The following is a 144,179-nucleotide window of genomic DNA, read 5'->3' as shown; positions in this document are numbered from 1 at the left end:
TTGAACAATGAATTCTCACAATCAATTATCGTATGCATAAAGGAGCCAGTGAAGAAAATAAAGAAACTTCCTATTGAAAATTGCTTCACAGAACAAACATAATCACAATGTTTCTCTTCAGGTTTCACAGTAGAAGCCTAGTGAGCTGTAAAGAACTCAATGGTGGCATTTTGTTGATGTAACAAAGAAACATTTTTGTGCCTTGTATCAAATAATTATGCTAATTTATTTCAGGAAATATGTGAAGAATTGCAGAAAAATAATTGGTCAAAGTGTGAAACCAGAGGCAAAGTGGAAACTGTGTGTAAAATAATTTGGTTTGAGCCTATAATTTTGATCCAAAATACTGAATACCAGAATGTCAATTTGCCTGGAGGTATTAAAACAGACAGCTGCAGGTTTAGTACTCAAACATTACTCAGAGGTAATTTTCTTGCAGGGCTATGAAAAGACACACCCACCTCTATTGAAAGTGTGGAGTATGCACAGGCACACAATAGCATGTGTCAGGATATATTGGGGACTTATTCAGATGATACATTCAGATGTGGCACAAGGGGCAGAAGTGTATGTAGTGTACAGAGAAGGAAATTATTTTATTTCTCCCTCCAAACACATTCTCCTACAGCGCTGCTGTTGCTGTTCTCATGTCAATCTCACACTTCTTCAGTTCAAGGGGATCTTTAAAAAGTTGTTGGAGAAACTCAGTAGGTCTGACAACATCAGTGCAGAGAGGAACAGAAGTAATATTTCAAGTCTGGTATGACTCTTCTTTAGATTTCCAGATGATCCAGATTGCCAATATCTGCAGCATTTTGCCTTTATTTTAGAAAGATACTGATAACCAAGCACCCCCTTTCTCCTTATGGTACTGGTAAGGACAGAATGGCACTGCATAAATTCTGTTCACTAAAAGTCCTCAAGAAATAGTTGGGAAAATGTTGACAGAGTTGGTGAAGTCTTGGCACAATCTCTGCGAAAGTCTTGAGTCAGAAGTCAGCAAGGTGGAGTGTTATGCTGAGGATAACTTTTCACCATGGAGAAAACAGGTAATGACCTCGTTTACTCCGACTAAGCCCATCAGAAGTCATGAATTGAAGTGTTTGCCACCAAATTAAATTGTGTCTCTTATACAAAGTATTAGCAAGCAATTTAATTGTTGATCAGATCTTTATTAATCTTCTGGGTGGCCAGAATTACATCTTGAGCTAAAGGTGGGCTTAAAATTTCTGATAAATAACACCCCAACATGTCTGCCTCAGCCACTGTCACCTTTCAAAGGAAACTCTATCTCAAAATATTTCAAGGTATTAAATATAATTAGGCTTGAATGTGACAGACCATAAAAGACATTGAGATTACAGTTTGATTTCATTGGAAGCTGAAGGCTGACAGCAAATACCAATGAAAATGGAAGTTGCTGCAAAGTAGGGGACCACTGAGCTCCTTATTGAAGGGTGATACATTCCAAAGTAGTTGTTGATTGAAATTAAAATCAATTTGACTTACCAAGATCTGAATGGAAGAGGAGGAAGGCACACCAATGTGAATACCTCCGACCACAGCAATCCAGCTAGTTTACTCATCACCACTCAATCCAATTTTATGGTTCAGAGACTAACAACAATCACTGACAAGAGATCAAGACCTTGTAAGCAGAATACATCAAAGTAAAAGGGAACAGAATGAAGGACAGATATTTCTCGGTTAAAATGTCAAGATCTATTTAGTATAATTACAGATTGCTGACAATCTAAATATGATTGAGATTGTTTTTTCTTCCAAATGATCCCTGGTGAAATAACTGGACAGAGCAAATCCATCTCAGTTCTGTATTTTGACATATAAACTCTATTGTGTGGTAGGAAGAGATCTTTGGTTAATGAATAATATTCAGCTTTTCTATTCCTGCTGCCAAAGTGCATCTGCTCTTACCCAGTCCAGTCTCCTAAGAATTTTGTATGTATGAGAAGTTGCATCGTATTCTTCTAAATTCCAATGAGTACAGGCCCAACTTACTCAACCTCTGCTCATAAGCTGTCGCTCCATTCCTGGTATCAACCTAGTGAACCTTCTGTGCACTGTCTCCAATGACAGTATATCCTTAATTCGATGAGAGGCCCAAAACTGTTCACTGTATAATTCAATTGTGGTCTAACCCGTGTCCTGTATATTTCGAGCAAAACCTCCTTACTTTTAAATTCCATTCACATTAAAATAAAGGTCAGTATTGTTTTTTGCCTTTCCCGTTACCTTTTCATGATTCATGATTCATGGACGAGAACACCCAAATTCCTCTGTTCTGTGGTTATTCTCTATTTAAATTATATTCAGCTCCTCTATTCTTCCTGCCAAAGTGTACAACCTCACATATTTCAACACTTGCTTAATCTGTCTTTATCTCTTAACAGACTCTGTGTGATCCTCATCGCTTGCCTTCCCATCTATTTGCCCACCTATCTTCTGATCTTGTGGTATTTCCACTTCTTGAATCTGCTTTGGTGTTAAGGGCATTTGTTGCTGCGTGTTGTACTGGAAGCCTGCAGTGAAGGCATTGTGCTCTCACTGTAGAATACCTTGTCCCATTTGTGTGGCTTCTTCTGCCCACATCTCAGATACTTCAACATTCTGGTTGGTATGCACTTATTCCATTTTGGTGGCATGCACTTTTCTCTGTTTTCTTCCCTGTTGTTTTTACACTGAATTATTTAACCTAATTATTTTCCTAGGAACCTCATTTTCTCCACAAAACAAGCATCCTGTTCTGCCTCTAATGTCTGCTCTACTTTCTCCAGCATTAAGCTCTTGTAATATTCTGACAAGCCCTCATCTGATTGTCTGACCACAATACATTCCTGAATCAATTCTCTCTTCTATCCCTCACAGGCGTAAATCACTGTCAGCCAAGAAAGATTATTTTATGAATGAATCCACATCCAGGTCTCTGATTAAGTTTCACATAGTCCATTACTTAATTTCTGTGAAATGTTTGTTAATGCCTTTCATACCTCTTGATATGATGCCACATTTTCATCAAGGATCTATCTTGAATCAATGTAATTCATTATGATCGCCACCACATGTAATAATATACTAACATGATTATTTTGTCCTTTTCAGTCTAATGCTGAAGCTGTTGGATACCTCATAAAGCTCTAGTTCCATATCTCCCATTCTGGAGTCTGGTGCAATCTGCCAATGTACTGGAATGGGTCTGGGTGAGACATATTAGCCTTGGTTGTTCTCTGGAGCATCTCCTTCACTGTCTGCTGCTTTGGTTTGGCACTCACTGCCCTCTAGGTCTACTTTCCAGCCTTTGCTGTGCCTACAGTGTCCACTGACATTTTGATGTGTCTTGAAAATGGTTTATTTTTCATGTTGTTCTTGGGCTTTACTTTGGTTGCTTTGGTTGCTGTGAGCAATGCGTTTTTTTTTCATTATTTTTACTACCTATTCCATTGTCGCGATGCTTTGTCAGATGTATGAAGCCTAACTCTGTTGTGTCTTAAGGTACTGTTACTTAAGTCCATGGAACTTTCCAGAAGAACACTTTATTTGCAGTTTCCTGTTCACACGCATTCTTTCAAGACTCTGTCAGAGCTCCTGCTCCCTTCCAGTCCTGTCTACCTAAATCTGTGATACTCACATTATTATTACGCATTCTGCCAACATCCCATAACTCTCCACCCTCAGATTAGCAAAGATTGTGGACTGAGTGATCAGGGATTGGCAGCCTGTTGGCATGACAGCCCCATTGAGGCTATAATATTCAACAGGGGATCAAATGAGCACAAGGAAGGCAATGCAATGGCAGTTACAATAATGGCCAACATCTGCTTAAATCAAACCTACATTACAGCAGCATCACCTTTCTTGCCAGCCCCACTACCCCTAACTGTTTGCCAAAATGGTCTCTTTATCAGTGAAGTGGGCCCCGTCCATGAAACTCAGAGCTGGGGATGAATGTCTCCTCTGGGGGGGGGGGGTGTTATATCCAGTAAGGAGGTAGCCTCATTGCTGATCATATTCCTAAAGGACAATGAGCTGACTGGGGGACAACAAATCTGTCCGAAGTGCAGTGCTTCCTGGGTATTGAGTTGTGACAGCACCACAATGGAACTGCATTCGGAGTCAGATTGTCTCCACCAGGAGCTGGACCCATCATGTCCTGTTGTGTAGCATAGGACAAGAAATGAGAGGCATTCTCCACCAGCTCCTCGGATGCTGAAATGCTGTGCTCTTCCAGCACCACTAATCCAGAATCTGGTTTCCAGCATCTGCAGTCATTGTTTTTAACCTTTCAATTGGGTGGGCCCAGGTAATGAATCGAATAACAGTCCAATATGACTGACTAGTCAAATTGCAGTGGATGGAAAGGAAGAAGGATAAAAGGAAGATTTATGACAATTTAAGGCAGAAGAACCCAGAGAGAGAGAGTGAGAGAGAGAGACGCCAACTCTCAAGAAGCCAGATTTTGAGAAGGGAAAATGACTCAAAGCTGTGACTTCAAAAGGAAGTCACCAGGCTGAATCAAACTGAGGACAGATAAATACTAACCCATTCATACGGAAGGATAGTTTGGTTTGTGTAACTATAATATTTTATTAGTCAGTTGCTTTTGTTATAATAAAGCACTGTGATGGTTCAAACAGTAATTTGTGTCTCAGGGTAGTTGCTTGAGGGATATGCTTCTAGACAGACAGGTGAACAGAACTGTGTGTGTGAGTGCGTGTGTGCGTGTGTCTGTGTGTCTGTGTGTATTTTATCTGTGTGTGTGTCTCTGTGTACATGCATGTGTGCGTCTGAATGTGTGTCTGCATCGTGTGTGTGTGTGTGTGTGTGAGAAAGAGAGATTTTGCCATCCAGAAACAGTCCTGATTTTGGTTTCCCACTGCAAGGAGAAAATCATGTCCAAGTTAATGGATGTAGCACAGAATTTAAAAGCATTTCCTCTTTTCATCAGTGGAAAGATATGATGATCACTTAATTTTACATCATCATTGTTGTGGACCCATCCTAGTAGACTTGATCTTAGTTTTTGAAGCTGCTCTAGATATTCTTGACTGTCTGGAAAGAAAGCATAGGACTGAAATCAAACCAATTTTAAAAAGTATAAGATGGATGTAATAGCATTTCTGGTTAACCAGAATAATGGAGGGATGAAGCAGTACCTCATTCAGGAAGCAATGATGTGTGAAAGTATGTACTAAGAAACCATGGAGGATTGAATCTTTAAACACCATTATCATCAAACTATGCTGTTGAGGAATATTCTAAAGATATTCAATGAAATTATGCATTATATTTGACATTTGATCCTGGATGATTATATATTTGATTTATAATTTTTTTACACTGTCTTAATTGTCTCACTGGTGAAAAACTGTATATAGTTAATAAGGACTGTGTCTAGGAACCATGAGCGTGAAGTCTAATCCATTTGTGAATGTTTTTGACTGCCAAGATTGTGTTAAGATAAACTAATGCCAACATTATTTCCTTGTACTTAGTTATGTGTTGGAAAGATAATACCCCCAGTGACATATTAATTAACAGTCAAACGGCATGTTGAGATGCTTTAAAGTAATGGAAATGTCTTCAGACATTTCATTTTTGGCAAAAAGGGCTGGGAGGAATATGAATATCATTCTTAGTATGTTACGAAGAAATAACACAGTTATAAGATGCAAACTACATTAATTGTGCATTACAGAAACAGGCCATTCAGTCCAGCTGATCTGTGCTGGCATTTGAACTCTATATAAGCATTCTCCAACCCGACTTTTCATTTAATCTATAAACCCAAGTTCCCGTTCATGTCACTTGCATTTGCCCATCCAGCTTCTTCTTAAGAATGTCCAGATAATTTTGTTTTTCATTCGTTCATGGGTTGTGGGCCTCGCTGGCTGGGCAAATATTTATTTCCCGTCTCTGATTGTCTTTGTGAAAGTGGTGGTGAGCTGACTTATTGAACTGCTACAATCTATATACTGTATGTAGGCACACAATGCTGTTAAGGAGGCAATTATATCAGTGACAGTGAAAGAAGGATAACATATTTCCAAGTCAGGATGATGAGTGGTTTTGAGAGAATTTGCATGTGGTGTTGTTCCCATGTATCTGCTGCCTTTATCCTCCTGGATGGAAATGGTCATGGGTTTGGAAGGTGCTGTCTAAAATTAGTGAATTCTTGGTGAATTGTTACAGTCTAATTTGTAGATGATAGGTGGTATACATTGCTCCTACTGAACTTTAGTAATGTAAGGATTGAATCTTTGGGGATATGAGGCCAATCAATCAGATTACTTTGTCCTGGATGGTGTTGAGCTTCATGAGTGTCATTGGAGCTACTGTGCACATATTCAAGCAAGTACTGACTTGTGCCTTGGAGATGGTTGCCAGGTTTTGTGGAGTCAGGAGCTGAGTTATTCACTGCATTAGTTGTAACCACTGATTTGCTCTTTTAAACTATTAACACCATTTATGTAACTTGTCCAATTCAGATTCTGGTCAATGGTAACCCCAAGGATATTTGTTGATAGTGGGAGATTCTGTGATGGTAATGGCAATGAATGTCAAAGGACAATGATTAGATTCTGTCATGTTGGAGATAGTCATTGTCTCGTACTTATGTGGTGTAAATGTTAGTTATCACTTTTCAGCCCAAGCCTGATATTGTCCAGGTCTTGCTGCATTTGAACATGCATTACTTCAGTAGCTAAGCAACTGTGAATGGTGCTGAACATTCTACAACTGTCAGCGAAGATCTCTACTTCTGACCTAATGATGGAGGGAAGATCATTAATGAAATGATTGAAGATTCAACTGAAGGCACTACTCTGAAGAACACCTGCAGAAATGTCAAAGCTGAGAGATGACTGGCCTCCAACAACCTCAACCACCTTCCTTTGTGCCAGGTATAACTCAAAGATTGATGAGGGTAGAGTAGTGGACGTGATCTATATGGACTTCAGTAAGGCATTCGACAAGGTTCCCCATGGGAGACTGGTTAGCAAGATTAGATCTCATGGAATATATGGAGAACTAGCCATTTGGCTACAGAATTTGCTCGAACGTAGAAGACAGAGGGTGGTGGTGGAGGATTGCTTTTCAAAAGGGAGGCCTGTGACCAGTAGTGTGCCTCAAGGATCAGTGCTGGGTCCACTACTTTTTGTGATTTATATAAATGATTTGGATGTGAACATAGGAGGTACAGTTAGTACGTTTGAGGATGACACAAAATTGGAAGCATAATGGACAGCGAAGATGCTTACCTCAGAGTACAACAGAATCTTGATCAAATGGGCCAATGGGCTGTGGAGTGGCAGATGGAGTTTAAATGCGAGGTACTGCATTTTGGAAAGGCAGGTTGGAGCAAGAGTTATACGCTTAATGGTAAGGAGTGTTGCTGAACTAGAAAACCAAGTCCAACTAGACACTATTTTATGATCGTTGGTATGGAAAACTTGCGGTTCCTGGTACCATTTGCAATCCCAGCCTAAGGTGAAGACCCTGCACAATGCAATGTCCCCGATATTAATTCTATGCTGAATTTAAAATGACATGCTGTATCATCATTCTGTGGTATTTTCAGTATTTTTCCAAACATTCCAATACACAGAAAAAACGCCTCCAGGTGTCTCTGTGTGTTGGCCAAGCAAGACCATTCTCATTACAGCTTAATATTACATGGTCATTCCTCAGTCAAAACAAGCTGCTTTTGCATTTGGCCTGTTTCCCACTTACTTTTCCACTTTATGTCAATTGCTCGATGTCATGCCCAAATAACCCTTACCAATTAACCCTTAATGAGGCTGTCTTGTTGCAAAGTGGTAGTGACCCTATCTCTGGACTGAGAGGCCTGCATTCCAATCCCACCTGCTCCAGAAATGTATAATAACATTTCTGAAAAGGTTAATTAGAAAAATAGGTCAACCTTGAATGATCTGGTTTGAAGACACTTTTAACCCTACCACCACAGTCTTAGACAGGTTGACGCTTAAGTTTTAAACTATGACTTTGTTCTTCACTGCTAGTTCTAGGTTCTTCCACAAGAGGAAACATTTTTCACTTCATCCAAATCATTTACATAAATTATAATGTAATATAATTTGAGGCCCCAGTGGTGACCCCTGTGGCACATATGTTGGAATATCTAGTCGGCATGGATGGGTTGGAACAAAGGGTCTGTTTCCTGTTTCCAGGCTGTACATCTCTATGACTCTATGAATTGTGATATGCTGCCATTCTGAAAAACACTCATTCATTCCTGCTCTCTACTTCCTATCAAGTAGACAATTTCTTATGCATAGCGAAAGTGAGGACTGCAGATGCTGGAAATCAAGTCGAAAATTGCAGCAGTGGAAAATCACAGCAGGTCAGGCAGCATCCAAGGAACAGGAGAGTCAACATTTTGGGCATAAGCGCATCATCAGGAATGTGGAGGGAAAGGGGACAAAGAGATAAATAGGAGGGGGTGTGAGATTGGAGCTGGGGGAAGGTAGATGGGAAGGCGATAGGTAGATGCAGGTGGGGGGTGATGGTGATAGGGTAAAGCAGATAGGTGGGAAGGAAGATAGACATGTGGGACAGTTCAAGAGGACAGTGGCGAGGTGGAGGGTTGGATTTGGGATGAGGTGGATGTGGGGAGATGAGGAAACTGGTGAAGGGTCTCAAGGCAAAAGATGAGGTATTCTTCCTCTAGGCATCAGGTGACTTGGATTTGGCAGTGGAGGATTTTCATGTCCTTGGGGGAGTGGGAGGGAGAGTTGAAGTGGTTGCCACTTCATTTGGTATGTGTGTCCCAGAGATGTTCCCTGAAACGTAATTTCTTATCCATGTCAATATGTTACCCCCAATGCTTTGAGCTTTTTACTTTCTGTGGTAACATTTGATGTGGCATCTTATTAAATGCCTTCCGAAAATCTAAGCACAATACACTCAACCGACTCGCTTTTGTCTATGGCTTAAGTTACTTCTCCAAACAACTCCAATGAATTAGTTAAACATGACTTTCTTTTGACAAAACCATGTTGGCTCTGCCTGATCTTCTTTAAATTATACAAATGTCTTGTTGTAATGTCTTTAAAAATATCTTCTAACATTTCTCCTATGACTGACATTAAGCTAACGAGCCAATAGTTTTATGCTTTCTGCCTTCCTCCCTTTAATTAAAAGGACTTCATTAGCTTTATAGCTAACATTCCTAATGAAGGGCTTTTGTCTGAAATGTCAATTTTCCTGCTCCTTGGATGCTGTCTGACTGGCTGTGTTTTCCCAGAACCAGATCGACTCTGATCTCCAGCATCTGCAGTCCTTACTTCTTATTTTCCAAACTGAATGTATCTCCCCTGAATCTACTGAGGTTTGGAAAATTAAAACTAACGTATCAACAATCTCCCAACTAGCTACTTCTTTAAAGACCCTTGGACAAATTCCATCAGGACCTCAGGATTTGTCAACTCTGAGTTCCAACAGTGTACTGATTACAACTAATGGAACACAAACTGGACAACAGTGAGCAGGTTATTGCTCAGCAAATCATGTTCAATAACACTGTTGATGACATCTTCCATCACTTTACTGATTTGCCTCAAATACATCTCATGGTAGCGCTTTTCACATTTTATCACCCTCTGAGTAAAGAAGTTTCTCCCAACTTTCCTGATTTATTACTGATCAGCTAACAATTATGACTCCCAGTTTGGACTCTACAGTAAGTGAAAGTATTGGTGAGGTATTTTATGCTTCACAGTGGCCAGTAAAGCAGGCATGGAAATGCAAAATTTTGTGCCTGTTTTGCAATTCCTTCTCTGATTATTTTCCCCAAAGATGCAAAGGATTGAGGGTAAGAAGCAAATTGTGAATTGAACTCATCAAAGCCTACTTAAGAGCAATTATTGGTGGATGGCTGGTATTTTCCACCATTCTCCATGCCTTGAAATTGTGGTTAATTTGCAACCTAACTCTATTCTTCAATACTTGAGTGAACACTAATGCATCAACCTCAGCTTGAAAGTTAAATCAGTTGACATTCCAAATTATTATTACCCTTTGTATGAAGAAGTATTTCCACACTTGATCCTACAAGGTCTGGTTCTATTGGTTAAGTTATGCTGCTTAACCCAGAATATAGTATAAATAACAGCTTCTTTTCTATTTCTCTGTCTCTTCTGTCTGTTTATTTGATGACGGTTGAAACCTCCTATGATTATTATTCTACGTCTTTTACATCTAAGAAATTTGCCTTCATATTTCTTCCTCCACTTTCTTCCTTATCCTTTTTTGATCCACAAGGATTTTGTTTCTATCTTAATGTTAATTATGTGCCTCTTTGTCTTCTGCCACAGGGTTAGCTGTAATGAGGACAGCTAATTACTCATTTTAACTGCCCTATTAGTTATAAATATATTCGAACCTCTAAGATTAAATTGACCATTCCTTTTGATATTGTTAAGTAGAGAATAGCCTCGGTAATATGCAATATAGGGAGAATAACCCAGTGCTTAAAAAATTATAAGGGATAAGCTCATTTTTAATACATAGAAAATAATAAATCAATTGTACCCTAACTAGTGAATAACACAATCACAGCACATCCTAAAGAATATGTAGGTCCAATACATTTAAGACAATTATGCAAATATGGTACATTAGACAGGGTGTGGTCATCATTTTATTCCAAGAGACCTATTCAGGGAATAGAGTACCAGTTTCAATCATTTTGCATGAAGATTAAGCTTAATGGCTGTTCCATTGTATGGAAAGCTCAAAGATAATTTATTTCCAATTAGCAACAACAGCACAGATGCCATTGATTGCCAGGACAGAGCCAGTTAAGCAGTGTGTTAAAAAATCTTTTTCCACAGTTGATTGCAACAAAATGAAAGATATCAGATTACAATAGAGCAGTAAAATAAACTGTAATCGTACTAACTATTTCATGGGCATATACTAGTTATCAAAATATGATGTCTGATGATCTTATGGGCTTCTATTGTATTAATATACTTTTTTCTCTTGTAAATGGTTTGTTACATACCTCTTCCAAATTTTACAAATCAGTATCAGTCTGGTACAGGGTTACCATTATATTCTTGATAGAGATGATTGTTAAATCATGTCTTTACTTTTGAATCAACACAGACAGACTCAGCCGAGATAGATATGTTAATATACTGTCGTATTATATCCAGTCACCCAGCCACACAATTTCCCAATAATTTCCCACAAACTGTTTCTGGTTACATGTGCAGTAATGACATTATAATCGGTAATCTTTCAGTAGAGATGGCTTCACACAAGGGATATGTAACAGACTGGTTGTCTCTCAGAATAGTTAAAAAATGGAATAAATCTGAAAGCCATGGGTACCATAAATATCCTGCAGCCTGGAGTGATTTCACAGCAACCCAATCTAAGGATTCAACTGTTATAAACGGTTGCAGCTTTCAACAGAATTGACATTCTTCAGTGAAATGGTTCTCCTCCATCTCTTCTAGGTGTCCATAATTCTCCACAGCACTATGCTTGGGAATGAAATGACACAAACATGCTTGCAATGTTCCCAGTGCAGAATATTTAGAAGTATCTATTCACATGATTTGTATGATTCTTGAATTTTGAGATGGCAGCACTCCTTGAAGAATTCAATCCATTCTTTCTAGCAGTGCTTCTAAAACTTTGCCCATTGTGATGCCAGTTTACTGCCTGATAAAAACAACAACTTCACACCTTGGAGACTGGGGTGTCTGGTGGCAAGGAGAAGGACTGAGGAGGTCTTCTGTCACTGCAGAGTCCTCTTCCACTGCTGTGCCTTATTATTAAGATATTTGGACTTGAAGTATGTTGCAGCTTAATGATCAAGGTGTTGCCATTCTAAACAGTTGGTAGCAAGGTCCTCTCTGTTGCTAATGTCAATGCTGCCATACTTCAAGCAGGGTTTCAGACAATTTAATTAGCATGCTACTTTAATATGAACAAATTCAAAAGTGATCATAGATTAAATTGAAAGGCATCTTTAATTGATTTTAGTCACAGTTATATGATGTACTAAGCCTTAAACAAAGTAACAGACCTTTATATTTTCACTTCTGTGATCAATCAGCTAAGGCCTTTCTTCAGTCTTTCTTCTTTAATGTCATTCCCACATTCATGGCTTTATCTCACTGAGTTCATGAACTCTTCGACTCACATTCCTGACATTGCCAAGCCACCCAGGTCTATGGCATGAAATCAAGGCAGAAAAAGGTTGGGAGCAAATACGGTTCGGCTGTGAGCGCTGGTTAGGGACATGAACAACTCTGGTGGAGAGTGGAATGGCTTTGGGAAGGCATGTTCACAGAGGAAGTAATCACATTGGAATAGGTTGCAGCTTAGAAGACTGATCACATCCTGAATACAAGGAGCCCTCGTAATAACAAACGCTGGTTAGTATAATACAAATGCAGTGATCAACCCCACTTGTTTGCCTTATTTTGGAGCTCTGTAGAAAAAATAGAGACTACAGCCACAGTGAACACCTCACCAAAGGAAGATTGGCTCAAAACTACTACTGTTCTGAATTACATAAATGAGAGGTGGAAGCTCAGTTCTGACGCTGCATTGTGTGATAGATCAAACATACTGCTAATATTTCTTTAATCAGGATGGCCTGGGATTTGTGTGCAATTACTGTGGCTGTTAATACCCTGTTTTCTGTCAAATTCCAACCTGAAATGAAGGTAGGTAAAAACTTCATTAATTGTTCGTATTCAGTTTACTCACCACACCTCTGTCTGACTCTTCAGTCTAATTCAATCTGCCCTCCAGGCAGTGTCAAATCAGGGAGATGCACAATCAGGTTGGATGGTAGTTAAAGTGATTACTGTCTTTCTGATGAGGCATTACTTCAAACAGTACAGCTGCAGCCCATTGAAGTTTGATGCAAATCTTTTTTAACCTGTGTCTTCAGTTCTCAAAAATACACTTTGAAAAATTATTTGGATTTGTGATTAAAAGACCGAAATTGTTAGCGATGAATGATAGTGTGTGTCTTATCCATTATCTGAATAGTTCTGTGGTAATATTTATTTTTTGAGGTTGGATTAACAATAGCTCAGTGTAGATGCTTTCTGGGAGACGCCCTTTATTGTTCATTCCTTAGAATATAGACTCAGGTTAAAACACACAGCAGCAGATTTCTGTGAATACAACCCCAGTTTGATTTGCATTTCACTCATTTCATTTGCTGCAAATTAACTGAGCTGCAAGCTCTTCTTTCTTGATCATTGTTATTCTGTCTGACTCCCAATTTTTGTTGCAGATTAATTGAATGCTCAATATGCTTTGTTCTATATACCTGAACCTTCTTACTGATTTGTGCTGTTTTCTCGGTGGGGTGACTGCAGTTATATTTCAGATGAAGGACGTTGGTGCTTGAAACAAAAAAAAATCCCATTTCTCACAGCTTCATGCTAGCTCATTGTTTAACATGCAAGGTGATAAATGAAGTTAATAGCCTGCTGATCGTAGTTGAACCATTCACTGATCCAGTCATTTTGTAAAACCAGAGTTGTATTGTTTTTCTATCTCTTCCACTTTGAGGTTTTGCTCATTCCAGCTGATTGCTGGTCAATGACAACAGCTTTCTTCCTGTCCATTCCCAACTCAGAGAGATCATCATACAAAGCTTATCCACATTCAATGTGAGTGTACCATTTCTGAATTACGATGCATAGTTTGTATTGGTACATGACTCCTCAGATACTAAAGCAGTCTACTCTGAAACGCAGCATGATGTGGACAATATCCAGGTGTGTTGACAAGTGGCAAGTAACATTCGCTCCACACCAATGCCAGGCATGCCAATAAGAGACAATCTAACCCCCACTACATAATACTCACTGAATTCCTCCATGACCAACATTCCACTGATTACCATTGACCAGAAACTCATACGAAGTTGCTATAAAAATACTGTGGCTGTGGGAGCAGATCAGAAAATAGGAATACTGTGGTAAGAAGCTTTCCTCCTGACTCCCAAAAGCATGCCCACCATTTACAAAACAAAAGACAGAAATGTGATGGAATACTCCCCACTAGCCTGGATGTATGCAGCTTCAACAACACTCAAGAAGATTATAGACATAGAACAGTACAGCACAGGAACAGGTCCTTAGTCCCACCATGTCTGTGCCGACCATGATGCAATTTCAGGATTAGTGGTGCTGGAAGAGCACAGCAGTCCAGGCAGCATCCGAGGAGCAGCAAAATCGACGTTCAGGGCAAAAGCCCTTCATCAGGAATCAATTTCAGACTAGTTCCATCTGCACAGACATTGTATTCTTCAATGGCACAGTGGTTAGCACTGCTGCCTCACAGCACCAGGGTCCCAGGTTTGATTCCAGCCTTGGGAGACTGTCTGTGTGGAGTTTGCACATTCTCCTTGTGCCTGCGTGTGTTTTCTCCGGGTGCTCCGGTTTCCTCCAACAGTCCAAAGATGTGCAGGTCAGGTGAATTGGCATGTTAAATTGTCCATAGTGTTACGTACATTAGTCAGAGGGAAATGGGTCTGGGTGGGTTACTCTTCAGAGAGAGGTGTGGATTGGTTGGGTCGAAGGGTCTGTTTCCACATTGTAGGGAATCTAATCTAAAAGATGCCTCTTACATTTTGCTGTTGCACCTTATTCCACCACATCCTCTGGCAGAGTGTTCCAAGCACCGAGCACCCTCTGTGTAAAAAAACTTCCATCTTTAAAAATTGCTCTCTCTCATTTAAACCTATGCCCCCTAGCATTTAACATTTTCACCTTTGGAAAGATATTCTGCCTATCCACCCTATCCGTGCCTCTCATAATTTTATACACTTCAATCAGGTCACCCTCTCAGTCTCCAACGTTCTATCAAAAACTATCCAAGTTTGTCTGACCTCTCCTCATAGCTAATGCATTCCAATCCAGGCAACAAGCCTCTTCTGCACCCTCTCCAAAACCTTCACACCCTTCCAATAGTGTGGCAACCAGAACAATGCACAGTACTCCAAATATAACCTGACCAAAGCCTGAGACGGTTGTAACATGACTTGCCAAATTTTATAATCAGTGTCCTGACTAATCTTCATTGCCACCATATCCTTCTTGTGTTGCCATTTTCAGGGATCAATGGGCATGGACCCAAGATCCATCTGTAAACCAATACTTGGGTCCAGCCATTTACAGTATACATTCCTCTTGCATTTGATCTCCTAAAATACATTAATGTCCCAATTACACTCCATGTGCCATTTCTCCACCCAACTTTACAGCTAATCTATATCCTATTCTATCCTTTGATTTCCTTCCTCACTACCCATAACTCCACCAAAGCTTCAGAATATCTGGGACAATACAGCCTCCTTCTTTGGCACAACATCCAAATCATTCACTCCCTGCACCACCAGCGCTCAGTATCTAAAACATGTACTGCAGAAACTCACTAAAGACTTAGACAACACCTTCCAAACTCATGACCATTTCCATCTAGAAAGGACAAGGGCAGCAGATACATGAGAATATCATCACTTGCGAGTTGCCCTTCAAACCACTCATCATCCTGACTTGAAAATATATTGCCATTCTTTCGCTATCATTGGGTCAAGGTCCTAGAACACTGTCCCTCAGGACTTTTAGATCTACCTACAGAACATGGATTGTCACAGTTTACAAAGGCTGCTCACCATCACCAGGGCAACTAGGAACAAGCAATAAATGTTGGCCAACCATTGATTGCCACTTCCAACAAATGAATTGTTAAAAAAAAGCTGAAAATGCCAAACATCAGCATAAATGTGACAAAGGCAAAAGGACGCAGGAATAGGAAGAAGATTGAACCATTTGGTGCCTCAAATCTGCCCCACCTTTCAATAAGACCATGGCTGATCAGAATCTGACCTTTATTTACTTCCCTGCATGCCCTAAACTCCCTTTTCAAACAAAACTCCTTCTAACCCAGCCTTGGATGTATATCTGACTGGTCTTCGCTGCAATAAGGTTAGTTCTCTGTGATAGTGAATTTCAAAGATTTATCTCCCCTCGGAGAGAAATGATTCCTCATTATCTCCTTCTTAAATGGGAGAACTCTTATTCTGAAACTGATGTATTATAATAAAATGTGTAAATGATGTTCATGTGTCTGATGACGTCTGACATCAGCAGAAGAAGTCAAAAGTCGAGACAAATTAAAAGAATATTGCAAAGAGACAGATCTTAGATTTTTCACTAAAGAATTGTAATCTGTAACCAATAAAGTACAAATACAAATGAGGAGTAGTTATACTACTGAGTGAGGTGGCCTTACTCTAGGATAAGGATGAACTAGCGATTTTAGAGACCAAGAAGACTAGTAATCTGGTGGATATATTGAGACACCATTAGCCTAGGAATACTAACGAAAAGTATTGAAGAATCCAGTGACTGGTGTGTGCTTTAAGTAAAAATAAAGAAGCTAGTTCTAAATTTGTTTCTGAGGCAAAAATATTCATATGTTCAACACTGCCGAGCACTCTCAGTACTTTATATGTTTCACTAAGATATCCTTTCATTCTTCGAAACTCTGATTTTAGGTTCAACCAGCTCAATGTTTCTTCAAAAGGAAGCAGCCAACTGAACATTTTATGAACTGCCTCCAATACAGTAACCTATTAATATTGTGACTCTTGCAAATCTGTATTATTTTATATTATTAGAGTTATGGGGCTGGAATTTTCTCTGATGAGAGGGTCAGTAGTGGGACCGAATGAGTTGACCATACTAGCAATCTAGTCCTTCATTGTGGACCACCCTGGTTATGTATATGACCTTCTGTGCTACAACTAATCGGCATTAATTTACTATCATTGGGAGTAATATTGAGTCCTTTGAAACATTGTCATTGATTACATCAATTCACATATTTGCAGTATCTCCAAAGGGAGTGAATGTGTAGCGAAGATTTATGAGCATTATTGTATTTTTTCATGGTCTTTCTGGCTACCATATTGGAGTCATTACCCACATCTTCAAGGCTTATGTCAGAGCACCAAGCAACTTACAATGTATCAAGTCTTGATGGATTGGCACATAACTAATGTGTGTGACTTCTTGCAGGATTGCGGACATTAAGGTGCAAACTCATGTAACATAATGACTTACTGTTTATTGAACAAAAGCCTCTTTTATTGATAAATAATTATATCTAACTTACAAAGTCATGTGTTCCATTAATTGATTTCTATGCCTGTGGGACTCCAATTAACCTACAGAATTTCCATTCTTTGTTTGCTGGATTGATAGGGAAGGTAATGAACTGTGAAGCTCATATGGCATCAGTGATTTGTTTTATACAGACGAAAACAAGTTGCTGCTTGGAAAGATTTAGTTACATAAAAATTTAAAGTAAAGGCACTTGTACTAATATAGAAAATGCTGGACTCCTCATTCAAGTGAACTGAGTTTTCAATCATGAGTTGATGTTATTCCCAAATATCTCTTAGGGCAGTACAGCCTTCAGAGGCATCGATGGGCACAGAAGATTAAGTGTGACCTCCAGATTCAGAAGCTTAGTGGAGTGCACATTAACACGCCTGAATCAAGAATAGTGTCTGCTCTCTGTCCAAGCTCCTCCAATCTACATTTTTTTCCTTTTCTTCTCTTCTTTTCAGATCACAGAAAATGTGAGTTACTGGGGAAATCAGTCTCCGCAGTCTAAAATTAGAACATTTCAGTAATCACAGCAGCAGGACTGTTTAATGAAACCTGTAGGCTAGAATGAATGGAAGTTAGTGTCCTGGAAAAGATAATAAAAGCTGTGGTATTTTGAGAAAAGGTGACTATCCTTGTATATTAAAAGAAAAGGTAAAGCTCCTGTTGAGGTGGCTCATTATGAGTAATATAGCTGGATAGCTGATTTACAATAGAGAGTCACATCAACTGTGTGAATGAATTTATGAATGTTTTTATGTCATGTGTATTTCACAATTAAAAAATGCAGTGAAAGGTTTTCACTGTCTCCATAATCTGGTGCCATTTTGAATAGTTTAAGAATAATTTTAAAAATACACCTTGAGAAATGTGCGTAACCCTTGAACCACCACTTTACTACTACCAGAGCTAGACCCAATTAACGTCAAAATCGCTACTTCTCAGGCACCATCTTTCGCTCCTAGACCTATCTCGTTGACTTCGCTTCTGCAGATATAGCAACTGAGGCCGGGTCCTGTGCTTGCCTCTCCCAGAATCACTGCCAGAATCCCGCCCCTCGCTGTCCCGCACAGTCCTGCTAAATTTATGCCTTCTGGTCACTGATCCCTTCACCCAGGGGAAAGGTTTCTTCCCACCTCCTCCTGTCCTCTCATTAGAGTTAGACAACAGGCAGTAAGTGTAACCTGAAGGTCACCATTAAGAAAGGAGCAAGTTTGAGAAAGTGGGACCTTCATGCTGACCTTAGCTGGTATAGGAATTGGATTCAAGATGGCAGCAGCAGAGTCCAGGCTTCTCATCCCACGGCTCGGCCACTCCATCCGCTTTTCATTTTTTTCTTCTTTTCTCTTTTTATCTCTTTTTAGTTTTTGCTTCTATTTAGATGTGCACTTGCAATGCCAAGGCATATAAGGTTATGGGCCAAGTGATTGAAAAATGGGATTAGTATATGGAGCTGGTTGTTTTTTGATCATTGCAGAATCAATGGGTTGAAGGACCTTTTGTCTGTGCTGTAAACCTGTATGAATCTTTGACTAAGTGCACCTTTGGAAAAGTTAAATCTTGTTTGAGATTATTTACTATAATGAGGCACATGCCCAGCAGAGGGAACTTTGTTCCAGGTAATAACATGCTTTCAGAGCACTGCTCCTTTATCAGGTAGCTAGTGGAATAGGATCATAGGAGACAGAGTTTGTAGCAAACAATCACAGTGTCATACAACTGATGCGATATGTTGAACAAACCTAGATCGCTGTAAGTCCTTCATCTTTTAGAATGGATTGCAGGTTTTGGTTCATTAATATATAAATCCCAGAACTTTTTTCAAGTCACATTTCTGAGATAACTTAAGATTTTATATAAAAAAGGTGACACCTCAGCTCAGACAATGTAATAAAGGCGTGAGATTAGAGTCTGTATATATCTTAAGTCAGATTGGTTCTATTTCCAAAGGAGGAATTTATAAAATGTCACATGGATTAACATGACCATTTGGTGAGCTCCTAGCTGAATGGAAATGCCTAGTTAGCAATGAAGCTGAAGCAACGAGGCATTAATCACAATCTTGCAAAAGCAATGTATTCTCTTGTATATGATACATAAGTTTTCAACATGACAAGGAAAGGCTTTTTAAAAATATAATCCTGTAATAGTTCTTTGCTTACACACATATAAATCTGCAGTAAATAAGGCATTGAAATGTGGTACTTCTGATCTTTGTATGAATGTCTCTCAATCCAAATAATAATGTACTGTAGTTATTCAAATACAATTGATTGAAATTGATTTTGTAATGTAAGTTAATGGGCAAGTTGATGCTGGGCAAAATTGAAGAATTGGCTACTGCCTTTCTGTGAACGCTGTTATGGAGATTGTCCAAGTTTTGGGGAAAAACAATATAGGTTTAATATTTACTAACCTCAGGCTGCCTAATTATTTTGAAAAAGCTGGTGCAGCTGCACCATACTGACAATGAGTTAGACAGTTTAGGAGAGTGGTCCAGGAAATGGCTGTTGAAATTCAACATGAGCAAATGCGAGGTCTTGCACTTTGGAAAAAAGAATTTTCTAAACAGTGAGAAAATCCATAAAGGCAAAGGGATCTGGGAGTGCTAGTCCAGGATTCTCGAAAGGTTAACTTGCAGGTTGAGTCCCTGATTAAGAAAGCAAATGTAATGTCATTTATCTCAAGAGGGTTGGAATATAAAAGTATCAATGTGCTTTTGAGACTTTATAAAGCTCCAGTTAGGTCCCATTTAGAATACTGTGCCAAATTTTGGGCCTTACACCTCAGGAAGGACATACTGGCACTGGAGCATGTCTAGCGAAGATTCACACAGATGATCCCTGGAATGGTAGGCCTAACATACAATGAATGGCTGAGGATCCTGGGATTGTATTCATTAGAGTTTAGAAGTTTGAAAGTTAATCTAACAGAAACTTACAAGATAATGCATGGCTTAGAAAAGGTGGATGCTAGGAAGTTGTTTCCATTAGGCGGGGAGACTAGGACCCCTGGGCACAGCCTTAAACTTAGAGAGGATCAATATAGAATGAAAATGAGGAGGCATTTCTTCAGCCAGAGAGTGGTGGGCCTGTGGAATTCACTGCCATGGAACGCAGTGGAGACTGGGACATTAAATGGCTTCAAGGCAGAGATTGATAAATTCTTGATTGTGCAAGGAATTAAAAGCAACAAGGAGAGTGCAGGTAAGTGGAATTGAAATGTCCATCAGCCATGATTGAATGGCAGAGTGGACTCGATGGGCCTTACTTCCACTTCTGTGTCTTATGGTCTTATGGTCTTAACTTAAGAACAACATGCATTAGAAAATCAGCCCCAAACAAATGTGTACAGGCTCAAAGTGCCTGTGTAAACTATATTGCTCTTTGTGACTTTGAGTTCACGATTGTGGGGTCATACTCAGTGAAAGCTCTTTGCAAACTGATACTTATGAGCCATGAATGCACAGAGTTCTTCTTTGTCTGGAGAAATTTGCATTCCTAGAAGTTTGGGAGCAACTAATCCAGGAAAAACGTCAATCCATAACCAAGGGCTCACCTTTGCATTGTTACTAGAACCAAATTAGGTTATTGAATAATATACCATTTTGCTGTTACGTAGAGGCAGTTAATATGTGTATTTGTCTTAAAAATACTGAAATCAAATTTTTTCAGTGAATTCCAGTATTAAAATAATTGATCAGAGCACAACAATACAATTTCCAATTTACAAAATGCAAAAGCAGAATGTTGTGGATGTGAATGTAAAGAAGTCATTTTAACTTAGAAAACCAGTTGAGACACTAGGCATTAAGTAACAATAGATGCCATTCTTGATGGTTTAACGTAAACTGAATGATGCTGCATAAACTGAAAATAGAAATACATCACTCATCACTGATATAACATGGCACTAATAATATTGCACCATTGCAGTTTGGAACAGTGGTGGCTTCAAAGCCACTACTTAACCAAACTAAGGATAGTTACACAGTAAGACTCCTTTTAAAGTGGTTTATAATTTTACCTCCCATTTCAGGGTCATTGCAGGATGTTATTTTCCTTTTACTGAACAATTTTGGTCTTAGTTTCCTTTTAAGATTAACCATAAAATTGAAGCAGCCAATAAATTGGCCCAATGAAAATGGCAAGCTGTCGAAAAGTACAATAAATCCAAGTAACGCTCTTGTGTATAACCTAGTGAACAGATTGAAAGAGTGCAAGTAAATAAATTAAAAGCACTCACTGTTGCTTTTTGATAATGGAGCATTAGAGAGCCAACTGTGATAAATAATCGAAAATTGAGGCCTGATATATTATGGGGTTAGGCTTTGAAGACAATGTAGAAGCTGAATTGAGCAAATGTTTTAAGGTACATTATGGCAATGTGGTGCTCATTCCACTGGATGATGCAATAGAAAGATATGGAATTCAATACCTAAATCACTAATTATAAATAACCAATTAATTAATCACTGAATTAGTTAAGTTTTTTACAACAAATACAGACAATTTTCCCCCAAATTCCTTCAACCTGCTCTTTTGATTTAATTTATTTATTGTCACATATGTTTTGTTACAAAATATAGTGAGAAGTGTTGTTTAGCGTCACCACTCTCCAGTGCCATCTTAAGACACAGAAAAATAAACTAAAACAGAGACTATAAATGCAGAAAAATAAAAAAAAGGAAGTGTTGAATTTTCAGTCCTTCTTGTTAAGTGCTCTGCCATGAGCCATAGGCCTGATGGCCAGGCACGAGTCCCCATCGCCATGCCAATACTGCTGGAACAAAAATCACCACTCTTTGGTGTTATCTTGCCTCCACCCATGCCCTCGCCACTGTGAGTCCTTGCTGGAGCTTGCAGACATCACCGATGCTAAGCAAGACATGCCAGAGAATTCCTAGAGGTAAAAAAACAACGACTGCAGATGAAGGGCTTTTGCCCGAAACGTCGATTTTGAAGCTCCTTGGATGCTGCCTGAACTGCTGTGCTCTTCCAGCACCACTAATCCAGAGAATTCCTAGAGGCCTGCTACTCCAACCACAACGCCATAATCAAGCACATAGATCTAGATGCCATCTATCAACCCCTCAGAAAACGAACAGGAAATGACATCACCACAAACCCCAGGAACCCCATCCAGGAGAAAGATATAAATAGAAAGCAGGAGACAACAGCTTCGCCTCACTTGGAGGTCGATACTGATGATGTTACCTAGCAAGGTAATGAAACGTCTGGATATCAAACCTATAGCTCAGCGAGCAAACCTACACCCTAAACCTCAACCTGAGCTACAAACCTTCACAAACCTTGCAATTACATTCATATAACACAATTGAACCAAATGACTGTAAATGGTCTCAGATTTAATTAGTGTATCAGAGATTCACTCATAATGTTATAATAATAAAGGGCAAAGCTGATTGCAAGTAAATACACAGAAAACACGTCATTGACTTTTTAAGCCTTCCTTCATTTTTTCCCAAGTGTGAATTATTTATTAAGTACAAAAAAAAAGCTAGGCCAACAAAATGTCTAAATTCCTCCATGGTTATGCAGCACCTCAGTGGATATCTCAACCAATATGAAGAAAAGCAATTGATTTGATGTACTTCTCTTATTATCCCTTGAATCACTTGAGTGAAAAACCTAACCTTGACTTCAAGTGATTTTAACAATTTTTTGTTTGAAACAGCAGATATTACACAAAACATTTATATGCATGAGAGGGAAGAAACAGGCAAAAGCCAAGATTTATGCCTACTATTGATTACTGAGGGACATTGCTTTGGAATTATTCATTTTTACCAGTAGATGGCAAGGTTATAATAACGACTCCACATTTGTTCACAGTACAATACCACCATCCACTGGTAGAAATAATGTTGTATAATTAAAGATAGCCTGTTTTTTTCCCAAATATGTATTCTTATTTATTAATCCTTATTGAAGGAGCATAAATCTCCATTGTGAAATGGAGTGGTTGTTCTATTTCATATTTGTCCTTGTAAGGAAAATGTCTTAATCTTCAGCGAGAGATAGGTTTTGTTGTTCACACTGAAATTCTATCAGGAATGAATAGATAGGTAGTGATGTTCTACACGTAATGTTAGTAAAAATGTGGAATAAACATTAAATAATTGATGTTGTTGTTAAGCATTGAAGAAAAATGCACACTTTGTAGTGTTCAGTCCCAGTACTTTGTTTAATTCTCATCTTTGAGCAACAAGATTGCCAAACATCACCTAATCATGGGATGATGTGGGTAATTTGTCCTTTTGAGGATGCCCTGTTATTCGGTTAGCCTGCAGCTGATCTATAGTTTATTTACACATGCTTATCTTTGCATTCTTTGATATTCTTCCAGAACAAATGACTATTGATCACAGTGTCAAAATCTTCATATTCTCTGAAGTTTCTGGGTACCCTTTTGATTTTCTACAACACTTTTCTGCCTCTTATAATACCCAATATGTACAGTTGTATCCTCATCTTACCCTCATGTTTAACTACTACCGGTCATCTCTCTCTATTGAGTAGCCCTGTCTGGGACTACGAAGACTTTATTTTCCTTTATTCGGCTCTGGGTATTTGAGTTATAATGTTTCTTTTGCTAAACAAGTATGATAACAATAGGTAGAAGTTGCATGGACTCATTGGGAATAATTACTTAAGAATATTAAGAATTGAGTACACACTTTTTACCAAAAAGCCATCTCATACAAGACTGCTCAACTCTCCACCAAAAGACTGTAAGCACTATAAGGTGCAAGTGAGGACTGCAGATGCTGGAGATTAGAGTTGAGAATGTGGTGCTGGAAAAACACAGCAGGTCAGGCAGCATTCAAGGAGTAAGAAAATTGAGGTTTTGGCCAAAAGCCCTTCATCAGGAATGAGGCTGGGAGCCTCGGGGGTTGAAAGATAAATGGGAGGGGAGTGAGGCTAGGGGGAAGGTAGCTGAGAGTGCAGTAGGTGGATGGAGGTTGGGCTCGGACAAGAGGGTGGAGTGGATAGGTGGGAAGGAAGATGGACAAGTGGGACAGGTCATGAGGGTGGTGCTGAGTTGGAAGGTTGGAACTGGGATAAGGTGGGGGGAGGGGAACTGAGGAAACTGGTGAAATCCACATTGATGCCATGGGGTTGGAGGGTCCTGAGGCGGAAGATGAGGCATTCTTCCTCCAGGCTTTGGGTGTAAGGGAGTGACGGTGGAGGAGGCCCAGGACCTGCATGTCCTGGCTTCAACTTCAACTCTTCAACTCCCCCTCCTACTCCTCCACCTTTACGCTCACCTTCCATCCACCTATTGCACACTCAGCTACCTTCCCCCAGCCCCAATGCCTCCTAATTATCTCTCCACCGCTGAGGATCCCAGCCTAATTCCTGGTGAAGGGCTTTTGCCTGGAACGTCAATTTTTCTGCTCCTCGGATGCTGCCTGACCTGCTGTGCTTTTCCAGCACCATACTCTCGACTGTAAACACCATAGGTTGTATGGATCTTATAGCAACCCCACATCACTTCTTTCAGAAACATTACTGATACAACATCTCCACCCAAGTTTTTGCCCCTGCAGTAACATGAATACATTAATGCATATAGCTATTTTTATGTTTACCACCGCCACATCTCTATCCAAGTCTACTACTTTTCAAATACAGCTCTGGAGATTGCACGATTTTTCCAGAATGTTTTGCTTTCTGACTTAGAAGAGTGGTAGATGTTTGATTTAAGAACTGTTGGGAGAAAGGGAGGACTGCAGATGCTGGAGATCAGAGTTGAAGAGTGGTGGTGCTAGAAAAGCACAGCCGATCAGGCTGCATAGGAGGAGCAGGAGAGTCGACATTTCGAGCATAAGCATCAGGATTGTTGGTCTTGATTCTGAAATGGCCCTTGATTGGTTTATGAACTATTTCTCCACTGGCAAGTCTTTTATTTCTTGGGTGTCCTTTATGGAGGATGTTGTTGCTGCTGGATCCTGGAGTTGCTCCAGTACCTGAACTAGAAAACTTTTAATTTCCAGGGGAGTTCCTCCCTGCTGACTTAGATGATTTCCCATAACCTCATCTTGGGTGGGTTGGGCAGTGTAAACAGCTTTTTTCTGTGGGTTTTTTTTTCGATGTTCTGGATATTCAAATCAGAAAATATCTCCTTTATGACCATGCCCTGACTCCATGGACATTGGTCTAATTTCTATATGAAGCCCATCTCCATTTGGAAAGAAAATGTTTATTCTCAGTTTGCTGAGAAATCTTGAGTTGGGCTGTATAAGTTTACTTCTTTAACTTTTCATTAAGCTTCTATTCATCTTCTATGGATGTCTTTTTCGTGAACTAGACATTTATAAACACTCAATTGTGGTGATAGAGAATCGCTGCTAATGTAGCATTATCTCTGTTGCTGATACTGACAATTCTGCTCTGGGCTACAAACACAGAGAATGCTGGGCAAACTCAGTAGGTCTGGTGGTTTCTGTGGTGTGAGAAGCAAAGTTAATGTTTCCAGTCCAGAGTAACTCTTCTTAAAATCGCATTGGCCTCATTGGTTGAGTTGCTTGTTTATCAGGATGATAATTGTTCAAACAGCCTATCCAGCATGTGGACCCTCCTGATTGACAAGCAAATTGCAATCATCACTGTTGGCACAATGTGAAAAACCAAAGGTGTTTGAAAAGGCAGTGAATAACAAGTGCGTCATACTGAAACCTAAAATTTCAATGGACTCTATCAATGGGCCATAGAGTGTACAAAATTGAATGTGTTTTGTTTACATACAATAGGTTGACTCTCGTGACAATGACTCTTATTATTGGCAACCCGAAGGCTGTATGATAAAGACAGGGGAGCAGTCAGGGAGCCTGGAAATAAGAGAAGCATCAGGACTCATGAATTCTCTCCAGAGTCCTGGCTCGTTGGCCTTTCCTGATACATTCATCAAGCAATATTAACCCTTTGATGCTGTTCTGCTAAGAAAATCTGGCTTCTGATATTCCTCCTCCTCGTTTCTCCTCACTTTGGACTTTCAATACAACAGCTACAGGAGTCGGCTTCATCAAACCTTAAAATGACATTTGTACTTTCAGCATCCTGCCTCCTTCCTGTGTCAGTTTACCCCTTAATCCATCACCAAGTCTTTCCTCCATCCAATTAGGGCCAACCTCCAGAAAAACTGTACCTCATGAGTACATCTTCTGTTGGGTTGGCATCTAGGAATGATGCCAGCACCAGATGGCAAACTCACCCCTTAGTCTGGAATTCTGCATTTTTCAAGGTAGACTAATTAGTAAAGTTAGATCAAATGGGATTCATGGTGAGTTTGCCAATAGATTAGATTCGCTACAGTGTAGAAATAGGCCCTTCAGCCCAACGAGTCCACACTGACCCTCCAAAGAGTAACCCACCCAGACCCATTTCCCTGCATTTACCCCTGACTAATATACCTATGGGCAATTTAGGACAGCCAATTCACCTGACAAGCATGTCATTGGATTGTGGGAGGAAACCAGAGGAAACCCATGCAGACACAGGGAGAATGTGCAAACTCTACACACAGTCGCCCGAGGCTGGAATGGAGCCCAGGTCCCTGGCACTGTGAGGCAGTAGTGCTAACCATTGAGCCACTATGTCACCTTGTGCTGGTTACAAGCTTAGCTTAATGGCAGGAGACAGAGGATAATGTTGGAGTGTTGTTTTTCAGTCTGGAGGCCTGTGGCCAGCGGTGTTTAACAGGGATTTATACTTTTGTTTGTCATTTATATAAATGATTTGGATAAGAATATAGGAGGCATGATTAGTAAGTTTGTGGACAACACTAAAACTGGTGGCATAGTGGACAGCGAAGAAGGTTATGTAAGAGTTCAAAGAACTCTTAATCAGTTGAGTCAAGGGCTGAGGAGTGGCAGCTGGAGTTTAATTTCATTAAATGAAAAGCATTGCATTTTGGTAAAACAACCAAGAGCAGGACTTATGCAATTAATAGTGGGGCCTGTGCAGTGTTGTAGAACAAAGAGACCAATGGTTCAGGTACATAATTCTATAAAATCTGCATCACAGTTAGACAGAGTTGTTAGGAAGGTGTTTAACATGCTTGCCTGCATTGCCCAGACCTTTGACTATAGGAGTTGGGATGTCATGGTGAGATTGTACAGGATACTGGCGGGGCTTCTTATGGTGTACGTGTGCAGAACTGGTCACCCAGCTATAGGAATGAAATTATTAAATTGCAGAGCGTTCAGAAAGTATTTACCAGGATATTGCTGGGAATAGAAGGTCTGAGTTACGAGGAGAGGCTGGATAGTTTGGCACCTTTTTCACTGAAGCATAGGAGGTTGAAGAGTGACCTTATCAAAGTTTATAAAACCATAAGGAGCACAGAAAAAATGAATAGCAAGGGCCTTTTCCTTAGACTGGAGGATTTCAAAACTAGGGGGCATATTGTTAAGGTGAGAGGAGGAAGTTGTAAAAGGCATGAGTGGCAACGTTTTTTATTCAGAGAATTGTTCGTGTGTGAAATGAACTGCCAGAGGAAGTGATGGATGCGGGTACAGTTATAACATTTAAAAGACATTTGGATCAGTACATGAATAGGGAAGGTTTGGAGCGATATGGGCCAATCACAGGAAGATGGAACTAGTTTCATGTGGGAGCATGGTCAGCATGGATTAGTTGGACTCTATGACTCTAATTCCAGTTTAGGTTAAACACTGAGCTGATTTACTGAAACAAAATACTCTACGCACTTGTCCCAAAAAAACGCCGATTAAACAAAAATATTCAGGGAAGCATGTGCAGATTGAAGAACGCATTCACTACAAACACAAACCAAATGTTCCTGGGTTTTTCAGTATCAAAATCCTCTGATAGAAGTTACAGTTTATGTTTGATTACCAGAATGCACATAAATATCATTTGCAATCTCTTAAACTCAAAATATTTTGGTGTATCTGAAGCACAATGTGTTCAGTGATAAGAACAGCAACTATAATTAGAATGAAAGAACTATGTTAAAAGGACCTTCTGCCTGATACAGAAATGTAAAAGAGCTCTCAGAATATTGCACATGAATTTTGCAGTCTCTCTGTGTATTTATTGATAAAAAGCAAATGTGTACACATGGTTTATACATCAGAATTTTCGTCACACACAAACATTATTAAGTTTGAGCAATCGATATTGAAATTTCTCAAACAAGTATAAGCACTTAGCAACCAAAGAATCAAACATTTAAAAAAAACATCATATTCAAAAACAAGCATGCAGTGTTCAAGCTGGTGTTTATGCAATATTTATCAAGCTTGCTTATTACCTTGACTCAGACACACACAGTGTTATCCTCACTAATCATTGGCAAATGGAAATACAAGATCTCTGATGCCAGTCAAAGGCATTCAGCAGTCTTAAATTGAGAATCGACAATCATCATTAGACTCTTAATTCCAGGTTTTTATTAAATTCAAATTCCACCGTCTACCATGGTGGGATTTGAACCCTGATCCTCAGGGCATTGTCTGGGTCTCTGGATTCACAGTCCAGTGATAATATCGCCTTCCCTTGGTCATTCAGCACTTCATTCCGACTCCATCATTCATTAAGATCATGGCTGATCTGTTTGCGTCCTGATAAAGGCAAATTACTGCGGATGCAGGAAATCTCAAACACAGAGTATGCTGGAGAAACTCAGCAAGTCTGGCAGCCTCTGAGGTGAGATAAACAGGGTTCACATTTCAAGTCCACTATGATTCTACTTCAGATTGTCTGTCTTTGTTTGTTGGTGAATTCCACATTCATATCCATACCAAATAATCTTTGATTCCCTTGTGTAGCAAGAACCTTTGTCTTTAAAAAAATCCATTAATTTATTCACCAGCGCATTGAGTATAAGAGTTGGGAGGTCATGTTGCAGCTGTACAGGACATTAGTTAGCCCACTTTTGGAATTTTGCATGCAACTCTGGTCTCCTGTGCCCGAAACGTCGAATCTCCTGTTCCCTGGATGCTGCCTGACCTGCTGTGCTGTTCCAGCAATAAAGTTTCAACTTTGATCTCCAGCATCTGCAGACCTCACTTTCTCCCTATTAAGGGCAAGATGTTGTGAAACTTGAAAGAGTTCAGAAAAGATTTACAAAGTTGTTTCCAGAATTGGAAGATTTGAGCTATAGGGAGAGGCTGAATAGGCTGGGGCCATTTTTCCTAGAGTGTCGGAAGCTGAGGGGTGACCTTATAGAAGTCCATGAGATCATGAGGGGCATGGATATGTGTACAGTCAAGGTCTTTTCCCCAGAATAGGGGAGTCCAAAACTAGAGGGCATAAGTTTTAGATACTGTGGAAAAGGATATGGAAGATATAGACTGTAGGGAAATAGATGGTGACATCTTGCAAAATGTCCAGATTACAGAGAAGGAAGTGCTGGATGTCTTGACATGGTTAAAGGTGCATAAATCCCCAGGACCTGATCAGGTGTACTCGAGAACTCTGTGGGAAGCTAGAGAAGTGATTGCTGGGCCTCTTGCTGAGATATTTGTATCATCAATAGTCACAGGTGAGGTGCCGGAAGACTGGAGGTTGGCAAACGTGGTGCTGCTGTTTAAGAAGGGCGGTAAAGACAAGCCAGAGAACTGTAAACTGGTGAACCTGACCTCGGTGGTTGGCAAGTTGTTGGAGGGAATCCTGAGGGACAGAATGTGCATGTTTTGGAAAGGCAAGGACTGATTAGGGATAGTCAACATGGCTTTGTGCGTGGGAAATCATGTCTCACAAACTTGATTGAGTTTTTTGAAGAAGTAACAAAGAAGATTGATGAGGACAGAGCAGAAGATGTGATCTATATGGACTTCAGTAAGGCGTTTGACAAGGTTCCCCGTGGGAGACTGATTAGCAAGGTTAGATCTCATGGAAAACAGGGAGAACTAGCCATTTGGATACAGAACTGGCTCAAAGGTAGAAGACAGAGGGTGGTGGTGGAGGGTTGTTTTTCAGACTGGAGGCCTGTGACCAGTGGAGTGCCACAAGGATCGGTGTTGGGCCCTCTACTTTTTGTTATTTACATAAATGATTTGGATGCAAGCATAAGAGATACAGTTAGTAAGTTTGCAGATGACACCAAAATTGGATGTGTAGTGGACAGTGAAGAGGGTTACCTCAGATTATAACAGGATCTTGACCAGATGTACCAATGGGCTGAGAAGTGGCAGATGGGGTTTAATTCAGATAAATGTGAGGTGCTGCATTTTGGGAAAGCAAATCTTAGCAGGACTTATACACTTAATGGTAAAGTCCTAGGGAGTGTTGCTGAACAAAGAGACCTTGGAGTGCAGGTTCATAGCTCCTTGAAAGTGGAGTCGCAGGTAGATAGGATAGTGAAGAAGGCTTTTGGTATGCTTTCCTTTATTGTTCAGAGTATTGAGTACAGGAGTTGGGAGGTCATGTTGCGGCTGTACAGGACATTGGTTAAGCCACTGTTGGAATATTGCCTGCAATTCTGGTCTCCTTCCTATCGGAAAGATGTTGTGAAACTTGAAAGGGTTCAGAAAAGATTTACAAGGATGTTGCCAGTGTTGGAGGAACTGAGCTACAGGGAGTGGCTGAACAGGCTGGGGCTGTTTTCCCTGGAGCGTCGGAGGCTGAGGGGTGACCTTATAGAGGTTTACAAAATTATGAGGGGCATGGATAGGATAAATAGGTAAAGTCTTTTCCCTGAGTTCGGGGAGTCCAGAGTTTAGGGTGGGATGGGAAAGATATAAAAGAGACCTAAGGGGCAATTTTTTCACACAGAGGGTGGTACGTGTATGGAATGAGCTGCCAGAGGATGTGGTGGAGGCTGGTACACTTACAACATTTAAGAGGCATTTGGATGGGTATATGAATAGGAAGGGTTTGGAGGGATATGGGCCGGGTACTGGCAGGTGGGACTAGATTGGGTTGGGATATCTGGTCGGCATTGATGGGTTGGACCGAATGGTCTGTTTCCATGCTGTACATCTTTATGACTTTATGACTCTATGAAAGGGGAAAGATTTAAAAGGAACCTAAGGGGCAAATTTTCATGCAGAGGGTGGTGTGTGTATGAAAAGAGCTGTGAAAGAAAGTGGTGGGAGGCTGGTAGAATTGCAACATTTGAAAGGCATTTAGATGGGCATATGAATAGGAAGGGTTTAGAGGGGTTTGGGCCAAATGCTGAGAAATGAGATTAATTCAGCATATTTGCTCTGCATGGATAAGTTAAAATGAAGGGTCTGTTTTCGTGCTGTATATCTCTATGACTCAATGACTTTGCCTCCACCATCTTTTGAAACAGTGTTCCAAAGTTGCACAATTGTCTGTGAGAAAAAAAATTGCCTCAACTCTGTTCCACAAATGTGAGATCTAATTTTAAAATCTACTTCAAAAACAATGTTCCCTAGTTCTGGATTAACCCAAAATCCTTTTCACATCCTTGTCAAGTCCGTTCAGGATTTTGTAAATATCAATCAAATCATCACTGTTCTTTGTAACTCCAATGAAAACAAGTCCAATCGACCTAACCTTGTCTCCTAAGACAACTTGAGATCAACCCAGTTATCAATCTGGTAAACCTCCTCTGAATCACCTCTGATCCATTTACATCCTTTCTCAAATAAGGAGACCAAAACTGTGTACTGCATTTGAGTTGTAGTCTCAGCAGTACTCTCTGTAACTGAAGCATAACATTTCCTCTTCAATTTTTTTTTTGTAACAGAGGATGACATCCATTAAGTGATTATGTACTGTAGCTTGACAATACTAACTTTTTCTCGTGTTGAAACACATGGATCCATCAGTTCCTTGGAATTCTGCAATTTTACTCCATTTAAATAAAATTCAACGTTTTTCTTCCTACTGATGAGCGAAAACTTACATTTTCCCAGCTTCTACCCCAGCTGCAAGATTGCCATCCACTCACTTCCCTACCTCCATTGGGCTGTGACCTCATTAAGTCATTTTCACAACATACTATCCTACACTAGTGGCAAAAACAAATGTAGACACCAAACTTTCATTCCCTTTGTCTAAATCATTGCCATAAATGGGGAAACAAATTAAGTGCCCAGCACAGACAGGACCCTATTTGTCACATTCTGTCAATTAGAAAAAGACCTACTTATGCATACCTTCTATCTTCTACCAGCCAGCCAGCTTCTGTCAATGTTAGTGTGCTACCTCCTACACACTGAGTTCCTATTTTGCACAGTAACTTTTAATATGGTAACTTGCCAAATACCTTCTGGAAAACCAAGCAGAGTATTGCAACAGACTCCACTTTATCCACAGCACATGCCACTTTTTTCAATGAGTTCCAATAAATAGGTTAGACTGGGTTTTCCCTTCACAAAATTATGATGACTTTTCCTGATTATCTTCAGTATTTTCCAGTGCCCAATTATAAACTCCTTCATGATTATTTTTTACATCTTCCTTGTGACACATGTCAAATTGACTGGCCTGTAGTTTTCTGCTTCCTTCACTTCTACATCAAAGGGTGATAATTTACTCATTTCCAGTCTGGTGGAACCTTTCTAGAAACTAAGGAATTGTGGAAAATTGACACCAACATATTCACCCACTCAATATTAGCCTCTTTTAAGACCATGGTTGAAGACCATCAGGATCCAAAGACTTATTAACCTTTAGCTTCATCACTTTGCTCAGTATCATTTCCCTTATGATTATAATTCCATCAAATTTTTCTTTCTTCAACCTTCTGCTTTACAGCTATTACTGGGATGTACTTTGGATCTCTTACGGAGTCATAAGACATAAGCAAAGTTGTTCACTGCATCTGCCATTTCTTTATTATCTATCGTCAACTCCTCATTCTCACCCTCTCCAGGGCCAGCACTCACTTGACTTATTCTTTTCCTTTTTTAATACCTTTGAAAACTTTTGATGTTTGTTTTTCTATTTCCAGCAAGCTTTCAATCATATTCTAATTTATTTTAGACAAATCAAAATACTGCAGATGTTGGAAATTTGACATAAGATAAAAAGTGCTGGAGAAACTCAGTCGGTCTGGTGGTACCTGTAGAAAAAAGAACAGAGTTAACACTGCAGGTTTGATTTGACATTTCTTTAGAACTCTCCACAGAGACAGCCAGACCTGCTGAGTTCCTGCTTTCTTTGCACAATTAGATGCTTTTTCCTTAACTAAGTTTGATATTTTCCTCAACTTCTTCAGTTAACTATGAATGTTGAGTCTTCCCTTTGCAATATTTATTTTATTGTAAGTATACTTATTCTGAGTATTCTGAAATATCCCTTCAAATGTCTGCCACTGCTTCTCAGTGGATCCATCTCCTAGCCCTTTATATTCAAATGCTTAAAGTTGTACTGACTTGTTTTTATTCATAAGCATCCAAAATCACTGAAATTGATTTCACCCAAATTCATGAAAGTTCATGAAAACATATTTTAAGTAAAATATGTGAGGCAAGAGATATATGACTTGTTTGCAGAATCATCTTATTGTTTTAGCCAGATGGTTACTAATGTAACAAATTTTTCCTTTGACCTTCATGAGATGTGAAACCATAGGAGGTGCAGAAGATAGGAAACAAGTATTTTGCATTAGGGTTTACTGTGGAGAAGGACATGGAAGATATAGAATGTGGGGAAATAGATATTGACATTTTGAAAACTGTCCATATTGCAGAGGAGGAGGTGTTCGGTGTCTTGAAATGGATAAAAGTGGATAAATCCCCAGAACCTGACCAGATGTACCCTAGAACTCTGTGGGAAGCTAGGGAAGTGATTGTTGGGCCCCTTGCTGAGATATTTGTATCGTTAATAGTCACAGGTAATGTGCCAGAAAACTGGAGGTTGGCTAACGTGGTGCCACTATTTAAGAAAGGTGGTAAGGTAAAGCCAGGGAACCTGACATTAGTGGTGGGCAGGTTGTTGGAGGGAATCCTGAGGGACAGGATGTACATGTATTTGGAAAGGCAAGGACTGATTAGAGATAGTCAGTATGTCTTTGTGCATTGGAAGTCATGTCTCACGAACTTGATAGATTTTTTTGAAGAAGTAACAAAGAGTATTGATGAGGGCAAACAGTCGATGTGATCTATATGAACTTCAGTAAGACATTCGACAAGGTTTCCCCATGGGAGATTAGTTAGCAAGGTTAGATCTCATGGAATACAAGGAGAACTAGCCATTTGGTTACAAAAATAGCTCAAAGGTAGAAGTTAGAGAGTGGTGGTGGAGGGTTGTTTTTCAGACGGGAGGCTTGTGACCAGTAGTGTGTCATAAGGACCGGTTCTGGGTCCACTATTTTTCGTCATTTACATAAATTATTTGGATGTGAACATAGGAGGTAGAGTTAGTAAATTTGCAGTTGACACCAAAATTGGAGGTGTAGTGGACACAAAAGAAGATTGCCTCAAAGTACAACAGGATCTTGATCAGATGGGCCAATGGGCTGAGGAGTGGCAGATGGAATTTAATTTAGATAAATGCAAGGTGCTGCATTTTGGAAAAGCAAATCAGAGCAGGACTTATACACTTAATAGTAAGGCCTTAGGGAGTGTTGCTGAACACTGAGACCTTGGAGTGCAGGTTCATAGTTCCTTGAAAGTAGAGTCACAGGTAGATAGGATAGTGAAGAAGAAATTTGGTATGCTTTTCTTTACTGGTCAGTGTACTGAGTACAGGAGTTGGGACGTCATGTTGTGGCTGTACAGGACATTGGTTTGGCCACTTTTGGAATATTGTGTGCAATTCTGGGCTCCTTCCTATCAGAAAGATGTTGTGAAACTTGAAAGGGTTCAGACAAAATTTACAAGAGTATTGCCAAGGTTGGAAAATTTGAACTATCGGGAGAGACTGAATAAGCTCGGTTGTTTTCCCTGGAGCACCGGGTGAGTCCAGAACTAGAGGGCAAAGGTTTAGGGTGAGAGGTGAAGGATATAAAAAGGACCTAAGTGGCAACTTTTTCTCACAGAGGATGGAATGAGCTGCCAGAGGAAGTGATGGAGGCTGGTACAATTACAGCCTTTCAAAGGCACTTGGATGGGTATTTTAATAGGAAGGGTTTAGAGGGATATGGGCTAAGTGCTCGCAAATGGAACTAGATTAGGTTAGGATAACTGGTCAGCATGGATGAGTTGGACCGAAGGGTCTGTTTCTGTGCTATGCATCTCGATGACTCTATGACTCTATGTGGGTCACAATAAAGTCATTCCATCTATTGTCACTGGACGGTGTGAAAGTAGCAAGATGTAACTATCTCTTGTTTTTTTGCTTCTCTGCATGTAACCCATCCCTTCATTTAGCAGTTCAATGCTGCATACAACTAATTGCATCATTACCCCATCACCTACACACGCCAAGCACAAAATGCTGAAAAGACACAGTGTCATTTGTTGAAATTTACAACTGAAAGTACAAATTAACTACAGGGTGGAATATCTTTGCACAAAATGAACGAGAAAGACAATATTTTTCCAAACTTGACATCAGAACAAATATTGTACTTTCCAATTATCACTAAGTCAACAGTAAAGAAAATTGTTGGCGGAATGGCTGGTGTGGAGGAGTGCTGCTGTTTTTCAGGGATGCAGGATAAGCAAGACAGTTTGGAGGTCTGGAGGCTTTCCTCTATCTTAGGGGTCTTGTTCCTATCAATGAAATGAGCTCTGCTTTAGTTGAGAACGATACCTTAAGAGTGTTGATCAGATTTCACATATTTGGAGATTTACTGCCAGGCTTGATGTTCAGGTCTGCACATTTTCTATTTGAGGTGACAGAATAATGATCGGAATCAAAACCTTGCTCCTCTTGTCCTTTCTTTACAAAACTGAAGCCAATTTCAGGCCTTGGTTTCTGACCAGGACAACTTACACATAGTCATCTCAAGGTCATAGACTTCCTGTTAAGAACTAATGATAATCACCAAATTACTTAACCAATGAGAGTGTTTGGTAGCAGCACAGTTATTTGTGGTGGATAAATAATTAATGGAGCAAAAAATCTTGGGTCATAATTTTCCTCTCTCAATTATGTAATATCTATGCTACCGAAAATACGAATGTCTACTAATGGGTTAATACTGAGTGGAACCACCAAGTCTTTAAAAAGATTAACACCTATCTTTTTAAATTGCATAATAATTGCTGTTGAACACATCCAGGACTATTTTTCAAAGGTCTGAGAGGCAAGAGGTTGGTACCAGTAAGAATTAAAAATCATGCTCATTAAGGAGCTCATTCAGGGGCTTCAGTGCATTTGGTTTGGGAGATTTAAAAGCTTTATTTGAAGAACCCGAGCAAATGGTACAGGTTAATGCACAGCTAATATGTTAATTCTGGGGCCACTAGAATGCTCTCTCCATTTTATTTTATTTCGCTGCTCTTAAATCCAGTGTCAGATTTAGATCTGTAATCTTACATATACAACTATTTGCATCACTTGCTTTGCTGTCACCTCTCTTGTGTGCTGAGATTGCTCCTGACCAAATAAGTAATTTCCATTTGAGCATAGAACCACAAAAGTGATGCAATGTGTGTCCTGGGTCCTTATCCAAATTCATCTGGGTTTCAAGCTGGCTTATCAGATGCCTTAATGTAATCGGCAAAGTACGTATTTTTTCAACTATATGGCTCTTGCTGACAAAATGCTCTCCATAAAAATAACATCTCTCCTACAAAATAACTTGAAGAACTGGAATTTCTGGCTTTACCTTGCTCCTTGGGCCTGTCCATCATTATTTACAGAAAGATCTCATTAATGTGAATCATCAGACTGCATGTATGATAAAATTCATATTCAATTGCTTCGGATTTTCTTGAAATGTTGGTTTACTTAAGTTGCCTGGGATCCCCTGCCTGTCATGAACTTCACTGAAAATGAAAGTCAGTTTGTCTGATAAGTATGTTAGAATCCTTTGATCTCGATGGAGAAGACCTTCAAAGTGAAAAAAAAGAATCTCCACTGCACGTATAAATCAAGATAAATCCAAGTGATTTAGTAAAGTTCAAAAGAGAGTTCAAACTGGGAAGTATTTTCTCCCTTAGTTATTCAGTTTGGATCGTGGAAACATTCTTTAAGGGATTAAAGACCTTCGTGGCTTATTAGTTGAAGGCTACAACCTTAATAAACTAAGACACTCTGATGACGCCATGCTTACGGTTGATTCTGGAGAGAAATTGCAAAAGATTTCAGATGGAGTAGTGAATAAACGTGAGAAGAAAGAGCAGAGCATAAATTGCCATAAAATATTACATCTCAACATAAGAAAATTTTACCAGAGTAGAAGACCACAGTGAAGAAAGAAATGTCAAACAGGTAGATAAATTTTATTGTCTTGGAAGTAGTTAAAATCAGATGGAATGTGTGACCAATAAATAAAACAAAATTTGGATCAACCAAAGATGCATCTTCAAAAAGTGAACAGAATGATAGTCAAAATAAGTCATGAAATCAAAGCTAAGAATTCTGGAATGCGATGTTGCAGCAGATTTTTCATACAGAAATTGATGTTGGATGATTGACCAAACAAAACACTAAAGAATGGAAGTTATGGATTTTGAGGGGAATAATGAAGATGTTTAGTGTTACATGGATCTATTTTAAGATATCAATTCGAAATTTCTATTCTTGTGCGGAAGCAGGTGCTCAGTTCTGTCATAGTTCTCAATCCTGAGAGAGAACCAATTGAGACTAAAATCTATTAAAACATGGGATTCTATTCTATAGGGGGGCATTGTGGTTCACAGTGCATTTGATTCCAACCTCAGGCGACTGTCTGTGTGGAGTTTGGGAATTCTCCTCGTGTCTGCAAGGGTTTTCTCCTGGTGCTTCAGTTTCCTCCCACAGTCCAGGTGGACTGACCCATACCAATAATGTCCAGGAACGTGCAGGCTAGATGGATTAATCATGATAAAATATGGGATTATGGGAATAGGATGGGTCTGGGTGGGGTGCTCTTCAGAGGGTTGGTGTGGGCTTGATGGGCCGAATGGCCTGCTTTCACACTGTAGGGATTCTTTTAAAAAAGCCTACAGAGAGGAGAACAACTAAACTGAATGACTGGTACACTGAACTCACCACATTAAAACTCATCAAGGAACTACTGACTGCTGTATATGTCTTTGTTTTGATTTACATGCGCTGTAAACTGTTTGCAAACCTAACCTTTGTCAAGAATATTTGTGTGTTGCAAGCCCAGACAAGTATATGTGATTGAATGAATGTTGTTGTGTTACCTAATCTTTCTTCGCTCCAGACAAAAAAGTTTAATAATTTTATCTTGTTCTTTGCTAAACTTAAGGAAACCTGTCTGTGTAAATTCTTCATAGCCTTAAGAATAAATAGTGAACACTTGTAGAATTGGCAAGGCATATACTCCCTATATCCAAAAGTAAAATGATGTTCTGATTAAATGAAGAGTTGGAGAATTCCAGGGAGTCATTTCATAAACATTCATCTGATTGTAATATTTGGACAAGCTACGTTACCAATGAAAAGGTATCAGCAAAAACTTGCAGTCAAATTAACTGCTGACCAAGCTCAGGAACGACAATTGGAATTTCTTGGGCACCTGTGATTTGTGTTTGATGATGATGGGAAAATTGATCATAAAAGAAATCAAGGTCAACAAAGAATTACCTTTCTAAAGAGCCTTGCCAAATAAATACCTCTAGAATAAGATTGAGAGAGAAATCCATGGCCACTATGCCTTCTTGGGGCATGACAGATGAGAGGATATCAGAATCCTGAATACACTTTGAAAATACAGCACTGAAATCTGACGAGTTCCTCACCTTGATCATTTTTTTAACTATCTGTAAGGGAAACCTTTGACATGTTGTGCTACGTTTTCATGAATTGAAGTAAAACTCTGCTATGTGTAATGAAAAGAGGAACTTTGTGTCGGAATATGTTTATTTCTTTTGCATTTCTGTTCCGTAAAGCACAGTGATACTCTGAATTTGTCACACTGTGACTGCTAGGTTTAGAAAGATTCCATCTTAATTGTCACTCAAGGTTGGGCAAGGGCAATACAATTGACAATGGTAAATGGATAGAGAGAACAAAAATCAAATAGGGATTCTCGTTTGGACTGTTAACTGCTAAATATGACTGGAAATTCAATGTGAACATTTGGTTTTGCACCCGAAGAGGGATGAAAGCAAGGCAGCATGATATACTGTTACTTTGTTGGGATCAGGAGTCTATCTGAACCATGTGGTAGGAGGATTTGGAAAATACTTGTACAGGAAGGAGACAGAGGAGAAAACAACACAGTTATAGAAATTTCTTGTAAAATGTTTAGGCTTTTCTTAAATCTGATAGCAAAAGAAATGAAGTAAATATGGACTCAGTCACCAGCTTTTTGATGTACACTGCTCAGTCATCATTATAAATTGTTGAGCTCTGCACTAAACCATGGAAAGACCATCAGTCAAGAGCTTCACTGTGACTTGCCCACTTTACAATCTTCATAGAATCCCTACAGTGTGGAAACAGGCCCTTTGGCCCAACAAGTCTGCATCGACCCACCAAAGAGTATCCCACCCAACCCCATTCCCCTATGCTGTTACTCTCCATTCTCCCCGGCCAATGCACCTAACCTAAACTTCCCTGAACACGATGGGAAATTTAGCATGGCCAATTCACCAGACCTGCACATCTTTGGACTGTGGGAGCAAACACACGGAGAATGTGCAAACTCCACACAGTAGTTTGAGCTGGAAGTGAACCCGGGTTCCTGGCGCTGCTAGGCAGCAGTGCTAACCACTGAGCCAACATGCAATCTGATTGCATTAATAATAAGTCTTGATACTTGTACTGTTATGAACATCAATTCCCAAAGTACTGCAATGGCACAGCTCCAGTGTTTGTAGCCTGGCCTGCATCAAATATATATGTATTTGAGGCAAAGCATTGGGTGATTATTGTCTTCCCACTTTCTTACATTGCAATTATAAATCATAATTCAAAGTGTCATTTACCACAACAAATATCCATTTGCATGTTTATTCCAGGCTGTCTCTGGCTGCTCTTTCTTCACAATGAGCTAATAGCACACACTGAGGTTGAAAGGCTGCAAGGCTTGCTACAATCTGCACACTCCCTCATTAAACTGTGAAAATATTTAGTAACAGGCCATCAAACTGCAGAGGAGCTTTGCAGCTAACTTTACCAATGAAATGCATTGTGAAATGTTTGTTTTCAAATAAACACTTTCGTTTCTCCATGGACTACGTGATGGAGTTGAAGGTCATTGAGCAAATCCAACTACTCATATAAGTAATCTTTATTTTCCTTTTCTTCATTTTGTTACGACATTCTACCACTCCTAATGAATAGATATCAAATCTTGAAGACTCAAATACAATTATAGGTAGTTATCAATTATTTGTAGAAACAAATGGATGAGCTGTCAAAATGAAATAACTAAATTTAGCAAATTGCCCGTAAGTAATGGTAAGGACCAACAAGATTCCACATTTTAAAGACCACTTTTATGTGAGTCAGAGCCAAGCCCAAATTTACCATGGATTAAAAGTCAAATGATACTTCAAGTAATAAGGCAAATTTCATTTTAAGTAGGTCACTTAACCAAGCTACCGCATATCATATGCAGCAACAAGCATCCATCCCCATCCCCATACATGTCACAATACATAGTTACATAGTTCCACAGTATGTTTATCTGCATTCATACAGGGTTGGTCAGGAAAACATAGCTATTAACAGCTTTTATGTTTGAATTTCACTGGCATGATTATCACCAGGAATGCTTGCATGATGATTATCACCATAGGAAGCCTTTCCCCTTCAGGTCATGACAGTCCTGTGGTGTAACTTTCCAGAGTTTCTTTACAACTGAGCAAACAAGGCTTCATGGCTTGGCCACTTCTGGAAGGTCAATTCTGCAGAGCGATTCACATTTTTTCCACATTTAAGGCATATAGCCAGCTTGCACAATACCTCCAAGAGCTGCTATCTCCTTTTCGGCTAAATAGGAAAACTGATGTTCCTCTGTTTGCAGCTCTCCTCTGTGACTGGAGCTATACGGCTTCTTTCTTAATGTGTTTCCTACTGGTACAGCTTCCAAATTAAGAGTGGCCAGGTCAGATTTTCTTTCTTTCCATGAAAATTGCATTTGTTACCTTTATGATTGATGCACAGTTTTAAAAATTCTCTTCAAACATATCTTAAAAATAATTCCAGATTGCATGAACATTTTAAAGGAATTACAATCTCACTGAAATGCTTTCCAATCAAATGTCATGATTGTGACTCTTTGGATATCAGCATCTACATTGTTAAAGGTAGGGTAACAGGACGTATTTTTAAAAATTCCGTCATAGGTTTAAACATCATTGCCTTGGCCAGCATTATTTGTCTATAATAGCCATGGAGGAATTACCTTCTTGAACAGCTGTGGTCCATTTGGATGCATGGAAATCATGGGGGAACAGAGGTCTAATTCATCGCTTTTTAACTTTGTTATAGATTGAAGTTTTAAGTGTATCTGGTAGTTCTCTAAGTTGATTGACAAACTTGGTTCAGACTGAACATGGAACTGCCTTAGTGGGTGCTGCTCAGCATCTGACAGGTAAAACAATGAGATGCTTTTGGTTCACACCATACATCAATGCGTTCCAGTGTGACCGACTTTTCATACCTCAAACTTCGTGTGACCCTGCGTGAAAATTTGGGCGAAGAGTATAAGCTTTGTTCAGTCAGGGTGGGGTGTGGGGTAGTAGTTCATTCAGTTGTGAGTGGAGTTCAGAGGTGAAATGGCTGCTTCTATTGCAGGCATCAGGATAAAGAGAGTTGGGCATGCATCCCATCTCTCCTCCTCTCCCTCTCTCCCTCCATCTTCTTCCACATCTCTCTCCTCTCCAACCATCCTGACTCCAAGCATTTGATTAAAAAAAAGTTAGAATAAATGTCAACCCTGTCACAAACAGCAGGGAGCAGGCCTCAGCAAGCAGTCAATCAGATCTTTAATTGTTTTTCTCTCTCTCTACTCAAGTAACCACATAACTGTCAGGAATCAGTTCAAGTACCACTTCGGCTATTTGCTGCTTTCGAACTCATGACCACAGTCTGCAGAGCTCTGTCTTCGATTTAAAACAAACTGGAAAGTTTCAGCTTTCTTTGCAGTGAATGTGTAAGCTAATTAGCAATAGTCCAAGCAGCAGTATAAGCATATCTCTCTGTTAGAGAAAGGGAGAAGAGTTTATATTGCTTGAATGCAACCATTACACAGCAAGTATGGGGCAAGGCAAGAAGGCGTCTTCCGTGAACGTATATTTGCATAGAAAATTTGCTACTGTTTGATTTTCATATAATTATCTGAAAGATGGCATCAGTCTTTTATTGCCTGCTATGTAAATTTGCAAATGAACAGGATTCAGGATATGTAGAATCAGTCAGGTCTCTTTTTGTTGCAGCTGATCTTCCACATTATTGCAATTCCAATACAAAATCAAGTGCAGTTTCCAGGATAAGTAGAGTCAGGGGTGGAATGATACATGGCTAAGAAGGAAGCAAAAGGGAAGGAAGAAACAGACATAAGTTGGAACAGGGAGTAGATGGAAAAGAGCAAATACTTGAGAAAGAAAAAAATGGCACAGGGTGAAAGAAGTGATGGGCTCAGGACAAAGTGAAGGTAGGCGGAGTATAAGAAAGAGAAAGGGAAAGCAGCAGAATGCATAACAACTGTCAGCAATCAGTTTTGGAATTGTTGACATAAAGATTTTCAGTGTGAAGATGGCAGGCAGTAGCAATTTTAATTTAGAAATAGAAAACATCATTTAAATATAGAAATGAAAATATTTGGTTATGGTATGTAGATATCATGACATCACAATGAAAATTGTTTAACTGCATAAAAATCTCAATCTCCAACAATTAAGTGGTACTGGATTTTATTGTTAAAAGGCCTTCGAATGGAAACATTTATCTACCAAAACAGGAAGTCTTGAAAACTTTGTTAATATTGCAAGCTTTATAAACCTTGAGATGGTAATCTCTCCTTATGATTTGTTAAAAAGCAGTGCTACAGGTGAAATATGCTTTAGAATTGGTGTTTTATTTGAACATTAGAAATTGACTTGCTTAAATTGATTGCACCTCTATTGAAATATATCTTATGCAATAGAATTACTTTCTATTTGAATTACCAACACACAAGTATGACAAACTTCTGTGTAAATACCCACAAAACCAGATACCTATTTAAATTTAAATAGTATTGCAACATCCAATTTTGACACTAGCTTTTTAAAAAAAATTGCAAACTTTGAATGTGATCCTTGTGGTGTACTGAGTTTTGAAAATTTCAATCTCAAACAGGCTGCAGCATGTAAGGTAACATTTCCTGTCCTTCAGGTTTCCCAAAGTTTCTAAAATACTAATAACATCCTATTGTGAGAAATGTTTGTCAACATTTGGCCATTGAACTTGATTTATTTTGTAATTAAACATATTTGTAAAGCATGGCAAATTTAGGGGATAGATTCCAATATTCAGCCTGCAATATGGCAGTTTTCCGTTTCCTGCAGACATTTTTGCTGACTAGTCTTAACAGAAATTGTTTGGTGTACCAAAATACTCTTAAATTTCTCCTTCATAAACAATCACATTCTGGGTAATGTTGTAAAACAGTGAGACCTCAGGGTTCAAGTAGATAATTCTTTGAAGTTTGTGTCACATATTGATAAGGTGGTTAAAAATGAATTTATCATGCTTGCCTTCATTGCTCAGTCCTAGGAGCTGGGAAGACATGTTGAGATTGTACAGGACATTGGTGAGACCTCTTCTGGAATACTGTGTCCAGTTCAGGTTGTCCAGCAATAGGAAGGATATTATTGAGCTAGAGAAGGTTCAGAAGAGATTTACCAGGATGTTGCTGGGTGTGGAATGTTGGGTTATAAAGAAAGGCTGCATAGAGGCATAGAGTCATAAGGGTGTACAGCACGGAAACAGACCCTTCGGTCCAACCCGTCCATGCCAACCAGATATCCCAACCAAATCTAGTCCCACCTGCCAGCACCCAGTCCATATCCCTCCAAACCCTTTCTATTCATATACCCATCCAAATGCCTCTTAAATGTTGCAATTATACCAGCCTCCACCACTTCCTCTGGCAGCGCATTCCATACACGTACCACCCTCTGTGTGAAAAAGTTGCCCATAGGTCTCTTTTATATCTTTTCCTTCTCACCCTAAACTTATGCCCACTAGTTCTGGACTCCCTGAACCCAGGGAAAAGACTTTGCCTATTTACCCTATCCATGCCCCTCATAATTTTGTAAACCTCTATAAGGTCACCCCTCAGCCTCCGACGCTCCAGTGAAAAGAGCCCCAGCCTGTTCAGCCGCTCCCTATAGCTCAAATCCTCCAACCCTGGCAATATCCTTGTAAATCTTTTCTGAACCCTTTCAAGTTTCACAACATCTTTCCGATAGGAAGGAGACCAGAATTGCAGGCAATATTCCAACAGTGGCCTAACCAATGTCCTGTACAGCCGCAACATGACCTCCTAACTCCTGTACTCAATACTCTGACCAATAAAGGAAAGCATACCCAAATGCCTTCTTCACTATCCTATCTACCTGCGACTCCACTTTTGAGGAGCTATGAACCTGCACTCCAAGGTCACTTTGTTCAGCAACACTCCCCAGGACTTACCATTAAGTGTATAAGTCCTGCTAAGATTTGCTTTTCCAAAATGCAGCACCTCACATTTACCTGAATTAAACTCGATCTGCCACTTCCCTGCCCATTGGCCCATCTGGTCAAGGTCCTGTTGTAATCTGAGGTAACCCTCTTCACTGTCCACTACACCTCCAATTTTGATGTCATCTTCAAACTTACTAACTATACATCTTATGCTCGCATCCAAATCATTTATATAAATGACAAAAAGTAGGGGACCCAGCACCGATCCTTGTGGCACTCCACTGATCACAGGCCTCCTGTCTGAAAAATAATCCTCCACCACCACCCTCTGTCTTCTACCTTTGAGCCAGTTCTGTATCCAAATGGTAAGTTCTCCCTGTATTCCGTGAGATCTAACCTTGCTAATCAGTGTCCCATGGTGAACCTTGTCGAACACCTTATAAAGATCACATCTACCGCTCTGCCCTCATCAATCCTCTTCGTTACTTCTTCAAAAAACTCAATCAAGTTTGTGAGACATGATTTCCCACGCACAAAGCCATGTTGACTATCCCTAATCAGTACTTGCCTTTCCTAATCCATGTACATCCTGCCCCTCAGGATTCCCTCCAACAACTTGCCCACCACTGACGTCAGGCTCACTGGTCTATAGTTCCTTGGCGTGTCCTTACCACCCTTCTTAAACAGTGGCACCATGTTTGCCAACCTCCAGTCTTTCAGCACCTCACCTCTGACTATCGATAATACAAATATCTCAGCAAGAGGCCCAACAATCACTTCTCTAGCTTCCCACAGAGTTCTCGGGTACACCTGATCAGGTCCTGGGGAGTTATCCACCTTTACCCATCTCAAGACATCCAGCACTTTCTCCTCTGTAATATGGACATTTTGCAAGATGTCACCATCTATTTCCCTACAATCTATATCTTCCATATCCTTTTCCACAGTAAATACTAATGCAAAATACTCATTTAGTATCTCCCCCATTTTCTGCAGCTCCACACAAAGGCATCCTTGCTGATCTTTGAGGGGTCGTATTCTCTCCCTCGCCATCCTTTAGTCCTTAATGTATTTGTAAAATCTCTTTGGATTCTCCTTAATTCTATTTGCCAAAGCTATCTCATGTCCCCTTTTTGTCCTCCTGATTTCCCTCTAAGTGTACTTCTACTTCCTTTATAATCTTCTAAGGATTCACTCGATCTGTCCTGTCTATACCTTACATATGATTCCTTCTTTTTCTTAACCAAGCCCTCAATTTCTTTAGTCATCCAACATTCCCTATACCTACCAACCTTTCCTTTCACCCTAACAGGAATATACTTTCTCTGGATTCTTGTTATCTCATTTCAGAAGGCTTCCCATTTTCCAGCCATCCCTTTACCTGCGAACATCTGCCTCCAGTCAGCTTTCGAAAGTTCTTACCTAATACCATCAAAATTGGCCTTTCTCCAATTTAAAACTTCTACTTTTAGATCTGGTCTATCCTTTTCCATCATTATTTTAAATCTAATAGAATTATGGTCGCTGGCCCCAAAGTGCTCTCCCACTGACACCTCAGTCATCTAGATCTTATAGAAGTTTATTAAATAATGAGAGGTATAGGCAGAGTTAATGAATGGAGGATTTCGAGACTGGGGGCACTTTTTGAGGTGAGAGGAGTGGGAGATGTAAAAAAGAGATGAAGAAAAAATGTTTTACACAGAGGGTGGTTCGTAGCTTGAATGAAGTTCCTGAGGAAGCTTGCAATGTGGACACAATTAATCAAAGAGTGTGATGCTGGGAAAGCATAGCCAGTCAGCCAGCATCCGAGGAGCAAAAGAATCAATGTTTCAGGCATAAGCCCTTCATTAGGAACTTGGGCTTATACCAGAAATGTTGATTCTCCTGCTCCTCAGATGTTTCCTGACCGGCTGTGCTTTTCTAGCACCACACTCTTCGACTCTGATCTCCAGCATCTGGAGTCCTCATTTTTTCCATGTGGACACAACTACAATGTTTAAAAGACATACGGATAAGTTCACAAAATAGGAATGGTTTGGAGGGATATGAGCCAGGAGCAGGCAGATGGGATTTTTTAGTTTGGGATTATGTTCAGCATGGACTGGTTGGACTGAAGTGTCTGTTTCCATGCTCTATACCTCTATGATCCTATGTTTAAGGTTAGCAATGTGAGTTGAATTGTGGGCAGTCTTGTGCTTCAGCCCAAGCCCCATGCTTGACCATCTCTCAGATCTAAGCTATTGGATGGAATCCAAGAAGAATTTTGTTGCCAGACCAAGATGTGGACAGCTTCTAACTACAAACTCAAATGTAATCTTTTCTCTAAGTACTACTTTCATCTGCTCCCTTAGTCCTACTCACTTTCCTCAAAGGCTGGCAGAGCATTTCCTCTTCCCTTAATGCTCTAAATCCCACTATTCTTCCTGTTCTCCTTTTGCATCTTGTGTACATCTGATCCACTACATTTCATATCCCAGCTCACCATAATTTATTCTCCCCTATTCTTGACTAATTTTGCACTGCAAATGTACCTATTGTTTTCAATCTGTCACAGTAGATAATAGATCAAGATTTCCCAACTTTTTTTCACCAGATAGCCTACATTTTTCCACTTTTTTCAAATTGCTTCTTCACTCTCATGATAGTCGTAAGGTTTGCTGTGTCTTTGCCATTGTGCAATAATTGCTGCAACCACTCAGTCACATGATCCAGTCTTTGGTATTTTGATATTCATTTTCTATGATTACTTTAAGGTCAATATCTTTTTTCTTTATATTTGGTCTTGGATGTGAGCATTGCTGGCTAGGTCGCAATTAACTGCAAAACACTAGTTGTTATTGAGAAGTTGGCGATGGTGAGGGTTTATCTTCTTGAACCACTGTAGTCCATGTAGCATAGAAAGGAAATTGGTGACGGAAGGACAGAAAGTCCAAACATTTGAACCAGTGACCGTGAAGAGAACACAATATCATTTCAAGTTAGATGACTAAGAGGGAATCTTACAGTTGGTTGTATTCCCATACATTTGCTGTCTTTGTCCTTCTAGTTGGTAGACGTTTCAGTCTGGCAATTCTATCAAAGGAGCCTTGGCAAATTGCAGTAGTACATTTTGTAAGTGGTACATTGTGCTGCCACTGAGTAGCAACAGTGAAAGTGGTGGATGTTTAAAACGGTGGATGGTTGTTATTCGAGTAGTCAGTTTTGTCCTGGATGGTGCTAAACTTGTTTGGTGCCATTAGGGCTACATTCATGCTGGCAAATGGGGAGTATTCTATCACACTCCTGACTCAAGCCTTGAAAATGGTGGACAGGCTTTGTGCAGTCACCAGATGAGATAGATGCTGCAGAACTCCTAGTCTCTGACCTGGTCTTGCCACCACTACATTTATATTTTTAACCCAAATAGTTTTCTGGTCAATTGTAAGCCCTAGAATGTTGATGATACTGTCAGTAATGGCACTGCCTTTGAAAGTCAAGGGCAGATGGTTAGATTCTTTCTTCTTGGAGACAGTTAATATTGGCATGTGTCAATACACCTGACTTAAATGTTATCTGCCACTCATCAGTCCAAGTCTGAATACACCACAGATCTTATTGCAGGTAGACATAGTCTGAGACATTGCAAATAGTACTGAACACTGTGCAATTACCAATGAACATCCCTATTTTTGACCTTACAGTGGGGAGAAGGTAAATTATGAATAGCCGAAGATGGTTTTGCCCAGGACACTAATCTGATTCCCTTAACTGAGAGGATTGGTCCCCATCAATCAGAACAAGAGTCAAAAAGTGTGGGTCTGGAAAAGCACAGCAGGTCAGGCAGCATTCGAGGAGCAGGAGAGTCGACATTTCAGGCATAAGCTCTTCATCATCAATTCCAAATGAAGTGCTTATGCCCAAAACATCGATTCTCCTGCTCCTCGAATGCTGTTTTAGCTGCTGTGCTTTTCCAGCATCAGACTTTTTGATTCTGATTCTCCAAGATCCTCTCTTTCTCTCAACCAATCAGAACAATCCTCATCTGTACTAGATTTAACTGTGACCAGTGAAGAGTTTTCCCTAATTCTCCAAAGCTTTGCTTAACGGTGCACTCAATCAAATTCTGCTTTGATATCAAAGGTAGTCACTTCATTCAAAGTTTGTGAGAAGATTTGTAGCTCGGGTGCTCACTGTTGTGGTTCTGTTCGCTGAGCTGGGAATTTGTGTTGCAGACATTTCGTCCCCTGTCTAGGTGACATCCTCAGTGCTTGGGAGCCTCCTGTGAAGCGCTTCTGTGACAAACCACTATAAATGCCAGAGGAGACAACACAGAAGTGCTTCATAGGAGGCTCCCAAGCACTGAGGATGTCACCTAGACAGGGGACGAAATGTCTGCAACACAAATTCCCAGCTCGGCGGACAGTAGTCACTTCATTTCTGGAATTTAGCTCTTTTATCCATTTGGTCCCAGATTAAAATGAATCTTGGCATTGACTGATTCTTGTGGAATCCAGACTGAATATCAGAGAGTAACCTTTTTGCTGAATATGTGTCACTTGAAAGCGCTGTCAGTTACATCTTCCATTACTTTTGAGGACTCTGGGTTTATACTCAAAGTTTAAAAGGATGAGGGGGGAATCTAATTGAAACATACAGAATACTGAATGGCCTGGACAGAGTTGATGCTAGGAAGATCTTTCCACTGGTAGGAGGGACTAGGATCCAATTGCATAGCCTTGGAGTAAAGGGAAGACCTTTCGAAATAGAGATAAGGATAAAATTCTTCATCCAGAGAGTGATGAATTTATGGAATTCATTGCCATAGAAGGCTGTGGAAGCCAGTCACTGAATATATTTAAGACTGAGACAGATAGGTTCTGAAGTATCAATGGGGATCAAGGTTTATGGGGAGTACGTGAGAATGGAGTTGAGAAACTTATCAGCCATGAATGAATGGTGGAGCAGACTCAATGGCTGAATGGCCTAATTTCTGCTCCTATGTCTTATGGCCTTATGCTTTGTTGAAAACTTAGAGGAGACTGATGATGGGATATGGAACAGTAATTGGCCCAGTTGGATTTGTCCTGTGTTTTTTGGATACCTGGATAATTTTCTACATTGTCAGATAAATGCCAGTATTATTGCTGTACTGAACCAGCATAGCTAAATACACAGCTAATGCAAGAAACATCTTGAAGCTAGAATATTGTCAAAATTCTAAGTCTTAGCAATATCCAGTGCCAATTCCCCTTAAAGAATGTTAGTAAGCAAAATTGTTTTTATTTTCTCAATTCACAAGTTGCAAGATCACCAATAATAAACTGTCATTTTATTCCAGGTTTGTTAATTAAATTTAAACTCTCCAGTGCATTGGTAAGACTTGAACTCAAGGTTCTGGTGCAGTCACGCAATTTCTTGGTTTCCATAGTGAGATTTAATCATAAATTCCAGCCATCATTTCAGCCTATTCCTTTGTGTTATAATCCAATGCTTGAAGTTCTTTTTCTGGCAATTGATTGATGCTTTGAGCATAAAAAAATAGCATGGGGAAATTCCAAAACTCTTGAAACCTCATAATTGACTCAATAATAAGTTGTTGCAGCTGGGAAGCATAAATTGTTGTGTTGCAAATTGTAAATATTTCTCCCAAACAGAATAAAAAGAACACATATTAACTTGACCCTTAGCAAAAACATACTAGAACCAATACCTGCTTTGTGAGACAATTATAAAATTACCATTTTTGATAACTTGGTGTTTCACAAGACAACAGTTGACAGTATCTTCTGACAGATAATGTATTCCACATTGGAAGTTATGTACAATATCCTGAGGGATCTGCAAATCCTCTATCCAATTAAATATTCAATGTACTTCCTTTGTTCAGGAGGGAGATAGAAAGTAAGCACTATTTGCCAGTTAGCTAAATATCTGTCATTAGATAATGCTGGAATAAATATCAAGGCAGTAGTAAATGAATGCTTAGAATGTAGTAATATAATCAAGCAGAATCAATATGGTTTTCTAAAAATGGAATCATGTTTAATAAATGTATTCGAGTTCTTGCAGAGTATAACAAGCCTGGTGGATGAAGGGGAATCTAATATATCCAGTAGCCATTCAATAAATAGCAACATAGAAGTTAACTACATCAGAGCTCACGGTGTTGTGATTACATATCAGCATAGATAGAGGGTTTCCTAACTAACAAAAAACAGAGTCAAGACAAGTGGATCAATTTCAAGTTGGCAAACTGTAACTGGTGGAGTATCACAGAGATCATTGATGAATCCTTAACTAATTACAGTCTATCTTAATATTAGGTGAAGGAATAGATTGTACTGTAGCCAAATTTGATAGTGACACAAAGAGATAGGAAAGCAATCTGTGACAAGGATATAAGCAGTCTGCAAAGAAATGGAAATAGGTTAAGTGAATGAACAAAGTTTGCCAGATGGTGTTTAATATGGAAAAATGTGAGGCAGGAAAAATAGAAAATCAGAATAGTATTTAAATGAAGAAAGACTGCAGAATGCTATAGTACATAAAGCACATAAAGATAGTACAAAGGTATAGAAAGGAATTAGGACAGCAAATAGAAGTAAGGTACATGGTCAGTGTGAAGGAAACTTCAGTTGAATGAGACATAGACCAAATGAGTGAATTAGAAGGGCAGCATGGTGGCTCAGTGGTTAGCACTGCTACCTCACAGCACCAGTGACCTGGGTTCAGTTCCATCCTTGGGTGACTGTCTGTGTGGAGCTTGTATGTTCTTCCTGTGGGTTTCTGTCAAGTCCTCTGGTATCCTCCCACAGTCCAAAGATGTGCAGGTTAGGTGGATTGGCCAAGGTAAATTGCCCATAATGTTCAGTGATGTGTAGATTTGGTGCATTAGTCATGGGAATAATGCAGGGCTATAAGGATAAGGATAGGGTCGGGGTGGGATTCTCTTTAGAGGGTTAGTGTGGACTTGTTGGACTGATAGGCCTGTTTCCATGTTTAGGGATTCTCTGGTAGGCATTTGGTTTAAATGGGAATTCAGTTCTAAAAGGGACAGAGGCACTTTAGCTACGGTTTATCACAAGAAGAAAATACTCCAGAACAAGAGGTTAGTGGGAAAGGATAAAAAGTGTGGATCGAAACACAATGCTGCAGTGAGACCAGTGACACAGTGATGTCATAAACCACCACACAGCATGAGTACAGGGAAATAAACTGATTGAGTGGGATTGATGAACATTTCTTTTCATTTTATTAAAAGTAAAGTCTTTAGGTCTCCAGTGTTTTTCTTTTCTCCTTTTCTTACAAAAAACAGACTAAGTACAATATTGATACTGGTCATTTATTTTTAAAAAAAAATGATTAAAATATAAAGAATAGGGAAACTAGAGTATTAATTCGTGAAGTAAATTAATGTGATAGTGATGGCAGGATGGGTGATGTGTTGCTACTGCAGCCTGTGGGGTTGCTGGATGCCAAGATGATCCAGAGTGAATACATCTGTAGTATGTGTTTGCAAATCCAGCTGTGAGCTGGGGTCCGAGCTGCAAACATTGTACCACAGAGAAGGTGAAAGTGACTTGGATGTATTGCTGCCCAGAGGGCGGCACACCTCCCAGACTAGGACATTCAAAATTGATGCATGGAGGACATAAGGGAGTGACTGGAGGTGAGACAGGCATCAGGACACACAGGGTTGGATGTGAGGAAACACAGCCCCTTCCTTGTCCAACAGTGACATGATTATTGCAATCTGTCCAGATGAAAGTTATGATTACAGGGAGGAAAAACAGTTGGAGGGTTTGAGCTATAGGGAGAGGCTGACCTTATTAAGAGTCCTTCATGGTAGCCTCAAACCAGTGATGGGAATTAAACCCACACTGTTGGCATCACACTGCTCTGTAAACCAACAATCCAGCCAACTGAGCGAAACCAATTCCCAATACCCAGAGTGGGACAAGGAGGGATAGACAGTACCAATATTTTTTTTTAACAATCAGCCCTGGAGCATCAGAGGATGAGGGATGACCTTATAGAGATTTATAAAATCATGAGGGGCATGGATGGGATGAATAGCTAAGGTAATTTTTCCAGGGTAAGGGAGTTCAAAACTAGAGGGCATAGGTTTAAGGTGAGAGGGGAAAGATTCAAAAGGGACATGAAGGGCAACTTCTTCATACAGTGAATTAGATTAGAATCCTTACAGTGTGGAGCAGGCTATTTGGCCCAAGTCCATACTGGCCCTCCAAAGTGTAAACCACCCAGATCCATTCCCCTAACCTAGTTTTACCCCTTACTAATGTACCTAACCTACACATCCCTGAACACTATGAGCAATTTAGCATAGCCAATTCACCTAACCTGCACATCTTTGGACTGTGGGAGGAAACCGGAGCAAACCCACACAGACACAGGGAGAATGTTCAAACTCCACACAGACAGTCGCCTGAGGCTGGAATCAAACCTAGTTCCCTGGTGCTGTGAGCCAGCAAGTAAAAACAAGGCCTGCAGATGCTGGAAACCAGAGTCTAGATTAGAATAGTGCTGGAAAAAAGCACAGCAGGTCAGGCAGGATCCGAGGAGCAGGAAAATCGACATTTTAGGCAAAAGCATTTTGGGCATTCCTGATGAAGGCTTTTGTCCGAGACATCGATTTTCCTGCTCTTCGGTTGCTGCCTGACCTGCTGTGCTTTTCCAGCACCACTCTAATCTAGACTGTGAGACAGCAGGGCTAACCACTGAGCCACCATGTCATCCAGGAACAATGAAGGGTTTAAGCCCGAAACATCATTCTTCTGCTCTTTGGATGCTGCCTGACCGGCTATGCTTTTCCAGCACCACACTTTGGAGGAATATGGGCCAAATGCTGGCATATGGGGCTAGATCAGTTGAGGAAATTGAACCCACACAGTTGGCATTACACTGCTCTGCAAACCAACAATCCAGCCAACTGAGCTAAACTGATTTCCAATACCGAGAGTGGGACAAGGAGGGATAGACAATACAAACATTTAAAAAAAATCAGTCCTGGAGCATCAGAGGCGGGGTGGGGGTGACCTTGTAGAGGCTTGTAAAATCATGAGGGGCATAGATAGGATAAATAGACATGGTCATTTCTTTGGGGTGAGGGAGTCCATAACTCGAGGGCATAGGTTTAAGGCGAGAGGGGAAAAAAAATTAAAAGGGACCAAAGGAGCAACTTTTTTCACGCAGAGGGTGGTCCCTGTATGAATGAGCTGCCAGAGGAAGTGGTGGTGGCTGGTGCAATTGCAGCATTTAAAAGGCATCTGCATGGGTATGTGAAGATGAAGGGTTTAGAGAGATATGGGCCAAATGCTGGCAAATGACACTGGATTAATTTAGGATATCCGGTTGGCATTGGTGCGTTGGACCGAAGGGTCTCCGTCCGTGCTGTACGTCTCTAAGACGAGGATAGGGGGATGTTTTTTTTAAAAGAAAACTATTCGTGGATTAACGAAAACAGAAACTGCTGGCCGACAAGAACACTGTCATGATTTAGTTTGCCCTCTTTCGAGCAAATTCGTTTACATCAGTCCATCTGTCCCGCCTTCTCAATCGGGAGCATTTTGCTGATTTTATTGTAACTGTAGCATCTTTAAGTTTGCCTCCACTGGCCCTACATTTGATTGAAAATAAATCGCTGATGTACCCACTCGTGGCTGCACTGATACGCTGAGAGAGCGCTGCATATGTTCAGTTGCTGCTGAAACATTATGGACGCCCCAATCGAAGAGGTTAACCTCGTAGCTAGCAGTACAAAGCCCTTCACTTTCTTTGAGAACCGCTTTTGAAATACAAAACGCTGCTTTGCTAATTAACTCAATCTCTCCACTGGGATCCGGTACGTTGATTTGCTTTGTTTTTGTGTGTGGGTGTTGGTGGGAAGTGCATGGTTTGATCTGTCTGCAGGTTTTGCACGGAGCTAATTTGAAACAAGTAGTCAGAAAGATCTCTGGCGTTTGGTAAGTGACTGAAGAGAGGGGCCACTTTGAGGCTGAGCTATTACTGAACCTCCGGTTTGGATCTCTCAAGGCGTTGTCCGGACTAAGACAGTGAATGTAGCTATTTGTGCGGGGTGAGAAACAACGGAATAGAAAGCATAGCACATTACTACTTCCATTGAGTGTAAATTTTGAACGCTGCTCCTCTCCTTCTGATTGTAGCTCGGTAAGTTTTCTCCTCATTACTTTCTTTTATCCCATTGTATCCCTGCTTCGCCTCTTTCTAGCTGTCTCCCTCCCTCAGCAGAACTGACTTCAAAACAAAAAGCTGCAGAGCCGAGTGAATGTATTTAACTGGAGCAGTACCCAGATCTCCCCCACGCAGTCCACTCTCTGCAGTCCCTTTGATCAACAAGAATATATTATCAGAACTTGGTCCACTCCTCCTGTTCTCTTTCTCATTTTGCATTGACTTTGCTCTTCCTGTCTGTTTGTTCCCGTGTTCAGTTTACCACTGGCTGTTCGCTGATAGTGTTTGTCTCTAGTATGTTTCTTTCCAAAGGATAGACTGTGCTTTTGCAATCTTGAGCTCCTTTGTTCAGAGTTGTGACTCACCATAAATTATATGTGTAATATTTATGAAGATACATTTGATAATCACTTAAATTTAACATACCTTTCAGTATGTGCCGGGCTTTGTGACTGCCATGCTGAGGTTTATCATAGGATAATTATAGCCAGACTATTCATTTCACATCAATTATGCAGCCAGTGGGATTTTACTTTTTCCAGTGCCTCGGTTCATTATAATGGAATGATTTCAAGCTTTGGCCTTTCCCCAGTTAAACCAATTAGGTCCCATTTGTGTGGCTACCCTAAAGTTAAATTTGCTTCTCAGCACATAATTCTGAATCATGGAATGTGTCCGTTTACAAGTTTCAGCAGGTCAGAATGTTTTTGCTCTTAACAAATTGATGGTCCTGCATCAGCAGTTGATATTTATCTTGGTGTTCCCTGGAAAAGTGCCTATTGAGCACATTAGGAGAAAGTGAGGACTGCAGATGCTGGAGCTCAGAGTCAAGAGTGTGGTGCTGGAAAAGCACAGCAGGTCAGGCAGCATCCGAGGAGCAGGAGAATCGACGTTTCATGCTTAAGCCTTCATCAGGAATGTTGAAATGTCGATTCTCCTGCTTCTTGGATACTGCCTGACTTGCTGTGCTTTTGCAGCACCACATTCTCGATTATTGAGCACATTGTTCTGTGTCATAGAACTGCCCAGGATGGACCTGAGCAAAATCCTCACATCTCCTTCCAGACCTGCTTTACAAAGGCACATTTCAGAAATAATTCTTGTTGCTAAGAGAGTTGAATTTTATTATGGGGTATGCCAGTAATATGCATTAATATAAAATAAGTTCTTCATTACACTTTAAATTGCTATTATCACTCTGTGTACCTTTTAAATTTTGTTCAAATATCCAATTAAACAGTTTACTTTTTCGAGTTGCTGCAGTGCGTCTTGGCTTCTGTTTCTATGAGATGACCTTAATGGTTCAGTTGGGAGTAATGCAGCTGTGAGTGAATTACTTCAAAAATGCCATTTTTAAAGGTGCGCTGGTAAGCGCCTAACTCTACAGATTATTGGCATCAGTTCAGTTTGAATATTATTTTGTTTCCAGTTTGACTTGCGTGCATTCAAATAAAGCTGCACAGCCTGGGGGATTTGATTTCCAGTTAACTTTAAAATGCCCCTGAAAATCTGTTTAGTTTTGTTGCTGGTGAAACTTGGATGTTAAGACAAGCTACAGATTCTAAATGCAGAATACAAGGCAAATGTAGAGGTGCTTGAAATGGCAGGAGCTAAAATAATTTTTTTTAAAATGACTTGCAGAGAAAAAATCATAATTTCTGCCATTTGATCAGAGCTGAACAACCACATAAATCTCTTTTAGAAGGCAAAGTGGAGGGCAGCAGAAAGAAGACATAATCTGGGCGAAGTTTTATGGTGTATGTCGCAAATGTTTGCAAATGGGCTACAGTGCATATGTAAGAGCAATATATAATGATGGGTGGGTGTAGCATGTCAGGGCAGTAGATCTCTTGCGAGGAGTAGCTACAAGCAGCAGAAGTAGCAACAGAAGTCATAGAGCAGGACTAGATAATAGAACTGGAGCAGGTACGATGGATCATATGGCCTCCTTCTGCAGTGCAATGATTCTGTGAAATGTGAGACCATTAGAGCCAACTACAAGGCAGGTAGGAAATGTCATTTGTAGGTCAAATTGCATAGGTGTAGTATGTCTCTGAAAAGAATCTCTCCGAAACAATTGTTTCCTGTGATAACACAAAGGATTTCTTGGTCACATTTTTGCAGCTGAACAGAATCATTGAATTGTGTTTCTTGGGTGTCCCTGAGTTGTTCACCCTGCAGCTTGCCATTTGGTGCTTTTCAAGTACATGGCATGCAGTTTATTTCCCTGCTGTTTTAATGTTAACTTCTCTTTAAAAATTGAAGGTTGTGTTGATTTTGAAATAAGGTTGAAAGTGAAAGTATGTATGTGTTGTGTTCACTTGCTAATGTTAATTTGAGATGTGAGGACAACAAAGAGACAGATATTGCAGTAACACGTCTCCACATAAGAGTGGTAGAAGTTTGAAACTCTTCACCTCAGGGCAATTGATGTTAAATCCACTTGTAAATTTTAAAACAGAGATTGATAGATCTTTGTTTGTCAAAGATATTCATGGGTATGGGGAAAATGCAGATACCTAATGTTTGCATATCAATCATGATCTCTGAATGGTGGATGAGGATCAAATTGCTTATTTTCACTAGTACAATGCCACTGTTAATTAGATTTTCAGATTATTATTTGCTTTTTCAAAAAAAAACTGTACTCTAGTGGTCTTACAAGATAATTTCCCATTTGGATAGAGCTGTTATTATGATTCATGTTAAGACCAATAACTTCAGAATAAAGTTGTTCAGAAACAACTTGCACAACAAGATTTAAAGTTGTAAGACATTTTCCGTAACAAACTAAAAATAGTTTGATTAGACATTATTTCACAGACAATTTGTCCTCTAAGCTGTAGAAAAGTTTCCTTGTTAATGCTTTAATATTACTGAAAATCTCTGATGATATGCTTTAGCCTGTCCCTTTCATAGGCTTTGAATTCTCTTGGAACTTTTCCTCAATGATTATCATTTCCAAAAGGCTTCTTCCTCTTCTTTTGTTTTTCTTATTTCTAACCATTATTCCCTGCAATGGTATTTATGTTCAGGATTAACCTAAAAATATCTTCCTTTAACTGATTCTCAATGAATCTTTCAATCTCGTTTAAATCCAATTTATTCTATATCATTTTTGCTTTTCAACCCTGTTTAATCCATGCATGAGTTCCCACCACATTCTTGCATGGAGAACCATAGTGATGTGTGATTCTCACTCTTGTTCCTACTCCGATTCTATTTTGTCATTGATATTTAAAAAGAAACATCCTGTATGTCAATTGTATAAATATTGCATCTGTCAAAATCCCTCTTCACAGCAGTGTGAATCACCTAGGCCTTCTAACCGGATGGGTAGCCAGTTAGCTGCTCTTTAAACTGCCAACTTCATTTTGTCTTGAAGTTAAATAGATAATTTAAAGTATAACCATTTGCAATAACTGACAGTCCTAGCATCTTGGGAATTTAGTAACTAATAATCTATCCACACAGCACAAAAGTTTTGGTCATTGTTAAAATGTAGATCCCCTGCTTTTTTAAACAAATTCTGTATATATAAGCCTCAGCAGCAAGTGGTGGAGACTTGCACAAGCACAGGGCTGGAACACACTGGTAAACAGACTGAAACTACACCCTCTGATTCACCAAGGGTGGCTGTCTCAACATTTGCTTGCCCACGTCTGAATGCTGTTCTTAAATCCCATTGATTTTCCTTCATCACCCTATTTCTTTCAGACTCTCTTCAAAATATGTTGCAGGTAAAAACCTTGCTGGGTTTCCTTTTACATCTGTAAAACATCTTGGGACTTTTTGAAAGGCAGAAGAAGTGTAAGTTGTTGCAGTTGATGTGGGAGTAATTGAAGGAGAACCTTGATAATTCTTTGTCATGACATCCTGGTTTACAAGGTGCTAGGTTTTATCCCTAGCTTTGAATATGTCTTGTTGGCCACTGTGATTGGTCTTAGCATTCTTGAGGCCTGGTTAGGATGGGTGCTGTAAGAATCAAACAGAGTATCCAATTCTGGTCATTATTTGTTGGTTCCGTTTATGACGTATACATGTGTGAACGAGTGGCAATAGCATGATCTAGCCAAGCTGTTTAAGTGGACTTAGGTTCAAGTCCGATATATGCCAGAGGCATTTCAGTAATGTCTCTGAATATGTTGATGACAAAAACATCTGAGCTGAGCTGTGATGACCTGTACTGGCATTTGCTGTGAAGGCTTATATATAAAGAATGGCTATTGTAGAAGCAGGGGATGTGAGACCATTTCAAAACATGATCTTGTTTTTCGATGTGTTAACCTTTACACTTGGTGAGCCAATTCGACTGGGACTCAGCACTTCTATAAATGATCTAACCAAACAAGGGTGAGCTGACTTAATACCTTTTGCTGCTTGTAACATCCTGCTTTTTTGTGTTAGTTACTATTTTAGTGATAACCCTCAAGTTGATGATATAGATACTTAGTGCATTTATATAAATGTTAAGAATCTGTAACTAAATACATCTGGAACCTGATCCATCACATTAAATACCACTATTTTTTTTACTCCCACCCCCTTTTATTTCTATTTTATGCCTCTGAGATTATTCTCACATTCTCATTTATTTCTTATCGTATTTTAATGCTGAGCTACTCCAGATTTTTTTTTGTCTCTCAGGGAACCAAGGGATGCGAAAGGTAGGCAGGAAGGTGAGTTGAAATTGAATATCAGCCGTGATCAGGGTGAAAGGTGAAGCAGATTGTTGGGATGTAGGGCAGTCTCCTGCTCCTATTTCTTGTGTTGTTACATCCTTTCCTCTCAGGTACACCACCTTGCCAAATCCCTACTTCAAAACCTCCATACTTCAAGACTCCAACATTCCTGTTATTACCAAAGGCTTGAATCCCTTGCCCACAGTTTCCTCTTTGCTGACCTTGACATCTTCCCAAGGTCTAAACTATCAGTTGTTGACTACATAAGGTGGCCCTATCCTGTTGTTACTGCCTTTCTCACAGACTGCGCCAATTAATGTGACTCTTGTCAATATTTACCCTATCCATATCACATGTCACTCAGCAGTGGTGACACTGTGAACTTAATCTGTGGATCAGCTGGTGACGTCCTTACTGCATAAGGACGTCACCAGCTATTTAAGGAGGCTATTAAGCCCCTCATGTTCCTGTCAAAGTTTATTTATTCCAAAGATCTGTTGTATATTTTATATCTCTGAGCCAAGCACCAGTTTCTATGCATGTAACAGGTTTTATTTACAGTACTTTAAAATATCTATTCTATACTTGAGCTCTGGCTTCCAATTTTTTTTTGGCAGTCTACATCCAGGCTTAACCAATGATGAATGCAATAATGGTCACCTAACTTCCTTTTGAAATTATTGATCATCTCCATCACTGTGCCCAGAGAACCATTGGTTCAATAAAGGTTTTGTATAACTCTGATTTCTTTTTTTGCTCAATATACTAATTTATAGAGTACGTGACCTTAGGTGTTCTGCTAGCAGTCCTTTACCAATTTTTTCATACAAGTTAATGCTAATCCTCCTACTCCATACCTTCTCAGTTAATATATCAACAAATTCAATTCAATTAACCTCAAACATAATCTGCGTTTTGCAAATAGATGCTAGTTCTCTTCAATTGGTTCAAATCACTCTGAGAGCCTTTTACTTCTCTTTGATTGTTTGCTGAGACTTGTCCACAACCCTTGTTAAGAGAAAGTGTGGATTGCATATGCTGCAAGGTCAGCAATAAAAGTGTGGCACTGGAAAAGTGCAGCAGGTCAGGCAGCAACCAAGGAGCAGGAGAGTCAACATTTCGAGCACAAGTCCTTCATCAGGAATGTGGAGGGTCACCTTCTCATCTCCCTAGCCCCAACCCTTCCCCCCCCCCCCATTTATCTCTCAGCTCCCTGCCCCTCCACATTCCTGATAAAAGACTTATGCTCGAAACATTGACTCTCCGCTCCTCGGTTGCTGCCTGACCTGCTGTGCTTTTCCAATGTCACTCTTTTCATCACCAGTGTTAAACTGACCAATCTGGGGGTCATTTGAACGCCTCACACACTTACTTGAACAAAGGTGTTGTGGTTTCTAGAGAAAATCAGGAAGTGAAAATTTGTGATTTGCCAGACTATTAGAATTCCCACGAGTGCAGAGTGCAGTAGATTGCTCACTGTTGATTCACAGAACCTAAAACACTAAGAAGATAATCTGTAACTACGCTATTTCCTTGTGTAAGTGTGCAACCATGCCCAGATGATCTTCTCTGTTATTACTTGCTATACTCATATACATCTGGCTGGATATATCCTGGACCAGTCAGTTTCACCCACCAATTCTAGCTAACCACAAATACCAGAGACTCGGTGACGACCTAGGCTCGTGACTCCACTCCTCTGCACATGGTTGTGCACCAATAGTTAAATCCATGTCAGCAACCAGGAATGTAGTGCTGAAGCAATGGTTCTGCTTCTCAGACTTCTCAAGGTGCTCAAGGACACTTAGCAGGAGAATGTATCCAGGTTTGCTGTGTTCTGAGGTGTCCTCTGAAACCTCATTACCAAGGGAGCATCTTGCCACTTGGGAGACTGAGGCTTCCTTCTGTGGAAGGGAGGAGGCATCTGGGAATAATTCACTGCAGACAGACTGTTAGGAATTCAACTGGAGTTGGACTTGTATGGTTAATGGTACAGCCTGAAGAGTGTGGCCGAACAAGAAGACCTAGAAGTGAAGATTCATAGTTCATTGAAAGTGGAGTCACTGTTAGACAGGGTGGTGAAGAAGGCAATAGGCACACTTGCCTTCATTGGTCAGAACATTGAGTTTAGGAGTTGGAATGTCATGTTGCAACTGTACAGGACATTACTAAGGCTACTTTTAGAATACTGCGCACATATCTGGTTACCTTCTGTAGGAAAGATGTTGTTCAACTTGAGAGGGTGCAGAAAAGATTTACAAGAATGTTGCTGGGACTTAAGTGTTTGAGTTATAGGGAGAGACTGAATAAGCTTGGGCTTTTTTCCCCTGAAGCATCGAAGGCTGAGAGGTGATTTTATCAAGGGGCATGGATAGGGTGAATAGCCAAGATCTTTTTTCTAAACCTGTTGGACTATAACCTGGTGTTGTGTGATTTTTAACTTTTTTTCCTAGGATGTGTAAAGCCAAAGCTCGAGGGCATAGGTTTAAAGTGAGAGGGGAAAGATTTAGAAAAGATCTGAGGGGAAACCTTTTCATGCAGTGGCTGAAATGTGTATGGAATGAGCTGCCAGAAGAATGGCTGAGGTGGATACAGTTACAACATTTAAAAGGCGTCTGGATGTATGTATGAATAGGAAGGGTTTAGAGGGATATGGACCAAATGCTGGCAAAATGAGACGAGGTTAGATTGGGATGTGTGGTCAGTGGGGACAAGTTGGACTGCAGATTCTGTTTCCATATGACTCCATGACAATCCTAACTTCACAGTATCTTCTCTGCTCCCTGCCTTTCAATCAATTTGTTGTGAACCATTGCAGTGTTCTATTGGTCAAATTCCTGAAATTAAAACAGGGAAGAAAGAAATGCTCTTATCCAATAACATTACAGCACTTGAGCTATTCACAAGACTACATTGCCTTCGTGCCCATCCTATGTGTCATTGTCCAATGCAGTGTTACTGTGTAACTGGCAGAAAGCTGCCACTTTTTAATATGGCTGACTGCAGTTAGCCTTGCCAAGTGATATTGGACTGGTTTTGAGCTTCACTGCTTTGGCATGGATGGCAACATGTTGCTGACTTCAAGACCAGGAAATTTCCAAACTAGTTGTAGCTTGCATCTGTTGTCAAGAAATATCTAGAGCTTACAATTAAGGACAAGTTGACATGTCCAAATTCGTAAATATCATATCAGTGACAAGCATTTTATATGATATGTAATGATGGAAATATGATGGGTAATTTGAATAGAAAACTAACTGTGGCAAATAGATTTCAGTATCAACAAATGTAAGGTTATCTAACTCGAACCTGAAAGGGAAAACAGAAAGTACTTTCTACATTTTGTTGAGCTAGAAACAGTGGAGCTCCAAAATGACTTGAAGATCATTAAAATGTCACGCTCAGGTACAGAAAACCAGGATAATGGAATTATTACCTCTTCGAGACAGCTAAATTAGAAAAGGTTGGAAGTTTGGATCTGGATTGTTAAAATATGGGACAATACAGCTCAGGGTTATTTAGCAGGTTGTTGATATTTGTAGTCAACTAAGTGGTGAATTGTTGAGAGTTGGGGCTTTTCAGTTTATTGGATGTTGAGTATATTGCAGTAGTGGTAATGGGGTTGCACAGAGGTGCTTGGATTAATTTTGAGGTCCTGTGTCAATGGGAATGCTTTCTTAACTATTGTTATGATCTCAGTTGATGGTAACTAGACAGGTCAGATCCCAATGGATACCTACCTTGACAGACAATAAGTTTTATTTCTGCTCTTCCTTCACCATGGTGGCCATGATATGGAGGAGCTGGTGTTGCACTGGGGTGGACAAAGTTAAAAATCACAGAGCACCAGGTTATAGTCTAACAGGTTTACTTGGAAGCACTAGCTTTCGGAGCGCTGCTCCTTCTTCATGTGGTTGTGAAGCAAGACACAGAATTTATAGCAAAAGATTGTAGTGTCATGCAAGTAAAATGATACGTTTAATAAACCTTGATTGTTGTTAAGTCTTTCATCTTTTAGAATGGGTTATAGATTTTGGTTAATTAATATACAAATCCCAGAACTTCTTTTAAATCACATTCTCAAAATAAGTTAAGATTTTATAAAAACAAAAGGTGACATCTCAGACAATGCAGGGGTGGGTGCATGCTTGGGTGTGATTGTGGGCTGTGTGTGGCCATGTTTTGAATACGCCTTGGCGCCATGCCCTGGAGTTTGAATTCTATGGATCAGAGGCAGAGCTGCTTTCTGGTATACCATCTTGATGAATTATAGAGTTGCAAATGAGATTGATAGAGATTTTGGTTGATTGAAGATATTGTGGAAGATGGAGTAAATGTCACGCATGGATGTCACATATCACTCATCATCTTGTTGAATTCTCAAGAGGCTAAGTGTCCCTGTCCTGTTCCTATTGATTCTAAGGGAAGCAACAGTGAATGCGCTGGCAGAGTAGAAGTATTGGGGCCTGAATGATGTCATTCTGAAAATGAATGGAACTTTATGCTTCATGGAACCATCGGTACACTCTTGTGGGAGCATCCCAATTCTCCTCATTACCTGTTGTAAGGTAGATTGCTTACCTGTTTTGCGAGTCTGCATGTATGTTTTGAGCACTGGTCTACACAGCTGTTTGGCACTGTCTGACCTCAGGCAGAGTTTTCAGTATTTCATTGGGTGTTTTCTTCTTGTGCTGCAATGCAATTTGAGGCAGTAGCCAGCAGTTGCTGCATTAGGTTAAGTCCATAAGTGTTGCTGTGGACATTGCCACACAAAGATATTTAAAACTCTCTTCCAAAATGACAATGGATGCTGGATCAGTTGTTAATGTTTTGTATCAGATTTTATTTACTAAGCAAAAATATTAAGGGATATGGACCAAAGCAAGTGTATGGGGTTAGGTCACAGATCAGTCATGATATCACTGAATGGTAGAGCAGGCTAGAGGAGTGTTCCTATGAAAGTTTATCCTTCAAGGTTTGCTCAAACCCTGTGCCTGGACTCTTCCACAGTCACTGACAATGAGGAAGCGTTATAGCAAACCTATTGTTGCTAAACTGCACTGTTGCTCCATCAGTTACACTTTCCTCAAGCTATTCTGCAAAGTCGTAAACCTTCATTACCTGAAGGCATTCAGCCAAAGTTGCAGAAGGTCCTGCTGCACAAGTGCTGCTACAATTTGAAAGTTTTAGGCTACCTTTACCTAGCTGCTTATACTGAAAGCACTTTGACAAGGAGGCAGATCAGTTTGTGTACTGCATGCCTCACCTGGGCTAAGTGTGGAACAGTTTGGGATCCTCATGCTTAATAACTAGCCATATTCCATGAACAGATGATAAGAGTTGGCAGATAGACGTAAATTTATCCTCCTTTGTTTCCCTGTCTAATGATGCATGTTTTCCATGCCGTATATCCTTTTGCTATGTATTCCTCGGAGCTATACAGAAAGAGCAGGCTACGACATGTGAACTGTCAGAAGCAACTTGGAAAAAATTGCCTGCATGGAAATGTGTTGCAATCATATTTGCACCATTTGTTCTAAACCATGAAGGTGCAACTTTCAACACCTTGTCCAATTTTATGATCACTCTTCAAAAGGAGTTTTTTTTTTAAGAAAAAGGTAGCAGGAGTTTCAATTCATGTTTTAAGAAAAGCAAAATAACATGTTGGCTTCTGCAGGGGTGTGAGTAATTGGAGGGAAATTCCAGTCCATTGTGTAACTACTTTAGTTCAGCTGCCTTCCCTTTTTAAATTCATTCCAACTTTCAAGATACACATTTCCTTCTCCAAAAAGAAGTTGGAAAATTATGGATTTCGCTTAGAAATTTCTGAATCACGATAATGAAACTTGTTGATCTCACATCCTGATCAGTCGGAATAACCCACCAGAATAAACAAGAAAAAAAATACCGTCCACATTCTATCAGCAGTTCAGATTTACAACTGCACCTTTTGTAAGCTCCTATGTTCATCTTAAAATCATAGAAACTTACATTTTCATCACAGAGCTCATTCTGTCCATCATTCTCAGAAATCTCTATTGCACTATTTTCAAGCTGTTGTCTCCTTCTGAAGCATGGTGACCAGTGATTTCTAAATGTTTTACTCTCCTTCCTTTCTTACAATCTCTGTAAACCGTTAACCACCCAAACCTTCTAAGCATCTATGATGGCTGATGTTTGTCTCCCCTCAGGTACTGTCTGTGTCTGTTTTCCAGCAATCTATGTTTGAATTCCTCTAATCAGGTTTCCATGGCATGGAAATTGAATGTCTGAAATTTGATCCTACATGACTGATTGTGGTAAAATATCCCTCCTTCATCTTGTTTGGCCATCTGCAATCTTTGGGCACTTGACCACACTGTCCTCCAAACTCTGCCCTTTGGCATCTAACTGGGTGGAATTCCCTTCTTTGGTTCAATTCCTAGCATTGCAGTAATAGCTGGAGAATCACTGTAAAAACTACTCTTTTCACTCCTGCACTGTTTACTATAGATTCCCTCACTGGTTGAATGAAAATTAGATGAGGCATCAAGAAATTTGAACCCCTTGTTTTACTCACACTTACATGGTAAATTCTGAAGACACATGACATTAAGTTACAGTTCAACAGGTCTATATGAAACCACAAACTCTTGGACTATAGCCTGGTGTCGTGTGATGTCTGACTTTGCCCACCCCAGTCGAACACCAGCACCTCCACATCGTGATAAATTTGTATATTAGGCGGTGAAACATTGTTTCATTCCAACTGGATAATTACAGGCAATGATACAGAAATGTGAATCCATAAAGGAATGGCATGCTTCAGCAGCAAAGGAGAGAGAAAATAACATGAACTGATAACGCCGAAGACACTGAAAGCTCTTCCCTCCCCCTCAATCTTAGAAACCAGCCAATCAATTGAATTGAATGGAATCCAGTCACTGAGAACTCCAGGTTATCTGCCGCTTCATCATAATGGGGGGAAAATGAAACTGCAGCTGAACAATTAGATTCAGGTCTTCAAACTCTTGCAACTCCAGGCACTCTTGAGATCTGTAACTGTATTTGCTTTTATTATTCCTGTCTGTATTACATCCCATTCTCCCATGCCCTCTCGTTTTAAGCATGTTTGTGTGTGAGTGTTTCATGTAATGGTTTCTTTTTTTTTCATGTTTAATATGTATTAAATCTGCGCTCTGTTTCACATAAGAACATTGTGGAATCTGCTCTTCTTCGAGTTTGATCTGGTCAATTAAATTTCTTTATGATGTGAAAGCTAAGGACTAAGAAGATTAAAAAAAATGTTGAGCTTGACAGAGAGGGTGTGAAAATGAGGCGAGCTGATTTCCCTCCATCACCTCATCCTAACAATAAGGTGAAATGTTTTTTTTCAAAGTTCATGAGTCTTCGGAACTCTCTTCTTCACAAGATGGTGGAAGCAGAGTCATTGAATACTTTTTGAGACAGTTCTGGACAGATTCTTAATAAGCAAGTGGCTGAAAGTTTATCAGGGCTAGATGGGACTGTGAAATAATCAGATTAGTCATGACCTTGTCGAATAGTGGTGTGGGCTCAAGAAATTGAATGACTTACTCCAGTTCCTAATTCATATATTCATATTTATAGTCATATATTTATATTTACTATTGTCACTACATTTTGGACTGATCTTCACATTTTTTTTTAATATGGGAACTGGATGGCAGTTACAGTGTGTGACCTCAGTCTCTGTTTAAAATATCGCTTTTGTGAGTGTTTGAAGCAGTACCATATCCACTCCATCTATGCCTGCGGAGTGGTGATGTAAGCAATTTTCCTTGTGTTAGTAATGTTTATTGAAGTTTACTACATAAAATAGCATTCTGTTCCATCATTACGAGTCCCAGCCTTCAGTTTTTTTCCTTCTACTTTGACACTCCCTCTAGTTTGAGAATGAGTCAATGGCACTCGGGTCAGTGGATTCTGAAATGCCTAATAAAATCAGTGCGCGATTTACAGACTGTCATGTGGAGGTGATGAGTAAAGGGTTAGGTTGATGCATTATTTGGAGGTTTGTGTGTTCTTTTTGACACTTCACTTTCACCATTGATCATTCTCGATGAAGTCCCTTGATGTGGTTGGTGCCTTCCTGATGAATCTCCTGCATTTCAGGTACAAGCCTGGATCTCCTATGGACTTCCAGGGATGCTTGACCTTCTTCAGTGGTATTTTGAGGATGTTTCAAACACTTCCTCTGTCCTCCTGTGAGTTACATTCCTTGATGGGTTCAGAGTAGGGCAGTTTCTGGAGGCTGGTGTCAGGTGTATAAACGACATGTCGCATTCCCAGTGGAGCTGGTTTTGAGTGATGAGCACCATAATGTTGACCATGTTGATTTGAAAGAGCATGATAATGTTGCACTGCCTTTCTGACCAACAGATTTGGGTGATCTTTTTGAAAGCAGCATTGATGCTACTTCTCCAGTGTTTTTGAGGTGCCTGCTCAAGGTTAAATATGGGCAATGTATGGCAGCCTTAAGTTTAATTCAGCAAATTCTTTTACATTTACAGCCAGTAATGCAGACTGAGACTTGCAGGTGGCTACTGGATTTTTTTTAGAGAATTGAACTTTATAGGACAACGTTAGCAATTATATATTTTATATGTTTGTGTGTGTATTTCTGTCACATCCAGGTCCAAGGTCAAATGGAGTTCCAGTTCTCCCTGAGTTCGTAGCCATTGGGAAAGACTTTTCGGTGGTGCTGAATTGCTGTCTAATTCCAATTATTTTCCTTTAAAAGGTCTCAGCATGCACACTTAAAATTTTAACAATGCCAATTCAGGCCTTCATTGATCACATCTCACAATACATTGCACTTCACAGACTTCACTGGAAAGACTAATACAGGTCTTTCTGGAGCTCAAACTTCACAACTCACCAGGCCATTCATATTGAGTCATATCTCATGATGAATTGTGCAGACTGGTGCACACACAACTCTAACACAAATTGTACCTTTGATCTTTATATTCCATGCATATTATCATTAAAACATTGCGCATCAAAGGTGCATAAATGTGACAGCGGAATGTAATAGCTCTTTTCTATCCTCTATGTTACTGGAGTTATATTACAAAGCCTCCTCGTTGTTGTACTACAATAACCATATGTGACCAGTTTAGCATCTCCTGTGCTTTTACAGTCATGGATGACTGCACATTTAATCTATCCACCCTGATCTGAGAAGACATGACTGTCTTAACTCCACCTACCCGATGCATTCTCTTATCATCAGAAAGCTATTTAAAGAGTGCCTGATTTGATTCCCAAGACTGCCCAAAATGTTGAGTGGTATGAACCAAATTCTCACATGCAGCAGTATTAAATACTTCAGATTAGGGTGTATTATAATTTAACTGTAATAGACTTTTCCTCCGACTTACTTCTCTGGTTGGTACTGCTTGTAAATGTTACGTTCTCCTGTTTGATTTGGTTTGTTTAAGTACTGAATAGACGATTGCAAAATCGGTTTGAGATTTGGGTGATTTCAACTGAAGAATGCTGTACGTGATCAGTCTAGGATCCACTCCTGGTTACAATCAGCTGGTGGTGCATGGTACTGAATGTATGAGAGTACTGTATCAGACTGGATTGATTTGTGGAGCTCTGAATTGACTCATAGCTAAATGGCATTATGTGGGAAATTAATGTCTTGATAACATTAGTTTCATGGGATCTCTGGGATTTCCTGTGGTGTTTAGAGTGAATTTTCCAGAATTTTGTTTCCTCATTGGTCCTGGGTATTTTGTATTTTTCTTATCCCGTGGAAATGACATGGCAGAGTTGGGGAGACAGGGGTGAGTGATCGTGATCCTCCATCCTGCGTTATGACACTCGAGTCGGTATTTTCCTCTCCATCAATTTTATATGTAGTATTTGTTGTCCACTTGGTTGTGGATAAAGAACTGGAAGGGATTAGTAACCACACTTCATCAGGTCAACTATTTCTGAAATGATGAGCAAAGGGAAGAAATTTGCAAAGATTTTCTGAAGTGCCACTGTTTGGGCATTATAGGTGTGACTACTTGGAGGGATAGGGTGAACTGTTCCCTGTTAAATTTTTTCTTCCTCCGCATCCCTATTCTACTCCAAATTCAACATTTTGACTTGATGTTTCCTCTAACTTTATATTCAGTTACACTCCAGAGCCTTTTGAAGTGACAGGATATAAGCCACTTCTATTAATGGAACATTGTGCTCTGGTATAGTGTAACCAAATCTGGGTTTTAAAAAAAAATGTTTCAGTTACATTAGAACTCTTAGGACAGTTACCACATCCATGTCACTTCGGATTCTTTTCAAACCAGAATTTTCTGTATCACAAATAAAGCCATTTGTAGTTGGAAAAATAATTTTTGATTGTACAAACCTTGAAAATTGTTGATCAAGGACTCGGCTTGTCTTGTAAATGTCCTAATGCGTTCAAGATAAAAAGCTTTGACAAAATGTGCCTTTTTTATCAGCAATACTTAAATCTCATTTTGTGGATCAGTGTTCAATTTATACTCATTTTGTGTTTTACCAGGTGGAGATGACTGCCTGGTTGATCTGTTTTGGGATGGGAGAGTAGCAATATGTTACTTCGATTTTGGTACAGCTCAAATTGACTTTTTGTTAAGATTTCTGTTATTGTATTAAAACTGAAAACTGGGCGAGAATTTGGTGGACTTTGTTTTTCAATGAAGATAATGCTATTTTATGGTAACTTTATGAAATCCATAGAAGAACATTGAAAAGGAGTAGGCCATTTTGCCTTGCCTTGAGAGACTTTTTATAAGACCATAAGAGAAAGGAGCAGGATTCGGCCGTTTGGTCCATTGTGTCTGCTTTGCCATTTGATCATGACTGATATGTTTGTCAACCCCATTCTCCTGCCTTCTCTCTGTAACCATTGTTCTCCTTACTATTTATGAATCTAGCAATTTTTGTCTGAAAGGCACTCAATGACTTGGCCTCCATAGCCTTTTACAGCAAAGACTTCCAAAGATTCACCACCCTCTAAAGGGGTGTCCTTGCACGCTGAGACTGTACCCTGAGGTCCTCGTCTCTCTGACGAATGGAAATTCCACTCAATGAGATTGGGAGTGATCTGCAATCCATCTCCATTTCTCTTTGTTAAATATCCTGTATGACTATTGACAAAAAAAATCAATCTCAGATTTAAAATGAACAATCAATTTCCATCAATTACTACTTCCAGAAGTGAGTTATAGAATCATACAACATGGAAAAACTCTTTGGTCTAACCAGTCCATGCCGACCATGTTCCCAAACTAAACTAGTCCCACCTGCCAGCGTTTGGTCCATATCCCTCGAAAGCTTTCCTTTTAATGTACTTATCCAAATTACTTTTAGACGTAACTGTACACAAACCGCCCTCTGTGGAAAAAAAGATCTTTATCATGTTCTTTTTAAATCTTTCTTTGCTCATCTTAAAAATGTGCTCCCTAGTTTAGAGTTCCTCCACCCAAGGGAAAAGATACTTACTATTCATGTTATCTGGGCCCCTCATGATTTTATAAACCTTTATAAGATCACACCGCCATCTTCAGTGGAAAAAAGTCCCAGCCTATCCTTGTAACTCAAAACTTCCATTCCCAGCAGCATGCTGGTAAATATTTGCTGTATCCTCTACAATTTAGTAATATCCTCCTACAATAGGGCTACCAGAACTGGATACAGTATTCCAAAAGAGGCCTCACCAACAAACTATGCAACCTCAACATGATGTCCCAACTCCTTTTACTCAAAGGTCTAAGCAATGAAAGGAAGTGTGATAAATGCCTTCTTGACCACCCTGTCTACTTGTGATGCAAATTTCGGAGAATTATGTGCCAGAGTTCTTAGGTCTGTCTGTTCTACAAAACCACCCCAGGGAAATACCACTAACTGTATAAGTTATAGAATCCCTACAGTGTGGAAGATTAGATTAGATTCCCTACAGTATGAAAACAGGCCATTTGGCTGAACAAGTCCACACCAACCTTCCGAAGAGTAATCCACCCAGACCCTACCCTATATTTACCCCTGACTAATACACCTAACACTATATGGGCAATTTAGCATGGCCAATTCACCTGGCCTGCACATTTTTGGATTGTGGGAGGAAACCAGAGCACCCAGAGGAAACCCACGCAAACATGGGGAGAATGTGCAAACTTCACACAGACAGTTGCCCAAGGCAGGAATTGAACCTCGGTCCCTGGCGCTGTGACGCAGAAGTGTTAACCACTGAGCCACCGTGCTGCCCAAGTTGGCCATTCAGCTTTTTGTATTCACACCAGCCCTCTGAAGACCTTCCCAACCAGACCCATGATCCTGCTCTATCCCTGTTACCAAGCAATCCCAATGGCCAATCCACCTAACCTGCACATCTTTGGACTGTGGGAGGAATCAGCGCACCCAGAGGAAATCCACGCAGACACAGAGAGAATGTGCAAACTCGACATAGAGAGTCACTCAAGGCTTGAATCAAACCCAAGTCCCTGGCGTTGTGAGGCAGCAGTGTTAATCACTGAGCCACCGTGCCACCCCAAAGTTCTGTCCTTGTTTATTTTACCAAAATTTAATATCCCACAATTATCCAAATTAAACTCCCATCTCCCATTTCTTGGGCCTTTGACCAAATGGTCAAGATCTCTTTGTAATCGTAGATAACCTTCTTCCCTTTTGATTTCTATTTGTACATCAGTTCTTGACATTTCAATGACCCATATTACCCAGAAACCTCTAGTCTCTTAGGACTTCCATTGTTGTTAGCTTTTCACCATTTAAGAAAAGTCCTAATCTATCCCTTTTTGATTGAAGGTGGATGATTTCATATTTGCCTACATTGAAATCCATCTGTCATTGTTTGGTCATTTCACATAATGTGGAGTTTTAGGCTTCCATCTGTTGTTGCCTATCATTGGCAAGTCTGGATATTTGGCTCTGCATCCTATAATGAATCATTCATGAATTATTTTGGAATTTCATTTAATAAAAATCAGAACTAAGGGTGACAAACTCAGGGCATGGATCAGTACTTAGAACTGTGATATTGTAGGCATTATGGAGACTTGGCTATCACAGGGGCAGGAATGGTTGTTGGATGTTCCAGGATTTAGATGTTTCAAAACTAATAGCAGGGAAGGTAAAAGAGATGGAGGAGTGGCATTGCTAATCAAGGGTAGCATCACAGCTGCAGAAAGGGAAATCATTGAAAAGGGTTTATCTACTGAGTCAGTATGGGTGGAAGTCAGAAACAGGAAAGGAGCAGTCACTTTATTGGGAGTTTTCACAAGACATAGCCCCCCCTCCCCCGCAACCACCCCCATAGCAACAGAGACATGGAGGAGCAGATTGGGAGGCAGATTTTAGAAAGATGTAGAAGTAATAGGGATGTTGTGATGGTTGACTTGAACTTCCCTAACATTGATTGGAACCTACTTAGATTAAATAGTTTGGATGAAGCATGTGTCAATATGTCGATAGGCCAACTAGAGGGGAGGCCATTATTGGATTTGGTGCTTGGCAAATGGTGGGAGAGCCCTTCAGTGATAGTGATCACAACTTCATGACCTTTACTATAATGGAAAGGAATAGGAGCAGACGGTATGGGAAAGTATTTAATTGGGGGAGGGAGAATTACAATGCTATTAGGCAGGAACTGCTTGGGGGAATTACAATGCTATTAGGCAGGAACTGGGGTACCTAAATTGGGAACAAATGTTCTCAGGGAAATGTACAACAGAAATGTGGAAGTTGTTTAGGAAGCACCTGCTGATATTGTTGGATAGGTTTGTCCCACTAAGGCAAGGAAAGGTTTGTAGGTTGAAAGAATCCTGGGAGACAAGGGATGTGAAACATCTAGTCAAGAGGAAGCAGAAAGATTACTTAAGTTTGAGGAGGCAAGGATCAGACAGGACTTTAGAAGGTTACAAGGTAGCCAGGAAGGAAGTGAAGAATGCACTTAGGAGAGCTAGAAGGGGGCATGAAAGATCTTTAGCGGGTAGGATTAAGGAAAACCCTAAGGCGTTCTACAGCTATGTGAGGAATAAGAGGATGGCCAGGGTAGGGCCGATCAGGGATAGTGGAGGGAACTTGTGTCTGGAATCTGAGAGAAGAAGGGGAAGTCCTTAATGAATACTTTGCTTCTGTATTAACTACTGAGAGGGACCTTGACGTTTCTGAGGACAGCGTGAAACAGACTGATATGCTAGACCAGGTTGATGTTAGGAAGGAGGATGTGCTGAAAAATTTGAAAAACACAAGGATAGATAAATCCTCTGGTCTGACAGGATACACCCTAAGTTACTACAGGAAGTGAAGGAAGAGATTGCTGTGCCTTTGGTGATGATCTTTGTATCCTCACTGTCCACTGGAGTAGTGCCAGATGATTGGAGGGTGGTAAATGTTATTCCATTGTTCAATAAAGGGAATAGGAATAATCCTGGGAATTACAGACCAGTCAATCTTACGCAATTAGTGGGCAAAGTATTGGAGAGGATTCCGAGAAACAGGATTTATGGTAACTTGGAAAAGCGTAGTTTGATTAGCGATAGTCAGCATGGCTTTGTGAGGGCAGGTCATGCCTCACAAAAATATTGAATTCTTTGAGGATGTGCCAAAAAACGTGGATGAAAGTAGAATAGTGGCTGTGGTGTACATGAATTTTAGCAAGGCGTTTGGTAAGGTTCCACACAGTAAGCTCTTTCAGAAAATAAGGAGGCATGGGATACAGGGAAATCTTTCTGTCTGGGTACAGAATTGGCTGGCCCATAAAAGACAGAGGGTGGTGGTAGATGAAAAGTGTTCAGTCTGGAGCTTGGTGACCAGTGGCGTTCTGCAGTGATTGGTTCTGGAACCTCTGCTCTTTGTAATTTTCATAAATGATTTGGATGAGAAAGTGGAAGAGTGGGTTAGTAAGTTTGCCAATGACACAAAGGTTGGTGGTGTCATGGATAGTGTGAAGGGCTGTTGTATGCGACATTGACAGAATGCAGAGCTGGTCTGATAAGTGGCAGATGCTACTGAACCTGGAAAAGTGTGAAGTCATTCACTTTGGAAGGTTGAATTTAAATGCAGAATACAGGTTAAAAGGTAGGATTCTTGGCAGTGTGGAGGAACAGAGGGATATTGGGGTCCATGTCCATAGATCCCTCAAAGTTGCCACCAAGGTTGATAAGGTGTTCAGAAGGTGTATGGTGTGCTGGCTTTCATAAGCATGGGAATCAAATTTAAGAGCCATGAGGTTATGCTACAGCTCTATAAAGTACAGGTTGGACCACACTTGGAATATTGTGTTCAGTTCTGGTCACCTCATTGTAAGAAGGATGTGGAGGCTTTAGAGAGGGTGCAGAGGAGATTTACCAGGATGGTGCCTGGTCATGGCTTAGGAAGAAAGGTTGAGTGAGTTAGGGCTTTTCTCAATGGACCGAAGAAGGATGAGAGGTGACTTGATAGAGGTGAACAAGATATTGAGAGGAAGAGATAGAGTGAATAGACAGAGACTTTTCCCATGGCGGAAATATCTGTCACATGGGGACATAGTTTAAGCTGATTGGAGGAACCTTGTGGAAGATTTCAGAGGTAAGTTCTTTACACAGAGAGTGGTGAATGCATGAAATGCACTGCCAGCAGTAGTAGTAGAATCAGATACTTTCGGGTCATTTAAGCGACATTTGGATACGCACATTAAAGTTAGTACTGTGAAGGGTATGTAGGTTAATCTGATCTGAGAGTAGGATAAAAGGGCAGAACAACATCGAGGGCCGAAGGCCCTGTGCTGTGCTGTAGTGTTCTATGTTCTAAAATCTATAGAAAATCCCTAGTTGATTTAATTTTGATACAGCTTCAGAAAATTCAGATTCATCAGCATAATCTCTGATGTATGTATCAATATATTGTGCATGCAGGTTATGTTCTTGTAATTTTCTAACCAGTAATATTTTTAAAAAAGACCATCAACTAGTGTAAAGTGTCCATTTGCTACTTTTGTTTTGGATATTGTCACCTTTTGGATAGTCAGAGGCTTTTTCCCAGGGTTGAACTTTCAATTACAAGGGGATTCAGGTTCAAAGTGAGAGGAGGAAAGTTTAAGGGAGATGTGCGAGGGACGTTTTTCATACAGAGAGTGATAGGAGCCTGGAACGCACTGTCAGAAGAGGTGGTTGAAGTAGACATGTTAGCAACAGTTAAGAGGCATTTGGACGGTTACATGAATAGAAAGGGAATAGAAGGATATGGACCGAATAAGGGCAGAATTTTTGTTTTTTTTAGTTTTGTTCGGGCATGATGATTAGCACATGCTTGGAGGGCCGAAGGGCCTGTTCCTGTGCTGTACTACTGTTTTGTTTGTTTTTGCATTATGACAAGCCAAATGTCACTGTTTAATCCTGGGACATTGAAACGTTGCTGTTTTACTTTTGAATCTTCATGATCTGAAATGATTAGATGACTGATCTTCTCAACAACAACTTGGCTATATATGGCACCTTTTGCTGCAGTTAAATATTAAGGACCTGTTGAAATAATAGTCGGTTTTGAACTGCATCAAAATGAAAGTTGACAGTTCAAGTTTGCAGATGAGTTGGTCAGCACATAAAGATGTTGTTTTAAATTGCACGAGGATTGACATCTGAGGGCTGGAAATGCCCCTGTTTAAACAGCCCTGTTTGGAATATTTCCCTGACTAGTCAATTTCGAAACTTCCTGTCACAAGTAATCAGTTCAGAAACTGGTGAAAGGTCTTTAATTTCAGTATTACTGGAGTAAACATCTTTTGAAACATGCACTTGACATAGGGCAAGATTAGTGCAGATACTTGACGGTAACATATATGAAATATAAGTGAGCTTGGAGTGCTATGGTTTCTATCATTGTGGGAGGGCTGGTGTGATAAAAATATATTTCTGGAAATTCTTCTTCATTAGCAAACCTACTAAGAATCAACCCAAACATGAAATAGGAAACATTTTCTCATGCTTCTTCTGAGTCAGACATGTATTTTTTAACAACCCATGGCATCTTTTAATTTATTTGAAATCCTTTCTCTGTTTGTCTAATTTTAAAATCACATTGACAAATGACATCAATGTATGTGTATGTCAAAGTACATTTGTTCTATTTTTCCTGGAGCTTTAGCAAAACTGGAGTCACTGGGAGTTGAGGAGAAAATTCTCTGCTGGTTCAAACAAAGGATAAAACAGCACAGGAATAGGCTGTCTAACCCTCCAAGTCTGCCCTGACACATTTTGCCCTTCCATACTAAAACTGTCTTCACTTATAGGATCCATATCCTTGGGGTCAAACCCAGTACAAAGAAAACTGGTTGTGGTTTTTGGAAGTAATCACTTCAGACTGAGGACATGGCAGTAGAAGTTCCTCAGGGTTCTAGCCTAGCCATCTTTAGCTCCTCCTTGCGTAGACTTGCTGTTTTCATAAGCTGGGGATGTTTGCTGATGATTACACAAAGTTCTGCACTGTTTGTGAATCCTGTTTCAGCTTCCAAGTAAAAGTGAACTCATTATACTTCCTACTAAAATCTATTACATCATAGTGATTTCTGTTGAACTTCATCTACCAACTATTTACACATTCTGAAAATTTCTCCATATGATCTTGCAGTACTCCTCAATATCCACGTGTTAAATACTTACTTAACCTAATTGTTAAGCTGCTTATGCCATAAAAGATTGTTATGGGCAGATGAATAGAAGGGGACATTTCTTTAATTTAGTGTTCCAAAAAGCAGGAAGGAGTTTTATTTTTGATCTTCAGGAGGGTGCCCTTTTTTGGTTGGAGACACACACACCAGGTGTGTAGTAAACTCCTTCCTTCCTTACTCGCCATAATGCAAATGGCAAGCCCCACACCTACCTCACCAAAGGTACCAAAATTCATCCTTCCCAAAGTTGCCTGAGTAACCCAATCAGGAATCCATGAGGTGTTCTGTGGAGGTCTGCCCTCAGTGTCTGCTACAGAGTTCTGGAACTGCAGGATCTACCTCCATCTCCAGGATGGGGAGCTTCCTCCTGATGATGGGCAGAAGTCTTTCTATTCATCACTTTAGTCCACCCACAGCAATTTAGCCTACCCACAGGGGCAGAACAGTGGTCAGTGGTTCGCACCAGGGATCCGGGTTTGATTCCAGCCTCAGGCGGCTGTGTGGAGTTTGCATGTCTCCCTGTGCCTGCGTGGATTTCCATTAGGTTTCCTCCCACAGTCCAAAGATGTGCAGGTTTGGCCATGCTAAATTGACCATAGTGTCCAGGGATGTGCAGTTTAGGTGGATTAGCCATGGAAAATGCAGGGTTATAGGGGTTGGGGGAGGGTCTTGGTGGGATGCTATTCAGAGTGTTGTTGCAAACTCAATGGGCCGAAAGGCCTCTTTTTGCACTGTAAGGAATCTATGTTCACCTTATAGTCAGTCAACTTGGAGCTACATTTCTTTCTGGGGCATGAGCTGTCCACCTCACCCCTCCATACTCACCTCAATGGATGCTGCTGTACTTTTCATAAGTTTCTCAACCCCTTTCTCCTGCTTTGTCCCCTTAACCCTTGGTCCCCTTGATACACAAGAACTTACCTACCTCCGTTTTAAATATACTCAATTACCTGGCCTCCGCAGCCTTCTGTAGCAATTAATTCAATGATCACCACTTGTTGGTTGAAGAAATTTCTGCTTAGCTGTATTCTAAAACATCTTCCCTTCATGCCAAGGCTACGCCTGCTGGTCCGAATCTCCCCTCCCAATGGAAACAACTTCCTAATGTCCACTCTGTCCAGGCTGTTTAGTATTCTGTATGTTTCGATTACATCCACCCTCATCCTTCTAAACTCCACAAAGTATAAACCCAGAGTCTTCAAATAAGTTGAGCTTTTCATTCCTGGGACCATTCTTGTGAGCCTTCTCTGAACACAGTCTATGGCCAGTATATCCTTCCTGAGATATGGGACCCAAAACTGTGAACAATACTTCAAATATGGTCTGACCAGAGCCTTATAGAGCCTCAGAAGTATATTCCTGCTTTTATATTCAAGTCCTCTTAAAGTAAATGCCATTATTGCATTTGCCTTCCTAACTACTGACTCAACCTGCAAGTTTACTTTGAGAGAATCATAGACTGGAACTCCCAAATCTCTTTGCACTTCAGACTTCTGAATTTTCTCCCCATTTAGAAAATAATCCATGCTTCTAGTCTTCCGACCAAACTGCATGACCTCATACTTTCCCACGTTGTACTTCATCTGCCATTCTTTGCCTACTGTCCCATTCTGTCCAAATCCTTCTGGAGCCTCCCCGCCTCCTCAATACTACCTGTTCCTCTACCTAGTGTTTGTGTGTAAAGTGAAAAGTTGTGGTGCCAACACCGATCCTTGCGGAATACCACTTCTGACCAGCTGCCATCCTGAAAAGGACCCTTTTTATCTCTACTGTCTACTTTCTGCCAATCAGCCAAGCTTTTATCCATGTTAGCACCTCACCTCTGACGCCATGGGCCCTTATCTTAATTAGTAGCTTCCCGTGTGACACCTTGTCCAAGGCCTTCTTGAAGCCCAGGTAGATAACATCCATTGGCTCTCCTTGGCCCAACCTGCTCAAAGGATTCTAGAAGATTTGTCAGGGATGACCTCCCATTGATGAAATCATGCTGACTTTGCCCTATTTTAACATACACTTTCAAGTATTCAGAAATCTCATCTTTCACAATGGATTCCAGGATCTTACCCACAACCGAGGTCAGACTAATAGGTCTGTAATTTTCCACCTTTCTGCTTGCTACCTTTTTAAACAGGGGTGTCACTTTAGTGATTTTCCAGTCCTCTGGGACCTTTCAGTCTGCTCTGCCTTTCTTCTCCCTCAATCATTCTCTTCCCTTGTGAATCAGCCAAGAGTCCCATTTTACACTGTGCCAGTGTTCAGTTGTTGTCTGAACACTAGCATTCTCATTTGTAGATTGCTGCTGTAGATCTGCATTAATGGATCTAAATATTACACGTTTAGTTGAGGACAGGTCTTTGGGAGGGACAAAGCCTCAAAAGATGTTGGTCACAGTGGATTACCTCACATTTAAACTAATGCCAAGTTCGGAGACTGCACATTGGAATCGGTTGCATCATTGCATGAATTTATTTGCAAGTTTATATACCATCCCTTCAACAGCTGCTCATTGTGAAAAAAGATTTCCATGTCATTTTCCACTTTTCTGCCTGTGACACACAGTTATTCTCTACAGCTCAAGTTATTGCTGTTCTTTGTCTTATTAAATCAAATCTTTGTCCCTTATTCCCATATAATGCCTCTTTCTTGGGGGTTGTTAGGATTTTGGGTGTAAACTTGCTGCCATTACTTCTGTCAAAAACTTCATGATCTAGGATTCTACTTGGGAACAGGGAAGACCATTACACCCAGCAGACCTTTTCCATGGATCCTAATCTGTCTCTTTCCAGAAAGTGCTCTTCATTGCTTAATGTAGTGATCCTTAGCAAAACTATATCAACATTAGATGTTTAGAGAAAACACATATTGTGACAGATGGTAAACCTTGCAGGTGACTTTGCCAGTTCTGTCGATGACTTTCTCTTTCTGCACAAAGACATTGGTTTATTAACTCTTCCTGTTTAATATCTTTATCCTTTATAAATGAAACCTACTCGATTGTTAGTTACACAAGTGGTCAGTGTTGTGGTTTGCTGCTCAGTCAGAGAGGGCTGTAGACCAGTGATGGATGTCTACAGCATGCAATGGATTCTGTGTTTCCACACTCATCCGACATAGGATCAGCAGCTACAAGGGCATTGAGAGAAGGAGCAGAACAAACCTGCAGCAGTTGAAAATTCCAGTGTAAATGTTTGCAGTAAATATGTGTCAGCTGTAGACAGTGCTGTTCAGAACCTTGAAGGTGTGGGCTTCTGCTCTGAGAAATAGCCACCAAAATGATAGATGCTGGAGTATTTTACAAGAGTGCCTTTCAAATTGCATTTATTAATGTTTTTCTTGAGTTTCTTATTGAATTTTCTTCAGAAAGACCACCAAAAATGTGGTTTAGTGGGGCTTTTAGAAACACATTCAACAGTATTAGGATGGAAAAGCACCATTACACCCAACAAGCTGCTGTTTTACTCAAAATAGTTGATCTGCTTCAACTGAACTTCAGTGGAATATGGTGCACTGTTAGATCCAAGTTACGATCACCATTCATTTCTCCGTAATGTCAGCGGACAGAAAATGAAGTGCATTCAGTTTGTCTTTCCAAGTGTTGGCAATTCGAGTGAACCATAAACTTTACAGAAACTTTAAGTACTGTACTTTAGCACATTCTGAGCTTAAAGCAGAAATTGAGGTTAACTGAGTTGATGTTGAAGTTTCCCTTTTTTAACTGTGAAAGAGATCACAATCTATTTTTAAATAGATCTTTGGACTTTACATGCTTCCAGAAATTTGCTGAGCTTTTGCTGTTACAGCTTGTTGTTGCACTATGGAGATTTTATTAGACTTAAGTATTTAAAATTGCCCACTAGATAAATGGATATACAATAATATTAATACATCTAAAACAATGCTGAACCAACGTAAGGCCAAATGTTCCAAATTGAATATACAATCTAATGTATGCATCAACACTTCCAGCAGACACTTCACCTGTTCCCAGAACTCTCCACAAAAGTCTCCTAGTCTGAGTTAGAGTTGGGCATCAGGCACAGTTATACAGAATTTGCCTGAACAATTAATCAGGAAATCTGAGATGGATAAAAAGCTGGTTGAATTCCTGAGTAATGACAGAACTGAACCCCTGATTTCTTGTGCTGACTTCTCCACTAACCACCCTCCCCTGGGAAGGTTGTGGCTTGGTAATATTATTACTGTGCTAGTGATCTGGGGAGTCAGACTTAATGTTCTGAGGGCTATGACTGAATCCATCATTGTAAATGGTGAAATTTGATTTTAACAATAAACTTGAAACCACATGTGACCAGAAAACCATTGTCGTAAAAAAGGAACATCTAGTTCATGAACATTCTTTAGGGAAGGAAAATCAGTCCTTCTTTGTTCATCTGGCTCACACATGACTTCACATCTCAGCAATGTGGTTCTACTCTGAAATGATTTGGCAAGCCACTCACTTGTATCTAACTGTTACAAAGTCTGATTTTTAAAAAAACTGAAACTGCATGGATTACCTGGCATCGATGCAGGCACCTTAGTTCCAAAGGTACATACAAGCATAATGTCTTTCTCAGTACCATTCTGAGGAGTCCTTAATGTTGATGCAAGACCCCATGAGTTCTCATGGTTTCAAGTCAAACATAGACTAAGAAAGTTCTTGCTGATTATGATGTATTGAACCCCCTTAATTGATGAATCAGGACTTCCTTAGTGCAGAAAGTACTAAGGGTAGTAACAGTGCAGAATGTACTCTTCACGGAGTCTTCAATGTCCATCAACAAGGATGGCTTGGTAGCAACAACACCAACACCACTGTCCTAAAGGACAGAACAGACAGACTGAGTCTGCAGCAGGTTGTGAACGAACAAACAAGAGGGAAATGCATCCTTTAAATCACTCTCGCCAATTTGCCTGCCATGTGAAATTGTGTAAGAGAGACCACTGCATAATCCTTGTGGAGACCAAGCCCTATCTTCACATTGGAGGTACCCTTTTCCGTATTGTATGGCACTACTACCATGTTAAATGGGATAGATTTCAAAACGATCCACCAACTCGAGATTACAGCCATGAGACTCTCTGGTCATTGATGGCAGAATTGTATTTAAACAAAATCTGTATTCCCCACTAGGGCAGCGTGGTGGCTCAATGGTTAGCACTGCTGCCTCACTGCGCCAGGGACCCGGGTTCGATTCTAGCCTTGGGCGACTGTCTGTGGAGTTTGCACCTTCTCCCTGTGTCTGTGTGAGTTTCCTCTGGGTGCTCTGGTTTCCTCCCACAGTCCAAAGATGTGCACTTTAGGTGAATTGGCCATGCTAAATTGCCCATAGCATGTGTAGGTTAGGTGAATTAGTTAAGGGAATAGGTCTGAGCGGCTGACTCTTCGGAGGGTCAGTGTGGACTTGTTGGGCCAAATGGCCTGTTTCCAAACTGTAGGGATTCTGTGATACTTTATGATACGCTTCAGCATTACCATCTAGGTAAGGGATCAATACTGATTCAACGAACAGTGCTGAAGAGAATGCTAGGGGCAGCACCCAGCATCCTAAACATATGGTTTCTGCCTGATGAAGCAAAATCACAGGACTAATTACTTGCAGAACAGCATAGGCAGCAAGTAATAGACAGGGTTAAGTGATTCTATAACCAATGGATCTAAACTCTATAATCCTACCTTAACCCGTCATGAATGATAGTAGACAATTATGCAACCCACTGGAGGTAAGCATCCATAAATATTTTTATCTTCAATGTTGGGGGAGTCTAGTATATCAATATGAAACATAAGACTGAAGCATTTGGAACAATTTTTCCACCATTGGTACTGAGTGGATGATCCAATGTGGCCTATCAAAAGATCCCTTACATCACATTGGTTTTCAGCTAATTTAATTCAATCCTCGTGATATCTAAGAAACCGCTGAAGACAGTAATTATTGAAAAGGCTATGGACCCTGACAACATTCTGGCAAGAGTACTAAAGACTTGTATTCCATTTGCCACACCAGCCTTACACATTCATTGTTTAAGCCACTCATCCATTCACTAACATTCATACTGAGCCTCGTCAACTGGTTTTACAACAACTAGCCTTGTAAAAAGAGGTCACATTCAATCCTTCAACACCACCCCCACTCCCACATGACTACAGTGTAATGGAGCTCTTCCTGTGTCACAGTATTCTATATCTCTGACTAAACCAGGCTGGGAAGACCCAGTGACAACTGTGGGACAGCTTTGCAGAGGGCAGAGTTTGAATGGATTCGCAATTCTGTGATGATTGCTGCTTTGCTGAAGATATGGATCAGAGTGATTGGGCTGGTAAAGGTTACTCACACAGATTATTGACCTTGTGTCACAGTCAGCACTGACCAGAAAGGGTGCACCAATAAATTATGAGAAACAATTCCATTGTCCTTGGGTCATTGACTAGTAGACACATATTTTAAATTATTGTTAACAGAATCAAGGGCATCTTAGGGAAAAATGTGTCTCTGCAGCATGTTGTTCTGATCCATTTTGTAAAAGGCCAGCAAAAGCACATTCAAATCAACTTCACAGAGAGGAATTGGATATATAGCACCATTTTTCAGGTGCTGTTTGGAAAGAACAGGAAATTGGGGCAATGAAGTTATTGGAAAAAGGTAGTACAACCTCAAGGAGTCTTGTTTTGTACCATATTTTGGGTGATATTCCATTTCTTTCCACTTAATTTTCTGTGCTGGTAATGCAGGATTCATTTTCTCTTCACGTTCAAATAGTTGGAGGATGGAGTTATAGACCAGAGTCAGAGATATAAGAAAACAATGAGATGGGATGAAGCAAGGCCATGGAGGATTTTGAAGGCAAAGTTTTAAATTGATTACAGTGGGAGGTAGGAAGCTGATGCAGGTCAGGAGAGTGAGACATGCAGTACAAGAATGGGAGTGCTGAGTTATGAACAATTTGGAGTCTAGGGAATCTGAAGACTTGGAAACTGGTACCAAAGGAATAAAAAAAACGATGGTTGGTGGAAATTTGAAATGAAAACAGAATTCGCTCAAAGTAGTTTGGCATGTCTGACAGCTGTGGAAAGTAAAACAGGTCATGTTTCAGGTCAGTAATCTGTCACCATAACTTGAAAAAGTTAAACATGCAAATAAGAATTGAGCAAGTGAGATGTTGGTGGGAGAAGGAGTGGATGAAGAACAAATGGAAAGATGGGAGACAGAATGGCAATAAGGAAATACTTCTGACCTTTCTAATTCCCTTCACCAGAGAGCAATGGGAGGCAGGAACATTCAATATTTTTAAAGAGAGAAATAGAAAATGTGGAAGATATTTTTTTTTCCCCTTCATTGCAAGGCATTGGAGTTTAAGAATAGGAAAGTCTTGTTGCAATTGCACATGTTGTTGGTGAGGTCACATGTGCTATTTTGTTTCCTGTAATGGTCAAAAGATATATTGGTATTGGTCACTGTTTAAAAGTGATTCACTAGGCTGATTTCTGGGAAGAAGGTGTTGCCTTATTAAACAAGTTTAAATAGATTAGGTCTTTATTCATTAGAATTTACAATTATGATGGGTAATCTAATTGCAACATATAAAATTTTTCCACTTGTAGGGGAATCTTGAATTGGAACATCCTTACACTCTTAGAGTTCATGCATTTACAACTGAGATGCAAAGTAATTTCTTCTCAGAGAGTAGTGAATGTTGGAATTCTCTAACCCAGAAAGTTGTGCAGGCAAGATAACTGAGAGTGTTCCAAGAGAAGGTATTTAAATTTGTAAAATATCAAAAAGTTGAAGGCTATGAAGAGCTGGCATGAAAAAATAATTACGCTCTGGAGCAGATCAGTCTTGGTCTGATAGTACAGTCCTTGTCCAAATCAGTATGTTTAAATGGACTGCTGTTATAGCTCTTCCATTATCATCTTCTTGCTTACTAAACGCAACTAGACTGCTGACTTGCAGGCTGTGCTAGGCCTTCGAACATCGAATGCAACTTGGACATTTTACATCCTTACATATGCGTTTGAGTCTTACTCCAAGACATGAATCCACTCCACAGCTGTGACTTTTCTAACCAATGGATTAATGTGGTTTCCTCTTTGTTGAAGACTTTTGAACAGAAACTTGGTGGTATCCTTTTTATTTCTAGGTCCCTGCACTTATTACCTAAACCGGCCAGGTTATTGTTGGATAACAACCAATTTTCTTTTCACTCCATATAAATCAGGATTCCTTCCTTTTGTGCAGTGTTTGACTGTTGCAGTGGATTCAGCTGCTCTTGCCCCCTTTTGCGTCTCCTCCCTGTATTTGCCTTTCCTTCATGTGTGTTTCATTTGAAAACTAACAAGAGCTGACAGGTTCCCAGGAAAGTTGACAAAACAGAGCCAGCCCAGAAAAATGTGTGCTGACTGTGAAAGCAGTAGTGAAAGTGAAATGAAACAGTGACATGCCATAACTTGAAATGTTTCAAGTCACTTGGATTCCAGAAAAAAATGGAAGTTAGAGTTTCGCAGCAGTAACTGATTTGGGAAATTATTACAAGCCTGAAATCGTATCAATGTTGAAGTCTGCTCAGGGGCTTTCTTCAGGATTCCAATCTGTGGGAACATCTGATTTTGAAAATTTGACCTTTGAAGTGTATCCTTGCAGGTTTGGTTTACTGGGGTGCACTTTCACCTCAAAGTGAGTAGCTAGCTTGTGAAGGTTGGTGTCACTTCACAACTTAATTATTAAATCTCAGAAGGAAATGGAATTGTGAGAGCATTGCCCTATTATAAGAGCGACCCTGTTGGGTGTGAAAGGGGGTGTGAAAGGTGGACTTTCATGCTCCCCATAGGGCAGGTTCATGACTGGGGTCAGGTGTCAGGAGGATGTAAGGGGGAGATCTCACCACTATTTTGCCTCCCTCCAATTGAGTCTGGCTCAGGAAGGCTCAGGAAGGATCACCTGAAGCCCTCATCCCTTTGTCACTGGAATTCAGTCAAAGGCTGGCAAGGCACATAAGGCAATCCTGTCAGGTTTACTGCCTGCCATTCAGGCATATTGCTCACAGGCACCCTGTGATTGATATTGGGACCAACATCAGGATAACTGCTCCAACAGTCCCCGCGTTTGCTTCTGACCCTCGTCCTATCTGTAACTGGCAGTCGCCCTTCCTGCAACTCCCTTCCCTACCTTCCTCCCCCTGTCTTCAGACATCCATTGGCAGTCTCTGGCTCCAAGTGGTGCCACCATGATTTTTCAGCAGCCAGCCTCTGAATGGCCAGTGGCAGGGGATGGGAGTGCTGCACTATTGGTGGCTTAATTGAATGGAAGGTCTGACATTGCCCAAATAAGTGTCTGATTGAGATATAATTGCCTCAGGCCTCCTAGAGAATAATTGACACAGCTTAGCAACACTTCTGTGACTCCTGACCAAGGTCCCTGTTGCCCACAGAAGATCCTGCCCTACATTCGCGCGGCATCTGATTGTTCAATTGGATGATAAAAGTCATATCTTGCTCTTAAATGATTGCAGAAACCTGTATTCTTGGCTAATATTGCTCTCTCACCAGTAACAATGCATTCTGTGAACTTGGATATCCTTTTGATAGAGTACTTATTTTTAGAGACTGCAACAAATTTTATTCAGTTACGATACCATAAAAAGTGAACAGTCGGCTCTCTGTATTTGCCTAGATGATGAAAACAGCTGAATCTGGGCCACTGCCAGTTAAAAGTGTGAATAAGCTACATTCAGCCTCCACTGATGACTTAGTGGTTACATGCTCCCTGGTGTAAACTTCTGCATTTATTTATACAAAATGTACCTTCACAGGGAATTTATTGGGCAAATCAGTTCAAAGGTGACTAATTTGTTCATAATCCTATCAAAAATGCAGCTTTTTAAATGCAGCATTAGTGGGCAATTGCAACTTGCAAAATAGGAGATTTGTTTAATACGAAGTATTCCTTTTGCGTGATAAATTAACCTGACACATTGTTCGTTGTTAGACAGAATTCCTGAGACCAGTCTGGACAGGAATACAAGTATATTGCGAACAAGCCAAAATAACTTCAGATTTTTGACTATTCACATTGGATTTGAGGAGATCTAATAGTATGTGTGATGCTTGCTCTAACGTTCAGTTTTGAAATTGAAAAATTGCTGTTTGTCAAAATTATGTGGCTTCTCTCATTGGCTAGTTTTAATGTCTAGCTGTCAAACAAATTTTGTCAGGTCAGAAATCAAGCATCAGGGAACTTCCAGCATTTAATTATGGATGTGCCAAATATCACAGTAATGATCAGGTTTTGCTTTTAATGCTTAGGATTTAACATTTTGACAAAGTGTTATTGCAATGATGACGGAAAATGGAAGTGATGTGATTAGGGCACTTTCAACTTGCAGTAACTGATGCTCTGTTAACAAATGCAGTTCCACAGTATGGTTCTGATGATGAAAACTTACCCCAGTCATTTTAACATTGTAATTAAATGGCTAAGAAAGGTCAAAGATGGCTACTTAAGTCGCCAAGTATTCATGTCTTGTTTCCCAAATTCTGTTGTTCTTTTTGACTCTTATTCTGGTTTGTAACTGACTCTCTTGTATCTGCACTAGTTCCCACATTAACAGTAAAAAAACAAGTTACTGTAATCTATTGAGCAAGTCTCTCTGAACTAAAGTGAAGATTGCTGAGCCTTTTATTTCTGTGGATGCTGTCTCTTTCACTTCAGTCAGTTAGTTTGATTATATCGAACCAGAGAATCCCTGCAGTGCCAAAACATCCATACAGACTATCAAGACTGCAGCAACCCTCTGGAGAGCATCCAACCCATACCCAGCTCCTGAGCCTATCTCTGTAACTCCACATGTACTATGGCAAAGCCAGCTAGCCTGCACATCCTTGGACATATTAGGGCAATTCAGCATGGCCAATCCACCTATCATGCAGATCTTTGGACTGCGGGAGAAAACCAGACTATCCAGAGGAAACCCATGCAGACATGGGGAGAATATGCCAAGTCCAAACAGTCACCCAAGGATGGAATTGAACCCGGATCCCTGACACTGTGAGCCACTGAGCCACCACATCTTGTTTCTTTCTAATTGGTGGGATGTGACTGCTATGATGTGTCTGGGTGGGTTACTCTTCGGAGGGTCAGTGTGGACTTGTTGGGCCAAAGGGCCTGTTTCCACATTGTAGGGGAATCTAATCTAATCTATGAACTCCCAAACAGTGGTTGGAATCCCGAGGAGATGGGATGGGAACTTAGTTTTGGGGATTATCAGTGCAGTGGGTCAGAACCCCTCAGAATTCTCACCTCAACATGATCACTGCCAGTTGTAGCCCTTAAGGGGGCAATAAGTGACCATTCAAGGGTTGATTTTGACAAAGAGAAAGACTCCATCAAATAATTGGTTAACCAGTGAGGACAGCTGACAGTAGGAGAGATTTATGGATGATTGAGGGACTGGACATAAGGCAGCAGGGTGGTCACCTGAGACCACTCCCCCCACCCCTGCACTTTCTTCTAACCTCCACGGCCTCCTTCCTTCTGTGATCTCCACCCCACAAAACCAACCCCAAACAGTACTAACCCTACCCATGGGGAATCATCCATCTTGGGAATTTTAAGTGGTTGTTGTACTCGTAGCAGCCACAGCCTCCTCATACAGTCGTGGAGATGTACAGATGGCAACACACCCTTCAGTCCAACTCATCCATGCTGACCAGATATCCAAAATTAATCTAATCCCTGAGATTTGGAGAAAATTTGTAACTAATGTTGTGAATCAGGTTGTAAGTTTGCTCTCTGAGCTTGTGGATTTGTTCTCAGACGTTTTGTCACCATACTGGATAACATCATCAGTGAGCCTCCAGTGAAGCATTGGTATTCTGTCCCATTTGCTATTTATCTGTCTCGGTTTGTTGTGGTAAGTGATATCACTTCCGGTTCTGTTTCTGTCAGGTTGGTAAAGTCTCTATGTTTGTTAATGGAATTCTGGTTTGAATGCCAGGCCTCTAGGAATTTCCGTGCATGTCTTTGTTTAGCCTGTCCCAGGATGGGTGTCTATCCCAGTCGAACTGGTGTTCCCCTTCATCTGTGTGTATGGATACCAGTGATCGTTGGTCATATCTTTCAGTGGCTAGTTGGTGCTCATGCATCCTGGTAGCTAACACCCTGCCTATTTGTCCAGTGTAATGTTTGTTGCAAGATCTACAAACAAATCAACAAACAATGCCTGTAGGATCACCAATATCAGGACTTATAGCAGAAGCAGTTATGCAGAGGTTAAAACAAACAACTTTTCCCACAATCCAAGCTTTGGGACCGCTACGTGGGCGACATCTTTGTCATCACGAAATGCAACAAAGTAGAAGAAACCCACAAACACATAAAAAACATTCTTACTGGTATAAAGTTCACCAAAGAGGAAGAGAACAATAACCAACACCCTTTCCTAAACGTTACAGTAGAATGAAAAGCTAATGGGGAGCTGCAAACTAGTGTTTACAGGAAAGCCACACACACTGACCAGATACTCAACTACAGGAGCAACCATTCCAAAACTCACAAATGGAGCTGCATCAGGACATTATTTAAACAAGCCACACACACTGCAGCATCCAGAAACTTTGAGGAGCTGAGGAAAATCACATATACAACATATTCAGGAATAACGGGGTGCCCAATAAGCACAGTCTGCCGATGCCTGCAAAACAGACCTAAACAGGAGGACACAACATGCCCAGAAACTCTAGCCACCCTACCACACATCAAAGACATTTCAGAGATGAAGACCAGATTTCTCTGGCCCCTAGGCAACATGGTAGCCCTCAAACCTGCCACCACACTGAAACAGCACCTGATTAATTTAAAGGACCCTGTGCCAAAAACCACCAGAACGAACATCATATACAAGATTTGTCATTCTTGATATAGGTTTGCTTGCTGAGCTGCAAGGTTCATTTTCAAACGTTTTGTCACCATACTAGACAACATCATCATTAGTGAGCCTCTGGATGAAGCACCGGTGGCATGGCTCGCTTTCTATTGATGTGTTTAGGTTTCCTTGGATTGGTGATGTCGTTTCCTGTTCTTTTTCTCAGAGTGATAAATGGGATCCAAGTCAATGTGTTTGTCGATAGAGTTCCGGTTGGAACGCAGTGCTTCTAGGAATTCTCGTGCATGTTTCTGTTTGGCTTGTCCTAGGACGGATGTGTTGTCCCAGTCGAAGTGGTGTCCTTCCTCATCCATACATAATGATACTGGTACGACTGAGTCATGTCTTTGTGTGGCTAGTTGATGTTCATGTATCCTGGTGTCTGGTTTTCTGCCTGTTTGTCCAATGTAGTGTTTGTTACAGTTGGGTATTTTGTAAATGACTTTGGTTTTGTTTGTTGTCTGTATGGGGTCTTTCAAGTTCATTAGCTGCTGTTTTAATGTGTTGGTGGGTTTGTGGGCTACCAGGATGCCAAGAGATCTGAGTGGTCTGGCAGTCATTTCGAGATGCCTTTGATGTAGGGGAAAGTGGCCAGAGTTTCTGAATGTGTTTTGTCTGCTTGTTGGGGTTTGTTGCTGAGACATCAGCTGACTTCCCCATTGGCTGTTCGCTCTACTGCAACATCTAGGAATGGCAGGTTATTGTTGTTTTCCTCCTCTTTAGTGAATTTTATGCCAGTAAGGGTATTTTTGGGGTATCCAATGGGGAACTTCAAACCAGCATCTACAGGAAAACAACACATACGGACCAAATACTGATCTACAGAAGGAATCATCTCAACACCCACAAAGTAAACTGCATTAGAACATTATTTCAATGAGCCACCATACACTGCAGCACAGAAGAACTACAGTGTATTCAAAAAGAATGGGTACCCAATGAACACAGTCCGCTGACTCCTCAGCAACAAACCCCAACAAGGAGGCGAAACATGTCCAGAACCTTAGCCATTCTCCCCTACATCAAAGACATCTCAGAAATTACTGCCAGACTACTCAGACCTCTTGGCATCATAGTAGCTCACAAACACACCAACACACTGAAACAGCAACTAATGAGCTTGTAAGACCTGATACAGACAACAAACAACAAAATACCTTGCAAGAACTATAACAAACATTATACTGGAAAACAGGCAGAAAACTAGCCACCAGGATACATGAACATCAATTAGCCCCAAAAAGACATGACCCACTCTCACGAGTATCCTCGCATACTGATGAGGAAGGACACCACTTTGATTGGGACAACACATCCATCCTAGGACAAGCCAAACAGACACACATGATAATTCCCAGAAGCATGGCATTCCAACTGGAACTCTACAACAAACACAATTGACTAGGATCCCATTTACCACCCCCTGAGAAAAAGAACAGCAAGTGACATCACCAATCTAAGGAAACCTAAACACATAAATAGAAAGCAGGCCATGCCACCAGTGCTTCATCTGGAGGCTCACTAATGATCATACCTAGTGACGAAACATGAAAATGAACCTCCCAGCTCAGTGAGCAAACCTATATCCAGATCTTTTTTATAAATTTCAACAGGTTTTTATAGTCAGTTTTTATATTCCTCACTAGTTTGCCCGCTTAGTTTACTTTCTCTGTCTTTATTATCTTTTCACTCCTCCATAACTGGATTATGAATTTATCCTGGTCTTTGGGGCCTCTTTCTATGCATTTTCTTTCAACATAATACTGTCCTTAACCTCCGCGTTAACCCATGGTTGGTTTATCCCACTTTTAGAACCTTTCCTCCTTACTGGGATATCTCTTTGCTGAGAATCAAGAATTACTGGCTTAAATATCTGCCATTGCTTGCTGACTGTCTGTCCTTCTAATCTATTTGCTGAGGCTGCTTCAGCTAAATTTATCCTCATTTCACCATAATTCCCTTTATTTAAGTTAAGCACAGTTTGTCAGCTTCAACTGAATATCAACTTTTATCATGTTTATTCTTTTATTCTGAGGTCATTTATTAAATATGCCTCATCACCCATTACCCGATTCAAGATAGCCTGTTCCCCTCGTTGGTTGCATGACACATTCCCAAGGGAAACTAATCCTAATGCAAACTATGAATTTATTGTCATTACTACCCTTTACAGTTTGTTTGACCCAAACAACATTAAAATTAAAGTCAACCATAACTATTGCCCTGTTATTTGTACATTCGGTAGATGATCACCGAGACGCACCCCCGCCCTTCTGAGCTCTGTGGACTGTCTTCCTCCATGACCTCCACCTAGCAAACCCAACCCCAAGCAGCACTAACCTTACCATAGCCAATCATCCATCCTGGTTGTTGTACCAGCAGTCACGACAGCCTCCTCTGTGGCAGTGCTGAGCTAGCAGTTCTTAGCAGCTGTGCCATCCTCACCCTGAAGTCCTAGTACCAGCTGAAAACTTCACAGCAGCCAATCAGCGACCTGATCATTGGAAAATCCAGCAGTGGGGTAGTGGTAATGTCACTGGACGAGTAACTCAGAAATGCAAGGTGATGTTCTGGGGACATGGTTTGAACCCTACTTTGGAAAATGATGAAATTTGAATTCACTTATGAATTTGGAATGGGGAGCTGGCCTAATATTGGCCATGTACCCATTGTTGTAAAAACCCTTCCTTCTGATTCATTAATCTGTTTTTTTTTAGAGCAGTAAATCTGTCTTCCTTTCCTGGTCTGACCCACACATAATTCCATATCCATAGCAACATGAATGACTCTTAACTACAATCTGGGCCATTGGGGTCAGCAATGAATGTTGGCTTTAGCTAGTGATGCTCACATCGCATGAATGAATAAATAAAAACATGCTCCCATTATTTCTGATTTCCTACAATGTGGCTACTGTTTGAGTGTCCATATACTACTCCTAGCAGTATCTACTTTCCCTTGCTGTTACCTACCTCCACTCAAATGGACTCTCCCTTATCTGAGCCTAGATCCTGTCTCATAACTATCCTAATTTCATCGCTTATTGAAAATGTTATCCTGCCACCTTTTCCTTGCCTCCTGACTTTTCGAAAAGATCAAATGTGCCTGAATGTTAAGTTCCCAGTTCTGATCTCCTTATAGGTATGTCTCCGTAATGGCTGCAAGATCATATCCATTTACCTCAATTTGCAGCATTATTTTTTCTACATTATCTTAAATGCTTCATGCATTAACATACTGGCCTTCAGGTATGCTTTATTACCATTTTTAATCATCCTAACTTTTTTTCCTTGTACTGTGGCCTGGTTTGCATCTCACCCTAAATTACCCTGTCAACATGTTTTGCATTTTAATGTTCTCTCTTTTATTATTATCCTTGTTCCGCCTTGCCCTGTCACTCAAGGTCATCCTCAATGTAAAAACCTGGAACTTATTTGCTCCTTCCAGTTCATTCTATTCTCCCTTCTGACATGATGGTCATGCAGCTTCCAATTACATTTAATGGCATAATGTCTGGTATTTAATCTACCTTAGATCCCTGTTGCACTCAACCCCACCATACTGTACAGCTTTTTTCTCTCTAATCTCCACATCAACCTATTCAAGTCTGTCATTGACCCTTCCCCACTTCCCATTTCCAAACCACTCCAGTTTTTCCTCAGCCTCATACTCACCCACACTCTCTAGCCTTTGTTTTCTCCTTTAGCTGTCCTGTTGTCATGTTTGTTAAAGATCCCACCTGGACGGTGGGATTCTCAGTGCCATTTTTTTGGCACAGAGTTCAAACTTTCCTCTCCTACCTCTTTCCTAGGGAATAATTTCAATCTCCTTCCTGTACCATCATTTGCAGATCACCATCCAGCTAAACTCAAGCCTTCACCTTTTTTTTTACAAATAGACACAGTTTTGCATACAATTACAGTAGCGTATCCAAAGATAATCCCAGAAAAATACAAATATTCAAAACTGCTGATGTTACTTGGCAAACGAGTATGTGCCACGGAAGATTATGAAAATTATTGGATTTGTATGTTGACACTGAGTTAATGAATCATTTTAAGTTCAGTGTTACTTTGTCAACAACAATCAAAAAATTTCCATCTCATTTGGCTCATCGAGTTTACTCCATCATTTGATCATGGCTGATACATTTCTCAGCTGCATCCTCCTGCCTTCTCCCTGTAACCCTTGATCCTCCTTGATCCTCCACTCAAGTTCAAGAACTCTACATCCTTGTCCACGATTACATAAAAGCAACGACTGTTATGTTCCAGGAAGTGATCCTTTAGGCACAGGCTTATTTTTGGTAAGGCAGACCATGTGCAATAGGGTGCAGTTCTGGAACCTACATTACAAGATAGATGTGAAAGCACTAGTGAGTGCAGAGGAAATTTGCCAGGATTTTACCTGGGCTGGAGAATTTCGGTTATGAAGAGAGTATGGATTGACTGGGGCTGCTTTTGTTACAGCAAAGGAGATTAAGAGGGGACTTGATTAAAGTGTATAAAATTATGAGGAGCATAGATAGAGTCAACAGGAAGAAACTTTCCCTTGATTGAGGAATCAATGACCAAGGGACATAGATTAAGGTGTAAAGTGATGCCGAATGTTTAAAGGAAATGTGAGAAAATTCTTTTTCATTTAGTGTGGTGAAAATCTGGAAATCACTGCTTGTAAAGGTGGCAGGGCAGAACAGTTAAGAAATGTTTCAGTGTGCACTTATGATGTTAAAACATTTAACTATGAGTCAAGTGTTGGAAAATGGAATTAGAATAGTTTGGTTTGTATTTGACCAGCACAGTATTGTAGATCTTTATGATTCTGTGATCTCAGGCGTAAGAGGAAAGTTTTGGGTGTCCCTTTCAGTGTTGAACATTTTGTTAGTGAACAAATGCTTAGCATGAAATATCCATCAATCCCTAAATATAAGGTAAATAGAAAGCAGTCCAAAAGGAGACTGCTGTGGTGAAGAGGAGAGGCTCTTTGCTAGCTTAGCACTCCGATGAGCTGAAATACCTGGAAGGAAGAGTCACTGTATACCAGACCATTCTGTCTTTCTAACTTTACATATACCCAGTGTAGACAGGCAATAGACTGGAAGAGCACAGCAAGGCAGGCAATGTCAGGAGGTGCAAAGGTTGACATTTCAGATGTAATCCTTTTTCAGGACCTGAAACATTGACTTCCAGACCTTCTGATGCAGCCTGGCTTGCTGTGTTCTTCCAGCCTCCTGCCTATCTACTTTGGATTCCAGCTTCCACAGGTGTTTTTTGTCTCTAATCATATATACCTAGTGTGTCTTTTTTTGATTATATTTCAATAAACATTTTAAACCTTTCAAGCTGTATCACTTGTAGCTACTCCATTATTTTAAGCAATCCATTGCATCTAATCAAATCTGCAGATATTGGCTAGTTGATTTAATATGCCCTCAGATTAGCTTCTACCCACAAATTTTTAAATAACCATAAAATTGGAGTTCTCCTGCAAAGCCAGCATGTCTCTAGAAAATGAATTATGTCTGCAGCGTCTTGGCATTGATGTGAACATTGTGCACGCTCATAGGAAGCACCTTCAAATGTTTCAGTTGATAAATGAAGCCTGGAACTGAGTCAAAGGGCAGAAGGTTTACAAGCTTAATCCTCAGTGAGTGCAGAGTTAACTCATTTCAAGCAGCAGTGTTCCAGTGAAGTATGGTTATTGTAGGATGAGAGCTTGAATAAGCTGTGAGATGTTACCTGGTATATGTATGGCGAGAGCATGTGGACAAGTTTCAGTTTGTCTGATGACTGAAGAACCTTTTGTCTTCTTGAAACACTGCAGTCAAGCTGTAGCTTGACACTCAATGCCTTCAGGGAGTGAATCGTTGGATTTCTACCCAGTAACAATGAAGGAACAGTGACATATTTCCATGCCAGGTCAATGAGTGGCTTAGAGGAGAAATTGAAGGCAGTGGTGTTCCCATATGCTGCCCTTGTCCTTCTAGATAGAAGTGGTCATGGGTTTGGAAGGTGCTGTCTGAGCATCTTTGGTGAATTTCTGTAGTGCATCTTGTAGATCGTACACACTGCTGCTACTGAGTGACAGTGTTGTGTGAATGTGGGTGTGGTGCCATTCAAGCAGGCTGCTTTGTTCCAGATGTCAAGCTGCTTGAGTGTTGTTGGAGCTGTGCTCATTCAGGCAAGCGTCACTTCAGCTCACACACAAAGAATAAAGAGTTTGGCAAGAGAGCTGTCAGATACTGAAATACGTGTGACTGCATGTAATCAATGATTCAGAAGGTAAGGGAAAACATGTGACAACGCAGAGCTGACTTGTGTCAAACAATGAACCTCCGTGTTTGAAACATTAGATATTTGATCTGATGCTGATTCAGTACAGAATTCTTTAAGTTGTGTACATTTTATGAACAAGCAAAATAAGTTGTGCATCATTTATTTTTTCTGATCCTGGTTTTATACAGACAAAATGAGCAACTCATTGCTTGCCAATGTCTCAGGTCTTGATGTCCTGTAGAATATAATCCTGTTTGTCGCTTTGCTTGGATTATACCCAAATTTAAGCACATTGAAGTGGAGTAGTTTTCATATTCTCACATCTGATGTCAAACCAGTTGTGAGCCTGAAATCAGAATTTGTTTTGTTTTGTGAGTGTGTTCCACAACTTGGTCATGATTGCAGTTTTTGTTTAATTATCCGCATGTAATTTAATGTCCTACATATATGTTTTATTCAAAATTGAAAATGCTACAGAAGGAGGCCAGTCAGTCCATCATGTTTACACCAGCTTTTCAAATGAACATTATATCTTAGTGCCATTTTCCTGCCTATCTCTCCATACCCTTGCGCATTGTTTTGATTTAAAATTATATGATGCCTGCTTGAATACCTCAACTTGAACCCGCCTCCACCAACTTCAAACCAATGGACTTCAGACCCAATAACTTGTGTGAAAAAAAAACTTTCCTTGCATCACATTGGTGTCTTCACTTTTTAAATCTTTGCCCACTTTTCATAATGGAAATTGAGCACCAAGGCTGAGGGAAGGTTAAGCTCCAGTTATACAGAACACTGGTAATAACACAGTCTGGACTTTTTGTGCAGAATGTTGACCATGTTAATTAAGAAAGGATGTGAGTGCATTGGTGACAGTCCAGAGAATTTTCCAGACTGGTATCTGGAATGACGTCAATTCGTAAGATTGGATTAAACAGGATAGGTTTGTGTCGCTGGAGTTTAGATAACAGTGACTTGTTTGAAATATATAACACCCTGGGAGGATGTTTCCTCTAATGGCAGAAGCTAGAACTAGGGATCACTATTTGAAAATGAACAGACACCCATATCAAACAGATACATTAAAGTCTATTCTCTGAGGGTTTAGTGACTTGTTTCTTGTCAAACAAGGGGATGAAAATTTATCAGGGGTAGGTAGGAATACAGATTTCAAGTTACAATCATTTCAACCATAATCTTGTTGAATGGCAGGGCCATTCTGAATGGATGTTCCTAACTTGTATGTGCATTTGCAATTGTTTTATGAGTGGGTAGAGTTTCTCACTATCTACTGCTTTCAGATGGATTATTGAAACCTTCTAACTGATCTCTCCTTAGCCTTCTTTACTCTGTGAAGAATAGACCCAGCCTCTGCATTCTGTCTTCATTCCTGGATCCATCACTGTAAATCTCTTCCACACCTTTTCTAATGTGCTCACCTCTTTTCCATATGGTAACATTAAAGCTGCCTATGATAGTCCTGCTGAGATCTATCCAAGCGTATTGATCAGTTCAGGATAACCACCTTGCTCATGCTTCCTATAAACCTTTAATAAAGCTGAGTGTACTGTATGTTCTATTAACTGCTCTCTCCATCTGTCCTGTCACTTTGAATGATCTATGCACATACCAGGTTTGTCTGCTCCGATAACCCCTTGAGAATTGTCCCTTGCACACCAAGATCGAGACATAGACAAATGGCAATGAATGCAAGGGTCCCAATGCAGACTCCTGGTGACCTCCACTACAAGTCTTCCTCTGATGTCAAAAACATCCATTGACCATTACTCTTTTTATCCCTGAAATTTTCTCACAAGTCTTAAAGTGGGACTGTATCGAAAAGCTTTTCAAACTCCATGTGCACCAGATTAATCCTGTGGCTGTAATCAATGCAACATTTTCTATGTGACTAGCAATTCAATCCTAAATAATTGTTTCCAGATGCTGCACTGTCACAAAGTTAAACTGACTGGACTGAAGTTGCTGGCCTTATTCATATAAACGTTTTTATCTCGGGTATAATGTTTGCAATTCTCCATAGCTCTGTCATCTACCCTGAGTCTCTAAGTAGACTGGATCATGGCCAGTGTCCCTGCAACTTTCACTCACTTCCTTCAATGTTTTAATCATTATAAGCTCACAGTGGGAGACCAGTTGACTCTTTGAGCCTGCTTCACAATTCAGTCTGTTCTTGGCTGATGCTTGATTGAATTTCATATTTCCACTTTCTCCCCGTGCCTCTTGATGTCTTTAAAATCTAAACATTTATCTACCTCTTCCTTGAGCATGTTCAATGATTTGATCTCCACAGCCATCTGTGGTAGCCTTCTCCACATGTTCACTACGTTTTGAGTTAAGACATTTTTTCCTGACCTAAATGGTCTACCCCGGATCTTCAAACAGTATCTCCTGGCTTTAGAGCTGCCAACCAAGGAACACAGCTTCCCTGCATCTCATCTGTCCAGCCCTATTAGATTTTTACGGATTCTAATCAGATCCGCTTTAATCCTTCTAAACTCTGGTAAATCAGGCCTAGGCAATCTCTCCAGATGTCCATCCCTCTACTTTATACCCTTTATGGCAAGTATATCCTTTTTTGGATAGAGAGGTCAGAACTGAGCACAATACTCCAGCTGTCATTTCCTCTAATTCTGTATAACTGCAATAAGCTATCTTCTGTACTTAAATCCTCTTGCATATATACCATTTACCCTTCTAATTGCTACTTTCATAGACTGATGTAGGACACCCAGAGCCCTCTGTACATTCTTTACACATTCACATCTACATAGAGTCATAGAGATGTACAGCATGGAAACAGACCTTTCGGTCCAACCCGTCCATGCCGACTAGATATCCCAACCCAATCTAGTCCCACCTGCCAGTACCCGGCCCATATCCCTCCAAACCCTTCCTATTCATGTACCCATCCAAATGCCTCTTAAATGTTGCAATTGTACCAGCCTCCACCACTTCCTCTGGCAGCTCATTCCATACACGTACCACCCTCTGCATGAAAATGTTGCCCCTTGTGTCTCTTTTATATCTTTCCCCTCTCACCCTAAACCTATGTCCTCTAGCGAGTTTTGAGAAAATTTGTTGCTCAGGTTGAGGTTTTGGATGTAGGTTTGCTCGCTGAGCTGAAAGGTTCATTTCCAGATGTTTCAAAAATCTTACCAAGTAACATCTTCAGTGGACCTCATGCGAAGCAATGCTGAAACTTCCTGATTTCTATTTAAATGTTTGGGTTTCTTTGGGTTGGTAATGTCATTTCCTTTGGTGATGTTATTTCCAGCGGTAAAGTCACTTCCTGTTCCTTTTCTCAAGGGATGGTAGATGGGGTCTAACTCGATGTGTTTGTTGATAGAGTTCTGGTTGGAATGCCATGCTTCTAGGAATTCTCGTGCATGTCTTTGTTTGGCTTGTCCTAGGATGGATGTATTGTCCCAGTCTGAGTGGTGTCCTTCCTCATCAGTATATGAGGATACTAGTGAGAATGGCTCATGTCTTTTTGTGGCTAGTTGGTGTTCATGTATCCTGGTGGCTAGTTTTCAGCCTGTTTGTCCAACGTATTATTTGTTATAGTCCTTGCACGGTATTTTGTAAATGACGTTGGTTTTGCTCATTGTCTGTATAGGGTCTTTCAAGTTTATTAGGTGCTGTTTTAGTGTGTTGGTGGGTTTGTGGGCTAACATGATGCCAAGGGGTCTGAGTAGTCTGGCAGTCATTTCTGAGATGTCTTTGATGTAAGGGAGAGTGGCTAGGGTTTCTGGACGTGTTTTGTCTGCTTGTTTGGGTTTGGTGCTGAGAAATCGGCGGACTGTGTTCATTGGGTACCCATTCTTTTTGAACACACGGTAGAGGTGATTTTCCTCTTCTCTGTGTAGTTCCTTTGTGCTGCAGTGTGTGTTGGCTCATTGAAATAATGTTCTGAAGCAGCTTTGATTGTGGGTGTTGGGATGGTTGCTTCTGTAGTTCAATATTTGGTCTGTATGTGTTGTTTTTCTCTAGACGCTGGTTTGAAGTTCCCCATTGGCTGTTTGCTCTACTGTGACATCTAGGAATGGCAGTTTGTTGTTGTTTTCCTCCTCTTTAGTGAATTTTATGCCAGTAAGGGTATTACTGATGGTCTTGAAGGAGTATCATCAAGCTAATGGACTTATGCCTTACCACCCACTTCACCTTCAACAACAAAACTTACAGACAATCCAGTGGAACACCCATGGTATCTCCGATATCAGGGTTCTTAGCAGTAGGAGTAATGCAGAGACTTGAGCAAACAGCTCTGCCAACCATCCAGCCCAAACTCTGGGTCCGCTATGTGGATGACATCCTTGTCATCATTAAACGAAACAAGTTAGAGGAAACCTTCAAGACCAGAAATAATACCCTTACTGCCATAAAATTCACTAAAGAAGAGGAAAACAGCAACAAACTGCCATTCCTAGATTTCGTAGTAGAGCGAACAGCCAAAGGGGAACTTCAAACCAGCGTCTACAGGAAAACAACTCATACAGACAAATATTGAACTGCAGAAGCAATCATCCCAACACCCACAAATGAAGCTGCATCAGAACATTATTTCAATGAGCCAACACACACTGCAGCACAAAGGAACTACGCAGAGCAGAGGAAAATCACCTATACCGTGTGTTCAAAAAGAATGGGTACCCAATGAACACAGTCCGCCGATTTCTCAGCAACAAACCCAAACAAGCAGACAAAACACATCCAGAAACCCTGGCCACTCTCCCCTACATCAAAGACATCTCGGAAATGACTGCCAGATTACTCAGACCCCTTGGCATCATGGTAGCCCACAAACCCACCAACACACTAAAACAGCAGCTAATGAATTTGGAAGACCCTATACAGACAATGAACAAAATTAATGTCATTTACAAAATACCGTGCAAGGACTATAACAAACAAAACATTGGACAAACAGGCAGAAAACTAGCCACCAGGATACATGAATATCAACTAGCCACAAAAAGACATGAGCCTTTCTCACTAGTATCCTCACATACTGATGAGGAAGGACACCACTTCGACTGGGACAATACATCCATCCTAGGACAAGCCAAAGACACGCATGAGAATTCCTAGAAGCATGGCATTCCAACCAGAACTCTATCAACAAACATATCGAGTTAGACCCCATCTACCACCCCTTGAGAAAAGGAGCAGGAACTTCACCATAGGAAATAAAATCACCAAAGGAAATGACATCACCAACCCAAAGAAACCCAAACATATAAATAGAAATCAGGAAGTTTCAGCATTACTTCGCATTAGGTCCACTGAAGATGTTACCTCGTAAGGTAATGAAATGTCTGGAAATGAACCTTTCAGCTCGATGAGCAAACCTACATCCTATACCCTCTAGTTCTGGACTCACACACCCCAAAGAAAAGACTTTGCTTATCTACCCTATCCATGCCCCTCATAATTTTGTAAACCTCTACAACGTCACCCCTCAGCCTCCGATGCTCCAGGGAAAACAGCCCCAGCCTGTTCAGCCTTTCCCTATAGCTCAAATCCTCCAACCCTGGCAACATCCTAGTAAATCTTTTCTGAACCCTTTCAAATTTCACGACGTATTTCCAATAGGAAGGAGACCAGAATTGCATGCAATATTCCAACAGTGGCCTTACCAATGTCCTGTACAGCCGTAACATGACCTCCCAACTCCTGTACTCAATATAAAAGAAAGCATACCAAATGCCTTCTTCACTATACTATCTACCTGTGACTCCACTTTCAAGGAGCTATGAATCTTCACTTCAAGGTCTGTTTGTTCAGCAACACTCCCTAGGACTTTACCATTAAGTGTATAAGTCCTGCTAAGATTTGCTTTCCCAAAATGCAGCACCTCACATTTATCTGAATTAAACTCCATCTGCCACTTCTCAACCCATTGGCCCATCTGGTCAAGATCCTGTTGTAATCTGAGGTAACCCTCTTCACTGTCCACTACACCTCCAATTTTGGTGTCATTTACAAACTTACTAACTGTACCTCTTATGCTTGCATCCAAATCATTTTTTAGATGCATCTCATTCAGTCCTGGCATTTTGTCAATTCTCGCCACTGACAGGGCAGAAGTGGGTACTGCAGATGCTGGAGATTAGAGTCAAGATTAGAGTGGTGGAGGCAATTCCTGATGAAGAGTTTTTGCCCAAGACGTCAATTTTCCTGCTCCTCGGATACTACGTGAACTGTTATGCTTTTCCGGCATCACTAACCACTCTAACCACTCACTGTCTATCCAACTCTTCCACCTTATCAATTTTGAATCCATTAAGTGACAGAGCTTCCTTCTGTGGTACTGTGTTAATGTGAAAACCACTTTGTTAATCACAGGTCCGAAGAAGTAAAATAGTTGAGAAAGAAATCTAAGATGTGCATTCAGTGCACAAGTAATTAAATAAAATTGTTGGGGGAGTTCTTGGATGCAAATTGACATTAGCAAAATGGGCAGAATGTTGTACATGTTTTAGATTTAACTTGTAAATTAAATATACTAGCAAAATTCCAGGACATTTTATTTGGATTTTCTTTATTTTCAAAAATATACTTTATTCTTGAAAATACCTTTACAGGTATATAATATATCTATATGTACATACAAACACATAGTCACAAATACAGTTCAGTTCTGTAAGTAGCATATCAAGGAAACAAACATTGGAGTTTCACTCAATCCAAGTAAACCAAAGGCATCTCTTACTTGAATAAGTCTATATGTCCATGCATTTGGGGCACCAGGAGAGTACAACTTAGAGACTCAAAAGGATTCTTGTGCCAAAGAAGAATTACGTTAGGTCAAAGAATAATAACAATTCATCCAACTTTATTTCTGTAGATGTTCCTGATGCCATCTGGAGCTCATTCGGGGAAAGTTGGAAATGAAACAGAATATTGATCATGAACTGCACCACTTTATCGATTAATTTCACCCGCTACAATTAGGTCTGACAACAAACTGAATACACGCTTGTTACCTGCTAATTTATTCGTGACATAAAGTCCAGCTGAAGATATTCCCGTGAGTAAGCGGTTTCCTGAACATCTGTTGATTCTCAGCCTAAATGGTTGCAAATCATATGCTATGTTGACGGAAGATTAAGAGAACAATCACACCAACATGACTTGTGTATAAAATTGGATGATGTAGTCTAGATTACCCACAAGTCACGTAACTGCCATGAGCTCTGTTTATTTTAAGTATTTTATGAAACCCTATTTACAGCCTTCAAGATATGTGGCGTGTTGTTTTTTGCCAGTTTTTTAAAAAAATGAATAAAAGCCAAAAGAACTGCAGATGCTGTCAATCAGAAGCAAAAACAGAAATTGCTGGAAAAGCTCAACAGGTCTGGCAGCATTTGTAAAGAGAAATCAGTGCTAATGTTTTGGGTCCTGTAACCCTTCCTCAGAACCCTTCCTAGAAAAATGTCAGCCCATATTTTCCAAGCTAACATTAGTTCTGAGGAGAGGTCACTGGACCTGAGGCATTAACTCTGACATCTCTTTACAGATACGGCCAGATATGCTAAGCTTTTTCAGCAATTTCTGTTTTTTTGTTTAAAGAAGGTGTTTAAGTTACAAAGTGATTCTTAGTTTCATGTGAAGGCTGCACCACAAGTTGTGTAACTTGTAAATGACAAAATTTGAAGTTTGTTTCGTTATTTTGAACTGATAAATGTTCCATTCTTTCTGGCTGAACAGCTTAAGGATCCCATTTATGATCTGTAACTTAGATTTGCCTCATTCTTTTGACTTTTACTATATGTCCTTCACAGGGCATGACTTTTGAGTTTGATTTCCTGAGCTAACCAGCCTTTTCCTGAGCTAATTTATTTATTCCCACTGACGCCAACTCTTTGTCTTCCTGCACTAACTGAAAGAGATTCTTGTAATTTGTACATGGTTGTTGCCTTAGGCAATATTTATTTGCCTGTAAATGTTATGCTTCGTTTGCTATCCATTATCCACATAGTTATTGTGTGCTTTGTAATATCTTTATATCTAAAGTAGCAGCTGGCTGGAGTGACGTTCTGGGTTTGTATGGTTTTACTTGTTTTTATTTGATATTCCTGGGATTCTTGTCACTGGTGGCTGTTGAACCAGACAAAAGCTTTTGTAAAATAGATTTTGAATGCAATAGAATCTTGACTTTTGGTGACGTTATGGTAGAAACCTGATCTCTGAGCCAGGAGGCCCAGCTGCCAGTCTCACCTGCTCCTGACTTTGATTTTTAAAAATTAAAAATGAATGTTAGGGGCTCTCTGTCTCCAGTCAACTTTTAATCATGAAGATGGCGCAAAATTCAGATCGGTTTTGCCTCCAGATAAAGTGTAAAGTGGGCTGACAGAATGGTTCAGGACTGCTGATATTGTTATACATTCTTGGGGGTAGCCATGTATTTGGGATAAGGTGCAGAGCCTGTCAACTCGAATTACACTGTCCACCCTGCACTACCAGCAGCTTGGAGAAAGAGGGAAAAGTTGGAGTGGTGAAGGGATACCGTTGAACATTAGAGGGAATGTTGGCAATTGGATGGGTCAGAAAGGAGATGGAGAAGGTGTAGGAAGGTTACAGTTGTTCAACCATTGGGAATTAGATAAGAGAATAAAATAGATTAACTGGATCCAGCAATCATAGAGTCACAGAGATGTATAGTACTGAAACAGACCCTTCGATCCAACCCGTCCATATCCAAACCCAATCTGGTCCCACCTGTCAGTACCCGGCCCATATCCCTCCAAATCCTTCCTATTCATACACCCAAGCAGATGCCTTTTCCATGTTGCAATTGTACTAGCCTCCACCACTTCCTCTGGCAGCTCATTCCATACATGCACCACCCTCTCCATGAAAATATTGCCCCTTAAGTCTCTTTTATATCTTTCCCCTCTCACCCTAAACCTATGCCCTCTAGTTCTGGACTCACCCACCCCATGCCCCTCAAGATTTTGTAAACCTCTGTAAGGTCACCCCTCAGCCTCTGACACTCCAAGGAAAACAGCCCTAGACTATTTAACCTCTCTCTATAGCTCAAATCCTCCAACCCTGGCAAAATCCTTGTAAGTCTTTTCTGAACCCTTTCAAGTTTCAGAACATCTTTCCAATAGGAAGGAGACCAGAATTGCACGCAGTATTCCAACAGTGGCCTAACCAATGTTCTGTACAGTCACAACATGACCTCCCAACTTCTGGAACGCATAGCAAATGCAGTTTTCACTATCCTATCTACCTGTGACTCTGCTTTCACGGGACTATGAACCTGCCCTCCAAGGTCTCTTTGTTCGGCAACACTCTCTCAGACCTTACCATTAAGTGTGTAAGTCCTACTAAAGTTTGCTTTCCCAAAATGCAGCACCTCGCATTTATCTAAATTAAGGCCATCTGCCACTTCTCAGCCCATAGTCGCATCTGATCAAGATCCTATTGTAATGCGAGGTAACCCTCTTCACTGTCCACTACACCTCCAATTTTGGTGTCATCTGCAAACTTATTAACTATACCTCTTAAGCTCATCTCCAAATCATTTATATAAATGACAAAAAGGAGTGGACCCAGCACCGATCCTTGTGGCACTCCACTGATCACAGGCCTCCGGTCTGAAAAACAACCCTCCACCACCACCCTCAGTCTTCTACCTTTGAGCCAGTTCTGTATCCGAATGGCTAGTTCTCCCTGTATTCCATGAGATCTAACCTTGCTCATCAGTCTTCCATGGGAGCCTTGTCGAATGCCTTACTGAAGTCCACATAGATCACGTCTACTGCTCTGCCCTCATCAACCCTCTTTGTTACTTCTTCAAAAAACTCAATCAATTTGTGAGACATCATTTCCCACGCACAAAGCCATGTTGACTATCCCTAATCAGTCCTTGCCTTTCAAAATACTTGTACATCCTATCCGTCGGGATTCCCTCCAACAACTTGCCCAGCACCATTGTCAGGTTCACTGGTCTATAGTTCCCTGGTTTGTCCTTACCACCTTTTCTTAAACAGTGGCATTATGTTAGCCAACCTCCAGTTTTCCGGCACCTCACCTGTGACAATTGATGATACAAATATCTCAGCAAAAGGCCCAGCAATCACTTCCCACAGAGTTCTAGGGTACACCTGATCAGGTCCTGGGGATTTATCCACTTTTATGCGTTTCAAGACATCCAGCACTTCCTCCTCTATAATATGGACATTTTTCAGATTGTCACCATCTATTTCCCTACATTCTATATCTTCCATGTCCTTTTCCACAATAAGTACTGATGCAAAATACTTGTTTAATATCTTCACCATCTCCTGCGGCTTCACACGAAGGCCGCCTTGCTGATCTTTGAGGGGCCCTATTCTCTCCCTAGTTACCTTTTGTCCTTAATATATTTGTAAAAACCCTTTGCATTCTCCTTAAACCTATTTGTCAAAGCTATCTCACGTCCCCTTTTTGCCCTCCTGATTTCACTCCTATGTACACTCCTACTGGCTTTATACTCTTCTAAGGATTCATTTGATCTATCCTATCCTGACATATGCTTCCTTCTTTTTCTTAACCAGACCCTCAATTTCTTTCGGCATCCAGCATTTCCTATACCTACCAGCCTTTCCTTTCACCCTAACAGGAATATACTGTCTCTGGACTCTCGTTATCTCATTTTTGAAGGCTTTCCATTTCCTCACCATCTCTTTACCTGCGAACATTTGCCCCCAATCAGCTTTGAAAGTTCTTTCTTAATACCGTCCAAATTGGTCTTTCTCCAGTTTAGAACTTCAACTTTTAGATCTGCTCTATCGTTTTCCATCACTACTTTAAAACAAATAGAACTACGGTCGCTAGCCCCGAAGTGCTCCCCACTGACACCCAGTCACCTGCCCTGCCTTGTTTCCCAAATGTAGGTCAAGTTTTGCACCTTCTCTAGTAGGTACATCCACATAATGAATCAGAACAATTTCATGTACACACTTAACAAATTCCTCTCCATCTAAACCCTTAACACTATGGCAATCCCAGTCTATATTTGGAAAGTTAAAATCCCCGACCATAACCACCCTATTTTTCTTACAGATCCTCACTTCCTTTTCAAAGAATCCCTACAATGTGGAAGCAGACCATTTGGCCCATTGAATCCACACTGACCCTCCAAAGAGGATTCCACCCAAAACCCACTTCATCACCCTGCTTCCATGGCTAGTCCATGTGCTAGCCTGCACATCCTTGGGCACTGTATCATGGCCAACCCACCTAACCTGCACATTGATAGACTGTGGGAGGAAACCAGAGCCACCCAATAGAAACACACACAGACACAGGAAGCATGTGTAATCTCCACAGAAACAATCACCCAAGAATGGAAATGAATCTGGGTCCCTGGTGCCGAGAGGCAGCAGTGCTGACCACTGAGAAATCATGTTGTCCCTTTTAGCTCGCAAGTTTTCTGTGAACTATGAAACGCAGCTGGTCAGAGTTATCTTAAAATGTTGTACAATTCTAATGAATTCTCAAATGTAATGTAATTATACAATTTAAATAATTATTCTGATCATAAAAATCGACTCCAATTCACTTTCCACTGAAAGACCTGCAAAAATGTGGTTGGGTATATTCCAGAGCGAGAGAAAATTAGAAATGGTATATAAAGGAGTGAATGAAATTTATTGGTGTGATAGGTACTAGAAAATACCCTATGAAAATTTAATTTGCAAGTGTCGTGTTTGATTTCTTCATTTAACTTCATTTTACATTTTCTGTTTCCCTCTTATTTCTCTCTCTGAATTCCATCTGACCTTTCAAATTTTTATTTCACTTCTATGCCTGATTTCAGTCTGATATTCCTACTTCCTGCTTTATATTGACTGGTTTTGAAATTCTGGAGGGTATCCCTCCAGGCATAGAAAATAGATGATGGTACTGATCTTGCATCCTGGACTCAACTCCTGGGATGGTTAGTTAATAGTCAGAGTGCAGGTTTACTGTCCACTTATACAGAAGGGCTCTTGAACATGGAGGGCCAATCAGAAGCTTTCCAGCTTAAAAAGAGCAGCAGGTACCTTGATAGACAACTTAGAGTGCTTCAAGTTGGAGGTACTTTCTCTTCAGTTTTTAAATCATTTAATTTTAGAAACTGACTCAGCTGTCAGGGTAGTGATGGAGGCACCTTTTTGTTGGGTGGTCTATAGCTCCTTAAACTGAAGCAAATAAGAAAGTCCTTTGCACCCACCAGAAGCGTAAGCCCCCTTGGCTGTCATCAAATGCCTCCCTTCAGGCACTAAAGCATTCCACTATGTTTTTTCGCTTGTCCTTTCGGAGCTCTGAATTTTTTGCTATGTCTTTATTGTGTCACAATTCTAGCCAAATGTTAAATGAGGAACCAGTGGAAAAATTCACCCTTTCATTGAAGCAGTATTGGTGTCAAGTTGACATTGGTGGGAATATGCTGTCATTTTGTATCAGAAAGTTACAGTAAGACAAAGTGAGGACAGAGTTGCCAATTGCTGTAAACATCTTTATATTACCCCCTGGAGTAATACTTGAGTATACAATCTAGGGTGATGCATCAATATTAACCTGAAAGAGCCACTTCCTTGTCAGAAATTCTGGCTTCAACTCCTCATCCCTCAACCAGCAATACCAGAATGGTTCACTTAGTCTTTTACAGTAATTTCTACTTGTGCAAAATTGGAGCATGGATTATGAGCCTGTTTGTCTATGTGCCGCAAAAAAGATCAGCAGTGGGATGGAGCCAGGAACAGCAAGGAGGTTGTTGTGACTGTTTTCAGCTCTGGCCTGTCTCTGATCTCAGCACAAGAAGGGAATGCAATCTAGTCCTCCCTGTCACAGTGAGCACTCTTCAATCTGATTGACTGAAGAGCCTTGCAATTCCTTATCCAGTTCCCAGACTGCACAGAGGGCCTATTAACAGTCACAATATTTAATAAGACACCAGTTTGGAGCCAAAATACTCTTGGAAAATGACTTGGGCATTTTTCGGTAAGATAGACAGTGAGTACTGCACCTTCATCACTGATACAGTGAAATACAGAATGAATGTATTAATCTCTTTGTTTACCATTAAAATGTGCTCTTGCTTTACAGCTTTTACCACTTAATCTGCAGCCATGGCTACAGTTGCTGCTATCATCCATATTGTGATTTTCTCAACAATCGGGCTGAAAGGAAATACTGAGAGTAAGTATTGAGCTGATGACGTATCATGATGAGTCAATAATTACTACTTTAAGGTGTCGTACTCGGAAAATTGTTTTAACTTCAGAGTTACATGCGTTACATGCGTTTCCAGATGAAATTTATTTTCCTGCCTTCTAAAATGCACACCCACTTATATTACCATACCTGTAAAAAAAAAATTCAAAGCCTGAATTCTTGCTAAATCTTTACTTGTGCCACAATTCCAGCTTAAGGTTTGATGTGAAATGTGGAACCAATTCAAAAATTCAACTTTTCACAAACACAGCTGTGGTGTCAGATTGGCACAGGTGGTAACACTGTCACTTTGTGTCACTAACTTACAGCAAAGCAGGGTGAGGATGGCATTGCCAGTCACTGTGAATTTTTTGAGTCAGGCCCTTTCCTCACTGGAGTCTAGATTAGAGTGGTGCTGGAAAAGCACAGCAGGTCAGGCAACATCCGAGGAGCAGTAAAATCGACGTTTCGGGCAAAAGCCCTTCATCAGGAACCTTTCCTAACTGGAGTGTTACCATCCATGAATTTGTGTACATAATCTAGGGCCATGTGTCAATGCAGACCTGAAAGGTGCTGACTTGTCAAAAAGGGTAGCCTTCAACTTGTCATCCCTCAACCGCACGACCAGGATGGATCACTTAGTCTTTTCTGTTTGTGATATTTTATTTGCATGTTATTTTGCTTGATCAGCCACAGTAATTGCCTTTGAATGGAGCAATGGCTTAACTTGAGATACCCAAAGAATGTGATTCCAATTGTAAAATAGCAAGACCTCTCCAGGTAACATTTGGCTTGTAAAATCATTTCTGAACCTGTTGTGGGTGCAGTGCATTTCAGTCAGTGACAAAGAAGTTGGATTGAATAAAACTTCACGGTTTGCTCTATCTCATTGAGCTATCACAGTTGTGACCTCACTTTAAAATAACATAGCACTTCGATCAAATCAGCTATTATAACGTTATGAAAAATAATCATGCAGCACAGTTTCATTGAGATAGAATTTGCTTTCTATTTAAAGCAATAATATAGAGATTGGTGAAATAATTGGCAAACAACCTTGCTGGTGTAGTAAGATCTGGGGGGGTCTGTATTCGGGTGAGTGATCATTAATAGGATTTATTGAACATGATTATGTGGCTGGGAAGAGGGGGAAACTCTGGTATCATGTAGACTCGCGTCCCAGTGCCATGTGATCTGCCACTATGGCATTACACCTTACACTTGCTCGGTCGTTATTCTTAGGGTACAGATATAGGTAACTTTTGACAAGCAACTGCTGGGTTGCAAACGGGTTCCATTCCTGAATTGATTTGTATTGATTTAATACAATGTAGGACAATATGAAGCAGCTGTTTGTAAGCACAGGAAATATTTGTATATTGGATATTTAAAGTTACACCTCTCTGTGCGATCGCGTTCGTAAATACAAAAGTTTGTAAGTCGGATATTTGTAAGGCAAGACCTCCTGTACTCAACACTTGGAGAAAGTATCAATTCAATGTTATTGGTCTGAATTTCAACAGCTGAAACATCACATTGGTTTCTAGGGAATGTCAATATGCTAGTCATCTGAAACCCCTGGCTAATATCCTGGTGACATGGTTTGAAAAACATCATGGTAGGTTACAATCAATTTTACAAAATGCTGGAATTAAAAACTGGCCTAATGATGACCATGTAAATGCTGTTGACTGTCATACAAAAAACAAAATCACTGAAGGCCAATCTGCTGTCCTTTACCTGGCCTGACTCGCATGTGACGCCAGATTCACAGCAATAGAGTCAACCCATAACTGCCCTCCAAAACCTGACACTCTGTGTGTGCATTTCCAGTTTTCTCTGCCCTGACAGGCAGCAACTCCACGTTTAACTTTGTTCATATTATATTTTATCACACTTTGTCCAGTTCAGGTCGCTAAGAAAAATAAATTGCTGGAGAAACTCAGCAGGCCTGCAGCAGGTGTGAAACTTCAGTTCTGAAAATGGGTCACTGGACTCAAAATGTTAACTCTGCTTTCTGTCCACAGATGCTGCCAGACCTGCAGAGTTTCACCAGTTGTTGTTGGTTTGGATACTCTCAACCCTGTGTTTTTTTGGGACCAATTGCAAAACCATTCACCCATTAGACAGATGTGGTCTTCAGTTTTGAAGATTTTGTGGATTGAGTATATGTGAATTTTCATCTTTTGGCAAATTCTATGGTTTGACAAAGGCTTGGTCCCATGGCTGCTAGATTGGAGAATACAATGTGTATTTTTATTTTAGATTTGTACTGTCTCCAGCATTCTTTCGTATTAGTTTTATCTTTCCTTTTTATCTGGTCATAATTTTCAATAATCTTCATAGAATGCTCATCATTATTTGCTAAGTTTACTGCTAGTGATTAAATTCAGAATAATTTGCTGATGTTTAATATCTCGACTGTTAGTACTGCATGAGATTTTGATTATGTGTGATGAAAACAAAATGCTTTTCTTCTTTTGAAAAAAATGCATTTGTAAACAATAGCTAAATTTTGTCAAATATATTGAATCCTCAAGTTGAGTGAGGTTTTAAATGCGTACTTCAGAACAATGAATGTTGTTTTCCAGCAAGTTTTAGAGAATATTTTGAGAGACAGAGGGATGGATCTTAGAGGGGTCTGACGATGTCAGCTATGCTGAGCAATATTGGGAAATTATGTGAGAAGTAAGTGAAGCAATGGGCGGTGACTACATGCAGTCCCTGTCCTCCAACGTTGTCATTAGATACTTGCCTGTCTCTTTGCATCATCATGGCACCCAACTGAACCATTTGCATCAGACATGCCCTACCTATGGATGCTCTGGCAACTATTTGAGCACCCTGACTCCAAGAATTATCACAACAGTTAAAGATTGAATCAAATTGCATAAAATCTCCAAATTTCCTGGTTGATTGAGCTTGAGTTGACAGAGCACACTGATCAGGTTTCTCTATTTAATTAAAAAAACTCGCAAATCAACCAGTTGCAACCATAGGTATGTCATAGAAACATAGAATCTAGGAGCAGAAGGAAGCCATTCAGCCCTTTGAGCCATTCATCACTATCATGGCTGATCATCCAACTCAATAGCGTAATCCTGCTTTCTCCCCATAACCTTTGATCCCATTTGCCCAAAGTGCTATGTCTGGCTGCTGCTTCAATATATTCAATGTTTTGGCATCAACTACTTAGAACATAAGAACATAACATAAGAACTAGGAGCATGAGTAGGCCACCTGGCTCTTCGAGCCTGCTCAGCCATTCAGTACAGTCATGGATGATCTTTTTGTGGCCTCAGCTCCACTTACCTGCCTTTTCTCCATAACCCTTAATTCCTTTATTGTTTAAGAAGTATTTATCTTAGCTTTAAAAGCATTTACTGAAGAAGCCTCAATTACTTTACTGGGCAGAGAATTCCATAGATTCAAAACTCACTGAGTGAGCAAGATACTTTTCAGTTCAGACTCTCTAATTTTGAGGCTATGCTCTCTTGTCCTCATTTCATCTGCCAGTGGAAACATCCTCCCTACATCCATGTTATCAATTCCCTTCTTAATTTTATATATTTCTATAAGATCCTTCCCTCATTCTTCTCAATTCCAATGAATCTAATCCCAGTCTACTCAGTTTCTCCTCATAAGAAAACCCCCTCAACTCCAGAATCAACCTAGTGAACCTCTTCTGTACCCGCTCTAGTGTCAGTACATTCTTTCTCAAGTGAGGAGACCAAAACTACAAGCAATACTCCAGGTGTGGCCTCACCAGCACACTATACAGCTGCAACATGGCCTCCCTGTTTTTAAACTCAATCCCTTTATCAATGAAGGACAAAATTCCATTTGCCTTCTTAATTACCTAGAGAGTGTTTCCTGATTTCTTGGGTCTCTCTCAATGACAGTTTCTCTCTCCAATTTTCAAAATGTCTTCAATTTTATATTCCAAATATTAGGTTGTCTCATTGATCTGATGTTGACAAAATCAATAAATTCAAACACGATTGGGTTTTAGTATCCTGGGGCATAATTTAAACTGTTTGGTTCAATATGAATTGTCCAAAATGGGAAACAAAACTCAGGTATCCATTTAACAGCCAAATGTTACATATTTTCAAATTTCCAGTACACTCTCAAGATTGCCATCTAGTCATATACACAGGTGCTTGTAATCTCTCAGTTCAGAACAGCATTCTTTCTCTCTTAAAAGGTGAAGTACATGCCTTCAACATCATTACATCTCCTCCCTCCCCCAGAAAAAATGAACCATCCTAATTAAAAGTTGGCTTCTTTTTTTTCTAATTCTTAATTCCATTATAATAAAATACACAGGCCATTAATCTAACTTCATATTAATTTCTGCATTCATATATAACATTGGAATCTGTGCAATCTTATCTATACTTTTTCCTTTAAATCTGCTATCACATTCTTATGATCTGCAACATGTACAATTTGTAAATTAAAAGTCTATAACATAAGACTCCAACAAAATAGTCTCATATTTTTGTCTTTAAATATTTCCAAAATATAAGAGGATTGTGGTCAGTGTACACCACTGTCTCCGACACATTGTTCATCACATAAACGTTAAAATGTTGCAAGGCCAGTGTCAAAGTCCATAATTCTTTTTCAGTGGTAGAATTTCTTTTTCCCGATGGATGTTGAGTTTCTTTGAAAAGCAGCCAATTGGCTGTTCAATTCCATCATCATCTTCCTGTAGCAGTACAGCTCCAACTCCTATATCACTAGCATTGATTGCAACTTTGAAGGGTTTCAAAAAGTTTAATGTAGATAAAACTGGTGCGATGGTTAATACTGCTTTTAAATTCTCAAATGCCTCCTGGCATTGCTCTGTCCAGTGAAATTTGTGTTCTTCTTTCATAAATCTGTTAGCTATGTCACCAGACTGTTGAAGTTTGGAATAAACTTCCGGGTAGTCCCTTAGTCCCAAAAATCAACGCACCTCTTTCTTCAAGATTGGTCATGGAAATTCCTTGATGGCCTTCGTCTTTGCGTTCCGCAGGGTCAAACTTCCATGACCGATGTTGTGTCCCAAGAATGTCACTTCTGCCTTCGCAAGTTCTGATTTTTTAAGTTTATTATCCGTTTTGCTTCTTGTAATTGTTCAAAGAGCTCTGCCAACTGTATCATGTGATCTTTCCATGACTTGCTAAAGATCACTACATCATCCAGATAAACTATTCAATTTGTTAATCCAGCCACAACTCTGTTCATGAATCATTGGAATGTGACTGATGCGTTCTTCATTCCAAAGGGCAACAATTTGAATTGATATAGCCCTCTTGTGGTTACAAACGCAGGAACTTCTTCCACTTTCTCTGATAAATGTACCTGCCTACAACCATGCAGTCAGTCCAACTTTGTAATGTAAGTGGCTTGTCCACCTTTCTCTGTACAGTCCTCCAATCTTGGTATTGGGTATGAGTCCCATTTTGTTACAGTGTTGACATTCCAATAGTCCACACAAAATTGGACTATCAGGTTTGGGAGCTAACACAATTGGTGGACTCCACTCACTCTGACACGTTCGATGATATCTTCATTGAGCATCACATCCATTTTCTTCTGAACCTGTGTGGCTTTGAATGAATCAAGTCTGGATTCATTCCTTACTTCCGCCGCATGTACAATAGTATTAGTACACCCCATCTTATTCATGCATATGTCCTTATTTGAAACCTTTCAACTCAGTTCATTGCTCCTGAGACAGATAGTTCGCTAACCTATCCCACTCCTTAAGGACTTACTCATATTTAACATATTTTGAGGTACATCAAACTCCACAACATCTGGATTTGATTCCTCACTCTGCAGGGCAATAACTAACACTCATTTTTCCAGTTCCCTGTCTCTATTATAATAAGGTTTCAACATACTAACATGACATACCTGAAACAGCTTTTTTATGTTTGGCATCTTTACCAGATATTTCACCTGACTGAACTTTTTCTCAATTTGATAGGGATCACTAAACCTGGCTTTGAAGGGATCTCCTACCATTTTTAACAATCCTAATGTGTCATCCCCATGGGAAAACATCTGAATTTTAGGGTTTTTATCTGCCACCTGCTTCATTCTATGCTGTGCCCTCTTCAAGTGCTGTTTAGCTGACTCACCTACCTGATTTAATCTCTTCCTCACCTCAGATACATAATCCAAGTGTGAGGTCTCAAACTTCTGTCCTGTCAGTTTTTCTTTAGTTATTCAAAAGCCCTCTGAGTTCATGTCTGAATATTAACTCAAAGGGAGTAAACTGAGTTGATTTATTTGGGCCATCTCTAATGGCAAACAGTATAGGTGGGATAGCTTTATCGCAATCATTTGGGTAATCCTGACAGAATGTCTTAACATGGTCTTCAGGGTCTGATGCCACCTTTCTAAAGCTCCCTGGGATTCAGGATAGTACACACTTAGTTGAAAGTGCTGTATGCTTAAGCTATCCATGACTTCCTTAAACAACCTAGCAGTGAGACTAGATGCTTGGTCTGACTGAATCTCTCTGGGTAGCCCATACCGTGAAAAGAAAGCTACTAACTCTTCTACCACCCATTTTGCCTTGATAGTCTGCAATGGAATTGCCTCCGGAAATCTGGTAGACACATCTATTATGGTTAACAAGTACTGGTTCCCACTTTTAGTTTTAAGGAGGGTTTACCTGCCATTTTGCACATATTAGATTAGATTACTTACAGTGTGGAAACAGGCCCTTCGGCCCAACAAGTCCACACCGACCAGCCGAAGCGCAATCCACCCATACCGCTAACCCATACCGCTAACCCATACTCCTACATTTACCCCTTACCTAACACTACGGGCAATTTAGCATGGCCAATTCACCTGACCTGCACATCTTTGGACTGTGGGAGGAAACCGGAGCACCTGGAGGAAACCCACGCAGACACGGGGAGAATGTGTAAACTCCACTCAGTCAGTCGCCTGAGGCGGGAATTGAACCCGGGTCTCAGGCGCTGTGAGGCAGCAGTGCTAACCACTGTGCTACCGCGCCGCCATGTGACACATATGGGAAAATTTAACCATATCCTTATGCAGTCCAGGCCAATAGAAGTGCTTTTGTACCTTAACCTGAGTCTTCCTGTCACCTAGGTGACCTCCTACAGATAGTTCATGTGCTACCCATAACACTTCCTGTCTGGATACTCCCAGCAACACAATCTGGTGCACTTCCACCCATTTCTCCTCAAACAAGGTGTCCGCTAACTGAACCACAACTCCTTCATCTTTCTCTTTAGTTTTTGCTTCTTACTGTGATTTATGATAGTGGGATCCTATTACCACATTGTCTGGGAAGAGTTCAGGGTATTTTCTTCTTTTAACTCCTCAGTTCCCTGATCTTTCTTTGGCTTCTCCACAACAAGGTGTGTCACTCCCACTTTCATTCCCAAGAACAAACTGTATTCCTGGAACTGACACTCTGTCAATCACTCCCCTGTTGCTTCCCCAGCCTTAAGTTGGCTCTCCACCATAATCTTACACAGAGGAAGGCTAAATTTCTGGCCATCTATTCCACAAATTAACACTCTCTCGGGTAAAATGTCAGAAAGCGTGCAAATACATTAATCTCTAACAGTAAGAAATGGATTAGATTCCGTATCTCTCAAAATTATAACTTGTTTCCCTTCTCCCCCGTTCTTCCTGAGTAAGCTTTACTCACAGAGGTGAAGACTTTCTAGAGGTCAGGCACTAACTCAAGGCTCAGCTCCTGCCTAGGCTATGCACTCTCCTGCAGCTCAACTTTTCTTGTGATTTCTTTCACCATTTCACTGATGCCACTGGCTTAGCTTCTTTCACCACATCTTTTCTTACAATGCCTTCTCTCATCATGTCCATCCTGTTAATTTGACTCTCCTTATTAATTTGCAACTTCTGAAGTTCAAATTCTTTCTTCTTGCTCAGCTAAAAATCTTCTCTCCCTTTCTTTTTCCTCTCTCTCTCTTCTCTCTTCTAAGATGGCTCTTCTCTCCCTTTCTTTATCTTTGAACTCCATTTACTTCAATTGTAATATATGTTTTTCTAACTCTACTGCACTTGTCTGTTTCTCTGATACCAACCTCTTGACCAACTCCATTACGATTTCAGCTTTCCTTTTGTCTCTGGTTAAACCCAATTCTAACCTATTTGCTAATTCTAAAAAATGTCCTTCCTCTGTCTTTCTAAACTTTCTTGGCAAATTTGAGAAGTATCTTCAAACTCCAGAAGACCTATTTCTCTCTCTTTTAATCTAAACAACCACAAGTAACCGAAATTAAATAATTTTTTTCACCTAGTTTTACTTAAAGATTTTAGACACTAATTGGTAAGTGTTCAAATCTGCTGGGATCATTCCTACCCTAAATATGTTCAAGTCTGTCCAAATCACAGAATGGATTTGTGTAAACCTGTCCCAAGCCCCGAAACTGTTATGACACGTGGTGAACCCTTCTGTTAATTAAACCAAACACCCAGAAAAGTTCACCTCACCTCGTAATCTGTTAAAATATGAGTGACAGAGAACTCCCAAATTCCACTATTTAAAGAAAATAATATCAATTTATTTTTAACTCTAAAACTGAACATTAAACAACAAATATTCACAATTTTAAGGCCCCCTTTCTCTTAATTGTGTATTAATTGCCTCCAACTCTATTGTTCAAGACACTTACTTAAATTACATCAACTTAATTTCAAAACCACACAGCCGCTGTCATCTTCTCTGACTTCACTCTTTCAGCTGCTGAATTCTCTGGGTCGTCTTCATTCTTCAAACTGCAAGTATGTTTCATATGAAAATGTAAGAGAAAGTGAGGACTTTCCTGATTAAGGGCTTATGCCTGAAATGTCAATTCTTCTGCTCCTTGGATGCTGCCTAACCTGCTGTGCTTTTCCAGCACCACACACTTTACTCATGTGAAAAGGGACCTTTGATAGAGTTTACTAATTCCATGGGTCTCTGTCAATAGCAGTTGCTCTCTCTCCAATTTTCAAAATGTCCACATTTTTATACTCCCAACATCAGACCATCTCATTGGTCAATGTTGGCAAGCCAATAAATTCAAACGCAATTAAATTTTAGTATCCTGGGGCATAATTTAAACTGGTTGGTTAAATTTGAATTGTTGTCAAAATAGGAGCCAAGACTCAGGAATCCACTTTACAGCCAAGTGTTACATACTTTCAAATTTCCAGTATACTTTGAGACTGCCATCTGGTCTTATATACAGCTGCTTGTAATTTCTCAGTTCAAAACAGCACGCACTCTCTCTTAAAGGTACAGTACATGCCTTCAACTTCATAACAACATTTATAAATCTTGTGCTTCATCTGCCAGACCTTTGCCCACTAACTAAAATATAATTTTCCCTTTGCAAAGTTTCATAGTCCTCTGCACACTTTGCCCTACCACTCATCTTCATGTCATCCGCAAATCTCATCCAGTCCCAATTCTTTGTCAGCTTTAAGAAGCAACAGTCCATCCAAGACATTTTCATTATTAATTCTGAACCTTTCTAATGTCACCATGACCTGGATAGCATCCTCCTCTTTTGTTAAGACAAATGCAAAGTATTAATTTATTGCCTCAGCCATACCTCTGACTTCATATGTGAGTCCCCTTTACTGTCTTTAAATAACCCTACCCCTCACCCCTTACCAATATTTTATTATTTATATGGCTGTATAAAATCTTAATGATCCCCTTTATGTTTACAGTCAGTCTGGCCTCATTTTCTTTGCTCCTAACTTGCAAAAAAGAGAGATGACATTGGCTTTTTAAGAGTCTGGAAGTTTCCGCCACTCTATTATTTTCTCAGATTGGCCATCTGCCCCTAAGTAAGTCAGAGAGTTATTACTCTCCTTAACCCTACTAACCCACACAACTAGCCCTGGTGGAAAATCCAATCAAGAGGCTGTCTCTGGGCAAAACTGCCCTGAACGTACACATGTGCTGATGAGTACTTCAGCATCTCCCCCATTGCTTTAACAAAGCAACAGTGTAAATACAACTCACATTGAGTTCCTGTAGCATGTTTTAAAACTACAATATCTCCTTCCATAGTTTCTTCAGTTTAAAGCAGTATCCCTTTTCCTATTTTGCTCCACACAATGTGTTCCTTACAGAATAAATATTAAAAGTAAAGTTACTTTTGGGCTGCTGTCTCTTCAGAGAAATGACTGCGAGAGGTTTAATTTGAGGCTCACTGTATCTCTGGTAAGAGGTGGAGAAGGAGACTGATCATAGTAACTTCGGCCAACATTAGATTTGATGCTGTGAGCATCTCTCTGCATTGCAGATAAACCAACTGAGCTAACTGATCCCCAGAGTGATTATAATGTTCACTGAAAGACTATTGTGGTGCAATGGTATTGTCAACTAGGAGAAAGTGAGGACTGCAGATGCTGGAGATCAGAGCTTAAAAATGTATTGCTGGAAAAGCGCAGCAGGTCAGGCAGCATCAAAGGAACAGGAGAATCGATGTTTCGGGCATAAGCCCTTCAGAGATTCCTGAAGAAGGGCTTATACCCGAAACGACGATTCTCCTGTTCCTTTGATGCTGCCTGACCTGCTGCGCTTTTCCAGCAACACATTTTTAAGCTGTGCAATGGTATTGTCCATACTTCTGATTTCCAAAAAGTCCAGTTCAAATTCCACCTGCTCCAGAGATATATTACAATATATCAGGGACACGGTGCTTAAAAAAATATCTGTAACATTCATTGGGGAGAAATCAAGATGCCTGAACATTTCCAGAAATCTAGGGAACTGTGCTTATGATACTTCATAATAGTGGTGTAAATGTGTAAGTGTCGTGATGATGTTAGAGCTAGTAGCTCCTAATAACAGAGATAAGGCATAGCAAGAATTGGAGCTGTTTTCTTTATGGAAGATACAGAATTAAATGTTGAGAGTGTGGACAGTCATGCTGAACAAGAGGCAACAGAGTCCTTCATGCTCAATCTGGGCATACCAAGTTTTCTAGTTTGGTACAAGTATGTCATTAAAAAAATTCAGATGACACCAGATTATAGTCCAACGGGTTGATTTGAAATCACCAGTTTGCAGAGCATTTCCCCTTCGTCATTTCACCGGATGAAAGGGCAATGCTCCGAGAGCTTATGATTTCAAATCAACCTGTTGGACTATAATCTGGTGTTATCTGACTTCTGACCTTGTCCAGTGCAGTCCAGTCTAACACTGACACCTTCACGTGATTAAAAAATGTATCTGATGCATTTCCTAATGTATATAGCCTACAAGGAATAAACTCGAAAGAAGTTCTGATTTGTTGATTATTGAATATGTTCTTTATTTTCTTTTCAAACAGGTAGTCACCCTATACAACAGAATGCTACAGTAGGCAGACCAGGAGTACTGAAGTGTGCCTACCCATTCAGCAGTGAAGAAAAGGATATTATTATGTACTGGAAACATCAGAATAATTTTATTTGCTATATAACGATGGATGACCTGAAATGTCAGGGTTTCAAGCATCGTATAGAAAATAGAGAAATGATCTTAACTATCCCAGAGTTACATTTTTCACACAGCGGCAGATACACGTGCTGTGCATTCACTAAAGACAAGTCATTTGAAAACAACATTGAACTTTTGGTACAGCCTGGTAAGTTTCATTAAAATATACTTGCATTTTAATTTAAGGTTTAATATTTCAGGAGACATTAGCTTATCTAGGAGCTCAATTCAAGCTAAGATTCAATTAAATGGTTTAGGATTTGACAAATTTCAAATAATATCATTCTCAGTGGACTGTATGCACAATTTACTCGACAACTTCAAATACTGTCACTAAATGTTGCCTTTCAACCAGGATCAATCCATGTGATCCAGGTATACCTATGAGGAGAGTCTGTGGAAAATGGGTCTGTGTCCTCAAAAGTTTTAAAGAATGTGAGGAGACCTGATTGAAATTTGTAACAAGGTTTCATGGTGTGACAGGTTGGTTAATGATATTTCCCATGGTTGGTGACTGCAGCACCAAGGAAAATGCCCTCAGAATAAAGCATAGGCCACTTAAGACAGAAATGAGGAGAAATTCTTTTGGTTCAGTGGATGGTAAAACTTTGGAATTCTCTAATCTGATGAACTTCGGAAGCTTAATCATTGAAGAATGTATCAATAGGATTCTATAGATTAATGACATTAAGGAATATGTAGATGGTGTAGGAAAATTGCTGAGAGGTAGAAGATCAGCTGTGATATAATTGAATGATCAGATAAACTCGATAGGTTGAATGGCTATGTTCATAACTGCCTGAACTCCGTTAACTAATTCTGTATAGACCTAGGTCAAATCCAGATACTTCCTACTTTATTTAAAGCACGATCACTTTAATTTTTGCAGGGTTTAGTTTTACCATCATTTACTCATTGAGATTTCAGGAGAATCTCAAAGGAGTAGAAGTTGCAATTTGCCCTTGAGAAGGTCGTGGTGAGCTGCCTTCTTGAACCACTGCAGTCCATATGCTGTAGGTTGATCCACAATACCCATTAGGGAGGAAATTCCAGAATTTTGACCCAATGACAGTGAAGGAACAGCAATATATTTCCAAGTCAGGATAGTGAGTGACTTGGAGGGGAAATTCTAGGTAGTGTTGTTCCCATGTATCTGCTGCCCTTTTCCTTCTAGATGAAAGTAGTCATGGAATGTGCTGTCTAAGGATCTTTGGTGAATTTCTGTAGTGGGTAGTTTGTACTGCTACCATTGAATGTCAGTGGTGGAGGGCGTGAATGTTTGTGGGTGTGGCATCAATCAAGCAAGCTGCTTTGTTCTTAGGTGGTGCTTCTTGAGTGTTGTTGTAGCTGCGCCCATCCAGTCAATTGATGAGTAATCCATCACACTCCTGACTTGTGCCATGTAGTATCTCAGAGTTCGCAAATAGTGCTGAACATGGTGCAATCATCAGCAAACATCCCCAGTTCAGACCTTCTGTCTGTCCTAAATGTGACTGCACTGTTCAGTTTTGCTTTGACAGCAAGCAGTGATGGATAATAAATGCTGGACTTTATAGTGATTCCCATATCCAGGAAAGAGTGAGAAAAGCTGATTTAGATCCCAAAATATGCATTTGTTGTTTACTGTTCCCGTGATATTTAATACCTGCACCATCAGATTTTAGAAACCATTCTGCCGTATGCAACATTTGACCACTCATATTTATAGTTATGACTCTCCATCCCATTTTCAAAATAAATATTCAACAGATTATCCTGAGAAATATAAGCTAGAAATGCCTGCAGCATCTTAGAACCTGTTTCATATACTTGGCACAAATTTTGGTGCATTTATGTCTCTGCGCTCAGCCTAAGTTGAATAACATTATTATACACTCTTCTCTTGTTTGCTTTTATTTGTTCATTATTTAATCTTGAATCATGTTTGTTCTCAAATGTCTTTGCTGAAGTGCAAGTCATTTCAATTTTCTATGTCGTTCCATGTACAGTTAATATCCCATAATTGTTCTTTTGCTGTTTTCCTCCAACTTATAGTAATTCTTCCTTTTTTTTTGCTTTTGCTCATCAGAAGCTACTGAGAATTATAATAGACAATATGGAAGTTACGTATTTTAGGGAATGTTCTTCCAGCAACTGTATACTTTAAAAACTTGATTTGAGAGACTGAAAATTGGCAGCTCTGTAATCATTTTAAAAAGGGATGCAGTCTGGTATTATATCCTATTGTGTACTGTTCATTTGATTTCTTGTGTTGCTGTACCTGTGACACATTGTATGATTGAAAGAATTAAGATGCCTTGCAAATTTTCTTTTCTTTTTATTGAATATTTCTTCTGGAGTTGGTGGCACTATAATGGCTAATAGTACTGTAATTTTGATAAACTTCTTAGAACACTGGGCTGTGTTTTGAAATTGTCACAGGGTGCTCTGATTTCATTTACTTGCTGCATGATCGGAAGAGTTATGTCTTGTATTGTTATATCCTATACATCATTTGTTGTACCATTTGATAATTACAAAGTGCTTGTGATTTATAAACAAAAAGCATATGAGCGTATTCTGTGCTTGACTATGAGGTGGATCGGAACCTCAAATAACTGATTAAAATGTCATACGTTTGCCATCCATTGCACAATATCCCAGACATTACAGTCATGAAAATTTCAACTGCATATAATTCAGATCTGCAGATTTCTTGTGAAGAGAATTCTCAGTTAGAGTCATAGAGATGTACAGCATGGAAACAGACCTTCAGTCTTACTCATCTATGCCAACCGGATGTCCTAAAATAATCTAGTGCCATTTGCCAGCATCTGGCCTATATACTTCTAAACCCTCCCTATCATTGATTGTGGAATCAAGGGTTATGGAGATAAGGTAGAAACAGGATACTGATTAAGGATGATCAGCCATGATCATATTGAATGGTGGTGCAGGCTCGAAGGGCAGAATGGCCTACTCCTGCACCTGAAGAAGGACTTATGCCCGAAACGTCGAATCTCCTGTTCCCTGGATGCTGCCTGACCTGCTGTGCTGTTCCAGCAATAAAGTTTCAGCTTTGATCTCCAGCGTCTGCAGACCTCACTTTCTCCTCAATAAAAGTTAAACAATGTTGATACATGTTCAATTATAATTTTTCTGATTTTTGAGATTTCTTTCTTTCCTCAATCCGAACCAAAAGAATAAAAAAAAATAGTTAGCCCCAAGTAAACATACCAAGAGTAATTTGGGTTCAATCAGAAGTTTCAAAACAAGCTGTTTCTTAAAGAGAGAACCATAAAATAGTACTGTTGCTCTCTTTTACGAATAGGCTTATACATTGATATGATACTGGTAATGAATACAGATATTCTGCTACAAAGATCCCAGTCTGCATTTGGAGTCAGCTATTACGAGGGGGCATAGCTTTAAATTAAGGGGTGGTAGGTATAGGACAGATGTTAGGGGTAGATTCTTTACTCAGCGAGTCGTGAGTTCATGGAATGCCCTGTCAGTAGCAGTGGTGGACTCTCCCTCTTTATGGACATTTAAACTGGCATTGGATAGGCATATGGAGGATAGTGGGCTAGTGTAGGTTAGGTGGGCTTGGATCGGCGCAACATCGAGGGCCAAAGGGCCTGTACTGCGCTGTATTTTTCTATGTTCTATGGTGTCCCAGAAATCTGGAGACCACATTGTGAACAGAAAATATAGTACGCTATAATTTGTGTTGATTTACTCGAATGAGATTGTGCTTAAAAATAAAACTAATTGCACTGCTGAGTTCTCCAGTATTTTAGTTGCAACTGATGATCATTGGCTTTACTTAAATAAATGAAAGGAAGCATTCCTAAAACTACAAGGCTGAATTGCAAGACCTGATTATATTGACAAGTTAAGTCCCAGACAATAAATCTTTACCAGGACATTTTCAGTTTGCAGCAAAGTGGTTTAATTGGCTTTATTTTATCAAATTGGAAGAAATATTTGCACGTTAGAAGCTTATGAAAACTTAAACAGCTTTGTCATCCTTTTGTTTAAGTTATTGCAATGTGTGTGTGCAGTGTTAGTTTCAGAACAAAAGTTTGAATGAAAAAAAAAGCCAAATGCTTATTATTAAATCACACAACATTGTCTAGTTTCACATGTTTTGTTTTTATTGCTGCAATTTGACTGCCAAAGCAGATTAACATTTAGAGATTAGCTGAGAGGAATTACTGGCACTAACTATCCAAAGGAACTTATGTGATGCACACTATCCGTAGTGCTACGATTATCAACGTGCAATGGTTGCTTGAGATTGCACGCCTGACATGAACATGGTTCATCCACAGAGTAAAGATCAAGAATCTTCCCTTGAATGTCTACAGATTTAACGTGAATCTTTGTGCACTATGCAAAAAGACTTAAATACTGATGTACGAGTGTCTTTCTACATTCTGCCAGTCAGTCAACAACGAGAGGAGACCAATGTGTGGTGTCTGCATTTCAGTTTATTGAGAAAGGAAGAGAATTAATCAATATACATTTTGTAAAAATGCATGCAGGGCCAGTGTTTCTGCACAGCCCCCTTTCATTCAACATCATTGGTGAAAGCAAGCAAAAGATTAGAGTTTACAACATGAGTTACCATTCAGTGCAAATTAGGTTCCAGCAATCACTTGCTCTAATTTAAATTATATTGCAGAGCACATATGCTAAAGTTAGCAGTCCTTGCCTCATTAAAAGCTAGAGTATTGTTTTAAGCTGTTAGCTGGTGCAGGCTTCAGATAAAATGGTTATTTGGATGTTATGTGCTGAGTCCATCAGTAAAATCTCAAGGCGAATCTGCCTCTGGCTTAAAGATTCACAACAACTGGCTGGGGGTTGCAAAATTGGATTTACATTCAGAATTCTCTCCAGAGTTGCTTTATTTCCCCTAGTTTGTAAAGGACTTTTTTTTTGTGAATGTATTCACAATCTATATTGTTTACTACATGAATTAAATGGAATACACTTTGGAACAATTTAGTTTGGGCTATGTAGATGAGTGTTAACATGTTTTTTTTTCAAAATTAATACATCTGTGTTTTTTGGTACAGAATTGGTACTGTGCTTTATTTTAAAGGTTCCCTTACGAAACCTGAACTGCTACTTTACCAACTGAAATAAAATTACTAAATTTAATCCTGTCTCAAAATCCTCTTTATCACAGAAGGACGCCAGACAAGATCTTTCTCCAGTGGAACACTTTTCAAAGCAGGTGAGAATGTCAACCTGGATGGACTTTCTTTTAAACAGGAAATACGTGCAATTGAGTCACTCAGTAGCTATTCAGTTTGAAGCCACAACACTAGCATACAAATATTTAAGCAAAAACTGGTCCTAAAGAGCTAGAAGAAAAGGTGGAATGTTTGGATTACTTAAACGGGGGTGCTAAATTTTGGACAGATCAAAAGTTTCTCATGATTCCCAAACATTACCCTCATGATCTCATGAAAGCTGTATCTGGTCAAACAGTATATGTGGACCAAGAAAGAGAGTTAGTAATTCAGGTCAAACCCTTCATCTGAATCATTCTGCCAAATAGTTATTGAATGGAAATGATAACTTTGTTTTTCTCTCTGCTTTGTTGTCTGTCTGCTGAGGAATTCAGATTTCCAACAGCCTCAGTATTTTACTTTTGTCCCTTTTTTCTGTTTTTTTTTCATTTGTGTGTGTGAGTAACTGATGTGGTCCATGTTAATTTACAGTTGAAGGCTCTGAAATTGTAACATGTGGAATGCCAATTGAGTAATCAGTGCTTAATGTTTGCAAAAATAATATGCCAATTACTCAAATCAGAAGTATTCATCCTAATCAAATTGTAGATCCAATTTCAAGTGTAGGCTTGACATAGGTTTTTGCTTTATTGAATTACTATAGAATTTGACTGTATAGTACAAAGGAATATCATTGAATCTATTATAGTCAGATAGATTCTATGTGGCCAAAATCCATTAACCCGACTAGCCCGGTTGACTCGTTGTTTTTGTCTGCTCCTACCCCATTGAACTCATCTCTTATATCGTGACTCCATTCTCTCCCCTTTGTCCCAGGAACTCCCCACCTACATTCAGGTCACAACCCACACCATTGGTCTTCTCCAAGACTTTCAATTCCCCACCTTCCAACACCTCATCTTCACATGGACATTCAGTCTCTCTACACCTTAGCCCCCATACTGAGAGTTTAAAAGTTCTCCATTTCTTCTACTCCCGTTGGCCCAACCAGTGCTCATCTACTGACACTCTTATTCACCTGGCAGAACTGGTCCTCACCCTCAACAATTATTCCTTTGACTCCTTCCACTTGCTATAAACCAAAGGAGTAGCTGCATGGCTCCAAGCTATACCTGCCTTTATGTAGGATACATGGAACAGTCCCTCTTCTGCAGCTATACGAAGACCATCCTCCACCTTTTCTTCCGCAACATTGATAACTGTATCGGCACTGTCTTGTACTCCTACAAGGAGCTCGAACAGTTGATCAACTTCACCCATACCTTCCACCCTGACCTCAAATTCACCTGGACCATATCTGATACCTCCGTCCCCTTCCTCTCAGTCTGCATCACCAGAAACTGACTTAGCACCGACATCCATTTCAAACCCATTGGCTCCCACAGCTACCTCAACTACACCTCCTCTCACCTGCCGTCCTGCAAAAGTGAGATCTGATACTCTCAATTCAGTCTGCTACTGCTGTATCTGCTCCCAGGATGAGGGATTCTACTCTAGGACATCCCAGACGTCTTCCTACTTCAAGGACTGTATTTTTTCCTCTCCCAGGATCAATAATGCCCTCAACCATATCTCCTCCATTCCCATACCTCTGACCTCAAACTCCCTCCCCCCAACCACAACAAGGATAGAATCCCTCTAATCCTCACATAGTGCCCCACCAGCCTCTAAATCCAACGCATCATCCTTCGCCATTTTTGCCATCTGCAGGCAGACCCCACCACCAAACAGATATTTTCTTCCCCACCCCTATCTGCCTTCCATCGGGATTGTTCACTTGGCGACAGCCTCATTAGTTCCACACTGCACACCAACCTCTCCTCCACACCTGCCACCTTTCCCTGCAACTGCACAAAGTGCAACACTTGCCCCTACACCTCCCCTCTTATCTCCATCAAGGCTCCAAACAATCATTTCAGATCTGACGGGGATTCACTTGCACCTCTTTGCAACTGGTCTGTTGCACCCACTGCTCCTGATATGGTCTCCTCTACACTGGGGAGACAAAATGCATACTCGGGGACTGGTTTGCAGAGCATCTGTGCTTTGTATGCTCCAATCAATGCCACCTTCCACTTGCCAACCATTTCAACTTCCCCTCCCTCTCCCTTGGCAACATGTCAATCCTGGGCCTCCTCCACTGTCAAATGAGGCCATACGCAAACTGGAGGAACAACACCATATATTCCACCAGTTTCAAAATCTTCCCACCCCCAACCTCATCCCACATCCAGCCCTCCATCTCTTGCCTGTTTCCTTGACTTGACCTAACCTGTCCATCGTCATTCTCACCTATCCGCTCCATCCTTCCTACTGACCAAACACAATAACCTGCATCCACCTATCACCATCCCATCTACCTTTCCCCCAGCCCTACTCCCTTCCCTCTATATGGTTCTGAGCTCCCTTCCCCCTCCCCAGTTCTGATGAAGGGTCCTGCCCTGAAATGTCCACTTTCCTGCTCCTTTGATGATGTCTGAACTGCTGTGCTTTTCTAGCTCCACATTTTACCAACCAAGAATCTCTGTGTATATGTGTATGTGTGTATCTCACCTTTGCACAGCGAAATATACAAAACCTTTGATTTGAAATTAATCTTTAAATCTAACAACAGTGTAGTAACTTACCTCAAACTTGACAAGTGTGTTGTACAGTCGATAAATTAACATATTCATTCACGGCTTTCATTGAATTTTAACCTTTTCCAATGTGCATCATTAGCTTACTGAGAGGCCACATTACCTGTTGATAAATCTGTGTGAGAGAAAATCTGACTTTCTAGTTTAGGCTAGTAAGGATTTATTATGTTAATCATCATTTCTATTTGCAATTGCTAATTTTGTTTACATGTAACAATAACGTGCAATTTTAATTGTTATTCTCTTTATTTCAGATTTGATATTTTGGCTACTTCCGCCTGCTGTGTTATTTTACAATTTTCAGTTTTAGGACAATAAGAGTTTGACTTTTGAAAATGTATAATCGACCAAGAAATTGTTTCAACTTATGATCGGGGTCAACATAAGGAAATAAAAAGGACAAGTCATAGACAACAACATAATTTCTGCTATCTACTGCCTTGTTTCGATGCCCTGTGCAAAAACATTAGTGCATATAATGGACTTTATTTGCCATTATTCATTATCCCATCTATTTAACCTAATGTTTTGTTGTATATTCCCTCAAAACTGTGAATTGATACATGATGGTTCTGTGCATTTATTCAACTTCAATAACATGACTAGCAATTTCTCTCATCTTTTTTACATACAGGTAGTTCTTCCATAACATGATGGTTGCGTTCTTGTGCAACCCCCACATTATAGAAAAATCACTCTTAAAGTGTTGGCGATGTAGTCACATTTCAACCAACACACATTTTAAAAGTTCATGCTTTAGAAACTGTGTCCCCAATTCACCAATCGCGTGACAGTGAATTTGCATTAACAAAACACCCGCTATTGCAGAACGACCTGTACGAATTTTTATCTGATTATTCAGATGAAGTGCCTTGAGATGATGATCTGTCATTTTGTTTCTGCATTACAAAAATAACAAGCCATTAAGTGTGGATAACCTGCAGTTTTGAAAAGCATTATATAATTGTATTTTTCTTTGTATGTGGACTGGCATTCATACAGTAGTGTAAGGATTGCAGTGCTGGTGTGATACCTGTCTGTACATCATTAAGTCTGGCAAAAATCTATCAAAGAACACTCCAGTTGTACTATCAGCAACAGACAAGTTGCTGATTGTAACCAACCAGGCTGTGCTTGCAAATCATGAAACATGGTGTTTAACATTAGATGTGATACATGAGTGAACTACATTTACTGTATAATCATGAATGTGCTAGGAATTACACAGATGATGAATTTAAGAGTGTCAGTCAGGCTTGTAGTAAGATGCACTTCTGCATACTTGAAGCTAATATGTTAGTACACAAGCCCCTAGTGTTTGCAGACAGAAAGAGCATATCGACACATCGTTTCAACTCAACAGAACAGGGGACAGTTATTCTCTGGTTCCTTCTGTAGGACCATGCCTTGAACTATCTGAACGAATCTGCCTGGTTTTAATTTAATAAATTCTTGGCAGGTTGCTATCAGTCATTATCTAACTGGTGTGTTTTCCATAGTCGCACCCCTCCTATTCAGAATCCACTTGCCAACCAATCAGCATGCTGTTCCCAACAGTATAGAAATGTCCCCTTTGCATTGGTATTTCTGTCCTGACAACTACAAGGTGAAAGACTTTGATAATGTATGTCATTTTACAACAATATTCAGGTTCTGTACTACCAAATGATTATTAGTAGTCCGATTTGAAGGAGACAGGCACCATCTTCTATAAACAGTGACCAGATTTCAGAATTGGAGAATCTATCAGTACAAAAATATTCATGTTGACAGAGACCTGAATCTGATTTAAATCCCAAAATAAGCCGAGAGATCTGGTGAAAGTGAGTGAAGTCAATTGGAGGGAGCAATGAGAAAGCTAATAGTTTTTACTGTTTATTTAATACTGTCTCAATAGCAGTGAAATAAGAACTATCAGTTTTCAACTTCAAGTGATTTTAGTACCTGAGATTTTCAGAGACTGTGATGCTTTTAACAAGGACAAAACCTGGATGTAAAATGGCTGTGACAGTCATTCTGACCACAAATTGAGACAGATTCATGAAACCAATATGGAATAATTTAACAAAGAACAAAGAAACTTTACAGTCCAGGAACAGGCCCTTTGGCCCTCTAAGCCTGAGCCGATCCAAATGTACTGTCTAAACCTGTCGGTCAATTCCTAAGCATTTGTATCCCTCTGCTCCCCACCTACTCATGCATCTGTCCAGACACATCTTAAATTAATCTACTGTGCCTGCCTCTACCACCTCTGCTGGCAACGCGTTCCAAACGCCCACCACCCTCTGTGTGAAGTACTTACTGCGTTATCCCCCTTAAACGTTCCACCTCTCACCTTGAAAGCATGACCTCTCGTTATTGAATTCTTCACCCTAGGAAAAAACTTATCTCTATCCACCCTGTCTATACCTTTCATGATTTTGTCTAGTGAAAATAAACCTAACCTATTCAACCTCTCTTCATAGCTAGCACCTTCCATACCAGTCAACATCCTCATAAACCTTCTCTGCACCCTCTCAAAGCGTCCACATCCTTTTGGTAATGTGGCGACCAGAACTGTACACAGTATTCTAAATGCCGCCGAACCAATGTCTTGTACAATTTTAGCATGACTTGCCAGCTCTTATACTCAATACCCCGTCCAATGAAGGCAAGCATACTATATGCTTTCTTGACCACTCTATTCACCTGTGCAGCAACCTTCGGGGTACAATGGACCTGCACTCCCAGATCTCTCTGCCCATCAACTTTTCCCAAGTTTCTCCCATTCATTGTATAATTTGCTCTACAATTAGACTTGCCTAAATGCATCACCTCACATTTATCTGGATTGAAAGCCATCTGCTACTTTTCTGCCAACTCTCTAGTCTATCTATATCCTCCTGTATTCTCTGACAGTCCTTTATGCTTTCTGCTACACCACCAAACTTCGTGTCATCTGCAAACTTGCTGATCATACCAACAGTGTCCTCTTCTAGATCATTTATGTATATTATAAACAACAGTGGCCCCAATACTGACCCCTGTGGAACACCACTGGTCACCTTTCTCCATTTCGAGAAACTCCTTTCAACTACTACTGTCTGTCTCCTGTTGCTCAACCAGTTCTTTATCTACCTAACTAGAACACCCTACACATCATGTGAATTCACTTTCTCCATTAGTCTACAATGGGAAAATAATTTCAACTGAAATTACTGTTCTTTCTAAAGTCATTGAAATCAATCAACTGCATCAGGCATCAAGAAACTCGCATCTATTGTTGTTACTATATTTGTTTGAGAAGTTACGCATATTCCTGAAATTATCCAGCTTAGAATGGCATTGAAGCCCGAATGGGAAGTCATAGCAGAGCAGCAAGTAGAAAGAAAGTAATTTGATTACAGCAAGGTCTTGAAGATTCTGCCTGTTCCTTTTTTCATCATTTCAAAGGTCAGCAATAGTGTTAAAACAAGTTGAAGAAATTTCCTATACTGAGAATCCGAGGATTCTACAAATTTCACCATTGCTGAGGATACATCAACGAAACAACCCAGTGTCGGGTTTAAATATAACAACTCCAAGATTCTAAATGTGTTTTAAACTGCATATTCTTAATCTTCCTATGATATTAGATTCTCTTTTGTAAACTTGGCACCTATATTTGTGTGTATGATTGATGTTCTACTTGATTATTTCTCTCAAGCCAATCTTGCAGTTGGCTCCTCTACTTTGATCTGGTTAGCTGAGCATTTAATTGAAGAGTGAGAAACTACAAGCTTAAAAAAAACGTTTCTGTGATCAACCAAAAGTTTTAAAAGATGGGAGCCAATTCTCAATCTGTCTGCAGCTTATTGTAGCAATGGATGGTGCAGATAAGAACTCAAAAAAAGTTTTATTTACCAAATTTCTTGTCTGATTAAATGTTAGTTGCTTAGTTGGTGCATTTTTTCATTCATTTGTAGAATGTGGGTGTTGTTGGCTGGTGAGCATTTATTGCCCCTCCCTAGTTGCCCTTGAGAAGGTGGTGGTGAGCAGGTAGATTGCAGTGGTTCAAGAAGGCAGCTCACCACCACCTCTTCAAGAGCAACTAGGGACAGGCAATAAATGCTGGTCATCTAGTGGTGCCCATTTTAAAAATGACTTTTAAAAAATGTTGCTGGCATTCACATTCACCAGCAGTCAATGGTTACAGTCAGCAGATCCAATTCTAATAGTGAAGCAAGTGTAACATCCGGTGCATGCTGGAGATCTGAAAGGAAGACAAAGTGTGGGCAAAAGCAGGCAGGTCTGGCAGCATCTGTGGAGAGAATAACAAAATTAATGCCTTAAATGCTACTACTCTTATTTGGAAGAGGATAACATTGAAGCATTGTTGCTGTTCGTCCCAGTATAGCTGCTACGTATTCTTGGATGGAAACAGTTAATGGTGTTATGTTACAAGTTACGGTTGAACTATGATATTTGAAGTGTTGAGGAATATGAGTTTCATAAATGGTTTCTGGATCACTCTTCTACAGTCTAATTGTTTCATCACTCACATCTGTTCAGTGATGTATAGTTTTAAGATTGGTGGTTTTGATGTTATTTATAAACACTACATTATAGCTGGAAATAAATACGAAGAAATAGGTAGCATCAGCTAATCAAAGATTAGTTGGTCTGAGTGAAAAAACTGAGATGTCTTGTTCGTTACTCTCATTCGATCAGTTGTCAATACCTTATACCAGAGGGTCTGGTATTTTAACTTAACTCCAAAACTAGAGGGTATAGGTTTCAGGTGAGAAGGAAAAGACTTAAAAGGGACCTAAGGGGCAACTTTTTCATGCAGAGGGTGATGTATGTATGGAATGAGCTGCCAGAGAAAGTGGTGGAGGCTGGTACAATAACATCATTTTAAGGCATCTGGATGGGTATATGAATAGGAAGGGTTTAGAGGGATATGAGCCAAATGCTGGCAAATGGGACTAGATTAATTAAGAATATCTGGATGGCATGGATGAGTTGGACTGAAGGGTCTGTTTCCATGCTGTACAGCTCTAACTCTATGACCCCACTGAAACTGTGTTGTTATGTAGGACTTCTTATAATGTATATTATTGTGCACATTTTCTGTTACTAGTTTATCAGTGCACATATTTTTGTGATTATATCCAAGTGTTGAATTCTAACATGTCATGTAAGAGCAATTCTGTGTATAAAGTTTTTAATTTTTCTACTGTTAATGTTGAGCTGCATCATCTAATGACCTACTTAACTTCAGAGTAAGTTGATGAATTGATGTGTCAAATGAATAGATGTGTATTACTTATTTTGCAAATTAAATTATCCTTGAAATAATGTTAAAAAGAATAAAATGTTTAAAAGATATTCAACTTGTGAACAAAAAGATGTTTTTGCATTAGAAATGTGTAAAAGATGGTATATGCCTTGTCTTCACAGTGTTGGTTATGTTTGTGAAGGGGTGGATTTGCTTTTGCTTCAGCAGAAGCTAACTTACTTTGGGGTTTGTGAGTTGCTGTTGCATTTGCTGGCTTTGTTTCTTAGTGTCTTAAGTTAATGCAGTGTGTTATTATTCCAGCCGATGGGAATACTGGAGAAGAGACATTCCAGAATGAAATCTGCCTTCATTCATCATGAGAGGTTTTTGTTGCTTTATGGTTACCAGGGTGTCAGTCACTGAACACATTCACAAAAGCATTTGCTACAGTCAAGAGCACTGACACTTTCCACTGAACCTTAAGAGAATCTTAGGGCTCAATCTTATCATATTTTGGCAAAATCACATTTTGTTGAGTTCCATACAAGGATTCTCTTTGCAAGGCCTAGTGAATCTTTTCACACTATTATCCCAAACTCACCTCATACATTACTTACCATGCCCTGTTATTGGATCCTACCTCAATTCTCCCATTCACCTTACCTTGCCACTACTGGGATATACCAGATTCTTTAGCCCCAGTGCCATCTTCAAAAGGTCATTGGGCATTCACTCATGCACTGCCTGACCAGCGCTGCTCTGCATAGTTTGCCCCATTTGTCTTGGACATGGCAGATGCAGTGAAGTTGCTGGCCCTCGTTGAGGACTGGGACTTGGAGGTTCTGCTGGATGAGGTGGTGTGAAAGAGGAACTTCTTTTCCCATAGAACTGACAGAAGAGGCTGTGACTTCAGGTTCTGCCAGGCTGGTCCAAAGTTGTCACCTGGGCTCAGTTGTGTAGGAACATACAACAGTGTAGAAAGAAGGTCAATGACCATCCCTGCTTCCCCAGGGTAAGTGCCGCCACTTCTTTCTGCTACTTCCTACTCCATCTCTATTAATGCTTGTGATAATGCACAGAACTATTGCATGTAACATCTTCCCTCACTATACAATTCCCAGCACTGAACCCTTTGAGACCTTTGCACTGCTGGTTCACTCAGGCCAACTCAGAAAATTTTCCTGACCTGTCCAGTGTTAACAAATGTCACACCCACTTTCATCTCACTCAATCTCTCCCATTCTCTCATTCCAGAAGAAAACAGCCCACAATAGGTCAGAAAGATGCAAAATGGATGGTGGCTGACTCATTTTATTCCTCACCCTCTGAGAGGAAAGATCACAACTCTGACCAAGTGAATGGCCATGTCCAAGCCTCTGCATTAAGACTGAAAGTTGCCTTTGACTTACTGTTCTGTGCCTACCTTACTGAAAGGCATTTCCCTTATCTTAACAGAGGATTACTTCCCTTAGACTTTGAGATATGTCTATTTGCTGGTAGCACATTTGGTGTGTTTGCTGTGTATACTGCTGGCACATTGTGCAGGTAGGAGATTGACACAGCATGGTGGTGTACAGGAATACATCTGCCTCTTTGACTGATGATTGCTGATAATGATGATAAGTTTCCTGATTATATGCAAAAAAGCAAGTTAAGGCAGAAACACTGTGCTCTTGATAACACCAGCTCAGGAAGCACAGCACTAAAAGGCAAGGAAGGAATGTTGACAACATTTGGGCCGATTCTAATTGACTGAGAGCTAAGAAAGTAAGTGAGCAGCTGTGAGAAGCCGCCTGCTCCAACCCGTGAGCTGGATGCCTGACCCTTCATGCAAAGTGTCTTTGCAGCATGCATCCCAATTGTAGTTGCCAGTGAACTCCAATGTGCAGCATTAAAGTGCAGAAGTGCACTGTAAATGGATTGGACATATGCCATGATGTTGTAGAGAGGTTGGCATAGACCAGGTACCAGTGCCCATGGGGTGTGCATACCTGCTGCCCATGGACCATGCCCTGAGGTGTTGATACTGGATGTCCAAATTGGGTCCAGAGGAATGAGCAGTGAATAGGAATCATGACATATACATTCTGACTTTCATGTGGGGACTTCTCAGACTCTTACTTCTACCTGGCAGGTGTTAGAATAGTTTTCATAAGTAATAATGACAGATAAACCCTTCAATAAGCCTTTTGCTGCTCACCAGTGAGAATCTTGACTTAACATCTGGAAGCTAGACAGAAAATACAACTTACTGTCCCAATATCAAGAAGGGCTACACTTGGCTTTGTATGTTTTCCAAATTTCTCGTCAAAGCCCAAATGGTTCAGGGCCTGTGCATTCTGACCCCAGGGCCTTTTTCCATGAATTGGTGCAAAAACTATAGAATCCTTTCCAACCTGAAGACTTCACATACTTAGTTGAAGAGTGTGGCGCTGGAAATGTACAGCCAGTCAGGCAGCATCTGAGGAGCGGGAGAGTTGACGTTTCGGGCACACACCCTTCATCAGGAATGAGGCTTGTTGGCCCAGGGGGCTGAGAGCCCTTCTGCTGATAAGAAAGTGTTCTTCTGAATCAACTATTTGAAGTACCTGACTATCTGTTTTTATCATGAAACTGAACAATGTAAACAGTTAGCAATTCCCAGTTGGCATCATGAGGAAATGAAGAAACTGGCATCATAAAAGATAAAATGTAAAGAGCAGAAAAAATGTTACAAGAATAACAGCAGAAAGATAAAAGTGCCTAAAGATATTTATTAACTGTGGAGGAGGTGTAAGGGATTAATGTTTATGGTCTTTTAATATTTAAAGATTAATTTGTATTCTCCACTACTATTCATATTTTGATTTATTCTATCAAAAACCTGTTTACCCAGAGGAAGTGTTATAACTTAAAAGGGAGCAGAGTAGCAACTTGTGTTCCTTTTTGTGTTTACAGAGGCATCTTGATTACCCAGCATTCGATTATTTGGAATTTGATTAACTGAACAAAATACTGCCTGCCTGTGTCCTTTGGGTAATCGAGATTCCTCTGTATTCCTGAGATGTGAGCATCACAGGCTGGCCGAGAATTTATTGTCCATCCCTGGATGCCCATGAGAAGGTGGTGGCAAAAGCTGCCTTCTTGAACCATTGCAGTCCATCTGCTGTCGATAACTCCACAATGCCAATAGGGAAGGAATTCCAAGATTTTGAGCCAGCAACCCTGAAGGAACAATGTTATAATTCCAGTGGGTGGGTGAGTGGTTTAGAATAGACTAGTCTTTATTGTCACATTCACTCAAATGTGTGCAGTGCACAGTTTGTAATGTCACCTCTCGGCATCATGTTAGGTACAGGGTACCTAGGTACAGATACTCTGTTACACAATTGAAACGGTTACAAAAAAAAGATGGGAATACAGAATTTTAAAAGTCCAGAATGAGAATAAGAAGTTTCTTTAAAGTATTCAAGTTATAGCTCTTTTTCATTGAGGAGGAGGACTTGCAGGCAGTGGCAATCCGATGTAGAGAGGAACCTCAGTTATTCGAAGGACACGGGTGGGCAATATTTCGTTCGGTTAATCGAATTCCGGATAATCGAATGTCGGATAACATTGTTCGAGCATTGGGACCTTGCGATATTGCTGGATAATCCGATATTCGGATAATCAAATGCCGGATATTCGAGGTTCCTCTGTGTATGCTGTCCTTGTCCTGTATGGAAGAGATTGTGAGTTTGGAAGGTACTGTCTAAGGATTATTCCTGAATTCCTGCAGTGCATCTTGTAGATGGTACCACTGCTGCTACTGAGCATTGATATTGGAGAGTCTGAATGTTTGTGGATGTGTTGCCAATCAAGTGGGTTGCTTTGTCTTGGTGGTGTCCAGCTTTTTGAATTTTGTTGAACTGCACACACTGAGGCAAGTGAGAAGTGTTCAATCAGTTGTGCCTTGTTGATAGTGCACAGACTTTCAAGAATCAGGATGTGTGTTATTCGCTGCAAGATTCCTCGCCTCTGACCTGATTCTGTAACCATTGTACTTGTATGACTAGTCCAGTTCAGTTTTTGGTCAATGATAACCCCCAAGGATGTTAGAAAGGGATTCAGCACTGGTGATAGCATTGAATGGCAATGGGCAATGGTTAAATTGTCTCTTGTTGGAGATGTTCTTTGCCTGGAATTTGTGTGGTATGAATGTTTTTTGCCACTTTTCAGCCCAGGCCTGGATATTGTAGAGATCTTGCTATATTTGGAGATAGGCTGCTTCAGTATTTGAGGAGTCACAAATGGTGTTGAACGTTGTGTAGTCATGTGCGAACATCTTCAGTTTTTTTTATTCAAATGTGGGATGTGCTTGTCACTGGCTGGGATGGCATTATAGTCCATCCCTAGCTGCCCTTGAAAAGCTGGTTATGAGCTTCCTTCTCAAACTGCTGCAGTCCATGTGCTGTAGGTCGGTGGAGAGATTTCCATGGTTTTGATGCCATGACGTTGAAGGAACAACGATCTGTTTCCAAGTCAGGATGCTGAATGTTTTGGACAGGGACTTGCTGGTGTTGGTGTTCCCACGTACCTGCTACCCTGTCCCAGGTGATATTGGGTATGGGTTTGGAAGAGCTTCTTGATGCCATACTTAGTCGAATGTGGCCTTGATGCCAAGGGCAGTCACTCTTTCCTCACCTCTGAAATTCAGCTCTTTTGTTCATGTTTGAACTAAGGCAAGATTGATTCCATTGAGAAAGAAAGACTCATTGAGAAGTATATATTAGCAATGTCTAAATAAGAACGTTAAGTGTGGCATAAAATTGAGAGAAACACGATAAACCTGCAAAAACTAGTGGTAGTTAAGAAATCTGTGTAGATTTTAAGAGCCAGCAAAGAATCACTTAAACAAAATAATGAGAAGGAGTGTAGAATATGAGGGAAATTGAGCTCTAATATAAGCACAACAACTGTCTGCTAGCATTTAAACAAGAAACAAGTAACTAAAGGTGATAATGGACGTTTAAAGAATGAGTCTTGGAAATTGATAATGGAAAGCAACAAAATGGTGGAGATATTGAACTTGTATCTGCCATCACTTTAAAGACTTAGAAAACATCCCAAAGACATTTCAAAATCCAGAGGTGGAAGAGAATATCACCCGAGTTGTAAAAACCATTAAGCCCAAATGCTGATATTCCCAGAATCCAATGGTCCACTCCTATTAACATAAATGGCAGCAGAGATAGGAGGTGCCATGGTTTTAATCTTCCCCAAACTTCTTAGATTCTGGATTAAGAATGGAAAATAACAAATATAACACATTATGCGAGAAAGGATGAAGACAGAAAGTGGCGGGAACATTGTTGGAATTTAGTATTAAAGAGGCTATATAACAGGATACTTAGAAAATTATAAGATCAGGTCAATGTGATTTTCTGAAGGGAAATCAGGTGTTTTCTAGTCCATTAGAGCCTTTTGAGGAAGAAGCATGGCTTTGTCAAAATGTAGATAAAGGCAAATGTGTAGATGTGGTGTTCTTGGATTTCCAAAACGCATCTCCTCAAGTTTGACATGAAGGTTACTATACAAGATAGGAGCACTTCGTGTGAGGGGTAACATATTCACATGGATAAATGATTGGTTAGTCAACAGGAAGCATTGAATAGGGATTAATGGATCTTTTGTACATTGGCAAGCTACAAGCAGTGGAGTGAATGAAGAGTCAGTGCTTCGACCTCAACTGTATATAATTGATGTCAATACTTTCTGTGACAGGACCAAATGTATGGCAGCTGAATATCACTTTAGATACAGCAAGCCAGTAAATGCTCCTCAAACCATGATGCCACAGAAAGGAATGCCTACACCCACTTGCAGACAGGGACCTGGAGGTGTTTTGTGATCGAGAAAAGGGACAATGCTTTTTGCTACAGACTGTCACAGAAGGCCACACCATCAGATCAAGCCAGCACTGATCCAGGTAGCAGCCCTGGTCAGTGCTTGTTTCTCAGGTTAGAATAGGTCTTCAGAAAAGAGGTCAAAGGTCTTCTGCACTAGACAAAGGTGAGTGCCACCATTTTCTCTCTGCTCTATCACACTCACAGGGCTATTACTCATTCTAACTCTGGCTAACTCTTAGTTTTGGATTTACTTTGTTGATGGTTAAACAATCAAACAATTGTGTATGTTATATGTTGTTATTGACCAAATATTACTTTATATAAATTCAAAGATACCTTTTCCCATCATGCTCACTTTAAGAGCGGAATTCCCCTGACCAGAGTCAAAGACTCATGAAAGAGGCACATAGCAGAATTTTATTTCAGAAAAACCAGTTAATGCAGCAAGGCGGCCAAAGAATCTTCCTCAAATCTGGATTCGACGTGAAAACACAATCATTTCTTAATCTTCAGCTCAGATCAGAAATCAATTGCACATTCTAATTTTACAGTAACAAGCAGTATTTTTATACATTTTGTGTTACAATGATCATACACAATGTCCTTATTGTATCCTCCCCTTCACCCCTGGGGGACCAACCTTGTAAAACGCCTGATGGACAGCCCCAGGTTCTGAGTTTTTTATATGGTATTTAACCATTATTGTAATTTCTAGGCCTTGGGATCTTTCTATGTTGCAGTCTAAAGTTACTGGCTGACCTCTTTTGGTCATGCTTATCTCTAAGGACTCCTTGAATGCTATTGTCCATTGTTCTGGTTATCAAATTCCATTACCTCTTTTTGTATAAAAGGTTGATTCTGTTATTAAAAACTCATGATATTAATAATAATTATAACTTTTTAATTATTTGTATTGTTAACATTTTTTAGCTAACCAGACAAGATATACCAGGCATCTCTTTAATGTTTTATAATTGTATTGAAATCTCTGTGATTTTTTTAAAGAATCTTTAACTAGAACTTACTAACAATGTAAATAGTTTCAAAGGGACAGCTAATTTCTGCAAGATAACTTTAGCTACTGTATTTATGGCCGAGCACATCCTTAATGAGACTAGAATTAATTACTTATTATAGCCATTTTTTAAAGCTTTTGAGTTATAGTTTCATTTTGTTATGAATCTTGCAAATTTTTTTTAATCTTCTTCATCGCTGTCTTTGCATTCTTTGGAATCTTGACAATCAGATAATGCTTTCTTTTGCTTTGGAATAATTCCCTTCTCAAAGGCACCTTTTTTGTTGAGGTAGGCTTTCTAAATTTTGGCCATCTTGTGTCTCTTAAAAATAAGCTGTTCAAACAAGCTTTTCTTTAAGTTGCGGCCATTTTATGTCTCTTAAAAATAGGCAGCTCCCTACGAGTAGATAGCCTGTGTGGTATTTCTGCTGGTGATTGTCTATGTTTTGACTGTAATGTCAAGAATAAAGTTGGTTGATTATGAATTACCACAGTCACAGCATCTAATATTGACAGTTGCTTTATTGTTAAATTGATCTCCTGATGACAGACCATGACAAGCCTATGGTTAGATGAGAGGGCATACTGCTTTCATGTATTTATATTTCCAAATCCCCCTTCACAACTTCAGTGCACTTGAAGTAACTATGTTTAGAGTATTTAGGAAATACCAGTGAAGTGCATGGAAGTCTGCATGCTGATACTTTGAAGCCAATTTGATGAAAATTGTTGATAAATTCAGCCTGCATATTGACAGCTTCTTTTAAATTTGTGTTGTCTTGTCAGAAGAAAAATGGATGAAATGAGTGTGTTTGTTTCATTCTTTAACATCTTCACAGTTAGGTTTTACAGTCAACTTTTCAGGTTTAGTTTGATCTGTATCACTAACTGTGGCCTTGACCCATCCTTTCCCACCAATTAATTTGATTAATTTCATGCCTGGTAATGAAAAGTTTTTGCAATTCTAGGAATAAGGGTAACTTGAGCAAAAACTGTACTGTGGCCTCCTGGGATTCTGTGGTTTCCGATGGGTTAGCGGCTGAGATAAAGCATGACTTGGAGCAAGTAAAGGCAATGCAGAAGATTTTTAAAAAGGTTTAAGTCCATTAGTACATCAGTTTCACTCATTTCAAAAGTAAGACCTCGTCTATGCAATGACTAAGTTCCACAGTGTGATTGTATTATTAGGCTTTACCACATTTAATTACATCTAGATTTGCCAAAACTGGATGTAGTTAGGAACAAGAAACAAAAAAAACTGCCAATGCTGAAAGTCTGAAACTAAAACAGAAATTGCTGGAGAAACTCAGCAGGTCTGGCAGCATCTGTGGAGAGAACGCAGTTTCAACATTTCAGGTCCAATGATCTCAATCGAAAGCTATTCTGAAGAAGCTTCACTGGACCTGAAACATGGAATACTTTCATTGCACTGATGCTGCCAGACCTACTGAGTTTCTCCAGCAATTTCTGTTTTAGTTTCAGACTTTCAGCATTGGCAGTTTTTTTTTGTTTCTTGTTAGATGTAATTAATATTCATTGACATCACATGATGAATCACCCTGCCCCCCCCCCGCCCCCCCCCCCCCCCCATTCCCTCAAACACGTTGCAACAAATATGCTTTGAAAGTATTATAGCTTCATGCATCCGAGATGATTCCGTGCTGCCTTTATGGCTTATGTAATCAAAGTAGTAACGATAACGAATTACTTCATTTATCCACAGTTGGATTAAATTACCCAAGATTGATTCCCTCAGACTAATTAAATGTCTGAGCCTTAGATTAAACATTCATAGGTTTTAGGGTCAAAGGAAATGCAGAGACTTATCACCCGGGCAGGAGAAAAGTTATTGTATCATCTTAGTTCTGCATGTTTCTACAAACAGAGACAATCCATATAGTCATGAACAATTATTGAATATGAATTAAATGAAAAAGGCATGAATTAAAAACACAACTGCTAACATTCTCAGACAAACTATTTGTTGTTTTACGTTCTTGGAGACCAAAATAATGCCAATTACTTGCAAGTAATGTCTGACGTCATATTTGTGGTGAAACTTTTCAGGGTGAATGTCATACCGGTTTTAGGTTCCTTACATCTATTATCTCTCTCAAACACAATTTAATAAATTGATGTCAAAAATGTGGCAAGAAATATCAACTAAATTAACAGGGTGAGACAAGATATTCTCTAAACAACCTGTTAAAATTGGCATTGTACATTCTGGAAAACATGGGACTTGAATCCAACCTCATGGCTCAGTGGTAGAGATACTATCACAGCAATTAGCTAATGCTTATCACTGGGGATAGTACCTACAGCTGATGCTATGGTGAGAAGAACATTTGCTTTGTCAAAAGGTGGGGCAGCTGAGAGTCTTCAGCAACATGTTAGATTTGCCTATGCATGGAGTGAATTGCTGGACCAGATGGCACTTTGGAGAGAAAAAACTTGACAGACTGGAAATAAAAATCCCGAGATGTTCATAACTTTGATGTTATTTCCTCATGGACATCAGCATCTTCCACAGGGTCAACTTTGCATGATTTTCCTTGGTTCTCACATTGCTTTGAATTCCTAATGAGATAAACAATGGTAACACACTAAAATTAATTCTCTCATTCTGCAGCAGTAAAGTTTCCAAAGATTATCCTATTAAAATAAAGCATAAAATGTGTATGGCAAATTAATGTCTAAAGTCAGCTTCTTCCATAGAGTACAACCAACTCTGAATCATAGAATGTAGGACAGGACATTACAGCACAGGAACAGGCCCTTCGGTCAATGATGTTGTGCTGATCATGATGCCAAATGAAACTAATCCCTTCTGCCTGCCCTTGGTCCATACCTCTCCATTCCTTGCACATTCATTTGCTTATCTAAAAATTTCT

The 144,179-nt window shown here is 40.1% G+C and overlaps 2 protein-coding genes across 7 annotated transcripts in view; one reads left to right on the top strand and one right to left on the bottom strand.

The window, feature by feature from the left end:
• Positions 1 to 54,172: 54,172 nt before the first annotated feature.
• Positions 54,173 to 134,513, top strand: LOC148142276 (uncharacterized). Of its 6 annotated transcripts, none has more exons than XM_087976444.1 (6): positions 54,177 to 54,686; positions 103,454 to 103,636; positions 109,690 to 109,782; positions 121,137 to 121,433; positions 126,459 to 126,506; positions 129,419 to 134,513. In XM_087976444.1, exons 3-6 carry the CDS (start codon positions 109,713 to 109,715, stop codon positions 129,472 to 129,474), a joined length of 471 nt encoding a protein of 156 aa, XP_087832570.1. In that variant the 5' UTR covers positions 54,177 to 54,686; positions 103,454 to 103,636; positions 109,690 to 109,712; the 3' UTR covers positions 129,475 to 134,513. The 6 variants fall into 6 exon arrangements, with proteins under 6 accessions (XP_087832575.1, XP_087832570.1, XP_087832574.1 ...); XM_087976445.1 differs by lacking the exon at positions 54,177 to 54,686 and adding an exon at positions 54,826 to 55,012; XM_087976446.1 differs by lacking the exon at positions 54,177 to 54,686 and adding an exon at positions 56,945 to 57,042.
• A 9,170-nt stretch (positions 134,514 to 143,683) lies between these two features.
• The window catches only part of LOC122540520 (sialic acid-binding Ig-like lectin 12), an 11,060-nt gene continuing 10,564 nt past the window's right edge, over positions 143,684 to 144,179 (bottom strand). Inside the window, exon 6 of the mRNA XM_087976442.1 lies at positions 143,684 to 143,865. Within this exon, the coding sequence (XP_087832568.1) occupies positions 143,772 to 143,865 (94 nt within the window). The 3' untranslated portion in view covers positions 143,684 to 143,771. The remainder of the gene's footprint in view (positions 143,866 to 144,179) is intronic.

Source organism: Chiloscyllium plagiosum, unplaced genomic scaffold (assembly GCF_037043375.1).
Source record: "Chiloscyllium plagiosum isolate Xiang-an unplaced genomic scaffold, Cpla_swu_hap1 HiC_scaffold_29, whole genome shotgun sequence".
Taxonomy (NCBI): domain Eukaryota; kingdom Metazoa; phylum Chordata; class Chondrichthyes; order Orectolobiformes; family Hemiscylliidae; genus Chiloscyllium; species Chiloscyllium plagiosum.
The sequence above is the reverse complement of the archived record's forward strand: the minus strand, read 5'-3'. Positions and strand labels throughout refer to the sequence as shown.

Bases quoted from the DNA above. Each gene is read 5' to 3' on its own strand.
- LOC148142276 (XM_087976449.1), top strand. From the start codon at position 109,713: ATGGCTACAGTTGCTGCTATCATCCATATTGTGATTTTCTCAACAATC. The intron at 121,434-126,458 runs GTAAGTTTCATT...TCTTTATCACAG, and splicing joins TGAACTTTTGGTACAGCCTG to AAGGACGCCAGACAAGATCT. The intron at 126,507-129,418 runs GTGAGAATGTCA...TCTTTATTTCAG, and splicing joins TGGAACACTTTTCAAAGCAG to ATTTGATATTTTGGCTACTT.